The following is a 141,044-nucleotide window of genomic DNA, read 5'->3' as shown; positions in this document are numbered from 1 at the left end:
TCTGAGATTCTTTCTTCTCCTTGGTTTAATCTGTTGCTGAAACTTTCTGCTGCATTTTGGACATCCTTGAAAGACTCGTTTCTTTAAGTTCTGTTATATTCTTCCTAATTTTGTCAAGCTCTTTAGTGACTTTTTCATTAATTTTCCTAAAATAGTTTTTGGGCCTCTTTTTGTTGGTTTTCAACTTTCTCTTCAATTCCATTCATCTGATTAGCCATCCACATTCTGAATTCCATTTCTGTCATTTCAGCAATTTCCCTGTAGTTGGAGTTCACTGCTGCAGCTGCATTGTGATCCCTTGGGGGTGTTGATCTGGTTTTATTTTTCATGTTGCCAGTGTTCTTTTGCTGGTTTCTTCTCATCTGAACCCTCTTTTATGAGTACTGGAGTAATAGGTTTGCAGGACTCCTGTTCCTTGCTGGCAACTCTTCAGATAGTTGCACGATGTTCAAAGTGTGAGCTGGATGAGACTCTCTTCACAGAGGCTGGTGTTGTGGGGATTGCTCTACCCAGGGTCTCCCCACAGAGGTAACTGCAGCAACTAGATAAGGTGGTTGTGGACAATTGCTCAAAGCATGTCACAGTGTGCTGGCAGCTTGAGGCTGAGGGAGAGGTCCCTGGCAGGGCATTGGACTTTGGAGCAGCTCTCCCAGCCCTGATTTGGTGGTGGAGGCTCTGGGGTGGGGTCTTTGGGTGCAGGTGCAACACTGGAGACTTGGGGTTGGTGTCTTAGGCCTGGTGGGATTTCAGGAGGCTCAGGGGCAAAGCCTCAGGCTCTGGTGTGAGAGCCTTTGAGCTGGGACTAGAAGGAGCTGTGAGCAGAATCTCTGAGCAGCACCTCTGAGACAAAAGCAAGGCTGTGCAGATGGCAGGCAGATCTTACCTGGATGGCATGGTCAGGGCCAAGCAGGCAGGAGGCAGTTGTGGCCGGAGGGCGAAGTCTTGACTGAACAAGCAGCGGCAGGCTGCTCTGCAGGCTCTGGAGTGTGGCAAATGCCAACAGGTGGGCAGAGGTTGGGTCCAGCAGCTGAGGAACCGCAGAGCTCTCTACGCTCCACTCAGGGCTGCTGAATAGCCGCCCAGAGCCTCTCAGCTCAAAGCCTGCTGCGCCCCAGCATGAGAGCCTCCCAGCTGGAACTGGGCTGGAGCCTTAGGCAAAGCCTCTGAAAAGGGGCTCTGAGCCATAAGTGGGAGTGTGTAGATGGTGGGCTGACCTGACCTGGAGGGCGGGGTCAGGGACAGGTGGGCAACAGGTGGTTGGGGCCTACAGGGTGGATTTGGGGCCAAACAAGCTGCAGGCTGTTACTTAGGCACAAGGGTCCCGTGGATGCCAGGTCAGATGTGCAGAGGTCGGGCAGCTCTCCATGCCACACCCAGGACCTGCAGAAGCAGTTGCCCAGGGCCTCTCAGAGCAGAGCCAAGAATCTATTATTCTTATAACAGGACGTAATTGGGGAAGTCCCTGGCTTGGCTTCTTAGTCTAGAGAAATTTTTAAAGGTTTTATCTGAGATTTCTCATTACTAGATAGTTAACAAAAAAAACAAAAAACAAAAAAAAAACCTAAGGTTGATTGATAGAAAGTCAAAAAGCCCCTTGGATGTTACCAAAGCTCTGACTAAAATATTACATTTTAAAATGGACATAGAATCACTATCTTGTTGCGCTCATGTAAATAATAAGGTCAAGTTTAATAAAACTAGACTTTTTTGAAAAAAATGAATGGCAATTATTTTTGGGAAATGAGAGTAACTAAAAGATTGCATTTCAATAGAAAACTATAGTTCACTCATTATTAAATTCTAGTCCTGTTCATTGTCTTTGAGGTTTTGTTATCTCCCTGTAGTCTGAATTGAATTGTGAATTTTTTTCTAAAAACTAAAACTGCCCTCCCCCCGGTCCCTGAGAGCTGAAACTGGATGGCTTTAAGCTTCAGAAAAATCACTACCACACAGCATGTATAGACTACCTTCCTGCCTGTGCCCATCTGGTCACTTGCAGAGTTCACCAGAACACGATCTGATGATATAACCACGGACATTCAACTGCCGTATTCATTCCACCATCTGACAATGCTTCAAACTAAAATCTAGAAATCTCGACTAGCTGCCTTGCAGACTCAAAGACTAAGAACATAATTTACCCCAAGCATTAACCTTTGTTTTTCTTCTGTTGTAATAGAATGACACCTTGAGTTCTCTTCAAGCAATATAATCTGGAATGAACAATTGAGCCTCAGTAGTACTCAGAAATAGAAGTTCTTGGTACCTTAACAGCTCAATAAGCAAGACTTGGTGCCCTTATTGATAAAAATATTTCTCCGTTAATAAATTAGAAATTGTTGTCCCAAATTTAAAGGCTTTTAAGGAACAAACAGGTTTTTCAGTGGATAGGTGCTGCCTCCTCCATTGATTTCTTTATTTGGTAAAATCTTGGCTCCTGGGAATCTTTGCTCAGAGGACTTTTTCAGTCCTTGGCTGTTACTCCCCTCATAGCTGTTGTGTTTACCCCCCGGCACACTGTAGTTTCTCGAGGGATTTAAATGTTCTCAGCAGCCACTGGCGCATCGAGTGATTGCTGGTTAGTCTCAGATAAGTCGAGGAAACCCACGCCGACTATGCGGTTGCTGACGGCAGCTATGTGACTGTGAATACCAACGTGTCTATTAATGATGACACCAACATCCACCTGACTTTTTGTCCCAGTGACTAATCAATAGCAGTAACTGAGAGTAACACCATGCCATTTGGTCCCACTTTCAGCTTGCTTAAAGGATGACCAACAGGAAAATTATTGAAACAAAATTAAAATGGAGACTGGGCCTTGAAAATTCCTGAGAAAACAAAACCAATTATGAATTTAAAGTAGCCTTAATCTTACTTAAACTGCAAACATAAGCAAAACTTAACTTGGGTCATTTCTGGTAAATGTTAAACACAAACAAAACTTAACCTCAACCAATCATAAGTAGCCAATAACATGTGATTATGTGACTTTCAAACAGGTAAACCACAAAGACAACTGTGTAACTGCAAACAATCAAATAATCTATTTTGCTTCCACATTCACCCCATGAATATTTGCCTCTGAGCATTTCTGGTCAAAACACAGAACCTCTTTTGATTTGGTCTTCTCCAACTCATGAATTACTTCTTATACACACACACACACACACACACACACACACCCATTAAAATTTGATTGTGCCTCAGTTTATATTTTATTTTTTTAAACAAGCTTCTATCTGATAGTCCTGTGGAAATGTTTCCTATCCCATCCAAGGCTCTCTGATGCTGCGTATACTCAGAACAAAGTAGTTTTGAGCTTATATGTTAATTACTGATTGTCTGTCTCCCCCAGTAGCAGAGACCTTAATATTGGATTCTAAGTTCCTGGAGTACATGAAGCACCCACTAAATATTTTTCACCCATTTGGCAGTTTCATATTGCCTTCCCCTTTGGAGAGTTGGTGAAACTTCACTCAAGCTGCATTTCCACAGCAGATGAGAGTCCAAAATCCTCCTTGCTCTTGCTGGGAATCTTCTGGGCTCACTTCCTCATGCATGTGCCACCGTTCTCTGTCTGCCTTACCCCATTTCATGTGGACTTGCAGTTCAGTCCCCTGCCTGGTTTCCACCATCATAACATATGCTCAGCGTTTTGTAGGGTTTAGCAACTTTCCTGGAAATTATGAGTCACAGGGAAGGGTCCCACAGGCAGCACTGGGCATTCCCATAGCGAGCTCACTCTCTTCTCCCTGGCTTAGAAAGAGGAACTGCTTATCCCTCCACACCTAGCTAAGGATATCCTGTACATGGATCCTTATGCTTACTAGTTTATTCAGGATGTTTAGCCTGTTACAAGCTTCTGTGTTATTTTGGAATCAGACTCAAGCTCTGAAGTTTTATTTTCTTGGCCTATCCTTGATTCATGTGTAGAATGAACAAGTCTTTGGTTTGGCTAAGAAGTTGTCAAAAGAAGTCACCCTACGGGGTGAGATGGAGGTAGCTGTGAAGCAAGGGTTAGAGCTAATTCACCCAAGCTGTGTGCGGCCAAGACTATTAGTTATCTGCCTACTATCCATTTGCTCCATCTTCCTTACTAACAAAACTGTAATTTTGCATATAAAGCAATGCACTCACATGAAATACTATATTGTACAGTGTTTCTTACAGCCAATGGTAACCATGCAACCAAGAGATATAAGGGGAAGTCTTGGGGGGGCTTTCTGCACTCACTTTGCTTTTGCAGTACAAGTGCCGCCCTGTCTTCCTTATTGTTACTATCTTCCTCTTTCCCCCTATAATTCAGCCATGAGGCTGCAGGTGAATCAGCCATCTCACCATTTTGTGGATAAAAGTTCCTTGCGAAGAATGATAGAGCAGGTAGGGAGAAAAAGATTTTATTCTTGGAGACTTATATTAGTCCCAGATTTACTACCCATAAACCCCTTGTTCTATCAAAATCAAACCATTTGACTGCTAAGTCACTTTAGTGAAGTTTCTCTTACATGCAGCCGCTAAGTGATATTCCATAGCTGAAGGAGCGCCACGGCCAGATGCCATCAGAATTTTAGACCAGTACAAGTGGAGTTGTGGTGAATTTAGCCAAGGAGCTGAAAAGACATTGCCTAAATTGAGAAATTTACTCTTGATTACATCTGCTGTGGCCTGCTTGTTAGGGGCGAGCAGGAGTTCAGAGACACAACAGATAAGGAGCATCTCCCAAGTGTAAGGTTTTTGGATGGTCGGCACCAGAGAAAGAAAGACGAGCAGAGTTGAAAGGGTTAAGCAAAGAGGCTTTATTGGAGCGCTCCAGGGTGAGGGTAATGGGGCCCAAGGGAGGGACCCGGGTGAGGGTAATGGGGCTCAAGGGAGGGACCCGGGTGAGGGACGAGGTTCCGGTCCGGGAGAAACCAGGGGTTCCAGAAGTCACAGTTGTCTAGGACTGAGGCAAGGGTATTTATATGCGGTAAGGGGCATAAGTGGAGGGGGCTTGCTTTTTAGGTGCTTGTTCAAGTGGATTATCAAGTTCTTAGTAAGCAGGATGTCCCTGGGGCTGCAACAGGATGTCTCCAGGGTCCGGTAGACAGCCTGAGGGCTGGGTGTGCTGCCAGTCACAGGATGTGGCTGGGCTTTGGTGGGGCCAGGTGCTTGTTCAAGCAGAAAAGTAGAGCTGACTCACTGCTTAGGGCAGAGGGGTTTGTAGCAGGGGAGGGGGCTACACCCCCCCCCCCCAGAGCCTTACACCAAGTAGAGGAGTCAGAGGTTGAGGCATGGAGACCCCATCTTTCCAAACAAACTCAATGTGGGAGAAACAGGATAGTTGAGGGGTATCTGTCTAAGTCACCTAAATAAAGGACCTAAACAGTACCTAACCTGACTTAGCAGATCAGATTAGATTGATTTAAACAAGATTAAACATTTAGTATAATGTTTAGCATAAGTATACATTTAGTTATATTTTTCCCTAGATGTAATGGGAGAGTTAGGAGAGATGAGAAAACTTGTAGAAAATAAAAATTTCACATTTCTCCTTATGTCCTCAATGTAGTCTTTGTTTAATTTTGCCATGCAGCCTGCTTCCAGTGAATTTCAAATTCTTCCACAGTAAGCCATTGACTCAGGCAACTCATTTCCACAAGCTTGTTTCATGCGTTTTTCCTACAAATGGAACTATTAGCTCAAGAGGGATTTTAAAATATTAGGTTATTAAATATGAAATTCTGAATTCTAATCAAAAGTTTAGTTTATTGTATATTAATCAAAAAGAGTACAATTAATCAAAGTATGTACCTAAACTATTGGCACAGTGTCACCATCTTATGCTTGCATATGCCAGCAGCTAAGAAGCCTACAGAGCAAGTGGCGATGAAATTGTGAAAGGCCTTTTCCACAGCTTGTTAAGAATTGAATATTTTTCCTTGCAAGCAGTGGTCCAAAGCCTGGAAGAAGTGACAGTCAGTTGGTGCAAGGTCTGGTGAATAGAGTGGATGACAGAGAGTTTCCAAGTCCAGCTTCTGTAGGTAAAGCTGCATTGTATGTGTGACATGTGGTCAAGTTTTGGTTGCAAGAGGATTGGCCTATCTCTATTGACCAATCTCGGCTGCTTAATCACCAGCATCCCCATCATTTCATCCAATTTGTTGTAGTAGACATCTGCTATAATTGACTGACCAGGTTTCATGAAGCTGTAGTGGACAGTACCAGCACTGGACCACCAAACAGACACCATTAGCTTTCTTTTTGATGAATATTTGGTTTTGGACTGTGTTTTGGCACTTCATCTTCATCCAACCATTGTGCTGTATGCTTGAAATTGTCAAGAAAAATCCATTTTTCATCACACATAACAATATGGTGTAGAAATGGTTCACCTTTATGTTGTGACAGCAAAGGCAAGCTTTGAGACGATTTCTCTTTTGATGCTGGTTCGATTCATGTGGTACTCATCTATCCAGCTTCTTTACTTTGCGAATTTATTTCAAATAGTCCAATAATGTTGGAATAACATCAAACCTTGCTGCTAATTCATGCCTAGATTGAGATGGATTCGCTTCCACTACAGCTTTCAGCTCATCATTATCCACTTTGGTCTCAGGTCACCCACGTGGCTCATTTTCAATATCAAAGTCACCAGAACAGAACTTCTCAAAGCATTGACATACTGTGTGTTCATTAGCCACATCCTTCCCAAACACTTTGTTGATATTTCAAGCTGTCTGCATTGCATTAGTTCATTGGTTCCATGACAGAACTCATATTCAATAATAACACAATTTTTTATTTATCCATGGTTTTGCAAAAATTTCTCTAAAAAATTTTTGAAAGATAATCACAAGCCAAACCATGTGTTTGCAAGAATGAGGATGTACCTTCACAATAAAAATAAAACAAGAAGTGTCAAAGTGAAATGTCAGAGATATCAATTGTCAAATTTAGTACTTAGGGAAATCAGACATTTGATATTTAATAATAACCTACTCTCATTAAAATTTCTCTATCTCATTAATGTTTTGAAAAACACAAATCCTCTATGTATCATTCTCTGAATGGGTACTTCAATGCTTGTGGAATATAGAGACTGTTATTTTTCCCCAGTATTCATTTTTTCTCCTTTCTTAGTAATAGATCTCTTCCACAATAGCCAAACATACAGCCATCCACTATAACACATAAATTCCCTGCCTTTCTTGCAGCAGGTGTGGCCATGACTATGTTCTGGCTAATTCAATTTAAGGGGAAACATCAGCTGGCTCTTTCAGAAAATATTCTCAAAAGACAGGGGTGTGCTCCTGTAGAAACACAGCCATTGCATGGCAAAAGTGACACCATCTTGAAGTGAAACCCTCTTCATGACCAATCTTTGATCCTTTCAAAGTATTCTTCAGCAAGGTCTCTAAAAGATGCCTGAAGCATAGATGACCACCCAAAATCTGCTTATCTAACTTCCCCAATGGTCATGAGTCTTGGCAAGAAAGTCTGAGACGTGACCAGCTGCACATGCTTTACGCGAAAAGCTTGTTATATAAAGGGTGCTTCCTGGAAGGCGGTGTGGGGATCCATCATCTTACAGCCACCTGAGACATGGCTTATGCTCTTACGTCCTTATTAGATATTTCTTTCTGAGACACTGGATTTGTCAGCCTCTTCCTCTAAAGAGTGAGAGTTGAGAAGATTGACCAACAGAGTAAAATCCAGGTGGAATTGCCAGAAAGAGTCCCTCATTGGTGCCTATAGATTGGAATGAGAAAGCAAAAGTGTAGGTCATGTCTGGTCACCACAGGCCAAAAGAGAGAAAAAAACAGTCTGTTTCCTGTTTTTTGAAAAGTAAAAATAATAGTAGGAAGTGGTCCAATGTGTTTCAGGCTCTCCCTAACATCCTGAAATTGATTGGCCACTGCCAGGCCTGAGATGGAGATAATTTATTAAGCAACCCCAGAGCTGCTCCCCCCTGGATGTGGAGGGATAAGCAGTTCCTCTTTCCACCCCAGGGGAAGAGAGTGAGCTCAGTATGCGAATGCCCAGTGCTGCCTGTGGGACCTTCCCTGTGACTCACAATTTCCAGGAAAGTTGCTCTAGCCTACAAAATGCTGAGCATATGTTGTGATGGTGGAAACCAGGCAGGGGACTGAACTGCAAGTCCACATGAAATGGGGTAAGGTAGACAAGAGAACAGCGGCACATGAGGAAGTGAGTCCAGAAGACTCCCGGCAAGAGCAAGGAGGATTTTGAACTCTAGTCTGCTGTAGAAATGCAGCTTGAGCAAAATTCCTCCAAATCTCTAAGGGGGAGGGTGATGTGCAGCTGCCAAATGGGTAAAAAAGTATTTAGCGGGTACTTCCCGTACTCCAGAAACTTAGAATCCAATGGTGAACAAGGAAGTGTTCTCTGTCAGCTGCTACTGGGGGAGACAGACAATAAATAATTAAAATACAAGCTTAAAACTACTTTGTTCTGAATAAACCCAGCATGAAATAGTGTAAGTGTCTTGGATGGAACAGGAAATGTTTCCACAAAGAAATCAGATAGATGGGGATGCTTTTAGATGAATTACTCAACTGTGCTGAATTGCCTGTTGCAACCGTGGCAACACTGGTGCTCCTACATTCTCTGAATCACGGGAAAGGAGCCTGGGATGCTGTTTTTCCTCATCCCTTTGCCAGTATGGTCCACGTGAGAGTTGAACAAGAGGTAATCACGCGAGATTTGGATGGTGGATGCGAAAGGAAGACCGTTCTCTGTCATCAACAGCAGGGAGACAATGGGCATCCCACAGGCGCATGTCATAGCAAATGAGTGTCTGATACCACAAATCTCTGTGCATCATGGAGCTTCCCAGATCTCTACCTCCCCAGTCTTGCAAGGGGTGCACCAGCCTCTAATTCCCTGGATTGAAAGTACATCCTACTTTTAATACCCAGGTGGGCTTCAGTTTTCCTAATCAAATCCTCTGTATAGGTGGAGGAAGAAGAAATGCTCTCTGGAAAGAATCAGGGCAAAATAATGACAGGCTCCAGACATGGAAGGGAGTGTGGTCCAGTCATCCTGGGACGTGGCATATGAACGTGAGCCTGCTTACACCACAAGGGATTTGTGTCCCGTATCTAGGTAAGATTCTTATTTGACACGTGTAAAAGATTTAAACACATCTATACCACTAACTCATATTTTGTTCTGAATTTACAGTGTTTCCCATAAATTTGGAAATACTTTAAGACAAAACATTCCTCGGGGTCTATAAGTACTAAAAGCTCTTAAACTTTCACATGGGGCTAGTGTCCTTGAAGCTGTGCCTGCCATCCACCCCTGCTGGGCCCTGACGGTGAGACAGCATTGAGGGGACCCATGCAGGTGGACCCTCTTCTGGTGCTCTTTTGTCCTGGCCTCTCAATTGATGGGGGAAAGCAGCTACCGGCTGAGTTGATAGTGAAACTCAAAGTATTTCTTTCAAAACAATGCCCTAATGGAAGATCTTTCATGTTTGGTAAACATTTAAATGTTTAGTATTTTTCCCCGATTTTCCAACTAAACTTCCATAACTGAACTAGTAATTTCTCTTACCACCTCTCCAAATAATCATGTGGAGAAACATACATAGAGAGAAATTTTTATAGCTTCACACCCTTATGTTAGGAAAGAAGAAAGTGCTAAAATTAAAGATCTGAGCTTTCCATCTTAAGAAGAGCAAAAACAGAGCAGTGATGCTACTGTCGCCCTGAACCTTAGAACCTGACTCATTTAATTGGGAAACACTGCAGGCATTGCCCAGAGTCAGGCAAGCGCGCCCACCAGCTGCACTACTACTCAACATGATGATAGAGGTATTAGCCAGTGCAATCCAACAGAAATCAATTAGGTGCATAAGAATAAGCAAAGAAGGAGTGATACAAACTCTGGTACATCTGTATGATGAGACACTACTCGGCAATAAAAAGGAACAGGCTATTGATACACACCACTCAAATGATTCTCCAAAGCATTGTTCTGGGGTGAATAAAGCCAGTCTCAAAAGCGACTTTCTTGTACTCATAGATTCTCAGTGTCTGGTCTACAATCAACTACGAAATACAAGCAATTAATGAGTGTTAATGACTACATGAATAGGTGCAAACTCCCAGAACTCTTGAGAGAAGCCAACATGACCCATTATCCTTATTGGCCAAGAACCTCTGTCTTCCTTCTTCCCTGGGAGGCAAAGAGGAAGCACTTTCTCAGGGTTTTTCACATGGGCTTCTCAACTCCTCATTGCTTCTCAAGGGCAGAGTCTTTTTCTTTGCCTCATCTACAGGGTTAACCTGACTGCAAGGGTAAGAATAATTAAATGTTACAGGAAAAAAAAAAAATAATAATTGAATGTGTTACACAGAAAATAATCACTGCTGTGAAAGACTTTGTTTTATATTAAATCTGAATTTAGTTTCTTTTGGGAGGTATATGTGGCTTTTTGTTTAAATATTTGCTTACAGAAGGTTGTAATACAACAGGATGTTAAATTTCATGTCTCGGAATTTTGGCTAAAACTCCAATGATGAAAACAGTAGACACAAAGTACACCGATGTTCTGCAGAGTGAGACAGAAGATGTCTTACTCCAGGTGACCATATCTAAAGGAATCATGCGCTTCTTTGTGTGTTGCTTCTCTTATCCTTGAGCCTTTGCTAACTTTTGTTAAATGTACCGTGTCAACTCATTTGTGCTCTATGGAAATAAGGAAAAGGTGTATGTCCTATTGTGGGCAAAATGGTTTAGGGCACAGAAAAGCCAATTTCAGGATGCAGAATAAGGAAAGTTGGCATAAGTCACATGTTGGCATAAGTCACCAGGACATGTTGGTAGAACACAAAAACATGCTTTAAGGATTCCTAGAAATTGTTAAGTGAGGAGAACCAAGTAGAAAAGTAGAAAAGGGTTAGGCGCTTCAACTCCTGTTATCTCTATGTTAAAGAGAATTTTTGCACCAACAAAATGCACAGGCCTTAGAAACTCTAGTTCCCTGTAATTACCATCAGCACATAGTGAAGAGCTTAAGGAAGTTGTGGTCTTTGGCCGGTGGATGGGTTGAGAATGTGGTTCAAATCTTCTAGGGAAAAGGAGAAGGGAATATATGAAGGTAGCCCAAGTCTATCTCCAAAATCATCTTGAACTTTTACCAAAAAGTGAAAATTCATCCCTGTATTATTAGAAGTATTAGTGGTATTTTCCAGGACAAAACATTCTCATTTGGCACAAATATGAGAGAACTGAAAAATTTTATTACAATAACAATAAGCAAGCATTCAACTGGATGGGGCAGAAGTGTGCGGATGACCTGCCAAGCAGTAAGCACTCAAGGTGAGGGAGGTTGGGTTGCAACCACAGGTTTCTTTCTCGAGAAAAGGAAAGAACTAATTATTCATCAAATTGGTTAAATTGAGGTTGGTCAAACAGTTGTTTCTACAGATACAACTGAATATACCAAACATTGTTCTATTATCTGTTGAATTGTTCTTTCACTCTTTCTCGTATTTGGGGATTACATTTAGTTGAATTTGAAGAGATCTATTTTCCAGACAAGTCTTCGTTCTTCAAAGAGCAGATGATAAGGAACAATTTGAGTACTTATGTGAAAATGTAATTAAACAAATTGGCATTTATCTAGAAACAATTCTGCAAGCATCTCCATCTATGGGTTTACCTAATGCAAACAAAGAATTGATCTCTCTAACAAACCATGTGGGTAAGATGATTACTATGTTCCTAAAGGCAAATATGAGTAGAATTACCGGGAGAGACTATCTGCTGATCTAGAAAGAATCCAGAAGAGAAATTTTACTAAGGATAAAAAGATATAGCTTGTGGTCATCTTCTTTGGTCTCCTACATTCGTTTTCTCTGTGAGTCTGAGGAAGAATTCACAAGGTAGCAAGCATCAGTACTTTCTGCTTGGGAGATTCACAAATTGGGAATTTGTCCTTCTCCTGTTAAGTCAATCAGACATCTACCAATTGCCAAGGTGAACTTAACTGCACTCCTTCGTCCTGAGAGCCTGAGAGACAGAAACTAGAGCACCCTGACTTGGATAAATGAGTAGTATGGGGCAAGGTCACCAGAGAATATGCAGAAAATACAGACAGATTTTCTTCCGCTTTAATCTTCCAAAAAAATTCGTGAGAAAATATGGTAAGCAATGTTTAACAAATTAAAGATTAATTCGACCATATGATTCTGACTTTCAACCTCCCTTCTGGCAGCTTCCTGCCTTACAGCATAGAAATCCTCCTTTTCTGCTAATTCCCTCTCCATTTGTGCCTTTCTCTTTACCTGCTCCAGTTCATCTCTCAGGTTTCTGAGTTTGTTTTCATATTCCTCTCTTATCTGTGCTTTCTCTCTCTCCAGCTCTGCTCTGTATTTTTCTTGCACCGCTTGGGTTTGTTTCTGAATCTCCTGCTCAGCCCTTTTGTACATCTTATTAGTGTAGCATCCTCCCCCATTCTCCCTCACAATGCGCTGCAGCAGGGCCAGCAGCTGCACCCTCTGGGCCTCCTGCTCAGCGCCTGTTGCCCTATTGTTGAACACGAAGTAGCGATGACCAAACTTGCTCATTAACTCTTGAATGCCCTGTGGAGCTGTCTTTAAGTAATCATGAAAACTGGTACCATGCAAGTCATCTTTCCGGGTGAATAAGAGAGTCATGAATTTTCTAGCCTTGTCTCCAAACATTTTCAGGATCTTCTGTATGGCCTCATGCTCTTCCTCAGTGTAACGGCCCAGTGGGACCACCAGGAGCAGGGCATGAGGCCCTGGGGAGGTCAGGAGCACGCAGCGGGCAATCTCCTTGCTTGTGTCATCATCTGACACCTCGGTGTCAAAAATGCCAGGTGTGTCAACCACAACTAGTTCAGTTTCCTTCCACCTGCCGCTCCTTTTCTCACAGGTCTTGGTAATGGATTTTGCTGAGATGGAAGAATTAAACACTTTCTCTCCAAGGATGCTGTTGCCTGTTGCGCTTTTTCCTGCTCCAGTTCTACCCACTAAGACAATTCTCAGTTGGCTTCCAGGCTCTGGAACATCAAGGAAACAAAAGCCACACTGTTAGAATCTACCTGCAACAGTTTCCACTACATTGCCCTTGCTCCCCGGTGCCCTTCTCTGTTGTCGGCTGTGGGATTCTCCCTGGTTACTGCTGTACTCACAGAAGTCTGCAGGAAGCCCTCTGGGCCTGATGTGCATCGTGCAGTACCTGGGCAACCGTCCCGTCCCTTAACTTCCTATCTTCAGATTCCCTTGAGCTTTTAACTCTGATCTTTCATAGCTAGGTAGCCCACAGAAGAGGAAATAAAATGGTTTCAAAAGAGAACTGTGAGTTTTCATTCTTGTGATACCTCACTTCGAAGAGGGTTCAAGCTCTATCCAGGATAATATAAGAGGTGCTGGCTCACCATTGTTTTTTGTAGTTGAATAGTATTCCATGATATACATACACCCCATTTCATTAATCTACTCATGTATTGATGGGCATTTGGGTTGTTTCCATATCTTTGCAATTGTGAATTGTGCTGCTATAAACATTTGAGTGCAGATGTCTTTATTATAGAATGTCTTTTTTTTCCTTTGGGTAGATGCCTAGTAGTAGGATTGCTGGATCAAATGATATTTCTATTTTTAACTCTTTGAAGTATCTCCAGATTATTTTTCACAGGGGTTGTACTAATTTGCAGTCCCACCAGCAGTGTAAGAGTGTTCCAATCTTTCCACATCCACGCCAGCATTTGTTGTTTTGGGACTTTTTGATAAAGGCCATTCTCATAGGAGTTAGGTGCTATCTCATTGTGGTTTTGATTTGCATTTCCCTGATGATTAGAGATTTTGAGCACTTTTTTTTATGTTTGCTGGCCTTGATTCTGCCACATGTACTCGCCATCAAATTAGTACTAACCGATCAACACTAAGGTGCTCACATGGTAATAATATTCACTGGGTGCTGGTCAGGTGGGGAGGAGGGAGGGGATAAACTCACAACTGATGGATGCGGAGTGCACTGCATGGGGGAAGGGCATGCTTGTAGCCCTGGCTTGGACAAGGCAAAGGCATTGCATGTAACCAAAATATTTATACCCCCATAATATCCTGAAATTAAAAAAAAGAGAGAGAGAACTGTGAGCTTCTGCTAACACCTGCTCCTAATAAGGTGTAGAAATTAACACAAGATTTTGGGGCATCTGCAGTAGAGATTTATATTTCTAATTTGTATTGAAAATGGAGTATTTGCTGTTCTCATTAAGAAGTCAGGGGATTGACTTTTATTAACACAACCCATGATTATCCTTAAGGCAGAGTTACCCAGGTTTGATAACTAGAATCTTAGGATAAAAGAAGTGTATTTCCAAAAGTTATATGCCTCACAACAGGAAGGCTAAGATTATCTAAAGAAAAATGTGGGCTGGTGTTTACATTATTATTTAGTTTGCAATACAGTGGGAGATTCCCTCCTAAGGACATCCTGAGGGTGTGGCTTAGCCATACAGAGGGGACGTAGGAAAGGCATAGGAGGTAAAATGAAAAGGCGCCAAAGGCCAGCTCCAACTCTGCAACAGTTTGGTCATGTTGATAGCACGTGGGTAACAATCCCTGGAGGAGATGGCGAATGTAGCGGTGAATCATTCCCATTCCCTGTATGCATGCCTCTTTGGGACGTGGATCTGCAGTTCCCCCCATGAGGATGCTGTCTCTTCAGCCCTTAAATCTGGGTGGGCCATGCAGCTTGCTTTGGACAACAGGACAGTAGGAAGCATGCAAGCAGAGGCTCAAAAGTGCTCGTGCATTGTGGCTGGCCTTCTCTTTCTGCTCTTCCTGCAACTCCCTGCTGAAGAAGCCTGGACTAGCCTCCTTAGTGAGGATCCCTGTCACCCTGGCCTGAGGGTGCTCGCTACCAGACCTATCTGTGAGGCTGTCCAAGGCGAACCACTAGCTAACCACAGAAGCCCAAGTGAGTGCCCAAGATGAGCTGAGCTGGGCCAGACCCAAGAACTGCCCAGCTGACCCACTAACTAAAGGATTGATGTTTTAAGCTACTAAATTGTAGGACAGTTTGATAAACTAGCAAAAGCTCAACTGACACAGTTAATTTCCATGGCTAAGTGAGGAAAGGGAAGGCCGTATGATACACCCAGCATGTCAGCCAGTTTAATTTGTTGGTTCTAGACCACCAGGGGCCGGGGAATTAGGGACCTTGATGAAGGATCAATTTTTCCCTCATTCCTCTTTCCCAGTCCTCCCCCAGGGTGAAGAGGGGCAGAGAACCATCCAGAGAGGCTACAGCCAGCTATTCTGGTGTGTCAACATTATAGGAAGCAGGAGGGAAAAACTACCAAGCTCTGGCTAGAGCAGAGGATATTTTAGTCTCTCTTCCACTTAGCCGTTGTGGCCACATCGTGAGGAGACAGTGTAAAGGGTCATGAGAACTAAAAGAGCAAGGCAAACGAAGAGAAAGTGAGAAAGGAGGTTGGAAGTAGTTTTCTCTTGCTCAGATGGGGACAGCCTGACAAGGCGGGAGGACCTCCTGGCTCTGCTGTCCTCCCTGCAGCCCAGCCCAGGGAGCCCGGGCATCCTCTCACCGTGGCTCGTTGTTGGGTGTCCAGGGCTGTAGCTCATGCCATGGTGTTGGGTCGCCATTGTGGTTTGAACTCCTGTAGATCAAGAAACATAATTATATCATTTTAGGAAAGTGGACAGCACCTGGAATCCCTGACTATCTGTAGCCAACTCATTTTCACCAGAAACTTGTTACTTTGATTTCTCCTGCCCCATTTCCCTCAACTCTTCTCAACTCTCCATTTTCAGTTTCATTTTCAGGTTGTTCCTTTCTCCATACACAACCATAAATGTTTCTAGTGCTTTCTCAGCACTGGTTCTGGCTCCTTCCCCCTCCCTAACCGGTGATTAATTGCTTTGATGCTTTGTATACCTAGTCTGCAGGCTGCCCCCTTGTCAAGCTCCAAACTTTTATCTCCCACTCAACTTCATCTGGCGATTTCATGGGTATCTCAACCAGCACCTGCCCACAGCTGAGCCCTGGCTCAGCCCACCCTGCCTCCACCATTTCATTCAGCCAGTGGGTCCCGCAGGGCCCTGGGGTCACCCACAACCCTCCTTTCCTCACTCTCTTGTTAGCCCAGCACCAAATCCTACTGATTCTACTTCCAAAACCCTCAAAATCACCTATTTCTCTCCGTCTTCATGCTAATACAATCCACTGTCATTTGTTTGCAATGCAACAGGCTCCTATCTGACCATCTCCCCTTCCATCCCTTTTTTACTCTATAATCACAGGTTATTTTAAAACTGATATTTGATTTTTTTTCTTGTTCAAATTCCCTAGTGGCTTACTCTTGCTTCTTGAAGATAGTTTAAATCCTTGAAATGGTCTATAAGGCCCTGTGCATTCGACTACCTTCTCTCTCAGAAGGCCGAGCCACACAGGCCTCCTCAATGTCCTCCGAATCCTCTAGGCCTCTTCCTCCTTCGAGGCCTTTGTAGTACTTTCCCCACCGCCGGAGCGTTCCAACTGCAATCCGGTGTCCAGCTCATTCCTGCCTGGCCCGCAGGCCTCGGCTCTCCAGAAAGGTCTTCTCCAGCCTCTCCCCCAGCACCGCCCCCCACCAACAGTACCCCTCTGCCAGGGTCTACTGTTGTTTGCTCTTAGTGCACCCCAGGGATTTCTTTCAGAATAAATTCGACAACAGAAAGTTATTTGTCTGATTTTTCCTGTCTCCTCTTAGATTATAAGCATTTCATGGGAGGACCGTATGTGTCTTATATTTCCCATTATTCCCTGGGACAAGCACAATACTGGACGATGAGTGGATCTCAATAAATATTTGTCAAATAAATAAATTGATAATCTCCCCACTTCTTGCCTTTCTCTGATTCATCACTATGTCCAGCCCACGTCTAATCTGTGAAAATGACAATCCTGTCCTTGTTGATAATACTTAGTGTCATAGAAACACAGCACTAATTTTTTTTTTGACATTTTCTTTCACTACTACCTACAGACATTTTGCGATGGAGAAAGGCATTTGAAGAACTCTTATTGGAGCAGACTTTGATTGAGACAGGCAGAAAATGGTAGTTTTTAAAGGCAGAGTCACCAGATAGGAAGCCATCAAATGTTAAGTATGAAACATTGTCAAAAGCCGGACACTTCTTTTGAAAGAAGGGTTTTTTCTTTATCCTTTAGAATAGAGAGTAGGAAACAGCTTCTCATAAACAGGGAATAGAAATGACAGAAATTTTAAAAATCAGCTTTGGTGATTGGTATTAGAAAAGGGGATAGGATAGCAGCAACAAGAAAACAAAGAGTCTCTGGGTGTTTGTCAGTGTCCTGCTTCCAGCGCCTGGACTCTATAATGCTGCTCTGTTGATCTTAACCCAGATGCAAAACCAAGAGACTGTCCTTCTGTAGGTGCTGACCTCAGGTGGCTGATCTCTGCTCTCTCTGCCTACAGAACAAGCCAGCCATCAGTCCCCAGATTTTTCTGAACTGTATAGAGTCACATAGGGTGGCATCTCCCTCCTCCTGTCTCCTCAAGGGGAGCTCAGCTCCGCGTAAAGCCACGAAGGGACTGCCCCTGAAGAGGCAGCTTCCCTAGTAACAAAATCTCAGACCAACAGGGCCTCCAGTCCTGAACCATGTGCAGGTGCTGGGGGGCTGCATGCTGATCTGAGACCCCTACGTATCCCAATGTTCTTCTCCCCATGAGCTCCCCCAGCACTACTTCTGTTTGCTCACTCTACTTTATTCCTGAAAGAATCAAAGATTACTTATAACATTTATAACCAGTGAAAGGCATCATTTATTTGTAAAACAAGTATCCTCTGAGCAGCAACTGCTGAAAGAGGCATTAATTTGTGGGCTTCAGCCTTCAAAACAGATTACAACCTAAAATCAACAAAGACAGGAAATATAAAACAGCAAGAAATCTATTCTGAGAGCAAGTTTGCCAGGTTTGAGATGTAGACCCAGGGGAGAGGTCTCCTCCCCACAAAATCAGACATCCTCCACCCCCACACCCCGACTCCCTTACCTGAAAAGTCTGGGTCCTACACTGTTCTCTGATTTTGCAGGCAATTCTACGCCAGGATATTGAGAAAGAGGATCGGAGAGGAAGTGAGGGGAGGAGTTTTTCAAACTTGCTTGTGCAAGGGACCTGCCCACCTTGTCATCTGGCAGCGCGAGCAGCACTTTCTGCAGGGACGGGATTGCTCTGTGCTGTCCAACATGGCGACCACTAGCCACATGTGGCTATTGCGCACTTGACATGTGACAAGTGTGATTATAGCTCTGAATTTGTAATTTTATTTCATTTCCATTTATTTGAAATTAAAGTTAAATTGCTACCTGTGCCTCGTGGCTACCACACTGAGCCTCATAAAACTCTGCAGTGAGAGAAGAAACATGAGTCATGCTGTGACATTTGAGAAGAAACTTCTGGTCAAAACCAGAGAGTTGCCAGCTATTCTGAAAGACCCCTGGGTCCCTAGACCCCGCTTAGCACAAGAGGCCTTCCAGCTGATGTTTGCTTCTGGTGCCTTAGACCTGTATCAGTGTAGGCAGTTGCCTCCTCTTCCCAGTGATGTAAGAGACAGACAGCTGCTATTTCCAGGCTGTGTCCTCTCAGTCATCTGCTAGAAGCAAAACAGGGTAAAGGATGTCCATTTGACTGACTAAGATGGGCCCAAGTCACCCAGTGAGAAGGTCCTGGGACCGTTGAAATAGTCTAACCATTGATATCCGACCCTACCTGCCATTAAAATGGAAACTGAGATATTGTAATGGGGGTTCCAGTTCTTCATTATACCCATTATTCTTCCATTATAAAAGGGTTCACAATTTATCATTATACTCAACAATTGAGACAGTATTTAGAAATGCATAATACTTTAGTAATTATACAAATTGCTGGGCTTTTTTCTTTTTCCAAGATGGCTGACTAGAAGCATTCCTCATTCACTTAGAGCAATCAAAATAGTGTATGGAAAATTACTTTGAATATATTATCCAAGCAGGAACACAGGAGTTCAACAGAAAAACAAAATGAAACTCCAAACTCTGGGAAGGAGGAGGAAATCAGGCAGCCTGCATGGCCAAGACTGGCCAAAATGGGAAGTGAATCCCTGTTACTGGAGAGGGTGAATGTGTGTGTGTCTTTCTGTGGTTCACTTTGCCACTGGGGAATCATACAGTCCAGGCCACAGGAGACCACCTTTATTCTGCCAAGCCCCAAATCTAACTTAGGGAGCAGCCAGGACGCTGTGAGAAGGAACTGCTCCAGGAAGCATCCCACGCATGCCCCAGACCTACCCAGCTACTGTAAGATGCCATTCCTGATCCTAGATCTTAACAAGCTGTCCATGGTCCCTGGACCTAGCAATAGCACCAGTCTTTGGTGTTAGAGAAATTTAGGCTGGGGCTTGGGGGACAGAGGCCTGAGTGGGGGAAGGGGTCCTAAAACCAGGACTGAGAAACAAGTGCTGTGTGGGCTCCAGCCACTGGTGCTGGAACCTGGCCACCACCCCAGGACCTGAATAAAAGAACAGCTGCTGAGGAGGCTGGGTATTAAGCCAGGTGGCATCTTCCATGGCCTGGGGTGTGTTATGGGCTAGATGTAATCTTCCAGGTCTGACTGAATAGCTCAATCTGCTGCCACAGTCAGGATGGGGGACACAGCCCTGTGGGGACTGGAGCATGAGAGGGAAGCAAGCCCCACTCCTGCTGGCCAAAGCTGTGGCTGCTGGGACCACCACTCCTTCCCCATACTAAGACCTCAGTGCAGCTTTGGTCACCCCTCACCTAAGCATTTAGCTAAGGGCCTGAAGTCTTCCCTGTCACCCCCATCAACACTGGTGGGGCCTGAGCACTTCTTCCCTGATCCAGCTGTGTCCACATGCACCCCACTCCTGTGACAGACCACAGAATCCAGACTCCTGGGGGTTCCACAACCTAATCCACCACCTGCGATACCTGAGCACTCCTCTGGGGGAAGAGAGAATGTCCCATGAGCTTATGAGGAAAATGTATACTCAGTGGTTTTAGGGTAGAATGTTCTATAAATGTCTGTCAGCCTCATTTGTTCTAGAGTTCTGTTTAAGTCCATTGTTTCTTTGTTTATTTTCTGTTTGGAGGATCTGTCCTGTTCTTTCAGAGGGATGTTGAAGTCCCAGCTATTACAGTGCTGCTGTTTATCATTTTGTTTAGATCAAGTAGGATTTGCTTTATGAATCTGCGTGCACCTGAGTTAGGTGCATAAATATTTAGAATCGTCATGTCTTCTTGTTGAATTGTACCCTTCACCATTATATAGTGACCATCTTTGTCTGTCATTACTTTTGTTGATTTGAAGACTAAGTTATCTGAAATTAGAACTGCTACACCAGCTTTCTTTTGGTTTCCATTTGCATGGAATGTTGTTTTCCACCCCTTCATCTTGAGTGTGAATGCGTCCTGTGGGTTAGATGTGTTTCCTGAAGATAGCAGATACTTGGCTTGTGTATATTTATCTGTTCAGCCAGCCCATGTCTCTTTAGTGGGCAGTTCAAGCCATTCACATTTATTGAAAGAGTTGATAAGGAGGTGGATTTCTGTTCATCCTGTAGAGTTGAACTTTGTTGCTTTGTTTTCTCTCTTGAGCCATGTGGTATCTGGCCTTTGACCTTTAGCTTTTGGATGATTTCACACTGGTGAGTGTCTATTGTGCTGATCCATGTGTAACACTATTCTGAGTACTTCCTGGAGGGCAGGTCTTGTCTTGATGAATTCCTTCAGTCTTTGCTTGTCTGTATTTCTCCTTCGTATGAGAAACTTAGTTTTGCAGGATACAAAATTCTAGGCTGCGCATTATTCTGTTTGAGAAGACCGAGAATGGGGCTCCTGTCCCTTCCGGTTTGTAAGGTCTCAGTTGAGAAGTCTGCAGTTAGTCTGATGGGTTTTCCTTTGTAGGTTACCTGCTGTTTTCACCTTATAGCTTGTAGGAGGACCTCTTTCATGTTTATTTTGGCCAGTCTGATGACTATGTGTCGTGGTGTCTTCCTGTTTGTGATGAATCTCCCATGAGTCCTTTGAACTGTTTTTCCTGAATATCTAGATTTCTAGCAAGGCCAGGGAAATTTTCCTCCATTAAATCCTCAAATAATTTATCCAACCCTTGTGTATTTTCTTCTTCACCCTCAGGCATGCCTATGATTCTTATGTTAGGCCACTTCACATAATCCCATATTTCTTGTAGGCTTTGTTCTTTTCTCTCATTTCTCTGCTCTATCTCTGTGACTGACTTGTTTAATTAAAAGGTGTTATCCTCAATCCCTGAGATTCTTTCTTTGGCTTGGTCTAGCCTATTCTTGAGGCTTTCACTGTGTTTTGTAATTCCATAAATAAATTCTTCATTTCTAGAAGTTCTGTTTGATTTGTCTGTAATATTTCAATTTCTTTAATGAATCTTTCATTCATTTCCTGGATTTTTTTGTGATTTCCTTGTGTTGGGTATCCATTTTATCTTGCATTTCATTGAGTTTTCTTATAATCCATATTGGAAATTCTTCATCTGTCATATCAATGTTCTGATTTTGGTTGGTATCCATTGCTAGAGAGCTGGTGTTCCCTTTTGGGGGTGGCCTTTCATCTGATTCTTCATACTTCTGGAGTTCTTTGGCAGATTCCTTCCCATCTGGAGCAGCTGTTGCTTCTTACCTTTGGATTTTCATTTAGATAACACATCCAGTTTAGTCTCTGAGCCAGTATGTGGTGCTTGTGGGTGAGATTCAACCACATCCTGTATTATGAGTCAGTAGATGTAGTAATCTGAAATTGATCTCCCTGTCAGTAGGTGGCACTTGCAGGGAGGAGCAAGCTGCAATGCTATTTTTGGGTCCTATAACCAGCTCTAGTGCCTCTGGAGAGGCTCTCTGGTGCCTCAAGTGGTGTGTGGGGCCCTGGGACTTCCAGGTGTGTCCTTATTCTCCACCTCAGCAGGGGTAGGTGGGGAGAGTGAGGTTGGCGGACCTGGGTTGGGTGAGCTTGCCCTCAAGCTCCACAAATGCCTTTAGTGGGGGTCAAAGGTCTATTGCCTTCCTCTGGGCAAAGCTGCCAGGGAGGGGCTGAAGTGCCCCACTGAACCAGAAAGTCTGTGTGTGGAGGTGGGACTGTCTGAGACCCGCAGTCTGTCAGTCTGGAGCAGGCCTCTCTTCCTTGCCACCCTCCCCTATTCCATAGTTTTTCCCATGCCTCTGCCGGCAGGCAGGACTCAAGCCAGCTGCGCGCCCCCACAACTGTGATGCTGGCTGGGAAGTTCCCTGCCCAGGATCATGGCCTGAATTGGGATCATGGCCCTCCCATGGGAGGATGGGTGCCCCTCAAGCACACTGCAGCTTGGACCCACTCTGATCTGCCCCTGAAGGCACACACCTCAGTTGACCAATTCACACATATCCCGTCTGTGCTCCCAGGCAATGGGATCGAGACCTGGGTGTGCGGGATCTCACCTGCAGGCCTGTTCCCCAGCCTCAGAGATCAATCCCTCATCATGCCAGGGAGAAGAATGCTTGTCCCAAGTCATCCACTAGGTGTGCAAGCTGGATCAATGTACCTCCACCTCAGGGTTTGCCCCACTCTGCTGGAGTCACTGGGAAAGCAGCACCAGGAAGGGCCAGCAGGTAGGGAGCTCACTGCCTGAGCACCCCTCAGTCCACTGCAGGACCTTAAAGGGAAAAGATCCAAGCCCCGTTCCCTGTGGATGCCTACAGGTGGTATCTAAATTGTCCCTCTTAGCAGCTGTGCATAGGGGAAGGGAAGGGGAGAATGAAGGACTAGGTGGAGGAAGCATTGCATGCTGGTAGTCTCCAGCTCTTCCTCTGGGAGGCAGTCCTCCCAGAATGACCAGGCCCTGTAGTCCTGCAGATCTCCTGAGAACCACTGAACCCCTGTGGTTCCTGCAATCTGGGCTGGAGTTGGGAAATGTCTGTGTGGGAACAAGCAAGATGGATCCTGAGGAGTTGAGGCACCCCAGGCCCAGGGAGGACAAAGTTGCCCAGTGCATAGACAAGCAATATGGCGCCTGCCTACTGGTTCGGGTCTGTGGCGTGGGAGTTAACCCCAAGGGAGCTGGGAGCCTGAAGCCCTGTCCACAAGAGGCTTTCCACTCACTGGCAGCAGCAGTCTCCGGGCTGGCATTGGCAGATTTCTCCAGCAGCTCAGGAGCTGCCAGAGGGGAATTTTAACTACTCCACCTACCCTTCTTGCTGGTCTCCAAGCTTCTCAGGGCTTAATCCCTACCGGTGCCTTTCTCCTTGCAGTTCTGCTCCACAACCTGTTCCCGTGAAGTCTCCTTAGGTTCAGGCACCCTTCCTTCTGACCCTCATCTGATTTGTTTGTCTGTCTGTCTTTTTCATCTAAACTTTCTCCTTGCAGAGGCACTCTGGTGTTTCTCGTCTGCCATCTTGCCTCTCCCCTAGATGAGACTTTGGACTTAGACTTTAAAATTGATGCTAGAATAATTTAAGACTTTTGGGGCTATTAAATGAAATTAATGTATTTTTATTGTGATAAGGGCATGAATCTTGGGGTGCCAGGAACAGAATGCTATGGTCTGATTTTTTATGTCCCCCTCAAAATTCATATGTTGAAATTCTCACCCCCAACGTGATGGTATTAGGAGCTGGGGCCTAGGGAGGTGACCAAGTCATGGGGGCAGAGCCCTCATGAATGACATTAATGGCCCTATTAGAAGAGGCCCAAGAGAGACTTTTCATTTCTTCTACCATGAGAGCTGAGAGTAAGAAAATGGCTGTCTATAAGGAACAGGCCCTCACCAGACCCAAATCTGCTGGCACCCTGATCTTGGACTTCTCAGGCTCCAGAACTGTGAAAAATAAATTGCTGTTGTTCATAAACCACCCAGTTTACAGTATTTTTATAGCAGCCCAAATGGACTAAGACAACAGCCGAAGGGTACTAAATCAGTATCTTGCAGAGGTATCTGCACTCTTACGCTCATTGCAGCATTGTTCACAATGGCAAAGATATGGAAACAACCCGTGTCCATGGACAGATGGATGGATAAAGAAAACGTGGTGTTTTATTAACATTTCATTAATGGAATATTATTCAACCTTGAAAAAAGAAAATCTTGCATTTGCAACAAAATGGATGAAACTGGAGGACATTATGCTAAGTGAAGTAAACTAGCCACAGAAGGACACACACTGCATGATCTCACTTATATGTGGGATTTTAAAAAGTAGAGCTCACAGAAGCAAAGATTAGAATGTTGGTTGCCAGGGGCTAGGGACTAGGAGAAATGAGGAGATGTTGGTCAAAGAATACAAAGCTTCAATTATGCAGAGTGAATAAGTTCTTGAGATCTAATGTGAAGTATGGTGACCACAATTACTAACACTGTATTGTATTTTTGAAATTTTCTAAGAGAGTAGATCTTAAATGTTCTCACCACACCAAAAAAAAAAAAAAAAAGTAACTGTGAGGTACTGATATGTTACTTATCTTGATTTAATAATTTCACAGTGCATACATATAGCAAAACATCACATTGTACACCTTAAATATAAACATTTTTTATTTGTCAATTATACTTAATAAAGCTGAGAGGCAGGAGGTATTATTGCAGCCATCTTTCAAAAATAAAATCCATCACATTAACAAATCACAGTGAGTAAAAGAGAAAGAATGAAATTGACATTAATTCCAAAACTGATGCCATATTTCTGAAATCTTTTTAAAAATATCAGTTAAAATTTTTTTAAATGTATTACTCTCAGCTTCTTCCTTTATATTTCTTAGTTTTTCATCATATTTCTGCATTATTGACTGTATTTCTTTCTCCTTTTCTTCCTTTGATTTAGCATAATCCTTTTCTACTCTTTTTATTTTCTCTTTTAATTCATCAGCGTAGGTTTTCCTCAAAAGCTCTGCCTCTTGTCTCAGGCGTTTCTCTGTGTCCTCGTATATGGCCTCAGAAAAGTAAGACCCTCCATTGCCTTGCACCATTTCCTCTATCAGCCCCACCAGCTCCTGCACTTGACTTTCCTTCTCTGCTTCTATGGTGTTGCTAAAGGCACAGTAGCGGTTCCCGCACTCTTGGATGATGATTTGCAGGTTCACATCTGCTCCTGCTATAAAATCTTTTAGCATTAGGCTCTGGCTCATTAACTCTTCTTTGCGCGTGAACAAAATGATCATGTACTTCATGGCTGGCTCCCCAAAGAGAGCCTTGATCAGTGTAACTGTTCTCTGCTCTTCCTCCGTGTAGCGGCCCAGCGGCATAACCAGAACAATGGCGTGAGGCCCTGGGCACGAGGAGAGGACACACTTGCTGATTTCCTTGCAGGTGGTGTACAGGGTCTCCTTGGTGTCAAAGAGCCCAGGGGTGTCAACAACAACAAGTTTTCGCCCCTTCCATTCCCGTGATGCTTTCTGACAGGTCTTGGTAACAGCATAGGCAGCAATTTTAGAGTCAAAGATTCTCTGCCCAAGGATGGTGTTTGCTGTTGCACTTTTCCCACTTCCAGTCTTCCCTACCAGAACGATCCTCAAAGACTGGTCTGAGTGCTCAGCCATGTTCACGCCAAGAAGCTCTGGAGCTTAGGCACGCACAAGACCTCAAGGAGGGAAAGGAGAAGGAAAAAAAGACCAATTTAAGTAATAGGAACCATTCCCAACCCTCTTTTCTCCCTCTCCCTGAAAATGTGTTATATTCTATTATCCATATTGATCCCAGTAGGGACTGAAAGATGAAATAGTTCAATGACTGTGAAAGAAATAACAAAGTAGTTAAAGAGTTTCCCCACAAAAGAGTACCAGGTCCAGATGGTTTCACAGGCAAATTCGATTAAACCTTTTAAGATCTGATCATCTCAATGCTACTTAAACTGTTCCCAACCATACTAAAAGAAGGAAAACTTTAAATTCTTTCTATGCAAGTATAATGTTGATTCCAAAAGCTGGCAAAGATTTCACCAATAAAAAAACTACAGATGTGTCTCATTTGTGAATATTGATGCAAAAATCCTAAATAAATTATTAGAGAGTAATAAATGATACACCATGATTTAGGGTGATTTATTTCAGAAATACCAGGGGCGTCAATCAATATGAGAAAATTGGTACCATATATGCATAGATGAAGAGGAAAATTACCTAGATGCAGAAAGGACGTTTGACCAAATTTAACATTGATTCATGTTTAAGCCATTTCATAAAGTAGAAATTAATACATACTTCTTTAATATGATTTCATTCAAATATAAATTTTTAAACTTTTGTCATCTTTTTTTCTGGAACTAAAAATGCTGATGATGAAGTCCATCTGGCTGCAGAGAAAAGCAAGTTAGCCTGGACAATCAAGGAAGAACAAGAAAGGACCACCTCTGCCAGAGAGTGAAACACTGTAGTCTCTATAATTAAAGAAGTGTGATGTTGCTGAATGAACAGAGAGACAGACTGTGAAACAGAAGCAGAAAATTAAGGAACAGACCATTGCTCATCCAATATTCATTTATATTCAATTCAATTATATTATGTTACATTTATATTCCATAAAACACCATCTCATATCAATGGGGGAAAAGATGAACAACTCCATAAACAACATTGGGATAACTATATAACCATACAGAAAAAGATAAAATTGCATCCAATTCCTTATATCATGCAAATTCCAAATAGATCAGAAATTAAATGTAGAAAATTAACCCATATAAATGATGAAAGAAACATGGATAAATTTTTTGTAAAGTGGGAGTAGGGAAAATTTTTCTCCCTTCCAAATACTAACTAGGCCCAACCCTGCTTAGCTTCCGAGATCAGGTGCATTCAGGGTGATATGGCCATAGATGTAAATGTTTCTGAGATTTAAAGTAGTATAAGGAAAAGACTGAAAACTTTGATAACATAAAAATCTAAAAAACAATGTAAGGCATAATATACCATAGACAAATTAAAACACAAATATCAAACTAGGAAAATATTCTTTTCAATTTATGTCAGAGAGAGCTAATTTTCCTATTATACAAAGAACTATCTTCAAGTAGAGAAACAAAAGATTAACAACTTGGTAGAAAATTGAGCAAGAGATATGAATAGTTCAAGGAAAAAAAGAAATGCAAATGTCCCTTGAATATATACAAAGATATTCAAATTCATTTATAATGGAGAAAAGTGAATATGCAGTAAAGAATAAAATATAATTACACCAAGATAACTATTTCTCAGCTATAGGTATGGCAAAAATCCAAAAGTTGGCCAGTATAATTTAATGGTAGATGTACAGGGTAAATAGGTCATCTCCTACATGTCTAGTAGGAATGGAAAAACAGTCCACCATCTATAGAGGAGAAGGTAGCAATATCTTGCAAAGTTCACATGCTTTTACTCTTTGATTATCAATCCCAATTTTAGGATTTATCCCAGGTCTACACTGACAAAAATGTAGAAGCGAGTATGCACAGAGCTATTCATGCAGCACAATTAGTGATAGCAAAAGACCAAAAACCTAACAAATGCCCATTAGTAGGAGACCAGATGAATAAACTGAAGTATATTCACACCATGTACTTACTATCCAACTGTAAAAAGGAATGAGAAATATCTCTATATACCAGTGTGGAGAAATCTCTAAGGTACAGCACTAAGTGAAAAAGGGAAGGTGAAGTAAACAATATATGCTGTACTACATGTATACAATAGGGAGGAGTATGAGTTTTATACATAAATAATTTTTCATGTACACATGAAAAAGCAATGGCAGGATCATCTGAAAACTAAACAAACCAAAAAAATTACCTTTTTTGAAAGGGGGGAGGACAGAAACTGGAGACTAGTAAATGAAACAAAGGAACCCAATTATATTTTGTGTGGCAGATGAACCATACAAAGAATTGGCCCAAGAGACTTGAAAATGCAATTATTTCAGTGTGTGTGTGTGTGTACTGTTTTGAAGGCCATCTAAAAGGCATAAACAACGGTCAGCCCAGTGGCAATCTGCACACTCAATCCTCAAATTGTGATCGTCAAATGCCATTTTCCACCCAAGAAATTAGGGGTCCTAGAAGATAGTACTGCTTCCAAGTCTGAGCCAGGAAACATACAAGGTCAGCCCAGAACATCTTTTCATACTAGGAAGCAGTGATGCTATAAAAAATTACTATGATCTTATCAGAAGGACTCAGAAGCCACCTTAAAGATGTTCCAACTGGACAAAGATGAGACAGTTTGAGCATTAATCAGAAAAATAATTCTAATGGATTGAAATATACCAAATATGTTAAAATCCAATAGTTTATAACAATACTGTCTTCCTATAAGAAGTTAATTCCTCACTTTGGAGTATGCTAAGAAAGTAACTCAATATTCTGAGCATTGACATATAAAGGGAAAAAAATCAAACATTAAAATCTCATATTTTAACTGTATCTCATGAAATAAAAGAGCTGATGAAGAGAAATTTCTCTGCATAGGATTATTCCATGTGATAAATGAAGAAAAATGGTAGCATTAGAATATCATCACTTGGGAACTCTTAATGAAACAATAAATTCATTCTAGGCAATCATTAGCATCTACTAACATCACAAAAAGAGAGACAACCAAACATTCCGTGCCCTCTAATGGAAGGTGAGAACAGCAACTATGAAGTATGCCCACCATAAAAGTGTCAAACTTTAATCTTATCCAACCTCTCCCTTACATAAATTCACACAACACACTGGAATGAGAAAAGCATGTTAAGTGATATCATTGGGATGTAACCAGTAAAATGAACACTGTGCAGTCCCGTTGGACCAAAGACTTTCCCTTCCTTAAACAAAGAAATTCCATAGAAGGAAACAAGGAAAGTGGAAACTTACACATTGAGTGAAATTTAAGAGACGTTAAACAATCTTGATTGTTTATGGACTTTCATTAGATCCTACTTCAAACAATTTATAAAATTATGAGACCATCAGGGAAATCTGAATACAACTGGTAAAAAATCATAGTTGCTTTTGAAGTCCAGTTGTGGAATTGTGGGTATATTTTTTGAATGGTCTTTATCTTTCAAAGATATATACCAAATATTTACTGACAAAATGATGTAACGTCTGAGATTTGCTTCAAAATGGTCTGGGGTAGGTGGGGAGTAGGAAGCAGACGGCAGAAACAAGACTGGCATGAATAGATGATTGTGGACCTTGGGATAGGTACATAGAAGTTCCTTATATTATTCTTTTTATCTTTGAATAAGTTTAAACTTTTCCACAATAAAAAATTTAATGTGCATACAGTGTAACCACTACTGAGTATACACTGTATATCAGAGCCCCCTGATAAGCATGTCGCATACATTATCTCATTTACTCTTCCTGAATACTTGCAGTGAAACTAATTTTATTGTTCTAATTTTTAAAATGAGGAAACTGATGCAGCTCAAAAATGCTGAGAAACGTGCCCACAGTCGCTGTGCTAACAGGTACGGGGCAGAGAGGCATTTGACTCGAGGTCTGCCGGACTCCGCCACGCTCACTTTTAACCGTGTGCACCGCGGTTTCTCTCGGGCCGTGATTCTAAATGTCAGCTTAGGACACGTCACAGAGAGACGGGGGAGAAGAGGGGAGGCGGCCCACGCTCTCCGGAAAGGTGAGCTGGGAACAAGCCTGGGAGCCGGGAGTCAACCAGGAGGGCTTCACGTTTCCCTGTGGACTCTTCTCTCGCCCACACTGAGAAGCCAAAGCTTAGAGAGGCAGCAGAAATCATTTTAAGACCTTCTCAAGTGGTTCTTGGACGACCCAGTGGACCTTCAGCTAAGAGAAAGACTGAGAGGTGAAAAAAGCATGTGCTTTGGACATGGGCAGACCCACACTGTGGCCAAACCCGCCTAGAAAATTTCATAAGCTCCTTGAGATTCAGTTCCCTCTGCTAGGAAAGGGACAGTGAAATCAATTTTGCAGGGCTGTCCTGAGGCTTTCACGGAGTCATTTCTGTAAAGTTACTTCACACTGCCGAGAGCACAGCAGCTACTTAATACAAAGGTAGTTGCTATAAAATGCTGTCACTATACAAGAAAGCCGTGGACTGAAAAATTCTTGAGTGACATTGCACCTTAGAAGTTCATCAGGTTACGCTATTCCTTAGCTGCTCATAGCTCCACCCCGCATCTTACACTATTAGCAACACGGTTTTTTGTTGTTCAATGCTGGAAAGGAGTCAGCAGACTTAATTCTAGCTTTTCTCTGTCATGAATGACCTGGGAAACCCTTGGAGACTCACCAAACTCTCTGGGATTATGATTCTTTTTTAGCAATAGGAGGAATTTAAACAGGTTGTCTCTAAGTTCTCTCCCAGATCTTAAAATCTGCCTTGGGAACACTTAATTTCCTACGAAGCTTACGATGCAACGCTCTGCATCTGTCACAAGCGCCACTGGGTGGAAGGTGCAGTAGGCAGCAAAGCGTGTCCTGTTAAATATGAGATGCGTGGGTGCCGTGCTCGTAAATCTCCTTACCTCCCTCTCTACCTGCTGCAGCCACTATCCTGGCAGCACCCTCTGTGCAGTGCAGCTGCCTGTCCCTGCTGTCCCTCCTCAGAGCAGAGTCCATCCCACAGCTGCCCTGTCCCCTACTGCCCGTCGCAGCCCTGTTGCACAGGGCCCTCTTGTCAGCCAGGCTCACCTCTTGAACGAGAGGATGAGTTCTCAAGTTTTCTCCAACGAGGCTGTGTGAGCTGCTGCTTTTGCTTGAAGTGCGAGGCAAAAGTGTTTGTCTGCACCCCCTAAAACCTCTGAGCCAGGAAGCTCAGATTGGGTGGAGCCAGTAAAGAAACTGTTTGCCTTTAAAGAGACAGAATCATTGTTCCATAATTTGGTGGCTGCTTCAGTCTTGCCACATTGAAACCTTTTGCCCAGGTGCCTGCTATAACACCAACATTTCCAAGGCAATATTTTTTGTTTGGGTTACAGCGATGCATCTCAAAGGGCCTTTATTAAATGACCCAAATATTGCCCAGAAAGCATTAGGCACGGTGCCTGCCTGGTCGTCTTCCCTGGGTGGAGTGAGCCACTGAGGGGTGATTTGGGGAAGAAGGAAGACAGGTGTGTACCTTTGCTGTGTCCAAGTATAGCGCCGGGGGGTACTTCTTAGAATACGGGTTTTTTATTATAGTCTTTCGGGAAGGTCTTGAGATACTTATTCAAAAATTAACAGCACTGAGGTTAAAGCCAAAAGAGTGTAAACCTTTAGAAACCAATAGAGAAAAAAATGAAGGTGAGGACTGAAAAGTCTGTAGTGACCACATAGCTTCTCTAGGGTTTTCATACGGTTCTTCCTCGCTTGAAAATCTGCATGACCTGACGAGTAAAGATGCGCCCAGGTAACAGACACTACTTGCCTTCTCAGCCTTCCTACCTACACCACATCCTCCTGCCCCAGGCTTAAGCAGAGATAGATTTTCCTGGATTTACTGAGGGGGTGCTCTGGAAATTTCTTGATATGAGAGGCAGGTTCCCAAAGCTTTCATGGTTGACCAGATGCTCTAGTTGGCTTTTCGTCACCATAAGAATATAATGTTTCTGTTATGTGTGTGTGTGTGTGTGTGTGTGTGTGTGCGTGCGTGCGTGTGTCTGTGTGTGTACATACAAAAAAACTCAGGGCTTTTTCTGCTGCTGTGATGTTAGACAAATGCAAAGCTCAACTTATTAAAACACTGCAGAAATACTGACAGGAGATGAAAGGAATAGTTCCTCCGCTGCCCTGGCCCTTAGACAAATGGTCTATGTTACCTTGGTCTGTCAATTTCCTATTGCCGCCATAACAATGTACGAAACATTTAGTGGGCTAAAACAACACAGATTTTTCCCTCTTATAGTTCCAGAAATCAGCAGTGCAAAATGAATCTTACGGGGATAAAATCAAGGTGTTAGCAGGGTTCCTTCTAGAAGCTCCAGAGGAGAATCAGCTCCTTGCCTCTGCCACCTCCTACGTGCTGCCGACATTCTTTGGCCACGTCACACCAGTCTCTGCTGCCGTCTTCCTCCTGTGACCTCCTTGCCTCCCTCCCTGGTGACTTAGACCCACCCAGATAATCCAGGAGAGTCGCCCCATCTTTAAATGCTTCATCTACTCACATCTGCAAAGATCCTTTTGCCATAGAAGGTAACAGTCACAGGCTCTTCCCATTGCCAAATCTATATGAGTTTTGCGGGCTGCTCTAAGAAATTACCACAAACTGGGTGGCTTAAAACCATAGAAATTAATTGTCTCACAGTTCTTGAGGTCAGAAGTCCAAAATCAAGCTGTCACCAGGGCCACGTGTTCTCTCTGAAGACCCTACAGGAGGATCTCTCCTGGGTCTTCCTGGTTTCTAGTGGTTGCTGGCAACCCTGGCATTCTTTGGCCTGTAGATGCATCACTCCAATCTCTGCCTCTGTTGCCCCATGGGTTTCTCCCTGTGTGTTTGTCCAGATTTCACTTGTTTTAAAAGGATAAGAGTCATTGGATTAGGGCCCACTGTAAAAAGCTGACCTTAACTTGATTACATCGCAAAGACACTATTTCCAAATAGGGTCACATTCTCAAGTAGTAGGGGTTAGGACTTGAATATATCGTTTCTGAGGGTGACACAATTCAATCCATAACAGATGTTAAGAAAGGGACCGTGTGTGCAAGTTGAGAGTGAAAAACCACAGATCTCTTCCTTTCCAGTCCCAGTTGCAGTCGGTAGGTTAAGCCCATGTAACAGCTTTCGAGGTCACTGGCGCGTGGAAGGCTCCCACTGTGTAGGGCTCGGCGTCCTATCGCTCCACCTGCAGCTCAGCAGCTGTTACAGTCTGCCTCAGTCTTTCCTTCCAGGCCAACCTGCCTCTACTCCTCCCCTTGAGAAGCAACTAAATACAGTGTTTCAGTGGAGCTCTGCCTGCCTGAAATCTTGGTGGTAGTTCCTGTAATACCTATTGTACCATGTGGTGAGGAATGAAGGAGATGATGAGATGAAGGTCAGTTTCTGGAACACAGTAGGCACCCAGTAAATGCTGGTAATGACCCTGTCTTAGTCTTTTCAGGTTGCTGTAACAAAATACTATAGACCGGGTGGCTTATAGAAAGCAGAAATTTATTTTTCACAGTTCTGGAGGCTGAGAAGTCCAAGATAAGGTGCCGGAAGATTCGTGCCGGGGAGGGCCTGTTTCCTGGTTCATAGATTCCACCTTCTCACTGTATCCTCATCTCACATGGTGGAAAGGGTGAAGGGTCTCTCTCGAGCCTCTTTTATAAGGACATGAATCCCATTTATGAGGACTCCACCTTGTGACCTAATCACTTCCCAAAGTCCCCAGATCTTAACACCATCACCTCAGGGATTAGGTTTTAATATATGAATTGGGCGGGGGCGGGGGCCGCAAATGTTTGTACCAAAGCTGAGCCCTCCATTCCAAGCTGTTCACTGCTTTCTGCCCACATCCTGTGTTTCTGCTGCCTAGGCTTCACTCGTGCTATTTCTGCCTCTCTTTCCTGTTCGAGATCAAAAAAGCAAAATCATGACCATCATGCAAATATAAAATAAACACATGTCAAAGATTTTACTTACCTCACTGATTAAGGAGAGAACCAGTAAGATATTATAACTGGTTCAAAGAGCATTTGAGAATTTGGGGTAGTTTGTAGAGAGATAGGATTCCTGGATTGGACACAAAACTGCTTAGTGCCCAAGACAGTCTGGGTTCCAGCAGACAGAAAATTATTTGCATATCTATAAGACAAAAACCTACAAGTTACCTCTCTGCCCTTATAGAGTTGTAAAATATCTCAGATAATAGTCAAGCCTAGCATCACACAGAAAGAACAGCCAATAATCTCTCTTATCTATTTTTACATTTTGGGTCATTTTAATGGCATTCGTCACCTTGTGATCCTACATAATCTCCAACAAGTATTCTGGATCCCTAAAGCACTGATATTATGATATATGGCCTGATTATTTACATATAGACAGCGAGAGTTTTAATCAACCAGATAGACCTCCCTGAGTTCGCTCAGCAAATCTAGAGCTTAACAGCTTTAAGTAACTACCAATGCCAAAGAATTAACTTCTGTTTGAAAATTTTCAGAATGAATCTTGAATTAGACTTTCAAAGTCTCTATTATTTGCTTCTCTATCACAAGTGTAGGAAACCAAGACCAAGACACTTTTTCTAACAGATTGTACATGCAGTTCCTGTAAATCTAGGTGAATTTCCCTCTTCTTGAGGTCTCCAAAATTTTCTGCGGTTCCTGGCCTGCAAGGGAGTGGCAGGCCTGCACAGGTCCTTACTACCTGAGAGACTGGGACCCAAGAAGCCAAGTACCATGTTTTTTTCTTGGGAGGGTTTTGGAGGCCTTAGCTCCCCATATAATCAACCATTGGCCTTTAGTAGTGGTCCTGTTGTATCTGATTAAATGAAAATCATTCTCAAATATCACATTCTAGGTATGGCCTTGGTGCATAATTGGTTTGTCCAATTGCATCTTCATAAAAGTGAGTGTAACTTTTTATGGAACCTATGCAAATAGTTACATTGTCATAAAAAGTAAGGAGACTCAGTGGAAGTATTTGTTTTTTAATTCTGAGGGTGAGAGAAAATCAGATAACATTAAAAAAATAGTTACAGTTTACAAGTGCACAGTCTACTAAATTGTGGATTAGAGACAGTATAAAGAGAAAGAAATGGTATTTCCTCATATATCCACAAGAATAGAACACTAGAAACAATACTAAAAATATTCCAAACAACTAACAACAAGGAAATTTCCTTAATCAGTCCTATGTAATTAATTCTCATTCTGTTGGGTCTTGGATCAGCAGTCTCATTTCAAGAAGAACATCTACTTCAAGATGGAAAGAGTCCTGGAAATTCTGCCTAGCTCTTGGCCTATCTCAGCTTTTGACATGCCTCCTCACTAAGCTTAATCATTTCTGGCTTTTGATTTAAAGGGAGAGACATGGACTCTTCCTTTCATTTGGAGGCCACTGTAGGATTATTAACTGGCCTAATTTCAATATTGTTGAGTCTCAGGAAATAGGGAGGCCCAAGGAGAGGGGAGAGACGGGCAATGACCAGTTAGTGGAGCAGTCAGAACACACAACATTTATTAACAATAATTAAGTTCACCATCTTACCTGGTGCAGTTCGTGGCACTGCAAAACAATGACAATAGCAACATCAAAGATCACTGATCATAGATCATCATAACAGATACAATAATAACAAAAAAGTTTGAAATGTTGTGTGAATTACCAAAATGTGACACAGAGGCACAAAGTGAACACATGCTGTTAGAAAAATGGCACCAATAGACTTGCTCAATTCAGGGTTGCCACAAACCTTCAATTTGTTAAAAAAAAAAAAAAAAAATCCCACATTACTGAGCAGTACAATAAAGCGAAGCACGAGTCGAGGTGTGTCTGTCCATTCTTCCTCGCTCCTCACCGCACATTTGGCCCAGAGGCCCCTCTCAGCGACAAGAGAGGCAGCTGTGTCTCTCCCAGAAGGTCATTTTAGACACCGCCTGAGACTGTTGCTCTGGGCCTTTTCATTTCCCAGGTTCCTCTGGCCCTACAGCTGCCTCCACCCCACTCCCCTTTACTTTACTCTTTCCTTTTACAGAAGTATTTAACTTCTGTCATCAACTTATAGACACCAAACAAAAACAACAAAAAAATTGTTACCATTATAGAGAGACCAAGGAAGTTGAGGCATGCAATTAAGACCCTCTGTGCTCTTAAGGGGAGCAGGCAGACTGTCGAGACAGTATGAGCTGACTAGGTTACAAGACGACCTCTGCCTAAAAGCATGCCCCAGTCTCACCAGCAAGACCCGATCTCATACTCTAATAGAATACCCAATTTACATCGACATAATTGTTTCGTCATTGAAGAAAAGAGGAGGATATTATCCCTTAAAAAATAAGACCAAAAAAGCTTTAGTGCATTTAAATATTCAGGTGACTTCTCCCTCTCCTACCCTGGCAGCACGGGATCACTAACCACATCTGAGCAGTGGAACAGTAGTTGGGATCCTTCTGTCAGCCCAATCCCACCAGTCTTGTTCCACGAGCTTCAGTAGCAGATTCCCATATGAACGTATCGGCTCTGAATATCTCCCACTAACACAGGAAATGTGATCCTGCCACTAGCAATATCGATGGCTCTAGGGCAAAAAATTAACCTTACTGAGTCTCAGTATCTTTACAAATAAAAAGATAGGAAAGTATTAAATTATCTAAGTTTGATGCCTACGGTGGTATCACATGCTACTATGACATTTAGGCCTTGCTCAATGGGCACAAATTCCCAGACTCTCCCAAATCACGAGCCCTGGCCCATTTACCCACAGTACTTCTCGGATGTTGGTTGGAACATGGGTATAAACCTACAGGCTGGGGCAGAGAACAATGATCCTCAGGAGACCACAAGGGACTCTTAGCTTGAGGAGTCTGGTGTGAGGGAGCCCTCTTTGCCCAGTGACATCGAGTCCCTGTGGTCACGAGAGTAATGTGCAGACAGTTCCAGGTGCCAGCTTTACTTATCGCTCAGCACAGAACAGCTGAGGACGCAGGAGGCAAGGAAACAGGCATTTTCTCCCATAGGTTTCTGCTGCTCTCAACACACACCAGATTCCCTCATTACTTGTCTACACAGGCTTTTTTTCCCAATCCTCCAAAACCGGCAGTGTTTTCTTAGATACTCCTGAACTCTCAGCTATGCTGTGATACTAATGACAAGCAGAAAGGCTGCTTAGGAGAATAGAAATTGGGGAAAGAGTCGAGAGGCTGCCACGAGCATCAGACAGCACTCAGTAACTTGCCCTCTCACGAGGATTTCTGATTTGGTTTGCACAATTTCTTCTGTTATCTTCATTTCTTCCTTTTAGTTTAGATTTAACATCTTTTCTTTGTGGCAGTACTTCAATCCTCCCATAAATAAAGTGTTCTCAACTACTTTATTATAAAGGATAAATGCTATAAATCAAACCCAAGAAGGGATAAAGGAATAATTGTAATGTACACCTCAACACATCTAAGTATAAATTCGTGTTTCCCATAATCACCTATATTTTCAAGAAATTGGCAACAAGATGATTTATTGTGAATTCACTTGTGCATAAAAAAAACACATCCTGCCTCAGCCACAGCCACTTCCTGCCTTACCTCCTCCCCATTCGGCCTTACCTGTCGCTCAAAGTTGTGGTCCTTTCACAGGTGAGAAAGGCTAAGTTACAGGGCTCATGTCTCCATCTTTGTGCCTGCCAAAGTGTTCAGAAGGAACTGGAGGGAGAAGGCACAGGCTCGCTAAAAGACTGAAACCTAATCACAGGACTGTACCATGCTTCCCTTCCCCCACGCCTTACCAACACATTACTAAAAACATATTTGTAGCAATTCCTCTTTCTTTTTTATTTTTAAATTTTTTTTTTTTTCTGAGACAGAGTCTCACTCTGTTGCCCTGGCTAGAGTGCCGTGGTGTCAGCCTAGCTCACAGCAACCTCAAACTCCTGGGCTCAAGCAATCCTCTTGGCTCAGCCTCCCGAGTAGCTGGGACTACAGGCATGTGCCACCATGCCCGGCTAATTTTTTCTATATATTTTTAGTTGTCCAGCTAATTCCTTTCTATTTTTAGTAGAGACAGGGTCTTGCTCTTGCTCAGGCTGGTCTCTAACTCCCGAGCTCAAACAATCTGCCCGCCTCGGCCTCCCAGAGTGCTAGGATTACAGGTGTGAGCCACTGTGCCCGGCCTATGATTGTTTTTTCTAAATCTGTGAAGAATGTCATTGTTTTTGATAAAGATGGCATTGAATCTGTAGATTGCTTTTGGTAGTGTGGATCACAGTATTAATTCTTTCAATTCATGAACATGAAATGTCTTTCACTTTTTTGTGTGTCTCTCTTAAATTTCTTTCATCAGTGTTTCACAGATTTCCTTGTAGAGGTATTTTACCTTTTTGGCAGTTAGTATAAATGGGATTGCTTTCTTGATTTTTTTTCTACTAGGTCATAGTTGGTGTATAAAGGTGCTACTGACTTTTTTAGTTCAAAATATTAAGGGGGTACAAATGTTTTTGTTACACTGATAGTTTTTATGATGCTTAAGTCACCCGAACAGTATGCATTGTACCTAACAGGTAGGATTTTATCTCCCCTTCTCCCCTCTTCCTCCTTCTTGATTTCCAATGACTTTTACTTCTCTCTGTGCACTTGTGTGCCCGTCGATTAGTTCCCAATTGTTAGAGAGCACATGTGGTGTTTGTTTTTCCATTCCTAATATACTTCATTTAGGATAATGGTCTCCAGTTCCTTCCAAATTGCTGCAAAAGACATTATTTCATTCCTTTTTATGGCTGAGTAGTACTCCATGGCATACATATGTCACATTGTGTTAATCCACTCATTGATTGATGGGCACTTAGGTTCATTCCTCATCTTTGTGATTGTGAATTGTGCTGCTATAAACATTCAAGTACAAGTGTCTTTTTGATAAAATGACTTCTTTTCCTTTGTGTAAACACCGAAGAGTGGGATTTCTGGGTGGAATGGTAAGTCTATATTTATTATTTTGAGGAATCTAAATACCATTTTCCATAGAGGTTGTACTAATTTTGCAGTCCCAGCAACATTGTATGAGTTCCCTTCTTTCTGCATTCACGACAGCATCTATTTAATAATAACCATTCTGCCAGGGTAAGGTGATATCTCACTGTGGTTTTAATTTATATTTCCCTGATGATTAGTGATGTTGTGAATTTCTTTTGCTATTGCAGAATTTTACGGGGGTGCACATGTTTTGGTTACATAATTTGCTTTTGTACAGTTTGAGTCAAAGTTATAAGTGTGCCCTTCACCAGTTAGTGTGCATTGTACTCCTTAGCTGTGAATTATGTTTGTTTGCTGTTTGCCTATCTTCTTTTGAAAAATGTCTGTTTGTGTCTTTTGCCCACTTTTTAATGGATTTTTTTCCTTTCTTGTTGATTCGTTTGAAGACTTTGTAGATTCTGGATATTAGTTCATTATCAGATGTATAGTTTGTAAATATTTTCTCCCATTCTGTAGGCTGTCTGTCTACTCTGTTCATTATTTCCTTTGCTGTGTAGAAGCTTTTTAATTTAATCAAGTCTCATTTTTTATTTTTGTTGTTGCTGTAATTGCCTTTGGGGTCTTAGTCATAACATTCTTTGCCTAAACTGAGGTCTAGGAGAGTTTCCCCTGTGTTTTCTTCTAGAATTCTTATTGTTTCATGCCTTACATTTACATCTTTTATCCATCTTGAATAATTTTTGTATAAGGGGAAAGACTGGGGTCCTGTTTCATTCTTCTGCATGTGGCTATCCAGTTTTCCCAGCACCATTTATCAACTAGGGCTTCCTTTCACCAGTGTATGTTGTTGTCTGCTTTGTCAAAGATCAGTTAGTTGTGGGTAGATGATTTTGTATCTGGGTTCTCTATTCTGTCCATTGGTCTATGTATGTCTCTGCTTTTATACCAGTACTGTGATATTTTTGGTTACTATGGCCTTATTGTATAATTTGAAATCTGGTTGTGTGATGCCTCCAGATTCGTACTTTTTGCTGAAGATTACTTTCACTACTCAGGCTCTTTTTTTGGTTCCAAATGAAGCACAGAATTATTTTTTCTAGATCTGTGAAATATGACCTTGGGGATTGCATTGAATCTGTAAATCACTTTGGGCAGCATGGACATTTTAACAATGTTGATTCTACCAATCCATCAACATGAGACGTTTTTCCATTTGTTTCTGTCCTCTGTGATTCTTTCATCACTGTTTCATAGTTTCCCTGTAGAGATCTTGGGTTAAGTATATTCCTAAGTATTTATTTTCTTTGTAAAAGATGCTACTGACTTTTGTATGTTGATTTTGTATCCTTCAACTTTACTGAATTTGATGATCAGTTCTAAGAGATTTTTGGTGGAGCTTTCAGGGTTTTCTATATATGAAATCTTGTCATCTGCAAACAGGACCAATTTGACTTCCTCTTTCACAAATTGCATGCTTTTTATTTCTTTCTCTTGCCTAGCTCTGGCTAGGACTTCTAGTACCATGCTGAATAAAAGTGAAAGTGGTCATCTTTGTCTCATTCCAGATCTTAGAGGAAAATCTTTCAACTTTTCCCTGTTTAGTATAATGTTGGCTGTGTGTTTGTCATGTATAGCCTTTATTGTGCTAAGGTACATTCCTTCTATAACCTGTCGAAAGTTTTTATCATGAAGTGATGTTGAATTTTACCAAATGTTTTTTGTTTACCTATTGGGATGATCATATGGTTTTTGCCCCTCCTTCTATTCATGTGATGTATCACATTTATTGATTTGCATGTGTTGAAGCATTTTTTATCCATGGAATAAATCCCACTTGATGATTGGATTCAGTTTGCCAGTATTTTGGTGAGGATTTTTGCATCTATGTTGATCACGGATATTGGCCTGTAGTTTTCTTTTTTGGGTTGTGTCCTCATATGGTTGTGGTATAAAGATAATGTTGGTCTCATAGACTGAATTTCGAAAAATTCCCTCCTCTACAATTTTCTGCAATAGTTTGAAAAGAAATGGTACTAATTCTTCTGTAAATGTTTGGTAGAATTCTTCACTTTAGCCATCAGATCCTGGGCATTCTTTGATGAGAAACCTTATTACAGATTCAATCTTCTTAGTCATAATTGGTCTGTTAAAGTTTTCTGTTTCTTCTTGATTCAACCTTGGTAGGTAGCGTGTGTCAAGGGATTCTGCTAAGTTTTCTAATTTGTATGCATATAGTTGTTCTTCAGAGTCTCTAATGATCCTTTGTATTTCTGTGGTATCGATTGTAATGTTTCCTTTTTCATCTCTGATTTTATTTATTTGGGTATTCTTTCTTTTTTCCTTGGTTAGTCTAGTTAATGGTTTGCCAATTTTGTCTATCTTTTAAAAAAAAACCAATCTTTAGTTAATCTTTTGTTATTTTTATAAGTCTCCATTTTGCTTATTTATATTCTTATCTTTATTATTCCTCTCCTTCTACTAATTTAGGTTTGGTTTGTTCTTGCTTTTCTACTTCCTTGAGATGTCTTGTTAGGTTGTTTATTTGAAATCTTTCTACTTTTTTGATATAGGCATTTATTGCTATAAAATTCTGTGTTACTAATGCTTTTGCTATATTGCACAGGTTCTTGTATGTTGTGTTTCTATTTTCATTTCCTTCAAGATGTTTTAATTTTCTTTTTAATTTCTTCAATGACTCATTGGTTGTTTGGGAGCATGTTGTTTAATTTCCATGTATTTGTACAATTTCAAAAGTTCCTCTTGTTATTGATTTCCAATTTTATTCCATTGTGATCAGAAAAGATACTTGATATGATTTTAATTTTAAATTTGTTGAGATTTGTTTTTTGGCTTACTATGTGGTCTGCTTGGAGAGATTCTTTCTTCTATGTGATCAAGTCTGCTGCTGTTGTAGCTCTCTCTTATATTTTTTACTTCATTCATTGAATTCTTTAAGCAGAAGAATTTCTGTTTGGTTATTTTTTTATGATTTCTATCTCTTTAATGTATTTCTCATTTTGTCATGAATTAATTTCTTGATCTTGTTGAATTTTATATATTTTTCTTTATTCTGTTGAGGTTAAGATCATTATTTTGTATTCCTTTTCTGGAAATTCATTAATTTCCTTTTCATCAGGGTCTATTACTAGCCAGTTATTATGTTCCTTTGGTGGTGTCATATTTTCTTGCTTTTTCATGTTTCTTGTGTCCCCACATTGATGTCCGTGCATCTGGTGGAACAATTGCAACTTCCAAACTTTCTAGAGTGGCTTTCATAAAGAAAGGCTTTCAACTGAAGTTGAGTTTTAGTGTGCTGGCTGCGAAGTGTGGTGACTCTGCCTCTGGGTAGGCTCAGTGATATACTCTCCACGCAGCCTCGTCAGTAACATTCAACATCAGTAATAACTGTGGGTGTCTCCATGGCCTAGACATTTGTGGCAGTGGTGGTGGTGGCACAGGTTGCTAATGTCCTTGGTGTTGAGGGCTTTTGGGGTCCTTTTATTCTCATTTTCTCCACAAAGAGGTGTAGCTGAAATGGTCTCTCTTGGTATCAGGTCTGAAATAACCTACAAGCAGCTAAAGCAATGCTGGGTTTCAAGTGCGGTGCTTGAAGTAGTGTGGGTTCAGGGTCCTAAGCTCAAGGTCTTGGAACCTATGGCAGCACCTGGGTCCAGGGGTGCAGGTTTGCTCTCTGTGGCAGGGTTGGATGTTCCATGCCCACAGAGCCAGGATCTGTGACTCTGAGGCAACCCCTAGCCACTTGGGCCCAGGGGCTGGGTTGTAGCTGTGATTCTATCCCTAGGGAGCAGGGCACAGTGCTGGCCTGACTCTGAAGAAGAAGTACTCTGGAGGTTTGTGCCCTGGAAGCAGGGTACACCTGCACGTTGAGAACCTGAGCCAGCAAGGCTCAGTGGTGACTCAGGTCTCAGGGGATGAGGCACTGTGTAGTAGAGACTCTAGACCCTGGGATGATGCAGCTCAGCAGTATCCCACACTCCATAAAGCCAGGTGCCAGACAGCAAGTACCCCAGAATGGCAGAGTACTGCTGTCATTTGAGCCCTGGGGGAGGGGGCAGGGATCAGCATAGCAATGGCTCCACTCCTCAGGGAGAGGGGTGTCTCAACAGCTCAGACTCTAGGGGGCTAGTCCAGCTCCAGGGCAGCAGGATACTAGAGTTATTTGGCCTGTAGGGTAGGTTGTCTGAGCTCAGCCACTGCTCTGTTTCCCTGGGATGCAGACTACATCAGGTCAGCCCTGGGATGCACAGCTGCTCAGCTCAGCCAGGGTACCAACTCCCCAGGGGGCAATGTGCTGCTTCAGCTCAGGCCTGGGTGAAGTGACTGTTCTGGGTAGCCCAGGTGCCATTTTCCTGGTGCTCCAACATAGGCACCAGGGAGATATGACTGCCCTGAGCAGCCAAGGTACTATTTTCCTAGGAGGCAGGGTTCCAATTCAGCTCTGGCACAAGGGGGGGGGGGGGCGGGGTGAGGTAGGTGGAGTGACTTCACCTATGCTTGGCTCCACACAGAAGGGTGCAACAGCTGCTTGCAGCTTGGACTGGGGATGTCAGGCCACCGGGCTGAGGTAGTTTCATGCTGGCTTAACCTCAGGAATAAAAGGGAGACATGGCTACCTACCCCAGAGAAGACACACTCCAGGCATAGTTCCCAATCCAAGATGGCACAGCACAGTAGCTGCATGGGCCACCAGGGGTGGGGCACAGTGTTGACTCCTCCTCTCTCCGGGGGATCACAGCTATGTGGGCTCCAGGCAGCTCCCTTAGCTGGGCTTAGTGCCTATGAGGACTGCAGGGAACCCCAGAGGAGAGGTCTGTAGGTGTCCAAGGTGTTGGTGGAGGTTGCTGGGGTTGTCTTGCTTACCTCCTGGCCATGGAGAAGAGTTCCTCCTGGTTCCCAGCTGATCCTGGCTGGGGGATGGGGTAAAGGAAGCCGGGCATTTCCTTCTGTTCTCTCCTATCCAAGCACTAACTAGGCCTGACCTTGCTTAGCTTATGAGATCAGACGAGATCGTGCACATTCAGGCCTTTTCTTCTATTCTCTATGTGGCCATCCTGAGTTTCTGTGCTCACTGGGGTTTCTGTTACTCCTCTGATGCACTCCAGGGCTCTCCCTCAGTTATTTTTGTTATAATGTAGCTGTTGTTCATTGTTGTGGCTGTCTTTGTGAGGGGCACAAGTGCCAGGGGCCCAGGGGGCCACCGTGCTGTCATCGCTCCTGCAGTGTTTCTTCTTCACACTCTGAAGTCCTCCCAAGAGGCCGTTTGTAGGTGGGCAGTGTGTTCTACTGAAGTTCAGAATGGAGAAATAGGGTATATTAACATATTGGTCTTATGAGAGCTGAGGGTTTGGACGGGACTGGTGAGATTGGTGAGCACAGTGAGAAGAGGCATAAACTTGAGGTAGGGACTTTGCCTTGGGGGCCTGGATGTGGATGGAGCACGTAGAGCCCTGAATTGACGAGGGAAACCTAAAACAGCATCATGTTAGAAGATGGGGTTGGGGGAACCAAACACTCAAAGCTGTGACTGAGATTGCCCCCGACTCACCCGACCAGACGCCGGACTGGGCACAGTCAGATGATGACATTCTCCTTCCCTGCTCTAATCAGCAGCACTGTGACCCCCTAAATGCTCATCAGAAGCTGAGAAAAGGTCTCCATGCCTGAAAACGGACTTTTCTGGGCTTGGAATGCACTCATGACACTGTCACTGAAGGATGGAAAAGGGGTAAATGACCATTTCCCCTGTCATTCTTCACATCGCTGAAGCCAATCTCCTTCGTGGTTGAAGAGAAGAGAGGACGGTGTCTTCCCCGCCACAGCCCGTCTCTGGGTCCCAGCACTCCTTCACTGCCTTTCCGCTTTGAGTGCAGGCTTTGCTCACGCAGGGACAAATGCACACTTCACTCACTCTTGGCCAGCCTCTGCTCACCAGTTATGCGCCAGCCAACCCTGCGGGCACGATCAGTTGCAACTAGAGTAATTTTGCTTCTTGATAAAATTCTGAAATTTCTGAGAGCAGCTGCCTGGTAAGGGGCAGATATCCGCCAGCTATGCTGAGTCAGCCTCACAGAACACGGGGAACGCCACAGGAAATTTCCCCGGTGCCGTATGGACAGCACCCCCTTCATCCACTCGTAGTAACTAGAGGGTTCCAGCTTTCCTTTCGGAGACAGCAGAGTCTACCACCATTTTCCAACAAAGGAAGAAACTGAGGGCCAGGAAGCTTCGATGGTACATACAAACCACCCACCGTCCCCCACCCCCCGCTGTGCAAGATCTGAAACCCTCATCTAAGTCGTATTGTTCATTCTCCTTCTCTCCCTTCAGGCACCTCTTCAGACACCAGCCACCCACTCAGTGGTAAGACTGTAGGAAATGTGGAAATGAAACCTCAAGTCAAAGTTTAGTGGGCAGAAATCTGAATTATGAAACACAGTTTCTCTCCCCTCATCTTCACTCAATCTTCAGGAGAAAAAAGGCCTCCATAGATGTTTTGAAATAGTATACACTATTGAGAAGAGTATTGAAATCTCCAACTACAGTTGTGGATTTGTTTATTCCACATCCACTTCTGTTAATTTTTGCTTCTTTAAGTTTGAAGTTGTCCTGTTTTTTGAAGCTGTTAGTTATTAGGTGGGTGCACATTCAGTATTATTATGTCTTGTTGATGAATTAATCTATTCGTTATTATGAAGTGTTCTTCTTTATCTCTGGTGAAAATACAGCATTGTTCTGAAGTCTGCTAATATAGCCGCTGCAGTTGTTGTATGCTTCTAATTTTAACGTGTGTCTTTATATTTAAGGTGGGGTTCTCTTTAGACAGAATATAGCAGTGTCTTGATTTTTTATCCACTCTGACAATCTGTCTTATAATTGGAGAATTTAGACAATTTACATCTAATATGATTATAATTATAGTTGTGCTTAAATCCATCATCTTAGTATTTGTTTCTATGTGTCCCATCTATTCATTTTTCCTCTTTTCTGCTTTTTTAGCAAATTTTTGAAATTTCATTTTATCTCCACTATTGCTTTATTAGCTGTGTTTTATTTTATTTTCTCAGTGGTTGCTCCTCAATTAGCAATATGCATCTTTAACATTGCATTCTACCTTCAGTGAACATTACATCACTTCACCTATGCTGTAAGACCTTTGTAACGTTATACTTTCGCCCTTTCCCCTCATCTTCTGCAGTGTTGCTGTCTTACATTTTACATTTACATGAAATATAAACTCAATGATTTTGCTTTCAAGAGTCAATTATCTGTTAAAGGCACTTTAAATGATAAAGAGGATCTTTTGTATTTATCCAAGCATTTACTACTTTGGGTCTATCATTCCTTTGTGGAGATACCAGTTCACATCCACTTTCATTTTTCATCCACTTCACCTATCTCCTGGATCAGTCCTGAGCTGCCTATTGTCCAACATCTGGAAACAGTTCCTTTATATATTTTATCCTCTTGTTGTTTTTGGCAGCAAGTAACAATCTCAATTACTCTATCATAACCAGAAACAAAAGAGCCTTCTTTCATTTCTTTTCCTGCAATGTATTTATTGAAGACATTAGATTGTTTGCACTACTGATTTCCCCTGTTCTGAATTTTGCTGTTTGCATCCTCATGATGTCACATACCATGTTCCTCAGTCTCATACATTCTTGTAAACTGGAATTTCATTGTTGTCGGTGCACTAAGAGAGATCAGAATCAAGTTCAGTTATTTGACAAGGTTACTCACAGGTGGTGGTGTATCTTTCCATCAGGGGGAACCTGATGCTTGCTTTTCCCTCTATTTGTGTTAGCAGTTATTGATGATCATTGCATGGATCCATTACTTCTTTAAGTATTGCAAAATGATATTCTAGTCTAACATTTCCTTTTCATTAAGTAGCTAGAACATTTTTATTAAGATATTATTTTCCTTTTCAATTATTTAGTAACCTGAAGTACAGTTTATGCAGGCAAGGCAAGATAAATGCTTGATAAACACCAGGATTAATTACAAATGGATAAAACCTTTCAATGTTAGAAAAAAGAAAAATTTTAAAGTCCCTAGAAGGAAACAGAAAAGAATTCCATTATAATCTATGCATGGGAAAAATAAAACCAGGATGTACAAATAAATTAATTGATTAATTTGCCTATGTAATAGTAATATGCTTCTATATAACAAAAACAAAGTAATATATGAATGACAACCTGGAAAATAATATTTGTAACTCACATAATAGTCAAATGACTCATCTCTTATTATGTAGAGCATCAATGTAGGCTCATGAATTGTGACAAATGTGCAGAAAGTCAATAGTAAGGGAGGCTGTCCCTGTGTGGGGACAGGGGTTGTATGGGAACTCTGTACTTTCCACGCAATTTTGCTGTGAACCTAAAACTTCTCTAAAAGATAGATTTTATTAATTCTTTTTTTTTAAAGGGAAAAGACCAACAACTAATTATAAAAATGGGCAGAAGATGTAAAAAGAGAATTAACAGAAAAACAAAATAATATCAAACACATGAAAAGATGCTCAATCTCAGTCATATGGAGAGGAATGCAAACTCAAATGGCACTAAGATACGATTTCTTCCTGTCAGGTTTTCAGAACCCAAATGTATGAAAACAAACAAGTACGTTCACATATCATTAGTGAAAATACAGAATGGCAGAACCCTTATGTTGGGAAATTTAGCAAACAATGCAGTATTATTGGAAATAGTAAAGTTTAGAGACACCCCAACTGTCCATCAACTGGAACAAGTTAACATAAACTCAAGTATTGCTACACAAAGGACTACTATGCAGTTGTATAAAACCAATAAGGAGACTCTAGATATATATGACAATCCGCATGAGTTGGATGTATATATTCCTGAAAATAAGGGTGCACCTTCTCTTACTAGAGAAAATCTGTAGCTTACTTTGTTAGATATCAGGAAAATTTAGTTACAAGTGTCTAAGGCCAATAAGGATACAGTCTAAAAACTACTGGTGAGTGGGTAGCAGCTAGTACAAATGTCAACAAAAGTTTAGCTTCTTATTTTGGATAACAAGCATTCTTCTATATGCAACAAATGAAGAAAATGGTATAGTGCAATTACCAAAAAATGATCCCATTTATGATGAGCTTGGCCTTGTACCAGACTCTTGCCAAAGCAGCAATTTTCTACTTGCTATGTAATTGTAAGTCTGACTTTGAACCTGGTTCTCCCTTGCAGTCTCTACTGCCTTCAGACAGCCCCCCCATTACACTAGCTCCATCCTGCACAAGAATAATGTGCCATCAAAGGCAGAAATATGGCAGTTTTCTTAGCTGTAAATTCTAGACATAGTTTTTCCAATGAAATCAGTAAGGTATCGAGCAGTTCTAAGTAAAGTACCCAGTGAGGAGAAGCCAATATTGCAATGACTTTCGGAAATTCAGTTAGAAGAAATGAACAAATCGTTGCTCTTAAGTTACGTGATAAGAAGCCACACAGAATGTGAAACTACAATGGCAAATTATAACCCATTTTCAAAAACAGTCCCTAAAAACAAAGAAAGAATAAGGCCGAAAGCAGCAAAACAGGAAGCAGAACAGAAAACACCTTCTCTTGGCCAACCTCAAGAAACTTCGAAATAGAGAAAAAAACTGAGAGCCTAAATAAGAAACTGAAAGCAATTGAACAACTGAAATAGCAGGCAGTGACAGGAATACAGCTAGAAAAACCAGCTGGAGAATATTCAAAAGGAGACAGCCTTCCCAGGAGCTAGAAGATTTAGAACCGAGTCTTTTATGTATTTACAGACAATAAGTTGAATACCAGAAATCAGTGCAAAAATATCTTCTTGTTAAACCTGATGAAGTACCCTGAACATTCTTATTTCCATACTTGATGTTCGTCTATAATTTATCCAATATTCTGAATATGTGGGATTTTAAAATATTTATTAAATTGACTTTCCTACCTTTCAATATAATGGGGAGGGGAAGGAGTGAGGTTTCATTTTAACCAAAGCTTGACAGACTAAGAGAGAGATGTTCTTAGCATCCATGAAAGAACATCATGTCTTATACACAAATAAAAGAATCTTAAACTTTTTTAAAAGAGGAGAAAGCAAAGGGAAGAGCGTGATTAAAATGAAGAAGGAAGGCTGTGTGCTGACTCTCACACTCCGCACAATCTCCAGTAAAATTCCCAAAACTAAAAAAGAGGGGGGAAAAGCTAAAGATGAATGATTGTGTGTGTGGATACAATTAAAAAAAAAAATAAGTTAAAAACACCGAATTTTAGGCTTTCAGAGTCACAGGCTGACACAGAAATGGTGCATAATTTCACGAGACTGAGGAAGCAGAGGAAATGCTAAGGAAAAAGTAAAGAGAACTCTTAGAAACAGTGGGAAGGACTCTGAACTCTCACAGACTGTGATTATAGTTTGGACCACTTATAACCAATTCATCGAGGAGTGAGCGTTCTCAGCTGACATCTGAGTGACAGATTGTAAATTGAGGGCCTTGGACATATCAGATTTTGGGATATGATTTAACCAAGAGTCTTTTATCTTCAAGGATTTGACAGTATCCCCGGGGAGGTAGCAAGCGGTGATACGCACTTGCTCTGGGCATAGAGCATGACAGAATCAACTAGCAGGGGTACTAGTCAGCCTCGAGTGGGTCAGAAAACTTTGCTTCAGAACATGAGATCGAAGATTAATTTTTAAACCTGGATGATGAGTTGGAGTCGTCATCCCAAGCATGTGTGCGTGTCTGGGGAGGCGGGAGGGCCGTCGGGTGCGAGGCAGGCAGACTGCAGGGCCCCAGTGTGACTGCTCCGGTAAGAATGGTGATGCTAAGAGCAGAGCTGTTGGTGGACGCCACAGTAGAATGAACTGCGTTTAACTACCAAGGAGTCTGGATTGACGACGTCAATGGAAAGGCGTAAAAGGGTAAAGCTGAAGGACATCATTATTCTATTTATTCCTAACTTATCAACTTTTTAGGCATAAACTGGTGTTGGATTTTGTCAGATGTTTTTTTGCACCTATTGAGATGATCATGTGACTTTTGTCCTTGATTCTATTAATATGGTGTAATACACTGACTAGTATTTGTATATTGAACCAATCTTGCATTCCGGGATGAACCCCAGATATATATAACTTGTGTATGGCACAGGCTTCCTTTTATAAGTGGCTGCATTTGGTTTACTGGTATTTGTTGAGGACTTTTATACCTAAAGTTGTGAAGGCTACTTGTCTGTGGTTTTCTTGTAATGTCTTTGCCTGGATAATACTGACCTCATAGAATCAATTGTGAAGTACTCTCCCTATTTCCTAGTCAAACTAGCTAAAGATTTATCCATTCCATTGTTCTTTTCAAAGGACAAACTTTTAGTTTTGTTCTTATCTTTATTTCTTTTCTAGTCTCTGTTTTATTTATTTCCATTCTAATCTTTACCATTTCCTTTCTGCCACTTGCTTTATGTTTAGTGGCTCTTCTTTTTCCAGTCACTTAAGATGGAAGGTTATGATATTGATTTGAGATCTTTCTTCTTTGTTAATATAGGCATATATACAGCTTTATAATTTCCTTAAGCTTTGCATTATATGCATCCTATAAGTTTTAGTACTTTCTGTTTTCATTTTCCTTCATCTCAAAAATTTTTCTAATTGCATTGTGATTTCTTCTTTGGTCCACTGGTGATTTGGCAGTGTGTTATTTAATTTTCACATATTTGTGAATTTCCCAAATTTCCTTCTGATTTCGATTTCTAATTTCACCCCGTTGCAGTTGAAGACCATACTATACATTATTTTAATCCTTTTCAACTCATTGAGACTTAATTTATGACCCATTTCATGGTCTATCCTAGATAATAGTTCATGAACCCTTGGCAAAAATGTGCGTTCTGCTGTTGTTGGATAAAGTGTCCGGTACATGTCTGTTAGCTCTAGGCTTTATAGTGTTTTTCAAGTCTTCTGTTTTCTTGCTGATCTTCTGTCTAGTTGCCCTACTGTGCAATGAACATCAGAACTTATCCTGCTGTCTTTATTTAGTATTTTTTATATAATTTATATCTCTTTATTGGTATTCTCTATTTTGTGAGACATTGTTCTCATACTTTCCTTTAGTTCTTTAGACATGGATTCCTCTATTTTTTTGAACATATTTTGAACGGCAGATTTAAAGACTTTTTCTAGTAAGTCCAACAACGACTGGGCTTCCTCAGGAACAGTTTCTATTGATAGTTGAGGTTTTTTTCTTGTATATCGGTCAAACTTTCTTGTTTCTTTGTGTGTTTAATAATTTTTTGTTAGAAACTGGACATTTGACATAATATAATGTCGCGATCGATACTGGAAATCACATACTTTTTGTTTTTGTTGCAGTGATTGCTGTTGTTTTGTTTAGTGACTTTTCTAAACTAATTTTGTAAAGTCTGTATTCTTTGTCACGTGTGGCCAATGACTTCTCAGCTCCGTTAGTTTAGTGGTCAACTGGTGATTGACAAAGAGTTCCTTAAATTTCTGGAATCTATACATCCCTCAATCTTGGCCAAGGGGCTGTGTGTGCTTCTTGGGAGGTGCCTTCAATACTCAGCTGGGCTGTTTACAACTCGGCCTTCATCTTCATTTCCTGCTTGTGCAGCGTCTCTCGGTCAGCCAGAAGTGAAAGCAGTTAGGGTCCTCTCAGGTCTGTCCTGAATATTTGCACATTCCTAGCATGGACATAGCCCTGTGCATTTGAGTGCCCTTCTGGAGTTCCAGAATATGTCAAAGCTTTTCAAAGTTCCCAATGTTATCTCATTCCACAGCTTTTCCTTTTAAGCTTTTTGTTTAACCTGTTATTTCCCCAATTGTTATTCACTGGCCTCATGCAATCATGATGTTAAATAATTATTTTCAAAACGCACCCGTAGAAAGAGACTGTTAGCATGGGCAAGCTCCAAGTCAGGTCAAATAAAGACAAACCTTGCTAGTGGGTCTTCCAGGGAACCACCAGACTGGTCAAATAATGACATTTTTCTAGGAATGGGCTTTTAAGGAGCTTGAACTCCATTGGACCCCCTCAGTGGCTGCTAGTTGTCACAGTAATTAGAGTTTACTGGTTTTCAAGGGAAACCACAGAGTTGGGGGTGATGGGAATGAGGTGAGTTGGAACACCACAAAACTCACTGTTTTTACTATTTTTCTTCAACTAACACTCCCAGTAGAGCTTCAAGCCCTTGGTTAATATCCAGAGTTCTGAAAAAAATTGATTCTGACTAGTTTTGACTGCGTTGTTTTTGTGGAGATGAGGGTTTTTGGAGACCATTACTCTGCCTTTCCCACTGACATCACCTCACAATTGTACGTGAGCCTTATAAATAGCATCATGGCTGCAGCGCCTTGAAACAAGTTCAGTCCTAAGAAACAGTTGCCACGATCCAGACCAGAACTGATGGTGACCGTAACTGGAGTGGAGAAAAGGGGGAAAGTGGATGCGCCGGGGAGATATGAAGCCATTATGAGACACAGTTTTTTGTTATTTATTGCAAAGAAAAGTCAAGGTGCACGGTGTGGGCAGCTTGACCGATGATGGCACCATTCCCAAGACGGGAAACCCACGACGGAAGGCGTGAGCAGCCAGTGGAACCAGTAGGGGTGCCCGTGAGAAACTCCCTGCCCGGTGAAAACGGGAATAATCAGAAGAAATACCAAAGGTGTTTGGAGGGTACTCCAGTACCCAGTAGACCTGGAAATAGTGGCAACCTAAATCATGGTGGCCAATAGGATTGAGAGTCACGCTTTGTAATTAATAGCGCCTAGTAAGCGGTACCCAGCAGAGAAGGATTTTGATCAGGAAGAGTAAAAGCGTGGCAGATGCCACATGACTCATGACAGATAGTGTTGGTAGGTGATATCGCTGGTCCTCTGGGCAAACTCAGAAATATTAATGTATCTGGGGAAAACAGAACTTGCTGGGAGGCTGGAGTGCTGCAGCAGGTGGGGTGCAAGCTAGGAACACATTCATAATTATTGTCAATGTGATCTCATTTTAAACTTCAGGTTACTGTAGATTTATGAAAGACAAATTATGTTTCCTGAGGCTCTTTAGGGCTTAACAGCTTGGCCCAGGCTTGACCCCTCTTCATCTATCCTACACGCTGCCTTATAATGTGTGGGTCAGGAAATCTAGCCTGCTACACTACACCCACTAACCTATGTGAGGACAGTGTGAAGTGAAAAGCAATAAATAGGAAATGTTTGTGGCTGGGAAGGGAAATGCATCTTTCTGTTCACAGCTAGATTTTACACCACTCTGTTGAGTACATCCTGTGTCAACTGTCGGAAACAGAGATGTGAGCGTAAGGCCACAGTGGTTTCTCATTAACATCGAGTTGCCTCTCGCGGGAAAATGGGGAATGAGGCACGCTGACGCCTCCAGCTGTTAGGGAGGGTGACAGTGTCCCCGTGGGAGAGGCTGGACCAACAGGTCCATGGAACAAAGGCATGTAACGCTGGGATAGAAAGGGGAGGAGCTTTACTGAAAAGGTGGATGTTCCGTTTGAGGCAGGAGGAGAAGGGCTCGTCGTCGAATGGCCTGGGGACTCTCCCAGGGAAGCCAACTTGCTTGCAGGTTCCTCGTCGTGCCGGCAACTCAGCCTACACCATTTCAGGAAATTAGCCAGTTTTTATGGGATTTTCTGTCTTCTTATAATCATGAAACTTTTTTTTACTCTTTAAGCTAACTTTATCACAAATGCCACATTTTTTGGTACATCTTTCTCAATGCAGGAAGAGAGAAAAGTGAAAAGGATTGCAGTGAGGAAGGAGGGGAGGCTCTGGTGGCAGAGTGACCCAATGTGAAGAACAGTCACAAGCTTAGTGCCTTAAACAGACACTGTGAATAGGGAATAATCGCTTCCTTAGAAGTGATCTCCCCCGCTCTCTAACGCAGAGATCTGGACCACCTGGACGTCCTGCCGTACGTCGCATTACCCATTGCATCAGGCTCTCTCGGTCTCAGGACTGTTGACATTTGGGGCCAGGTCATTGTTTGTGGTGTGGGACTACCCTGGGCATTCTAGGATGTTCAGCAGCATCCCTGGCCTCTACCTACTACGTGCTGGTAAAACCTACTCCCTGTTGTGACAAACAAAAAACGTCTCCAAGAATTGCAGGGCACCCGACGAATGTCACTACTATATGTGCACATAAGTGTTGATCCGTCAATAGCAATTTGATGGTGAGCGCATAACATTCATTGGGTGTCGGGCAGGTGTGGGGGGAGGAGGGGATGGGTATGTTCACACCTAATGGGTGCAGTGTGCACTGTCTGGGGGATGGACACTCTTTAAGCTCTGACTCGGGTGAGGCTAAGGCAATGTATGTAACCTAAACATTGTACCCCTGTAATATGCTGAGATAAAAAATAAATAAATAAAAACAGAATTGCAGGGCAATATTATTTCCAGTTGAGAACCACCACGTTACATCAGTAACACCACACTGCAGGTGGCCAGGATGCCCGTGGCCTTGTTAAGACACATATGCCTGAGGCAGTGGAATATCAGTTCTGGACTTCCAGCTTGAAGCGGGGTCCTCAGTGAGGCATGGAGCATGCCAGCCAGTTGTAGCAGGCATGGAGGAGCACCACTCTTGAAGGCTCTCCCTTAAAAAAGAAACTTGCCATTCGGCTCCAAAGCAGCTAGCTGGCAGCCTCCAGCTGCGACACTGTCGGGGCCCACGTCACCTTCTGGGAACCGTGCTGCTCCCAGGGTCCTCCTTGCCTACAGCTGAGCACAGCAGTGTCTGCCCAGTGCAGCGCTGGGCCAATGACTCGTCTTTGCCCCAGAGCTCCCTACTGAGCTGGCCCAGGCTTTGTCAGATCTGAGGCTCCCTCTCCCTGTCCAGCTCAGCTCCTCCCTGCTTTCCTTTCCCTTTCTCCACCACAGTGTGAAGGGTTTCCCTGCCCAGTTCTGCTTCCTCCCTCTTTTGTCTTTCACTGGCATTACCCCTAATAAACCTCTTGCACTCCTAACTCTTTCTCAGCATGTCCTTCTCAGAAGAACTGACACAGCAGTATTGTCGCCTCGCTCAGGAGTGGACCTAAAGGAAAACAACGGTGTATGTTAGCTCCTCCCTGGGAGCTGATGCCAGATTGCTTAACCCATGCATACCCCGCCATGGGCAGCTCCCAGTGTCACCTGCTCAGCTGTGCTGGCAACTGGGATCTCTCAGGGAAGACACATGGAATGCCTTCCAGACCTTATTCCTCCCATGTTTCTGGTTCCAACATTGGTTACATTTATTTGTTCTTGCTGTAGTAAATGTCCAGAGTGGAAGGCACCTGAGCTGGCACAGACCTCTCACCAAGTGGCTGTCACCAATCTAAAGGCTCTCAGGCACCAAAGTTGCAAAAACCTCTCCTGAATCAAAAAGTATGTAAAAACATCTCAATTGCCTCTTCATGAACGCTGACTCTCTCTAAATCAGAAAAATAGAGATTGAAAGGAGAACATGAATTTGTAATCTAAGTCATGTTTATTATTTCATTCAACTGAATATATTTACATACACGTTTTCCAGACGTCATCATGTAAAGGGTTATGTGAAGTCCAAAAATATTAATAATGACAATCCATGCTTTTATAAATGGGTTAATCTTGAAGGTAACCCGATATTGTAAGGGAGAAAATAAGCAAATAACATCAAATCATATAAAGTGATTGAAAACATCTGACCCTATACCTACCCTGAAGAAGATTCCCTATTTTCCGTCTCACATATCACCCACCCCAGGCAGCTCTCAGTATTATTAATTTCTTCTCAGCCATGGGTAGGACACCACCGTCTTGGAACCAAGCAGCAAACTTGAGTGTGGAAGCCATGTGCCAATGAAGGTGGGTGGAAAGACAGGATGAAGCTGGAAAGTTAGTGCCCGCCAGCCCCAGACTGTCTACTCCTGGACTCCTTTTTCTTTACAGTCCGCTATATTTGCCCCAGCCCCACAATTTACCTACAAACAGCTGAAGGTGGGATACATTTATCTCCCAAGCCCTCAAAGCCGTAGATCCTCTTCCCATCCATGAGTCCTACCATGCCCCCCTCTCCAACCTGAGGGTGTCCCTAACTTAAAGAGACCCCAGGCTTTTCAGCTACTTACATTCACCTTTTAAATGCTTTAGGATTTTTTTCATATTGCACTTTTCCTGAGCATGTTTGATTTGTTTTATGACATTCTCACATAAATAGCCATTCCCATCACCTTTACGCTTCCTTCTCAGCTCGTTGGCCAGTGTCAAAAGAGCTTTCACCTGGGCTTCCCCAGCTTGGCCCGTTTTTTTGTTACTAAAACCACAATATCGCTTCCCACACCTTGTAATTATGTTCTTAAGGGCTTTGTTTTTTGTGTTCTCGACGTAATCTTCAAGCGTCCCCTGCCCAAGGTCCTCCGTCCGGGTGAACAGCACAATGGCATAACGCATCGCATCCTTTCCGAAGGTGGACTCCAGTTCCTCCACCATGGCTTTGTCCTCTTCGGTGAATCGCCCCAGCTGGAACACCAGGACAAAAATCCTGGTCCCTTGTTCACAGCAGGAGTCACAGCGTTTAGTCTCCTCCTCTAACCAGGATGGATCCTTCTCAGCACCAGGCATCTGGTTGAAGAAAGGAGTGTCCACCACCACCACGTCCTGCCCATCCCACGTCTTCCTGCCACTCTGGCACACCTTGGTGACCGGCTGGGCTCGGAGCTGAGAGGGGAAGATGACACTCCCCAGGATGGTGTTCCCGGTCGCACTCTTTCCAGTCCCACACTTCCCCACGAGGATCAGGTTCAGGGTTTCTGTCAGAAGGAAAGCAGAAAAGATTTGTGACCCTGGGCCTATCTGGAATTGGACTTTAAAGTTATGTAATAGACAACCTACAGAATGGGAGAAAATATTAGCAAAGTATGCATCTGACAAACGACTAATACCCAGAATCAAACAACGCAGCAAGAAAAAAATCAAGCAACCCTATTATCACGAGAATGGTAAAACAAGCACCACATGTACTCACCATCAAATTGGTATTAACTGATCAAAACTCAAGTGCACATATAGTAACATTCATCGAGTGTTGGGCAGGGGGAGAAGAGGATGGGTATATATACACCTAATGGGTACGGTGGGCACCGTCTGGGGGATGGACACACTTGAAGCTCTGACTCGGGTGAGGCAAAGGCAATATATGTAACCTAAACATTTGTGCCCTCGTAATATGCTGAAATAAAAAAAAATTTTAAAAACTGGGCAAACTACATGAACAGACATTTTTCAAAACAAGATATACAGATGGCAAGAAAATACATGAAAATATGCTCTACATGATAATCATCAGGAAAATGCAAATTAAAACCACAATGAGATATCATCTTACTCCAATTAGAATGGTCATTAGTAAAAAGTCAAAAAACAGGCCAGATGCAGTGGCTCATGCCTGTAATCCTAGCACTCTGGGAGACTGAGGCGGGAGGATTGCTTGAGCTCAGGAGTTCGAGACCAGCCTGAGCAAGAGCGAGACCCCGTCTCTACTAAAAAGAGAAAAAAAATAGCCAAACAACTAAAAATAGAAAAAATTAGTCAGGCATGGTGGCACATGCCTGTAGTCTCAGCTACCCGGGAGGCCAAGGCAGGAGGATCGCTTGAGCCCAAGAGTTTGAGGTTGCTGTGAGCTAGGCTGACGCCACGGCACTCTAGCCCCAGCAAGAGAGTGAGACTCTGTCTAAAAAAAAAAAAAAAAAAAAGTCAAAAAACAATAGATTCTGGTGCAGATGTGATGAAAAGGGAACACTCATACACTGCTGGTGGGAATGGAAACTCACACAATCTCTGTGGGTATCAGTGTGGAGATTTCTGAGAGAACTAAAAGTGGATCTACCATTTGATCCAGCAATTCCATTACTGAGTATCTACTCAAAGAAAAAGAAGTTATTATATCAAAAAGACACCTGCACTCTCATATGTTTATCACAGCACAATTCACAATTGCAAAGATACGGAATCAACCTAAGTACCCATCAACTGATAACTGGATAAAAAAATCTTGTACACACACACACGCACACACACACACAGCATGGAGTACTACTCAGCCATAAAAAAGAATGAAATAATGTCTTTTTCAGCAACTTGGATGGAACAGGAGACCATTACCCTAAGTGAAGTAATTCAGGAACAGAAAACCAAATACTGCATGTTTGCACTTATAAATGAGAGCTAAGCTTTGGCTATGCATGGTCACCCAGAGTGGTATAAGGACACCAAAGACTCACAAGGGAGGAGGGTGGGAGAATTGTGAGGGATGAAAAATTACCTATCGGGTACAATGCACACTATTCAGGTGATGGGCACACTAAAAGCCCATACTTCACCACTATACAATATATCCACGTAACAAATCCCCATTTGTACCTCCTAAATCTATTGAAATTTTTTTTAAGTTTAAAAATAAATAGATAAATAAAATAAAAAATAAGAAAAACCAAAGTCATGCCACAAAGCAGGATGACGTCACTAAAGCAGCGGGGATGCTCGGGCAGGGCCAAGGCCTCCCTCTCACCTGGCAGGTCGATCCCCAGGCACGGGAGTGGCTTGTCCTGGTTCACTCAGCGAACTCAGCAGCAGGACTCAGACCACTGTCTCCACCCAGTACTCATCCACTAACATGGCACTGTTCCTACCTCTGAATCTGCCCTGCCCCCTTTTTCTGGTACCTTCTCTGACTCCCTGGCTCCTGTGAGTGCCACTGGCCTTATGGCTCTTTTCCCCCTCAGCCAGGTCCCGTCTACACATCTTGTCCTTTTGTCGGCTGTTCCTGTTGCAACTATGTCTTCCCATTGCCAATAGTGCTAACTATAGCAATCTCTCCTTAAGATATTTAAAGAATTAGTCTATAGAATTGACTTTCATGAAAAAGTAACAATATATACCATTGATGAATTAGCAGATTCCATGCTTAGATCATGCTAAACTTTATTTCTCATTAAATCCACATTGAACTTAATTGTCTTTCACTGATGAGTCAAAAGGCACTTCGTGGCTGTAGTAATGAATATTCACAGAACACTGCTGTGCGTGGTGTCAGCCATGGAGAAAGAGAGTGAATTTCCCTATGAATGGAATTGCAGATGCGCAGAGACATTACAATAGTATTCTTTGCAGGTTTTCCTTACGCCTTTGCACTTGCACTGTTGTGATGGTCCAGTGCTCATTCAGGCTTCATCACAGTTCTCTTCCATTACGAACTCTTTATCAAGTGACTAATATCTGCCTCAAAGCAGATATTAGTCACTTGATAAAGAGGGAGGAAAGCCCATCCCATGCTCTTCCTCCGGGGGGAAATGACTGAACTGCTTATCGTGAGCCCACAATCTCACAGTTATGCTTACAGGATGAACAGTAGCTTCATCTTCCGAAACCCCATATTTGTCAGTATTTCAGGCTCTGCTTCTGTGCCCACAGAGGGTCTGGTTCTCAGGTGCCTCTGAAATCTAGTCTAACCTCCCCGTCTCACTTTTTTTTTTTGGAGACAGAGTCTCACTCTGTTGCCTGGGCTAGAGTGCCGTGGCATCAGCCTAGCTCACAGCAACCTCAAACTCCTGGGCTCAAGCCATCTTTCTGCCTCAGCCTCCCGAGTAGCTGGGACTACAGGCATGCACCACCATGCCTAGATAATTTTTTCTATATATTTTTAGGTGTCCAGATCATTTCTTTCTATTTTTAGTAGAGACGAGGTCTTGCTCTTGCTCAGGCTGGTCTCAAACTCCTGACCTCAAGCAATCCTCCCGCCTCGGTCTTCCAGAGTGCTAGGATTACAGGCGTGAGCCACCGCACCCGGCCCCCTATCCCACATTATCTAGAGCTGTGAACCCCCACCTCCATCAAGATCATCTTTATTGTCCCCAAACAAGTGGCATGCTCAGTAGTCCTACCTCTTTGCTTCAGATTGCTAGTGTACTCGCTAGAAGGTCTTCCAGCTTTCTGCTCAGTCAGCCAAACCCTACCCATTCTCCAAAGACTGTTTCAAATTGGGCTTCCTCCGCATAGCCTGTCTGACTTCCCCAGATATCTGTACGTCTTTAGGAGGCTCCCGAGTATCTGGCCTTCCATGGGGAACACGAAAGGGTTCAATAAACACACATGCCCATTTGGATCTGCAATTCTTCCTGGGTAAAGATGTTTGAAGCAGAGGAGAATGGGATGAGTAAGAATGGGAAGGATCTCAGCTCAGGTCTACCTGTGGGAACTGAGGGCTGGGGAGTCCTCCTGCAGTAGAGGAGAGGGCAGTGAGCCAAACCCTGGGCAACAGTACACTGTGGGGGAAATGAGATTGGAAAAGGTCAACTCCTTCCCTCAAGACCCTCACCATTCAGTTAGGGAGATAGGTTAAAGGTCACAAAAGAATTAAAGACCAGTTCAGGGCCGGGCATGGTGGCTCACGCCTGTAATCCTAGCACTCTGGGAGGCCGAGGTGGACGGATCGTTTGAGCTCAGGAGTTCGAGACCAGCCTGAGCAAGAGCGAGACCCCATCTCTACTAAAAATAGAAAGAAATTATATGGACAGCTAAAAATATATGTAGAAAAAATTAGCCAGGCATGGTGGCTCATGCCTGTAGTCCCAGCTACTCGGGAGGCTGAGACAGGAGGATCGCTTGAGCCCAGGAGTTTGAGGTTGCTGTGAGCTAGGCTGACGCCACGGCACTCACTCTAGCCTGGGCAACAGAGTGAGACTCTGTCTCAAAAAAAAAAAAAAAAAAAAAAAAAAAGACCAGTTCAGGACACTGTGCATGGAAAGGTCATAACTTCAGTACAATCTGAGAAAGAAAAGAGATAGAGAAAAGATAGTCGGTAGAATGCACCTGTCCTTTCTATCTTCTCTATGCCTTTTAGAAAATAAAAGTTCTTATATATTTTATATCTATTTTTAAACAGTATGTATGAAAATGTTTTCTATTCCTCATTTTACCTTTTTCCCAAAAGATGCAAGGCTTGTTTCTGTTCTGCTGCACCATGTTCTCAATCTTTTGCAGAAGCTCCTCCACCTGCCTTTGCTCCTCTTCTCCCGTCGCCCGGTAGTTGAAGGCGCTGTATCTGCCTTCACATTTCTGGATGAGCCCGTAGAGATCAGCTTGCTTGCTGCTCCTTAAGAACTCATCTAGATTCTCCTCCCCTAAATCTTCTTTCCTGGTAAGGAGAATGATCATGTACTCCATGAATTTGTCTCCAAAATTGCTTTTGATGGTGTCCAGCACCTCCTTATCTTTCTTGCTGTACAAGCCCAGTGGCGTCACCATCAGGAAGGCATGGGGGCCTGCACAGGTGTATTCCCTAAGCTCTGACTCAACGTTCTTTGAAGATGAGATATCTGGAGAATCAATGATCAAAACTTTCTTCTGTCTCCAGATTCTGCTCTCAGACCGAAAGCTCTGGGTTACTGGCTGCTGGCTGAATTTGGTCTCAAAGACCCGCTTCCCCAGAATGATGTTTCCTGCTGCACTTTTCCCAGCGCCGCACTTCCCCACAAGGAGGACCCTCAGTTCTGATGTCTCCGGGTTCCGCTCAGGTCCTGTGTCCTGCCTCTGCCTCTCCCCTCGGCCTGTGGGACAGACAAATTCAGAGTCTCTTCCGGCAGTTGAATATGAATGTGGACAGGTTTTATTTCTCATCCCTGTGAATTTTTGGAGAGAATGGCAACAGCACTCTGAACCACTAGAACTGAGGCTCAGCCAGAAGCTATCCATCAAGGTAAAAGCCACAAAGGCAGCATGAGTCAACCAAGAGACATGCCAGGAGCTTGAGATTTCCCGGGAACAGGAACATGCTAAATGTGGCCTTCATCGGCCTCTGCCCTCGGGGTGTCCCTCATTCTGTTACCAAGGACAAGTACTGGGACTAGGGGCCCAGGTGCCAAGGTAGGAGCAGGGAGAATCTGATTTTTAAATGCCCCTTGGTGGTATACTCCTAAAACCAAATACACTCAGCAACTTTAAAAAATAGAATAAACTAGTGATATGCACCATGGATGGATCTCAAGTGAAAGAAGCCAAATGCAAAAACAACGTACTATATGATTCCATTGTACAAAATTCAAGAATCAAAATTAATCTATGTTGACAGAAGTCCGCACAGTGAATCTCTTTGGAGAGGGGCAGTAAGAACTTCCAAGGTGATAGAAATGCTCTAGATCTTTATCTAGATGGTGATCACATATGTGTTGATATGGGAAAAGGCACCCAGCTGTACACTTAAGATTCATGCGTTTTACTCTATGTAAATCATACCACAATAAATTGCTGTAAAAACCTGCAAAACTGCACCCAAAAACTGTATCTCCATACATCCCCTGCTCCCACACTTCTCCTGTGACCCAAGGTCAACACCAGACTCATGTGCTGAGCAAAAGGTAGAGTCAGCAACTGCAGGGAACTTGCATGGAGGCTGGTGCATCAGCAGCCCTCATGGGCAGGCATGTCGCTCACCCTCTGAGCAACAGGGCAGGGAGAGGGAATGAGCACGGCATTTAGCGCAAAGCGAGATGGCTAAAATGCTAATGACACCAGGTCTGTGTTGTGTCACCTGGGAAAAGTTTCTACTTTGTGAATCTCAGCTTACACATTGTTAGGATGGGCATATTAATGCCCATGTCGTGGGGCTGTTGCAGGAACAAGGGGAACAACGCCTGTAAAGTCCTTAGTGTCCCGACTGGCCTCGTGGGTAAGGAGGGACTTGAATCAGGCCTCGAAGCCTCCCTTCCTCTCTCTCTCATACTCCCCCTCTCGTCCTTCACCACCTTCAGGGCTTTGGTACATACGATAGCACTTTCCTCGTCTCTTATGCTGTCTAACTCCTGCGGGGCCTTCCGGTTCCTGTGCAAATATCACTTCTTCACAAGAGCTTCCCCTAAATTGCTTCCCCCAAAGCTGTACAGATTAGGTGCCATATGTCTTCCTTTATGACTCCTACCAAAATAACAATTCATGCTTTCAAATATTGTCTCTCCCTTCAGTTCAGGAGAGAATATAGTGCAGTGGTTAAAGGGAGGAGCTGAGGGAGGAAACAGTACCCCTGAGAGCCAGGAGCTGGTCTGACATCCGCAGCGAGGCCGTGGCCCCTCCTGTTCCTCATTCCCAGTATCAGAGAACATCAGACACGAGCGCTCTGTGACCATGACCTCTCCACCGTCACGACCGAACACAGAGAAGCACAAGAGCATTGCCCAGACATCCCGTCCCAGCTAAGACGATGACAGCCGCTTCCTGACAGCTTTAGCCTCACTTCACCCTCATCACCTTTGAGAAAGAACTATTAAAATACCTTGTTGTGGCACTACTCCCACTTCCTGATAGCATCCATCCGGAGCAAAGGCCCACCTTCTGGAACCTTCCTCAAGCTCACCTAACGCAAGCCCACATCCTATGAAAATCCTTCCCAGCCCCGTCTTTCTGAGATGCCCGGTGATTCCCCATGGCGGGCCACGCTGTCACTGCCATGCGTCAATAAACCCAGTTCTGTTCAGTCACAGTGTGTTCCTGGGGGTCTTGGCTGAAGGGCACCAGCAGGATTTTGAAGCCCACTGCCTGAATTCACACATTTCTGGCTGAGTTCATCCATTTGTGAAATAAGGATAACAATAATGATGCCTCCTCCACAGGGCTTTAATGAGGACCAAACTATATATTTTTAAAAGGATTGTATATTACATGCTGTGAGGATGGAATTATATATATAAAAGTTATTTCCCAGCACATAATGTCACCTGCATTTATCATTATTATCAAAATTATGATTTTATAATATGGGGAGTTTCCATGAGAAAAACTATGTTGTCTATCTTGTTCACTGCCGAATACTCGGCTCTTGCCTAGGGCTGACCCAGAAATAACCTGCAAATCCATCAACAAAGGCACGGTTGCCGTAGTTGCGTATGTCCACATTATGAAACAAATTGCATCTACTAAACTGGAAGAGGTAGGTCTACATGCATTGACTGGTGCAGACGGGCAGGATGGACACTTCATTAACAGCCATGGTTACATGGATACCTCGCTCCATCAGCGGATTCTGCAAGTTGTTATTGTCCACGAAGGACCGATTTCCGCTTTCCTAGCAGGAGTCAAAACCTGGACAATGCTGGAGCCAGGGCCGGAAAGAAGAGGCTGAGTTAGGAAAGAAGCCACAAGAGGTAAGCCTAGCTCTGTGACATTTCAGAAAAGTCCAGGCACAGTGTCTCTAGGACCTTTTCTGGTACTGCGCCTATTCATGAGTGTTAGGAGGGTCCTTGGAGAGCCGGTTGTGGGCAACAACCTAGGCTAGGTCTCCAGGGTGCATTTTTGTTCTGATTTATATGGATAATTTATTCACTTCAACTTGGCTGCATAATGGACTAAAAAGAATACAGATATGAGCTTAATATTTTTAAAGGATCAACTTACCATGCAGATGGTCCCCCTCCTGAGATGTGGCTTCATTCACACAATCCTAGAAAATAAAGGGAAAAAAATGATGCACATAGATTTCAAATCTCATCTTTTTGCAAATTAACAAAATGGAAACCTAAATATATAATTCAGAGTAATCTGCAGATTAGGAGGTGATCAAATCAAGGCCCTGGTCATGCTCTTCAATGGCCTTTGTGGACCTGTCCGGAATGACAGTTGATCCTTAGATCCCACTGTTGCTGCTGGGACCGGTTCCCAGAGGTGGTAACATCTCCAATGTCTCCTTCCCTCGCTGCTCTAACAATAGGATGAAGCTTCTTCTAACATGAGGCCCAGCAAAATTTGAAAACTCCCCGCAAATTTGGCAAATAGAGACAACTGGATGGGGGCCAAACACATAATTGACATCCCTTTCTCCTGCCTGGTGAATCCTATGCTCACTCCCAAAATTTAAATTGCCATGGAATCAAGAAAGGAAGTGAAAAACGTGACGTGCAGTCTTGATGAACCTGCCATTCCTAGAAAGTTCCTAGACTTCATTTTAACTTCATCTTTGTTAAACCTCCATGTCAGCCAAGGAAACCCTCCCTCTGCTTTCTTGCTTGCCTTGCCCAATGTCTTTGATATTTTTCATCGTCCCTCTCCCAGAGTCCTCTCCATTCAGCTCTGATTGTCAGATTTCTTTCACCTTACATAGCCCAGTTCAAATTCTTTAGTGTTATTTAACCACAAAAGATTGTTACAATGTAAATGTGCATAATATAAAGATTAATAAACTTTGCATCCCCAATCCACCAGAAAAGCAACAGTTTTTAACTGATATATATCCTTCTATGTTTTTTTACATTTGCACTAATACATACAAGCATACGTGGACATATAAAGAGACTTACTAGGTGTCTGTAGTATGTAATGTATCCTGTACATTGGCAGAAGTCAACGCAGGTAAATCTACATCATTCTTTTTAGTAGATACAATTTATTCCATAGCGTGGACATGCATAACTAATGCAACCAGCCCTTTATTGATTGATCTCCAGGTTATTTCTGGTTTTACTATTTTTAAAATTCTGTGATAACTATTCTTGCCCATATAACTTTATATATACTAATGTTTTTATTTCCAGGGCATAGAGTCCTAAAAGGAGGGATCTGACTCAGTCTCTGGATTGTTAAAGTCCTTGAGGTCTCCATAATTTATTTGACTCTCATATATTTTCATAAAATAATAACAGCTAATAATTACTGAACACCTACCAAATTTTAAGCATTTGTTAACAACTTGTAAGCATCTCATTGAATCCTCACAGCAGCTCCTGAGATACATGTGATCATGATCTCTGTCTTACAGAAGACAGAACTGGGATACCGCAGTCGACCAAGCAGACGTGATTGCTGCTCTCATGGAGCGTGGCGGGAGGCACCATTGGAATCACTTGATACGCTGGTGACCAGTCTGAGGGGTGCCCTGAGGGGAGGGGAGCTGTGGAGGCTCGTTTCAGGGTCCTGAGAGTCAGAACGGTCAAGGAGGCGACCCTGAGGAGTGAGCTTCAGCGAGGCAGGTGGCTAAACAAACGCAGAGCGACACAGGGTGGGGCGGGAGAGCAGTGTCGTTGCAGACAGCATCGCGGGCTGGAGGCTCTGGCACCGACGTGAGCATATCTCAACGGCCCACGGGAAGGTCCGTGACGCCAGCGCACAGAAAGGGTACAGGGCAAGGAGCCAGGCTAAATTAAAGGTCAGCCAGGTTCTGAACTTCATTGTAAGATCAGCGGGAAGTGACCAAAGCATTTAAACAAGGGGGGATTCGTTGTAGAAAACTCATCCTCCTCTTTGCTGACATCCCTGTTCCACACATCCCTCAAGAGAGAGACACATTGTGGTAAAAGAGAGAGAACTCAGGCATAGGAGCTAAAAGGGTGGGTAGCACAGGTTCTCTTGAGCCTCGGTTTCCTCATCAGTAGAACAGCTGTACGCAGAGGTGCTATGAAGACTTCACCAGCTTATGTATGTATCTGGAATTTAGCAGGCACCAAATACATGTTGATTTTCTTCTTATTTTCATCCTGCTTAGGCTTATTGCTCTCCACCTCTAAGAAGTCTCTCCGTCTGGCCAAAACTTCCCCCAGGCTCCACTTTTGCCCGCTTTTCATCCTCTGGCACTTACAGCTCCGGAATCCTGTCTCAGCCTTCCCTGCTTACACTGAGCCGGTGAGTGCTTTGTTTCCTATGCATAAGTCATTCCAATTGAAGTGTAAGCTCCTCAAAGGCAAAAGCCTGCATTTTTGTATTTTCCTTAGTTACAAGGACATTTTCCTTTCATGTCAAAAAATTAAATAAAATACCACCCTGGCTATTATGTGTAAAATGGATTAGGGTATAAGGTCCAAGAATGAATGTCATTAGTAAGTTAAAATAGTATAGGCAAGAAAAGATGCTGGCTTGGACCAGGTGGTGGGAGCAGAGATGGTGGAAAGTAGGTGGATTCCAGGTGATAGATCCCTGATGATTTCAGACGCAAGCCAGCAGGGTATCAAAGCTGACATCTGGGCTTAGGTATGAAGATTATGAGGAGCACTATAACCATTGATTGAATTGAGAGGAAAAGTCTTATAGATTTAAGACAGATCAAAAATTAAGAGAGACAAGTGAAGATGCCAAGTAGCAATTGCATAAAGGAGTCTGAGCTCAAAGGTCAGACTGTGGACAGACTACAGTTACTACTTTTAATGATTTTGAAAATGCTAGCAATAAATGGAGCTCAGTGCCATAAAAATGTGGGATCATCTGAGAAGAGAGTGTAAGGAATTGAAGAAGGGCCAGAACCAAGCCCTGAGGATGTCAACTTTTAGAGGTCAGAGATTAGAGGAGGATTCAGCAATCTTTGGAGTAGCCAGAAATAAAGCAGGGAAAACCAAACAATAAGAGGGTAGTTCTGTTGAAGCTAGGGAAAGAGAGAGTCTAAAGAATCATTTGTGTCTTCAATAATATGAGGGGCCAGGTAAGATAAGGGGTTAAACTTGTCCATTAATTTGCCAAGAAAGTCTAAAGTCCTTAGGCTGATACTTCAAATAGCCTACAGTCTGATATCTCCTATTATTGCAGATTATATATAAATATCTCCTTAAATGAAACTCAAGTTCCATCACACAAGGCAATATTTCATATTTGTATCCATCTTTATCCTACTAAGCTTTAGCAACAAAGAAATCCTTAGAGACATTAACAAGAATTTTTACCTGGAATCTGCTGCCTTCCATTTTGAAGTTCACACAATATGGTCCTTGGTTCTCAACCACTAAATCCTTGATCTTGCAGAGGAGCTCTGACACCTGGGCGATCCGTTCGTCCTCACCTGTCTTGTTGTTGAAAACGCAGTATCGGCCCCCACAATTTTGAACCAACTCCTTGAGAGACTTGTTGTTATCAATGTAATCGTGCAGAAAGTCATCTTCTAACTCATCCTTATGAGTGAAAACAATAATGATGTGTCTCCTGGCTTCAGATCCAAACACCTTTTCAATTCCCAGGACTGTTTCCTCATCCTCCCTTGTATAATGGCCAATGCAAATTACCAGGAGCAGGACATGGAGGCTGGGAGCAGAGAGCTCCAAGCAGTGCTGGATGTTGCGTTGCTTGTCTTCAGCATAAACTTTTGAGAAAAGGTCAGGGGTGTCAATGACCACAACCTCCCTCCCTTTCAGGTCCCCATGCTCTCTCTGGCACATTTTAGTCACCATCTGACCACTGCATAGTGACTTAAATACAGGTTTTCCCAGAATGGTGTTTCCTGTGGCACTTTTTCCTGACTGACATTTCCCCAGGAGGAGGAGCCGCAGTTTGGACATGCAGCAACTCTGCTCTAACATGTTCTGCTGACACAGGCTCCTGCTGGCTCTGTGGGACAAAAAGCAGCACATCAATGTTCAACTAACACACAGTATGGATAGGGGAACAGCAAGAAAGACATCCTCTTTTTGAGCCAAATTTTCCCTGAATAATTTGAGCTACTGAAGTCCTAGACTCAAATTACATTAGAACAAGAACCCCTGTTTCCCAGGATCTTCCTGTGCTTTCATCTCTGAAACAAACTCAGAGATCCCTTATAGTTCTTTAAAATATTTTTACCATTAGGAACCATCAAGAGTCAGATATGCTAGAAACCACAGTAAACACACAGGTTTCAACGTTGAAGTAAATCTCATAATTAATAGCAATGGTCAAACAGCAGGCTTCTCAGTGGAGACCTTACAAGCCAGAAAGAATTGGGGCCCTATTTTTAGTCTTCTTAGAACAACTGTCAGCCAAGAATTTTGTATCCTGTAAAACTAAGTGTCATAAATTATGGATAAATAAAGACTTTTTTAGACAAGTAAACACTAAGGGAATTTGTCACTACTAGACCTGCCCTACAAGACATACTCAGAACTGCATTATAAATGGAATAGCACAATAGATACCCATCAGTGTAAAAACACCCAAAAGTTAAACTCATAGCTTTTATAAAACAGTTGCACAAGAGAGAAAAAAAAATAACCAGGTATCATCCAACATGATGAACAGAACAGTATCCTACATATCAATACTAACACTGAATGTGAACATCCTCAGTGTCCCGCTGAAAAGACACACACTGGCTGAATGGATGAAGAAACACATCCCAAGTATATGCTGTCTCCAAGAAACACATCTAATTCTCAAAGACTCGCAAAGACTCAGTTAAAGGGATGGAAAAAATGTTCCATGCAAATGGAAACCAGAAGTGAGCAGGTACAGCCATTCTCATATCATACAAAGTAGGCTTTAAATCAACAATGGTAAAAAAAAGACAAAGATGATCATTATATAATGGTAAAGGGAGCAATTCAACAAGAGACATAACAGTCCTAAATGTATATGTACCTAACAGAGGAGCTCCCAGATTCATAAAGCAAATTCTACTTTAAGCAAAGAAATAAACAGTGGCAACATAATTGCCAAGGACTTCAACACCCCACTGACAGAGATGGACAGATCATCAAAGCAGAAAATCAATAAAGAAAAACTAGATTAAACAGGACTCCAGAACAAATTGACCTAACAGACATTTAGAGAACATTCTACCCAAAAACTACTGAACATACCAGCACATGGAACATTTTCCAAGATTGATCATATTATAGGCCACAAAAGATGTCTCAGCAAATTCAAAACAATAAAAATCATACCATGTGTCTTCTCAGACCACAGTGCAATAAAACTAGAAATCAATTCCAAGGGAAACACTCAAATCTACACAAAGTCATGGAAATTAAACAACCTGCTGCTGAATGATTCTTCAGTCAATGATGAAATTAAGACAGAAATCAAAAGATTCTTCAAACTTAATCACAAAGGGGACACAAGCTAGCAAAATCTATGGGATACAGAAAAAGCAGTCCTAAGGGGAAAATTCACAGCCTTAAATTCATATATTAAAAAGACAAAAAGATCACAAATTAGCAACCTAATGTCACATCTCAAAGGAAAAGGAAAGCAAACCAAACACAAAGCCAGCAGAAGAAAAGAAACAACAAAGCTCAGAGCAGAACTAAACAAAATGGAAACAAAAAAAAAATTACAAAAAAATCAACAAAATAAAAGTTGGTTCTTTGAAAAGATAATCAAAATCGATAGACCTCTAACTAGATTAACCAGAAATAGAAGAGAATGTGCCAAAATAAGCTCAACAAGAAATGAAAAAGGAGACATTACAACTGATACCACAGAAATACAAAATATCATCCATGAATACTATGAAAATCTCTATGCACATAAACTAGAAAATATAGAGGAAATGGATAAATTCCTGGAAACAAACAACCTCCCTGGCCTCAGTCATGAAGAAATAGAAATTCTGAACAGACCAATAATGAGCAGTGAAATTGAAGCAGTAATAAAAAAATACTCCCAACCCAAAAAGGTCCCAGATCAGACGTATTCACAGCCAAATTCTACCAGACCTGCAAAGAAGAACCCATCCTACAGAAATTATTCCAAAACATTGAGAAGGAGGGAACCCTCCCTAACTCATTCTATGAAGCCAGTATCACCTTGATACCAAAGCCAGGAAAGGACACAACAAAAAAAGAAAATGGCAGATCAATATCTTTTATGGATATAGATGTAAAAATTATCAACAAAAAACTAGCAAATCAAATTCAACAGCCCATTAGAAAGATAATTAACCATGATCAAGTCTCAGGGGCTCAAGGATGGCTCAGCATGTGCAAATCAATAAACATGATTCACCACATAAACATAAGAAAAGCAAACACCATATGATCATCTCAATAGATGCAGAAAAAGCATTTGATTAAATCCAGCACCCTTTCATGATTAAAAATCTTCAACAAACCAGGAATAGAAGGAACATACCTCAAAGTTATAAAAGCCATAGACTACAAACCCACAGCCAACATCATACTGAACGGGGAAAAGTTGGAAGCATTCCACCTAACAACTGGAATAAGACAAGGGTGCCCATTATCACCACTTCTATGCAACATAGTACTGGAAGTCATAGCCAGAGCAATCAGGTAAGAGAAAGAAATAAAAGGCATCCAAATTGGGAAAGAGGAGGTCAAACTATTGCTTTTCACTAACAATATGATCTTGTATCTAGAAAATCCTAAATACTCCACCAAGAGACTCCAAGAATTGATAAACAAATTCAGCAAAGTCTCAGGTTACAAAATCAATGTACACAAATCAGTAGCATTTCTATATACTAATAACACTTAAGCTGAGAGCCAAATCAAAGACTCAATACCATTCAAAATAGCTACAAAGAAACATATTTAGGAATATACTTAACCAATGAAGTGAAAGGTCTCTATATGGAGAACTATGAAACACTGATGAAAGAAATGGCAGATGACACAAATAAATGGAAAAATATCTCATATGCATAGATTGGTAGAATCAATATTGTTAAAATGTTCCTACTACCCAAAGTGATTTACAGATTCAATGCAATCTCCATCAAAATATCAACATCATATTTCACAGATCTAGAAAAATAATTCTGTGCTTCATTTGGAAACAAAAAAGAGCCCAAGTAGCCAAAGCAATCCTAAGCAAAAAGAACAAATCTGGATGCATCATGTTAACAGACTTCAAATTATACTGTAAGGCTATGGTAACCAAAACATCATGGTACTGGCATAAAAGTAGAAACATAGACCACAGACAGAATAGAGGACCTAGGAAGAAAATCATCAACTGATCTTCAACAAAGCAGACAACAACATACAGTGGTGAAAGGAAGCCCTATTCAATAAACGGTGCTGGGAAAGCCAGATTGCCACATGCACAAGAATGAAACAAGACTCCTATCTCTCACCATATACAAAAATGAATTCAAGATAGATAAAAGATTTAAATGTAAGACATAAAACCACAAACATTCTAGAAAAAAAGGTGGTCAGAGATGCTTCCAGAGCCCAGCATGGGGAGGGCTTTAGTCGCTGCCCAGCGGGTCAGTCATCAAGAGGAAGGTAAGGATTAACGTGAGGGCCAGGTTGGCTTAAATACAGGGGAAATCAGAAATAATTGTTTTTGGTAAAGTATTGCCCACCTCTGATGCCCAATTAATAGAACCCTAACTGTGTAAAGGCTGGGAAATATTGCAAAAGGGAATGTGGAAAGCCACATGCCTCGGGTGACCTCCCCTGGCCGCTCTGTGGCACCATCTGCCAGCACAGGGCTCCTGGGAAGCCTCCTTCCCACCTGCTTTTTCCTCCTCGGGGCCAAGTACCCCCTCCCGACACCGTCCTGCAGTCAGCAGTGCCCCTCCATGGCTGGGCGGGCTGCCTTCTCCGTGGCAAACCTGTCACCACCCCCTCATGCGTGCAGCCGTGCACACACGGGCACACACGAGCTGACGTACCGTGGTCCTGTCCCCTGGCCTCTCTGGGTCTCAGGGCCTCCCAGACCCGCTGGGTCCCGCGTCTCCATGCTCTGCCAGGCGGAAGCAGCTGCCAAGTGCCCCGTGGAGGTGAATCCCAAGCAGGGCGGGGAGCGAGGAGAGGACAGCAGGGGATGACCAGCTTCCCAGGGCCTGGGTCCTCCTGGCAGGAGGATTTCTGAGTCTTTCTGCAGAGGAAGAGGCTTCTGGAAATAGGTTTCACATCCACAGAAGCACAGAGGCAGCCCGAGAGGAAGTTCGGGGCGTGCCTGGCCCAGGGTGAGCACGTCAGAAGCAGTCGGGACTCAGGGAGGAGCCAGCGTCGGGGCACACGGGCAAACCTTCCCCTGCGCTGCCCACCTTCGGAGATCACGACACAGAAACAGGAGTTTCCCTCACAGAAACTCCTGTTGTGAGAGATCGCAGCATCCAAAAGCCCCAGCTTCTACTTTATAAGGAAGGTGGACACTGAGAAAGACATTTTTTTTTATTTCACGGGGGTAAAAAACACATAACATCAAATTTACCATCTCAGTCATTTTCAGCGGACTGTTCAGTAGTGTTAAGTACGTTCCCGTTGTCGTGCACCGGATCTGCAGAACCTTTCACCCTGCAGTGCCCCCACCCCTGCCCCCCGCCACTGACCACTTTCTACGTCCTGTTCCTGTGGTTTTTGATGACTTCAGCTACTTCTATGAGTGGAACCATACAGAGTCTGCCCTTTTGTGACTACCTTATTTTGCTCAGCAGAATGTCCTTGAGGCTCATCCACATGAGCAAGACCTTTCATCGGGATCCTCTGCTCAGGACGCAGAGGCTGCAGACTGCGTGCACTTTGCTTTGCGGTGCTGCTCTCAGCCTATCACATCCCGAGGGATCCACCTTCCCCTTGGACTGGTCCCCATGTGCCAGCCTCAAGGACTCCTTCACCTTGCTATGAACCCGGAGGACAACCTGGTTGTGCTGGGATGGCCCAAGAAGGGTTTTAGGGACACACAGGACACACCTTGATGGGGAAAACTGACGAAGCCTCTGCCACCCCCACCCACTTAACTGCTTAGTAAAGAAGGACGCCCACCCCTCCTAGGGCAGTGGGTCAACGCACATAAAGCCACAAGACCAGAAGACAAGAACCTTCAGCCAGGTGAGTGCCATTCGCCCCCGCTGGGTCACTGCCAGAGGCAGGAGTCTGTTTAGGGGCAGAGCTAAAGGCCAGCAAGAAATCGTTTCCCCAAACCAGAGACGACCATAAACTTAGTGAAGAAAAAGCTCGCTCCTTCTTAAATGAAATATTAAGCATCCGTGGATTGCTCTGAAAATAACTCATCAGAGTCTTAGCAAATCGATTATTTTCTAAGTTGACCATTTTGCAAAATGATCTTTCAGCAAATTATCTCTTGGAGCATTGATTCTGTGTGGAAGGAAGGCTGCCTCCCTCCAGCGTGTCATTGCTCTGGGGAAGAACGGGGGCTCCCTGCCCCCTGGCGGCTCTGTGACTAATGACAAGTGCAGCAAAAAACAACAACAACAACAAAAAAAAAAAACGCTCCCGGGGCCTAGAGCACTTAGCAGGCTGGTGAAACAGCCCTGTCCCCTCTGCCACTCCCAGACTCTCACAGAGGGTAGGAAGGAGAGGGACTGGCTCTTCCAGAAATCAAATGGCCAGGAAGACACAAGTTAATGCAAGCAAAGAGAAATCTGCCAGGACCAGGCACCGTGTCAGACACAAGGATCATAAAAATCAGCAAGATTTTTCAAGGAGCCCTGACACAGCCTGATGACGGGAAGCACCAAAGCCGTGGTTGGGAAACAGTGTAGCAGGCTGCTGCAAACATGCACTCGTGCAGCCGTGCTGCTGGGGGGCGGGGGTGGAGGGACAGAGGAGGAACTGCGAACCCCACAAGGCGGAAAAGCCACCGAGTGGAGAAATAAACTTATGAACAGATCCGCGGCTGGCATCCACGGCGGCAGGTGCTGCAGTGGAGAAGGCTGTACAGTAGTTTGGAGGGAAGGGCTGCGCGGGAAGGTAATGTTAACGGAGTCTCGAAGGGCAGGTAGAAGTTTGCCCGTCAGACAGTGGAGTGAGGGACACTGCAGGCCAAGGCTGTCACAGGCACGGGGTGCTGACGGCCGCTGGCGTGTGTGGAGAAAGGGGTCAGACTGGGGCAGAGGACCTGTTAGGGGCCGCCGCAGTGCCCGGCTAGAAACGCACGGTGGACAGGGACACGGACGTCTAACGTGTTTAGCAAATAAGAACAATAAAAGAATTTTTTTTTTTAAAGATGAACTCAGGGTTGTGGACACAATTGTTCCAGTTGCCACATCAAAGGGAGTGGTGTTCACAGCACAGACATCTTTCTTGCTTTGCAAATTATCATATGCTGTTTCATGGCAAAGACAGAAAACGTGTGTGTTTACTATCGTTTTGGCAGATGGCAGTAAAGTGTCCTGTAACGAAATTTGTATGTTTTGACAATTTTCTGATGGAATTAAGTGTCTTATTCAAACAGAGCCCATGTTTGTTACGATAATAATTAAGAAATAATACGCTTATTTTAAAACTTGTAACTTGAAGAAGGGACAGCTGTTTCCGATTCACATAAAGGGCAGGGTCACAGGGCTGACTGGACATGGACCAGCCTGGGGTCACAGCCCCTCCTGGTGGCCGCCGTGGACAGAGGGCTGCGAGGCTGCTGTTCTGCGGGAGAGGTGCGCATCAACGCGGGTTCACAGAGCTGGAGGCTTCTAGAAACAGAGCAGGCAGGGAAGCCCAAAGGCTGTGACTGAGTCCTGTTTCCCACGGGTTATGCACCTCAACCCTCCCACTGAAAACAACTAAAATGAAACAAGATAAAAATATTTCTAAATTTTCCCAAAAGCATCCAAGGGGCAATAACACAATAAGGAACTACCAGGCCAAAGTAAGGACACTGAGAAGCCAGGGAGCACAGAGAATGTCCTTCCCTGGGGGCATCTGACCATCCCAGAAGATGAGAGCCTTTGCCGGGCACTCCGGGAGAAGGGCAGAGCACAGCCAAGTGGCGCCAGACGAAGTTAAGCAGGCAGGGAAGAGAGGCCAGAACTCGGGAAGCAGGAGGGTCTTACGCATTGGAGCAGCGATGGGAAGGTCCCGAGGGCGAGGGCGTTAGGGAGGGTTTGTCAGTGGGATGCGTCCAGCACGTGTGTTATTCCCTAGTTCACTAATGTTTTTCTCTGTGATTAGATCGCTTGTGTTTGCTAATTGGTGCAAATTAGGCTCCTGCCAAGGACCTGAGGATGCTACCCCCCCTGATGTTTACATTTCAACAGGAGGGCTCCCAGGTCCCAGAGAAAGACAGCACCCGGGGTGAAACTGCCAAGAAGCTTTTAAAAAGATTTACATCTCAAGTGGGCTAAGAAAGAATTTACAATTACAAATTTTCTAAAGTAACTACTCAAAGAAAAAGAAGTTCAGGGGCCTAGAGTCAGGAAGAAGCTTGCCTGAAGCCTATTCCAACTGGGGAAACGCAAAAGTCAACTTGGCCAGAGTCCAGCCAGGGACGCCCTCCAGACGAGCTGAGCTCCTGACCCGTTGCCCTCTTAGGGTGAGAGTGACCTAGAAGTGGAACAGCCACCAAATATGACAGCTGTGTTTGGACCCTCCCGGTGGCTAAGGGAACTTGGAGTCTTGAACGTGGTTTAAGGTAGTTCTGGATGAAGATTGACCACAGAGAGGGCCGGAAGCAAATTCAAATCCTCTCTGAAGATTGTTTTTTAAATGTTCATTGTGGGCCTCAGATTACACGTATAAATAATATTCCAAGACAATACCTGGCGAGGCATGGCCCTGGGAAATCCTCTTCCCCACCAGCGCTGTGCCTGTGGACGAGCCCGGCAGCGGGAAGGAACCCAGATCTGTAAAATAATCCAAAGAGATTTATTCTGTGCCGAATACAAGTGGTCTTCCCGTGGTTGGGTGACACTTTGGCTTTACACATTTTAGGGACACAGAAATTACACGTAAAGTCATAAATCAATACATGGAAGGCGTACATTGGTTTGGCCCCGAAAAGGCAGGACATCTCAAAGTGGGGGGCTGCAAGTTATAGGTGGGTTCAAAAATTCTTTGATTTGCAATTGGTTAAAGGCAACAAAGCTTTGTCTAAAGCCTTGGAATATTTTAAGATAAGGATGTCTGTTAATCAAAGAAGAATCACCAGACATATACTGTGACTCAAGTGATCTGTTAAGTAAATCGATGCTCTGCAGGTGTGGTTTAACCTTTGTCTCATGTGGCCTTCGGCCTGTTAATGATTTAGCATCTTATTATTGCAAAACGGACAGGCATAACTAGGCGGTCTGATCTCTCTTCTCCTCATGGCCAGCAACTCAGCTTTAAGGTTTTTCTGGGGTCCCCTTGGCCAAGGCTGGGGGTTCAGTCAGTAGGGTGAGGGGGGAGTTAAGGTTTTATTTTAGTTTATAGCTGATGGGAAACACATGAACATACTGACTTGACTTCACCCTAAATTCGTGGTCCCTGTCCTTAACCAGACTCGTAAGCTGGGTGTCACCCTCTATATCTACCTGGTGCTCCATTCCGTCTCCCGCTCCCTAGACAACTGTTTCCTGCCTTCTCTCTTCTGCAACCTCCACCACCTCCTCCCCTCCCCATTCCCAGTGGGTGACCTCACTTCTTCTTTCTCTAAGAAAACAGAAATGACCAGAAGAGACCCTCCCAAGCCCTCCACCACTGTGTCCGCTGACCTTCAGGCTGTGCTGTGGACTCTGCCCGTCTTCCCTTTACTATGGATGAACTGCCCAGACCCCCGAGCTAAGCCCAGTTCCTCAAGCTGTGTGCAAAGCCCGATGCTCTCGCCACTCCGGGACCTTGCTCCAGCTACTCTTCCCGTCCCCGTACCATCATCAGACCCTCTCTCCTGGAACATGGCCATCAGCACACAACCTTGCACTTTCTCCCACCTTTACAAAAGAACATTCCCTAACCCCATTTCCCCCTCCAGCTACAATCTAATTTCTCTCCTCTTTATTGCAAATATTGCAGATGTAGGTATTTAGACTCAGGATCTCCAATTTCTCTCCTTCCATCCTCTCTTGAGCCCCCTCCCTCACCACTCCCATCAAATGGCTCTTTAGCAAGGTCTGCAGTGATGTCCATGTCATTGTGCTAAATCTCAATCCAATGCTATCACTAGCATCAGTTTATCACTCCATTCCTTAAGGACACCTTCACCTGGCCTCCCCACCCGGTGGTATTCTGACTTCCCTCCCACCTCTGTGGCTGCTCCTTGTCTGTCTCTTCTCTGGGTTCCTCCTTCTCCTCTCTCTGCCCTCTAAATTTTGGGCTCCCTGGGGCTCAGTCTTTGAACTTCTTTCCTATCTATGCTCACTCTGCAAGTGACCTCATTCAGTTTAACAGCCTTCAATAATATCTATAGAGAATCTATTGGAATAGAATAGAGAGCCCACAACAAGATCCTCGCTCACATGTAACTTTGATATACAATTAAGGCAGTGTGACATATAAGTAGGTACTACGGCTTGGGCTTGACAGTGTCCCCTCTGAAACCCATGTTGAAATTTGCTTCCCAATATGGTGATGCTGGGTGGTGGGAGGGTCTGGATCATGGGGGCACCGCCCTCATGCACAGATGAATGCCCTGCCGAGGGAGTAAGTTCTCACTCCCGTCCTGCCAGACTCTCCCGTTTGTCTCCTGCACACGCCCACTGGCCCTGCTGCTCCTCTGCCATGCCATCAGGTGCCGGGGGCAGAGGAGTTTAGAAAGCAGCCCTGGGAGGCCACTGAGAAGAACTCACCAGAAGCCAATGGCTGTTACCAAAAAAATTAATCCAGAGGCAGATGTGTTTCTCTCCCACCCTCCACACACACTCCCCATCAGACCAGGGCAGCCTCTCCAGGGAAAGTCTCCGTGCACGGCAGGGGGCAAGGGTGTCCCGGTGCCCGCGTGCTAGGGGCAGACGCGGAGGCCTGTGGAGCGTCCTCGCAGTGCAGAATAGCAGGGAGCTGTTCCGAAGGCCATTTGTGCCTCGCCCTGCTCATTGCCAAGCAAGACGGAGTCCCCTTTTCACAATGACGATGGCTATTCTTCACCTCCCTAGCTGTCAGCAGAAGCCTAAAAGAGTCGAGAGATTCTAGAGAGAGACACAGGCCAGCACAAGAGGCCTGGAGACCAGCTTCAGCGGGGGAAATAGAAAGTTCTCAACCTCAAAGCGATTGATGGTGGTAGAAAAACAGCTTTTTGGAGATTAAAACTGTGAGTTGGGGGCAGGTAAAAGCTGGTGAGAGACCTGATTTTGAAAAGAAGAAAACCACCAAGATAGAAGGGCCACTCTGCAGAGAGGGGAGGTAACTCCTGGGAAATCCTACAGCGGCTTCACGTCTTCCCAGAGCGTTCCCGATACCTTACTACTGGTTCTTCCTGGACCTCCCCCAAATTCTCCACATTTTTTCACATATAAAAAGTGAGGGTTTCTGGGATGGCTTGCCCTCCACTTCACATTATTCCTCTGGGATGTTTGAGACTCATTTATTTCCATATCTTCAGAACACCATTGCACAAAAGCTCCCTGAATGCAAGGACTATGTCTGTCCTGCCTGTGACTACACCCCAGCACCGAAACAGGGCCTGGCACGTGAGGGACGCGTGGAAGAGCGAGTGGGCGAGTGGGTGACTGGGGAAAGGCAGGCACACGCCCCTTTGTTCCAGGTTTCGTGGCATATCCCAGGAACCGTGCGCTCCCTGAGCAGCCTTCTTAGATTGTGTCACTGGGAGGAGTCAAAGGCCCAACAGAAATTCCATCTGCCTGACGATTCTGCCTAGAAACCCAGGGAGTAGGTGTTAAATGGGGACAGCCAAGAGCTGCTCAAAAGAATGTTAAGGGGATGGGTGTGCTCGGCAACCTGGGCTCCCAGATTTGGGGGCTCGAGTGCAGGCTATGGCCCCTGCCATGACAGCTGTAACCTTTTCTCAACTCCACAAAGGCAGAGACTTCCTTCACCCTCGGCATGAAATATAATGCCCCCAAGGGTGAAGGAAGAGACTGCCCTGGCCAGCCCAACAAGGCAGCTGGAGCCGTGAGAACTGCCCCTTTTTGGTATTTAAAGAGTGTGTGCATCTCCTCTACAACCCAACCTAGACCCCCGCCCCAGTGCCCCGAAATGTGGGTTGTCCCAAGGTTCTACCCCAAAGGAAGGAAGTACAGAGGGCGGTCAGAGAGCTTGGCCTGGCCAGCAAAGGGACGAAAGCCCCACTGTCATTGGCTGGTGGCTTCCCCATCAGGAGGAGGGAACAGAGAATGGGGTCTAGGGACGGGGAGGTCTGGGGAGGCCCCCAGTCTCGTGGGTCACTGTGGGGAGGGGCTTGCCCATCCTCCCAGCAGAAATAGTCCCACCCGGCCTCTGTGGGGATGGGAGGGACGATCTTACCTTCCCAGAAAGCGCAGTCCTTTCTCTCTTCCTTTCTGTCTCGGGACACCCAGACTCTGCCGACCCCACTTGGCATGGCAACCCTGACCCTTGACCGCAGCATCCCCACCTTGTTTCTGGAAAAAATCAAAAGGACAGTGGCCTGCTGTTATGCTCACAGCTATGCCGCGGGCTCTTCTATCTCCTGTGGACAGAAGCCACCCAGGGTCCTGGCACTGAGAGGGTTAAACTCAGGGGCAAGGCCCTTGACCCCTGGCTCTAGTCTACACACACCTGCCCGCTTTGCCAGAGTACTGTTGGGGCTCCTAACAGCTCATTCAGCCATAAAGTTGCTCCTTTTGTGAACAAGTTCACATCTCACAATTAGAAGTCTCCCAGTCTGCCAGATCCTCCTGAGGCCCCATCCGGGTTTGACCAGCCTCATGTAGCTTGTCCTCCGTAAACCCCTCCCAGCAGCACAGGACCCTGACAGCGACACTCTTCCCAGCCAGAAGGGGCTCAGCAGCCGTGATTCTTAGAAGGTTCCCACTCCCCTCTCTGGCCCCAGCATTCCCCTCCTACCTCCTCCCCCATCCCACCAGCCCCAGATTTTGACCAGACATGCTGCCGCTGCCCAGAAGACCTCTGGGGCTGAGCAATGGCTGCTCCACACCCTGGTGGGCACCCAGGGAGTGAACGGGGCTTGAGGGGGGAGTGATGGATCCTGGGACTGGGAAGAGCTGAAGATCTAAATCCCAGCGGTGTCTTCCCTCCTGAGGGAGAGCCCGGAAAAGAGGCAGGGGTGGAGGCAATGCTCAGGGAGCAATGGCCGCAGGTGCAGTCACCATCCTGCCCCCTTCCCCCCACACTCAGGCCTGGACGGGAGCCCAGCTGCTCAGGGCCGCTCTTCTGATGTGGACTGCTCACCCAGTCCTGAGCTGGCTGCTGGACACTGCAGACACGACTAGCCACAAGAAAGTCCCCAATCTCTGCCTCTGCCTTTCCTGGGGACCCTGGCACTAGACCAGCCTCCAGGAGCTCCAGGCCCAGGCAGACCCCACCCAGAGCTGCTTTCAGGGACCCTGGGTGCATAAGCTCTCCCACAGAGCCGCGGCTTCCTGGGCCCCAGCCAGACACCCATGTCTGTCCCCGGTACGACCTTCCCACCGCCGTGCGGGGGCCCCTGACATCTCACCATGGCAGCTGGGCTCCCAAGCACTTGTTCTGCCCACAGGGAAAGCGACGTCTGGCTCTCCATGTCGGCCTCCTGCGTTTATGGTCTCTCCTCATAGGCCTTTTGGTCGGCCTGGTTCCCTGGTCCTTTAGCGGGAAGCAACACGAGGAGGGAGATTGGAGCGGGACTGTGGAGGGGCTGCTCACACAGGGGGCTTCCCAGGAGCCACCCAGGTGGAGGCCAGAGACCCAGGCCAGCAAGTCCTGACTGCAAGGAGCTGCACCTGTGCTTAGGTGGCCTTGGAGGCCAAGTAAGGCTCTCGTCCAGCCCACGGCCCTGTCCTCCTCAGGTCCTCAGGCATCTGGCCCCTAACCCAATAGGCTGGGGGCTCTTCAGTTGGCACTAGGGACAGATGAAACTGTCACCCATAGTCCTTGTTCATGCAGGGTAATTAATTGATTGACTGCTGCCAACAGAGACATTCAAGAGGGTTCCCTAATCTCGAAAGGTGCATCAGGGCCGAGAGCTCAGAGATAAGGCACCGTCGTACCTGAATCTGAATCCCAGCTCTGTCACTCACTGCCTGTGTGAACCTGAGCAAGCCCCTAACGCATTCTGCATCGCAGTTCTCTTATCTGCAGGATGGAGATACAAGTCCTAGCTCATCAAGTGACCAAGGGACAAGAGGACCCAATGTCTGCAAGGCGCTAGCCCACGGCCTGGCTCAGAGAGTGCTTGGCCAGGGGCCTCGATGTGGTCGTGGGAGCTGCAGCATCAGCCTCCATGGCAGGAGCAGGGCTCAGGGACCCTGGGTGGGACCAGCGACTGTGGGGCAGACTAAGGGCAGTTGCTTTTCTGCCCTCTGGGGCATATGGGGCTGAGCCCCGTGGGGTGGGAGGGGGGATCTGGAGGAAGAGGAGAGTCCGCCTGACCCGGGAGACCATGAGACCCAGGAGGGCCTCCCCTGGCAAAACCCTTGGCCCCGGCCTTGGAGACAAAGGCCTGTTCTTTAGCTCACTTCCTTGAGAGAGGTTGACCAGGGTGCCCAAGAGCCCAGGAAGCAGATTCCTCTCTGACTTTGAATTCCATTGTCACTCGCCCCAACCCAAACAGGAAATCCCGGCCCTTCTCTGCTGGGGCTCCTGCAGGGGCTCCCTTTCTTCACAATGGCCCTCACATCTACTCGGGGTATAGGAGGTTTTGTTACTGTTACTATCATTGTGACTATCTGGGCTGTTTTCTCCCGAACATAAGTTCTAGAAGAACCAGAGAAGGGCAGAGGTCATGAGGGGCTGCGGAATGCCTGGGGCTGCTTCCAGCCTGGACGCCCAGGACCCACCAAGTCCAGGTGGAGCCCAGGCCCCTCCCATCCTCTAGCCAGGGCCCACTTGCCCCTTGGAGCACAGGCTCCCTCTGCTCTCCTCCTTCCCAGCTCCTGTGGCGATTTCCCACTCCCTCCTACCACGGCACGCCCGACGTGCCCAACGCCTGACCTGCCCAATGCCGAGTTCCTGCAAACACCCACAGATTATCTGCTGGCGACTATAGCTAGAACCGGGGCCCACTGCCCTGAGGGTCCAGAGCTCAGCGAGCTCAAGTCAAGAGAGCATTCTCCAGGTTGAGTTTCTGTCACTCATGAGAAGAGGATTGGATGGTGACAATCCGGGGCAGGGACTGGTCACCCACTGACCCTGTGATTGTGTCTGCACCCTTGATGACAACATACTTCAGTGGCCAAAATGTCCCAGCCCCACCGGCCCCCTCGCTGTCAATGCGCCTCCTTGGGTGGAGGTTCAGGCTGGGCAGGGAGGGTCCCGGAGCTCCTGGCAAAACTAACAAACACCCTTACCCATCCAGGAGGACTCCTCCCAGCTTCCCCTGCGCGCTCTGCTCTGGGAATATCCGAGCTGAGGAGGGCGAAGCTGTCACAGCAGCCAAAACAGCGGTGGTGGGTGTCGTCAGTGAAGTTCCAACTCTGGAGGGGAAGATGGCTCAGGATCCCCAGAGCCAAGCAGGGACCCAGGACTCGCCACACAGGGCAAGTCCCCGGATCAGGTCCCCAGATCAGCAGGAAAGACTGAAGCCTGCATTAGGCCCCTCCTTTGGGGATCCTCCAGCTCTATCCCCCATCTTTCAACCCCAAAGCCCTTTCATGTAGCCTGGGCCTGGGGCAGCTCCCCACGACCTCTTACTGGAAATGGGTGTGGTATGTCGGGGTCAGGGCGCAGAGAGACCGAGTGGCAGCCCAGATCGACCCCCTCAAACGCAAACTGCCCATGTTCCCAAAGGACGGGCTCTCCCCCGAGGCCCTTCCTGCTGTCATTTTCTCTCCCCTCTCTGGTTTGACCACGGGGTCCTTCCCCGTCATACACTGCCAACTGCTACAATGTGGCCTGTCAACCAAAACGGCTTCTGTTTTTTCTTCTTCTTGGCCTGCGGACAAGAAGGAAAATGTTAGAAACCATCAGGGAAGCAATTCAGCATCACTCATGGCCACTCATACCCCTTCTCACTTGGGTTCATCCTAATGTGACAGTCATCTGTGTGGCCGGAATGCTACGTTGTGGTTTCGACCCACAGACATGGCACTGTGCGCCTGTGGCCGCCCTGTGGGGCAGGCCTCGTGGCTCCGTGCCCTTTGCCTGGAGACAGCGGTGGAGCAGGAGGAAGAAACAGCCTGACCTCATTTCCAACAGCACACACCCCGGGGCGGAGGGTGGAGGAGGACATCGAGAACGCCCACGGCCAGAAAGAAGAGAGGAGGATTTCCCTCAGCCCAAAGGAGGCCTCCTTCCCGCCATCTTGCATGACTGGCAGAAGGAGAAGGGACAGAGAGGAGGCCGGTTAGTCCCCAGAGCAGGGGCCTGCACCCCACTTCCTAGCAGCATAGCCAGGAGGTGGGCGACCCCGAGAGAAACGGCTACTCACGGTGCCCAGGCAGGCAGCCCGCTAGGACCTGGCTCCGGGAAGGGCAGCAGTTAAGGGGTGTCTTATTTCCCACCCCCCAAGCAGCAGGAGGGCTTGCAGACAGAAATGAGATTGAGCTGTAGAAAACAAATGTGTATGACCTACAGATCTAAATATGCAAATTAAAATGCTTACCCGCTGCCACATGACAGATTCTTACCTTATTCAAGGCCAAAGCAAATGTGTGCAGTTTTCTTTTTTAAAGAACTGCTTGTCAACTAATTTCAACTGTTTTATTTCCTTTGGGGAAAATAGGGGAGCCAGGGTGTCAGCAGCCACAGCAACCCTCTGACCTCCACCCCAGATTGTCATGGGGCATTTGGGGGTCCGGGATTGAGGCCTCAGATGCAGCCTTTGGGTGGCACCCACCTCCCGCCGTGTCTTTTTGAACTTGGGGTTTGGTAGCTCTCAGTGGGGTATTTTTACCAAAGCTCAACAAGGAGGCTTCATTCCAGACACCACAAAGGCCAAGACAGAACCCAGTGCAGCCCATCATGGGGCACTACGCTGGACTTGGGGGACAAAGGATGTGACACTTAAAGAGCTCTGCAACTAACCTGCTGCAGCACGCAGGCCGAGAGCACTTTGTCTGCAGCCCGCCCCTGCCCAGCTAAGCGTCACGTGGAGGGAAGCTACATCTTCCTCTTTTCCAGAGAACACCTAGTGCTGGGCAAACCAGGAGGGATCTACCCTAGGCGAGCTCCCCTGGAGACACACATTGCAAAGTGCCCAAGAGCTCTGGCACTGCTGTTAGTGACATCAGACTCTAGCTCCGCAGCAGTAGCAGGCTGTTGTGCTAATGCTAACTGTGACCTGAAGTGTTTCTAAGTCACACGATGCTCCACAAATAACACGCAGGTTATGCACTGCCCCGAGGCTGTCGGCCTAGGGAGGAGGGGCAGCCTGAAATCCCGTCTGATTCTGCTCCTGAACCTCGTGCCCACCACAAGGGGCTTTTGCTCTGAGAAACGCCATTTCCCTTGCCCCAGCCCCAGCCCCAGCCCCAGCCGTGGGCGTGCCCACCAGGCAGCCTGGACCCCAAGGCTTCCTTCTTCCTTTCTTCCCAAGTGTCAAAGCATCCCTGAGGTTTACACGCCTCTGTGGAGGGGACTCCAGCAGACAGGAATCCTGGGAACTCGAGGAGAGACCCACTGCGGCAACGGGGGCATCTGCGTAAATGTGACTGCCACCATGCAGCAACCCAAACAAGACGACACAGAGCAGACCAAGAAACACAGTGAGAAGAAAACATGGTGAGAGGCCGGCCCAGGCCAAGAGCCGGGGGGACCGCAGGGACCCCTCCCATCTTAGCATCTCAGACTCCAGTGCTCCTGCCCCGTGAGCTGAGAGCCAAAGCCAGGGTCCAACAAACCACAGCCAAAGCACAGCATGTCTTCCCGCACTTTCCATACCTATGTACAGGTGATGAGGGGACATTCAACCCTCCTAAGAACTCTTCAGCTAAAGCTAGAACTTCCCGAGAGCCTGGGGTGCAGGTGGCGGCCTGGCAGCTCCCACACAAGCCTCTCCGCACTTAACCTTCTGAGCCAAGGACTGAGCCTCCTTTGAGCCTTTCTGAGAAGCAGACAGTAAAGTTAACAGCAAGGTGTGACACCCAGGTCCCCGGACTCCAGGCCCAGGTGTTTTCTACCACTCCACCCTGCATTTGACCACGGCATTCCAGAAGCCTGGTGAATCATGACAGGGTCATGGAAGCCCCTCTCGCTGGGGCAGCACAGCGGGTGGGAAGGGCGTGGACTTCAGGGCAGATAAAGCTGGGTTCCAGTCCCAGGTGGCAGCCGGGAGCAACCTTGTGGACTCCGCCCCGGCTTCCCGGCTCCCCGGCTCCCTGCCGCAGGTGCGTCCGGGACCAGCCTGCCCTGTGCTCCCCCTCCCTCCTCCGAGCTCGCGACTGTCGCCCCCTGGCAGCTTCTCGCCTGTCTCGACCCCGTTTTCTGTGCCAGCTCCCCGGCCACCGCAGAAGGCTCTGCTGCCATCTCCTGGCTGTCATCGGCTACGCCTTCACGGCAGCCTCGACCCACGCGATTTTAGGAAGGTGCTTGCCGGGTCCTCCCCGCTCTGCGCGCCCGGCCGGGGGCGGTCTCGGTGTCCAGCTCCCGGTCCCTCTCCCCTCGCAGCAGCCCCCACAGCGGTTCCGGGGGGTCTTTGCAGGCTCAGCGGGTTGAAGGCCCAGGTGCCCCTTAGGCAGATACGGGACAGGGAGAAACGAGTTCGCGCTTGCTGTTGGAGCCCATCCCGGAGCCCGCACCCGGCACCCCCAGAAAACCCTCTGTCCAGGCGGCCCAATCCCACAGTGTTCGCGGGCCGGACGCCTGTCCTTCCCGTGCTCCAGGGAAGTCTAGTCCTGGGCGGGAAAGTGAGACCCACGCAGCGAGTGATTGGAGAGAGGTGGACCGCAGGGTTCACAAGGCACGCGCAGAGCTGCGAGCCGTGGTGGGGACCTCACAGACCACAGCCCGGGCCACTGGCTGCCACTTGCCGGTGTGCGGCAGACACTCTACTAAACACTTTGCTTGTGTTCAAATTTTAATTCTCACAGCAGTGCTATTTGTGTATAGAAGTGATGGCTTTTGCTGCTTCTCGGATGAGAAAACCAAAAGGCCAGGTAAATCACCCCAGTTCGGGCTCTTCAAGAGGGGCGGTCTCTGCTCAGAGATGTCAAAGGCCAAGAAATGGATCGAGTGTTTCAGTGTGAATGTGTTTATTCATTCAGGTGAATACATGGCATCAAATGCTAACGACAGAGTGGGCGTGTGGGAGACCCCTTGGTGTGGAAGAGGCAGGAAGGGGGGAGCCAGGCACAGAGAAGACCGCCGTGGAGACTAACCACAGGATCGGAAGGAGAGGATGGCCTGCCTTTGCCCTCTTTTTCCAGCCCCTGGGTCGCCACATCCAGCCCAAGCCCCTCTTGCCCCCTGACATCCTCTCTCTCTCTCTCCCCCCACTCCCCGCCTCTCTCTCTCTCTCCCCTCCCCCCCCCACACACACTCCACTCCCGTTAGCCCCACGGCTGGACCTACCCAAGTGAGGGGCCACTTCCTTTGAGGGCCTGCAGGTCACCAAGGTGACCCCAGCCACCAAGCAGATGAACAGCCACAGCTTCATCCCAGCCCCTTGCAGGCTTAAACGCAGGGGTGCTCGGGCAACTCTGCCCTGTTCCCTCTGGCCCCGCCCATGCACCTGGCAGGAGCAGTGGTCACCTGATCAATCCTGTGGCGGCATGAGAACTCTGGTGATCAGTCATGCTCCACTTCTCCATTAGGGTGAGGGGCTCTCTGGACCACTCCACAACATGCCAGTGTTCACAGGTAGAGAATTCCAGAGTGCTGTCTTCCTTGTCCTTACCCCTGTCGCTATCAGGAGAGCCCAGGTGTCCTGTCATCCAAAATTCCTGTAGCTTCTCCAGGGCCACATGGAGTGCCTGGAATTGGCTGTTCACCAGGAAATGCTGGCGGCACTCCTAAAGATGAACCCATAGCCATGATGATCGTTCACTGCATGGAGGACTCCAGGCAGCCGATTCACACGAGGCTGAGTGCAGCAGCCCACAGACAGGCAACCCTCCTCCCACCCCGCACCCCAGTGTATTAGCTTCCTCGGGCTGCCGGAACAAGTCATCACAAACTGGATGGCTTAAAACCACAGAAATTCCTTGGCTCACAGTTGTGGAGGCTTGAAGTCCAAATTCAAGGTGCCAGCAGGGCCAGGGCCATACACCCTCTGAAATCTGTAGGCGGATCCTCCCTTGCCTCTCTCTCGCTTCTGGTGGTTGCTGGCAATCTTTGGGGTTCCTTGGCTTGTAGACGCATCAGCTTGGCCTCTGCCTTCATGCCCACCTGGCTTTCTCCCTGCATCTCTTCACATCATCTTGTTCCTGTGTGTGTCTGGATCTGGGTCCAAATTTCCCTCTGCTTATAAGGACACCAGTCATATTGCATTAGGTTCCACCTTAATCCACTGTGACTCAACTTGACTGCATCTGCAAAGACCCTATTTCCAAATAAGGTCACATTCTGAGGTACTGGTGGCTAGGCTTCAACGTATCTTTTTAAGAGGACAAAATTGAACTCATGGCACCATTCACTCTTCCCTTGGAGCATGTGACAGTCTCCAAAACAGATATATCCAAATGGAAATTTCTGCCCTCCTTGCATCACCCAAAGCACCGCAAAGAGACTGGAGACCAGCCTCTGCTTCTCCAGGAACCCGAGCCAGCACCTGCTGCCACGCCCTTCCCTGCCTGCGGGCTACCCAGCTCCAGGGGAAACACTCACTCTTCAAGTTCCACAGATAGACTTGTCCCTAAAGCCACCATCAAAAGGATGGAAAGGGAGCGGGACAAGCAGCTCAAAGAGAAGTCTGACTCCTTGGCTCAGTTCCACCACTAGAGGCCACCCGTCTTCAGGGCAAAAATTCTTTAAAATTTTGAAGGTGGGACCAAAGAAACAGAGATAAGTCTAATTTTACCATGTAAGTGGCCATGTGTCTTACTCTAAAGGCAGGTAAAACAGGCTGAAGATTTAAAATTTAAGATCAACACAATTCCAAACCCAAAGTCAGGGACAGGGAAGTATGATCTGCCCAAGATGAGGTGCCAGCCAGGGTGCGAATGCAGGGAAAGTAAAGACTGAGGTCAGTCCTTCAACCTCGCACAGTTTGGGGGCAGGGCCTGGTGACAAGGAGTGAGGGGCACCCAGGGAGCGTGGGGGGCCTGGCTATCCCCACCAACACCCCAAGGGACTCCATTTTGACTCTGACAACTTTTACAAATTGTAGCTCTTACTCGAGTGCCCAGCACACAGGATGGAGGGTGGTGGACGGTGCAGAGCACATTACACTAGAGGTGGCCCCTGGAGCCCGGTGACAGCCAAGGCAGGCAAAGGACAGGCCAAGAGTGCTCGGGACCCAGGAAGACATGAGGGGAATGTGCAACCACTAGAGAAAAGGCCATTCCCTCTTCTGACTCCATCCCCAACATACACAACCACCTCCTGTCCCTCTTTCCAAGGAACACCACCACCAGCGTGAGCGGGTTTTGTGGTTCCTTAGAAAGAGGGACATTTGGAGCTGGTGGGGCACACCTAGGCCTGTGCAAAGACTCCCCAGAAGGGCAGTCACATGTGTCCCTCCCTTTAACAGGTGGTATCACACCACTGTCCCCTGCCACAGGAGATGTTCCAGGACAGGCTGGTCAATAACTTATCAGGAGCCTGCATGGGGGACCTTGCCGGGGAGATCCGAGGGCAGGATCTTTAAGGGCCTTCCAACCCTGGTGCCATCTTCATGACCATGAGGAAGCACACAATAAGTGCTCAATAAATGTTGAAGAAACCACATTTACATGTGTGCAGGAGTGCTTCTTACTTTTCCAATACTTGCAGTTTGTTTAACTCACACAAATTCATTTTCTTCCCATTTGGGAGGCTGGGAAGTCCAAGATCAAGATGCCAGCAGAGTGGTATATGTATACCATGGAATATTACTCAGCTATAAGAAATAATGAAGATACGACATCTCTATGGTTCTCCTGGAGAGAGTTGGAGCCCATTATATTAAGTGAAGTATCCCAAGAATGGAAAAACAAGCATCACATGTACTCACCAGAAAATTGGTTTCCCTGATCATCACCTAAATACACATCTGGGAATGACACCAATTGGATATCAGACTGAGGTGGGGGGTGGGGGAGGGGATGGGTGTATGCCTACACAATGAGTGCATTGCGCACCGTTTGGGGAGTGGTAACACTTGAAGGTGCTGACTCGGGAAGGGGGGGGGTGGGGAAGGGAGGGATATATACCTACATGATGGGTGCAATGCGCACTGTCTGGGGAACGGACACGCCTAGAGCTTTGACTTGGGGGGACAGGCGGTACATGGGCAACGTATGTAACCTGAAATTCTGTATCCTCCATAATAATAAGATGAAATAAAAAAAAAAAAAAGATGCCAGCAGATTTGGTACCTGGTGACGGCTACTCTCTGCTTCCAAGATGGCACCGTCTTGTTGCGTCCTCACGTGGTGCAAAAGATGGGAGGGCAAAAGGGTGCTGGCTAGTGCCCTCGTGTTCTTTTTTAAGGTTGCTAATCCCACTCATGAGGGCTCAATCCTCATGACTTAATCATTTCCTAAAGGCCCCACCGCTTAATTCTGTTGCATTGGGGATCAAATTTCAATGAATTTTGGAGAGGACACAAACATTGCAGCCATAGCAGATGGCAAATTTTATGTTATGTGTATTTTGCCACAATTTTTTTTTTTTTTTTTGAGACAGAGTCTCACTCTGTTGCCAGGGCTAGAATGCTGTGGCATCAGCCTAGCTCACAGCAACCTCAAACTCCTGGGCTCAAGCGATCCTCCTGCCTCAGCCTCCTGAGTTACTGGGATTACAGGCATGTACCACCATGCCCAGCTAATTTTTGCTATATATTTTTAGTTGTCCAGCTAATTTCTTTCTATTTTTAGCAGAGACAGGGTCTCACTCTTGCTCAGGTTGGTCTCAAACTCCTGAGCTCAAACAATCCGCCCGCCTCGGCCTCCCAGAGTGCTAGGATTACAGGCGTGAGCCACTGCGCCCGGCTGCTTTAAAAAGAAAGAAAGAAAAGTATAATGAACCCCCTGTTACCTCTCACCCAACTTCAAAATTATCAACACATGGTCAATCTTGTTTCATCTCTACCCCTCCCACCACCCCTTTCCAGAAAAAAGATCCAGAGTATCCCAAGCCTGCCTGGGAACTGCAACCTGTCTCAACTGGAAGTTGATGTTAATCCTTCATTTCTCGATGAAATTTCTAGTCATTTCTAGTGTTTCTCAGAATTTCTCTAAATTCAGGCAAACACAGAAATTACTTTCAAAAATACCAAACAGGGCCGGGGGCGGTGGCTCACGCCTGTAATCCTAGCACTCTGGGAGGCCGAGGTGGGCGGATCGTTTGAGCTCAGGAGTTCAAGACCAGCCTGAGCAAGAGCGAGACCCCATCTCTACTAAAAATAGAAAGAAATTATATGGACAGCTAAAAAATATATATATATATAGAAAAAATTAGCCGGGCATGGTGGTGCATGCCTGTAGTCCCAGCTACTCGGGAGGCTGAGACAGTAGGATCGCTTGAGCTCAGGAGTTTGAGGTTGCTGTGAGCTAGGCTGACGCCACGGCACTCACTCTAGCCTGGGCAACAGAGTGAGACTCTGTCTCAAAAAAAAAAAAATGCCAAGCAGCAGTCATTTAGCCTTAATTTAGAGAATTTTGTTACAGTTGGGCATCACCGTCTGAAACCCCAGCGTGGCATTCCCCACCTGCACCCCAATACAGCATTCCAGAGCAGCTACACCACCCTACCCAAGGGACCAGATTAGTAAGGGTAATAATCACTTTAAAGAGTTGGAATTCTCAAGAATTATTTCTATCATTTTTCCTTTTAAAAACGTTTAGTTCAAAAACAACAATAAAAACCCTCAGAGCATTGCCATGTACGACTGTCAAAAGTTGGCTCATGTCAAGCCCTGGAAAGACAGGGAGGAAACTTAAATACATACTACTAAGTGAAAGAAGCCAATCTGAAAGGCTACATAACATATGATTCCAATTGCAGGACATGCTGGAAAAGGCAAAACTATGAAGACGGTAAAAAGATCAGTGGTTGCAGGAGATGCGGAGACGGAGGAGGAACAGGCAGAGCACACAGGACTTTTATGGCGGCGAAACTACTCTGCGTGGTGGATGTACGTCATTATGTATTTGTCCAAACCCATGGAACGTACAACACCAAGAGCGAGCCCTACTGTAAACTGTGGACTCTGGATGATGATGACATGTCACTGTGGGTTCACCAGCTGTGACACAGGCACCGCTCTGATAGTGGGGGAGGCTGTGCCTGTGCCGGGGTGGGGAGTATATGAGAACTCTCTGAACTTTCTGCTCAGTTTTGCTGTGAACCTTCAAACTGCTCTAAAAAATAAAGTCTATTTTTTTTTTTTTTTTTTTTTTGAGACAGAGTCTCACTCTGTTGCCCGGGCTAGAGTGAGTGCCGTGGCGTCAGCCTAGCTCACAGCAACCTCAAACTCCTGGGTTCAGGCGATCCTACTGCCTCAGCCTCCCGAGTAGCTGAGACTACAGGCATGCGCCACCATGCCCGGCTAATTTTTTTTTCTATATATATTTTTAGCTGTCCAGATAATTTCTTTCTATTTTTAGTAGAGACGAGGGTCTCGCTCTTGCTCAGGCTGGTCTCGAACTCCTGAGCTCAAATGATCCGCCCACCTTGGCCTCCCAGAGTGCTAGGTTACAGGTGTGAGCCACTGCGCCCGGTCAAAGTCTATTTTTTTTTAAGTTGGTTTTTACTCAACTGTTTTATGGACAGCAGAGAGGGCTTTGATACAATTTTATTTATTCAGTAGCACTTGGAAAACTTTTCATATCTTCTAGTGAATATAGAAAAGTGGATTCATCCTTCAGTCAATTCAACCACAAAAATTATTTGGATCAATTATCTAATTAGTTTGCCTTTCCCAATCCTGAAGGAAGTATTTCGAAATCACCCCATATATAAATTAAGCAAGGGGGCCTCTCAGTCCCTCCCCATTCTCAGCCATCATGATCATTTGGGCCAAAGGAAATGGCCCAAAACTGAAACTTCAAATCTGCCAAAACACATTTCCTCTCCTACCCCCAACACATTAGCTTTTCTAGGCATATTAGGAGAGGAATTTTCAAAAGGAAAAAAGGATCATATGTAAACATACGTTGACTTCTCATGGCAAACTTCTGACTCATGACAATAGAGCAAATATTGTAACTAACCCCCAGTTACCTGTCGCCCACCTTCAAAATTACCAACACATAGTCCTCTGTCCCTGCCCTCACCCAGACCCCAGATCATTTGGAAGCAAATCCAGAGAGCATTTTATTCAGTACATATCTCAGAAAGATAAGGATCCTTCTATTAACATAAGCACAACAACAGAACTAAGAAAAATGAATGATTCCGTAATATCAAATATCCAACTGGTATTCAAATTTCCCCAGTGAACATCTACATGGTAAACGTTTGTTGCAGGTGAAAGCAGCCCACAGCTTTTCAGCTGGCCGTCGCAGTTTTCCCCGCTGCTGTCACTTGCTGCCTTCTCTGTCCTCCGAGGTCTGCTGAGACAGCCAGTGGAGTTGGTGCCTCACCCAACTTCACTGCCTTTTAAATGTTTTAGGTCTTTATGAGCAAACTTGCTGTCTTTTTGGCTGCCTAATTCTCTTTGGAATGTTACTCTCTGTTTCCTTCTTATTTCCTCTTGAAACCAGAAAAAGAAACAAATTTCTAATTGCATTACTTTCCCTTTTCTTGTCTCCTCTAGACGAGCTGTCAACTTCCATTTCATCTCTGACGGGACAATTTATTTTTCTGACTCACTTCTTTAGGGAACCCCAAAAAGCTCATGGTTCTAGATATTAATTCATTTGGCAAGTAGTAACTGGACACACACATGGTCCCTGCCTTGGTGAAGTTTACATTCTAACACCAACGTGGCCACGGGGGCACTAGAGGAACAGCCCTCTCTACCTGAGGGTCCAACTCACTCAACATTCGCTCTCAAAATGGGCACTAGAGGGCGCTGCTCTCCTATTGGCATCTGTTAACAGACATGGTGTAAGTTCAGTTCCTCAAATAACATTCAACTTGTTTAGGCTCTCCATACCTATCCACATGGGCAACCAAAGAATCTCACAGTTCTTTAAAATTGCACTTTAAAAACAAAATCAGTTCCATTTATGGGATGCACAGACAAAGAAGGAAAGACAAAACTGGCATAATTGTCCCACACAGGTCCATTTTTCATTAGACACCATAGGCCCAGGGCCTAGGGCTTATGGGTTTGGTACAATTATGAAAACGTTGAAGGCTGTTTTCACTCCAAAATACCAAAACAAAACTATAGGATCGAAATCAATAAATCTTCAATGAGATCTCTACAAAATGTAACCTATCAACTTTGCTGTTAAATGTAGTCTCAAGAATATTTCATTATATTTGAGAAATGAATAGGTTTGATTTACTCACATTATAACATTGTCTGAATAGGCTCCAATAATGGCCAAGAAAAGAGAGCAAATATTTCTTTAGCACCTGAAGTGTGCCCAGTGCTGCTCTAGGCAGTGGGTAGACAGGGTCCTGCTGCCCTTGGCACTCACATTTGAAGGAGGAAGATGTTGAACAAGCAAACACATAAATAAACAGGCAATGTTCACGACCAGTGCCAAGACGGAAATAAAACTGGGTGCCTCGAAAGAGAACATGGGTGGTTATTTAGAGAGGGTGTTTAGACAAGGCCTCCTGAAAAGATAACAGCTGTGCTGATGATGCCTAAGTGACAAGAGCGAGCTCTGGGAGGAGCTGGGAGCAGAATATTCCAGAATATTCCATGCAGAGGGAACAAGGCAAAGGTGCCACCCGTGACAAAATGTGAGTTTTTAAAGGGTAAAGAAGAGCTGGAAAGATAGGGTGTGATGAGGAAGGGGAGAAATGCATTGGAGCAGCCGACAGAGGTCACGTTTGCCTCTGGTTATAGCCACGGGAAAGGAGGTTTGTTTGGTTTTTGTTTTGTTTTGTTTGTTTTGAGTTCTGTTTTTTAATTAAAGTGAATTGAATTTTAGCAACTGCTTTTCTGCACCTACTGAGATAATCATATTTTTTTCTTCATTAATCTGTTTAATAGGAACATTTCTTTAATAGAGTTTCTCATGTTAAACCACCCTTGTATTGTGGGATAAAACCTTGGTCATGATATACTTTTAAACATATTTCTGTATTTAGTTTGCTAATATTTTATTTTGGATTTTTGTAATTATGTTCCTAAGTGAGATTGGCCTAAAATTTTCCTTCATTGTACTGTCGTTCTCTGGTTTTGTTTTCAAGGTTTTACTAATTCATCTCATTAAACGAGTTTGGGAGTGTTTCCCCACCAGCTGGAACTGTTCCCACATGAAGGCTTATCTCTTCACTGAGGCTGATAAACCTCCCCGATAAAACTATCTGGGCCTCCTGTCTTAATTAATTTGGAGGAATTAAGGTTATATTTTTGATTCCTGATTCCAGTACTCCAATGCTTATGGGTATATTCAGATTGTTTTAAGTTTCTTTCAGTAATTTATATTTTTCTAGAAAATTATCAATTTCTTATAAATGTAAAATTGTGATCAATTGTCCACAGTATTTTGTTATGATTTTTCAAAGTCGCTATTGTATCCATGGTTATAATCTTTTCATTTCTAACACTGTTTATATGTATCTTTTTTTTTTAATTTGCAGAGGTTTGTCTGTTTTATTTGTCTTTTCAAAGAACCAGTTTTGGTTTTACTGAGTCTCACTAATATTATCTTTTTTCTATTCCATTAATTTTTATCTTTATAATTATTTTTCTCCTTCTTTGTGTATATTCTGTTCTTTTTCTAACTTCTTAAGTTGAACTCTTGACGTTTTGATTTTTAAAATTTCTTCTTTTCTAATGAATACATTTAAAACTAAAAATTTCCTCTAGTTACTATTTTAGTTGCATCTCACAAGTTTTGAAATGTAGTGTTTTCATATTCATTCATAAATATTTGCTAATTTCTTCTTTGATCCGAGTTATTAAGTATGCTGCTGTCTTTTTTAAGATGGGCGTCTCACTATGTTGCCCAGGCTGGCCTCAAACTCCTGGGCTCAAGGGATCCTCCCACCTCAGCCTCCCAAGTGGCTTAGACTATAGGCCTGTGCCACCATGCCCACTAATAAGGGTGTTTTTAAATCCCTCAACGTATAGAAGCTTTTATTCACTATCTTGTTTTTGTATAGAAGCTTTATTTACCATTAGAAGTTGTTAGTGACTTCTAATTTTACTGCACTGTGTTCACAGGATGTGATCTATCAGTGATATTTGGTGTTTGTTGAGGGTGGCCTTATTGCCTAAAATGGGACTGCCCTGTTAACTGGCTTTGTTTCCTGATCATGCTCCAGTGATGGCCAATTTGTAAGGAAGAAGTGACTGCAAATATACACCAAACGGGAGGAGGCAATAACGAACTGAAAGAAGCTCCAAAAGTGGCCTTCTTGTTGTTCCAAGTCCAGCACTACGCCCAGAGCACAAATCCAGTCAAAATCAACCTTTACGCAACCAGACCACACGCTGTTCCCGGGGAGCCTCCCAGCATGGGACACTGTGGGTCCCGGATCTGCACGATCACACCCTCGCCCTTGAGGATGTGTGCATGTGAAAGGGACCAGAAAATGGTGCACAGATGCAAGTTGTCACTGACTGGACATCAAGCCATAAACACACGAAAAATTACATCTTAAGAAGACAGCAGAAAAGAGAGCGCAAGGCGTGTGGGAGAATCTGCCGATGAGGGCTCTGCACAGGAAAGGCCCAGAAGCCGGAACTGCCTGTCTGTGTACGCCCCTCTGAGAACGGGGGCTCTGCCTGCCCTGGAAAACCAGTTCCCGGGATTTATGCCCCAGGCCTCTGTCACTCTGCCTGTAGCCACGGGCCCAGGACATGTGCCCCAGCCCAGGGAAGCCATCCCGAGGCTTCCGGGCAGCACAGACAGAGCCAGGAGAAAGGACTTTGCCCAAGAGATGCCCTAAGCAGGACAGTGGGCAGTCACAGCAAAATCTGCCTTGGGGAGTCTGTGTCCCAGACCAGGACAGGTGCGCGCAGAGAGCGGAGTGCGGAGGCGGCTGCGGGAGAAAAGTAATACCTGTCCTCACCCACCGCAAGGCTCCTGGCTGAGATCCTACAACAAAAGACAGATCAACAAGAGAAAAGCACACAAATGTATTTAAATTTTAGGTGACACAGGAGCCTTCAGAAATGAAGACCCAAAGAAATCGGGGAAACTGTTTTTATGGACAGTCGTGCAAAAATGTGATTAGAGGACAAAAGAGTACGATCAAACACTAATAAACTGGGGGGAAGTTAGCAAAGCCTGTTTGTTCCAATTTTTCTTGAAGTCTCTGTGTGACATTCCTTTCGCCCAGGTACAGGGAATACCTTTCTGGAATGAGGGTCTTACGATCTACTTTAGAGGAAAGTCGGAGAATTCTTTGATGGCCTGCTTCAGGGGAGACAGGCAAAGGGAAGGTGAAGGTGATTTTCCTGCTTCTGCTGTTTTCTCAAATGCCAAGATGCCATATTTTAGCACGTCCCAAATCCCATCAAAGCCAAGAACAGTGGCAGGAAAGAGAACCATCCATGTCTCGCGTCCACCACGAGGCCACAGATAGCACGAGACGGGAAGCGGGAGCAGCAGTGACCAGTGCATCCTGTTTGCCGGCCTCAAATCCGTTTCTTTTTATGCTCAAATGAAGACTGTGCCTTCCCCAATCCCCAGAACTGTGTCTAGTTGATCCTTCCCCCAGGAGCCCACACACCCACCCTGCAATTTCTGGGAGAGCTCCCATGCAGTGGAAGCTGCTGTCCCCTCTGTCCTGTGCCTCCCCCGCCGCTCAGAACTCCTCATGCTCCATCATGTCACCCTCTCCAGAAGCTTCTCCTACCCTGCTCACGGACACGGTTTCCACCGCTATGATAAACCACGGTTCTCTTGGACCCCCATGCTTTAAACCCAGCCTCAGGGGCCCCTACTGGGCCCTAGCAAGTCCCCCCATGCCAGGGCAAGTCTCAGCTCAGGCCCTCAGCAGGGAGAGAATTTCAGGTCCTTCCCACGTCCCAGAGACCCCTATGCCCAGATGCTCTGACCTACAGCAGCCTTTTGACGATGATTGTTATGCAACAGAACAGCTAATATGCTGGTCTGAAGCATCTGCATTTGAGAAGATTTCCAAGTCCAAGGCTAGTTCAAGAGTAGCAGTGGGTATTTGTTTTCTATTGGTTTAACTGAAAGGGTCTATTGACCTTCCAGAAACAAAAGAGGTCTGCTCCAAGGTGACTTTCTGAGCCTGACGCTAGAAACTGCTAGCAACTGCAGTTCTCCTGCTTAAAGAAAAGAATAATCCAGTTTCAGTTCTCCACACTCCGCTACAGAGCAGAGATGGCGGCGGCCGCAGGAATGGCCAAAGGCTGAGTCGCAGGAATGGTGGTGCGCTGTCCTGGGGTCTCTGCCGCCTGCTCTACCGCCCGGCAGCACAGCCGGACATGGGGGCTTCCTTGCGACACGGCCCATCACTAGCCTAAATGGGTCTCTGTCCCTCACCACCCAAAAAAGCCTCACTCGCGCACCAGGGAAGCACCGGAGAGAAACCATGGAGGCGAGCTCTACCCCATTCATTTCAGGTATCAGAGCCTGGGCTGATACCTGAGTGCTAGGGACCTTGGCCGAAGCCACGTGGTCAGATTAGACCCCAACCCTTGACCTGTGAATTAGATTCTTGCCCCTTGTTTCCAGTTGAGAGGGGCTTCAGAGCAGCTGATGAGGGGCTGCCACGCCAGCATTTAGATCCTCTGGTCTGGCCTCTCACAAAGGACGGTCACCTGCAGTCCATTAATCCACCGGCAATGCACTGAAGTCCCACAGGTGACCAGTATCACACAGAACTGCCAGAGAAAGGTGCTAGTCACCATCTCTTCTGTGTGCAAGACTCATTGAGTTTTTACTTTATTTTTCCCCCCCTTTAGAAACAGGGTCTTGCTCTGTCACCCAGGCTGAAGTGCAGTGGTGCCATCATAGCTCACTGCAGCCTCAAACCGCTGTCCCCTGAATAGCTGGGACTACGGCGTGAACCACCGTGCCTAGCTAATCTTTTATCATTATTATTATTATTTGGTAGAGACAAGGTCTTGCCATGTTTCCCAGGCTGATCTCGAAATCCTGGCCTCAAGCAACCTCCCACCTCGGCCTCCCAAAGCCCTGGGATCACAAGCGTGAGCCACCATACCTGGCCATTGAGCTTGTATTATTCAAAGACCTTGCCTTAGGTTGGGTATCCTAGAAGCAGAGGCTGAGATGAAGGTTCTTCTTTGGGGAGGATGAGAATTGTTGGGGAAGGGCTCTAGAGGGGGAGAGTGAAGCTCTGAGCACAGGGCGTGCTACAGAACCTCCCCCTGGTGTCGGCAGCCATTTGTCAGGTGGGGCTGAGCTGGGGTAGCGCCCAGGCAAGGCAGCTGAGAGCTGTTGGCAGCCAACTCTCAACAGCTGGAAAGGGGAGGGGCAGGACAGCAAGGGCCCCCATGGCAGACACCTGGGCATTATGAGGAGAGTGAGGCTGGGCTGTTCTGAAGGAGGCCACAGGAGGGTGGAGACAGGAACAGTTGGGGAGCACAGACAGAGGGGGAGAGCCCCTCGGGTGAGTCAGCTGCTTTTTTGCCCAGCACTGGCCCTTTTCTCAGCCTTTCCCCCGTGCTGTGTTCTATATTCCAGTAAGTTCCCAAAGCCAGGTAGGCAGGCCAGGTCAGCGGGGGTCCTGCTGATGTGTGCTCCAGTCCCAGGGGCAGGGGGTAACTATGGCTGGTATCTGGACTGCAGTGAAGACAGCAACCCCTGTCTCTAGACCCTTCAAGCTTTTCTAAGAGGAAACCATTTCATTCTCCTCCCTGTAGGCAATAGGGCCCATGGAATGCCCGAGTGGAAAGGCCCTCCTCCGAGAGAGGTGGGGAAGTCACAGCACGTAAAGACAACCTGGGGTCCTGATGAGATGCGGTTTCTGGTTGGAGTCTGGGGTGGGACCAGTGATCTTTCGTTAATACGAACTCCTGGGTGACACCAACGCTGCTGATCCAGGAAACTCCCGTCAGCAGCAAGGGCGTTGGTCTGCCACCTGGTATCCATCCACCTGTCGTCTTGTCTCTGCCCTTTCTCCCGGCACAGTCCCTTCCCCACTCTCAGACCATGGACTCCAGGTGGAGCGGAGCCCCTCCATGGTGGGCAAGTGACCAGACCATTCAGGACCCCGCCGTCTCCTGACCACTGCGATGGATCTAGTAACGGGCCAGTGGGAGTCGGCCTGCTGCTGTCTAGAACCGTAGAGAAAGGGACCAACCCTGGGAGCCGCCGCCAGCTTCCTCCTGCCGCGTGGGCTGTGGAGGGCAGAGCGAGGGCGGGGCTGGGCCCTCACACTCTTCAGTTACACGAGCCCATCATTTCCCTTTTTGGCCTTAGCCAATTTGAGTTGAACACACGAGCCCCGCCTGATTTGCTCCCCAACGTCCCCCAACCCCCAACAGAGCCAGGCTGCAAAGGCGCTGTCCCTGCACACAGAACCCTTGCGCCAACACAGGCCACAGATGCAGCCTCAAGTCAGAGTCACACAGGGCACAGGACCGAGGTGCTGGTCCAGCCCAGGCCCTCCCCCTAACAGGAGGGAGTCCCTTACCCAAATCTCACAGCCACCCGGTGGCAGCTTGACATACCGGTCATCCTGCTAGGGAAGATCACGGACTGGGGAGTGGGCTGCTGTCAGGTGCCACCATGGGAGGACAAGGATGACGGTGAAGCCTCACAAACCCTGAGCTTTTCACTAGTGTTGTTTCTGTGTATACTTATTTGAATCTCACAACTCTGGGAGGAAAGGGGACGGGTGATTTTTCCCCGTGTCACCCAGGAGAGAAGCGTGACCGGCCCTAGACCTCCTGTTGCGGTGGCACCAGCACTGTAGCCTGCTCTTTCGGCTCAAGCACTCTCAGGGCCTGCTGCGACTCGCCCCACAGCTTCAGGCAGGTCTGGCCTCACCAGGGGCTGGGCTAGCCAAAGCGGGGGCTACATTTTGATTCCAGGGGCCCCAACACCTGTCCCTCAAATCCATCTTTGGCCACCATGTTTCCTTGAAACCTAACTCCCCAACAGATGCTGGAGGCAGAGACAGAGGCCACCACCTGGCTCCCACCTAACCCACCAACCCTAAATAACCACTCCTCACACCAGCTGATGTCGAGAGAACATTTATTCCATTCGGTCAGTTCTGGCGGGTATCAGCGACCGACGCAAATACCCAGCCTGGACAAGCATGTATGTGCACGTGCACAGCCATGGGGGGTCCCCCCAGCTCCCACTGCCCCAAGTAGGGAGGGACCTGAGGCCTCTGATGCCCATTATTGACCCGGGGGAGCCAGCCCACCACCCAGTTAAATGCACCCAATAGTTAACTCACATCCCCTCTCCCCTTGCACACCTCCCAGGACCGGCCACCCCACAACCTCCGGCACTTGATCCATCAGTCAGTCGACAAGTGTTTCCTGAGAGTTATGAGCCCAGCCCTATGCTAGACTCTGTTGGGGTTCAAGAAGAAATGACACAGTCCCTTGCCCTCATGGAGCTCACAGTCTAGTTGGGGATCAAGACAAGACAGACAAACACACAGACACATACACACACAGAGGAAACTGGAGCGTAAGCGAAGACAGCACATAATACTCTAGGGGGAGGGGAAGATGGTGTGTTAACACACATACTGTGCTGAGAAGGAGGAACGTGGACTCGGTGGTTCGGGAAGCTGGGCCCTGGTAGACAAGGGCTTAGCGGGGTGGAGAGAAAGGGGGACATATCAGAGCAATACAGGGGACGGTACAGAAGTAGGAATGAGCACAGCACAGTCACAGGCAGGGAGGACACAAGCTGGACAGTTAGCAGAGAAGGTGTGTGTTGTAGAGGTTTTCTCTAGGTTGGCCAGGGTTCCCCAGAGTGGAAGCTCCTAGGCGTGCAGTGCCTTCTCTTTCTCCAATGCCCCTGAGCATTCTGTTATGGTGCCCGGGGCATGGCACAGGGTAGGTGGTCAGTAACGACCTATGGGCCAAACTGCATTGAAGATATGACAAGCAACACCCCAAGACAGGAATTCACAACCCTGACCAAAACCCTCCCAGCCCTGGCTGGTTTCGCCTCTTCTGACGGGCAGCTCACTGTGGGGCAGCAGGGTTCCAGGCCGACCTGCTCAGGTATGAGGACGGGAGGAGTCTCCGCCCAGCTGCCAGTCTGAGCCTGGGCTCCATTCTTACTGCCACAGGCGGGGAGAACACAGAAAGCCACTGCACTGGGCTCACCCCCTGCCCAGAGCAGCGGGCACCTGGAGTGAGACTCTCATCCTCTTCCTCCCCAGTGTTCCTGCATGATACCTGGCTGGGCGGAACACCTGGTCGGACAGGAGGCACCGCTGTCTGGGCTTGGCTGGTGGAAGCAGCATTTCTTCTCCCTGGGGCAGACTCAGACCAAACTCACCCGCCAGCACGCACAGCAGCCCAGCTCCCCTCAGGGCCTCACACAGAAATCAGAGCCCAGGGCAGGAGCAAAGGGCTCCTTTGTGAAAACCAGCAGCCAGTTAAAAACACAAAAACCGAAGAGCAAAGCCAGCACAGGAAACTCCATCGCATCTGGGGAAGGGAAATTAGGCTTCAGACCCTGATGCATCATTTGTCAGGTCTGGAAGAAGGGACTGACTAAAAGGGTCCCCTCCCCAGAATTCTTTGCTCCTGGACGAGGGAAGGAGGAGGCTTGGCCAGGGGAGGAGGAACATTACTAGTACAGCGGCCTCGACTTAGGGCTCCATGAGTGACAGACAAGGAAAGGGCAGCAGGGGAAGCCCCCAGGGCTGAGGTTCTCAGTCTGGAGTTAGGGGACAGGTTTCATCCAGGGAGTCCAGGGGCTCCTGAAATTGCTTGGGATTTTTGAGTCTGTGTGAGTATGTCTGTTTTCCTGGGGGGGGGGGGGGGAAGTCCATAACCATCAGATTTTCAAAGGGCTTCATGACCCCAAAGTGTTAAGAACCACTGCTCAGAAAGGAAAGAACCACTGCCTGCCGGTGCCATTCACATCTGGGGCAAAGTTTTGCCTTTAGAGCCAGGACTGCCGCTGACTTGCTGTGTTAGCTTGGACCAGTCACTTCATGTCTCTGAACTTCAGCCAAGTGGTGGGCAGGCGGGAGGAGAGAAGCCAGCTCTCCACACAGGCGTCGTCCCTGCCACCAAAGAGAGTTGAGACCCATGGCCAGGTAGCCACGATGAGGTCTTCCCAGCTGTGATTCCCACCAGGCCTGGTGAGTTCGTCCACAGGGCTCAGAATCTGCCTCCAAGTCCAAGCTCCGTCCTGTCACCTCCACAGGTCACTGCAGGGCACCTCCCAAGGCAGGTCTGCTTACGGGATGTGTCCTCATGCCAGGGTGTGGTGCCAGTCAAGCCCTGTGGAACCCCATTCCTGGTCTCTGTGCCCAGTACCTTCAGAGTCATAAGGTCCTGCCCACTCCGCATCTGTTCACAGAAACAAAGAGATCAGGGTCAGGTCAGGGGCCATGAGGTGGCCCTGCCCAGCCACCCCTCTGGGGCTTGGAGGGAGCAGTCAGCCACCCCACGCTGATCTGTCCAGGGCTTTCAGTGAGTCCTCTTAGCCCTTACCAAGCACTGCAAGGATTATGAGTCATATTACAGATGAGACACTGCGAGTTCAGGGCATTTTGGCAACCAGCTCCAGATGTCCCAGGTCCCTATTTAGCCTCTTAATCTCTGCCACAAAGCACCAGTCCACGTTGCAACAGCCACCTGGGGGTGGCAGGCACAGGGCAGTCAACCTGAGGAGCCATGCAGCACCAAGGAAGGGCAGAGGAGCAGAGGAAAGGGACTGCATGCAGAGCAGGGCTCTGGGAGTACAGGCCCTCTCGAAGCCCCAACTTCCTGACTCCTAAACCACATCCACACCACCCCTGTCACCTCTGCCAGGCTCCTATCACATGGCCCCTGAGCCTATTCCCAAATCCTCCCAGCTCCGTTTTCCATTTTCAGCAGTGGAGCTAAAGGGTCCTGGGATCCAGAATCCCAACAAAGCCCGGGCTTCAGCCCGTTATCCACAAAGCACTGTGATGGGGCAAGCCCAGGGAAGGCCATTTCTTCTTCCAAACCACTGAAGAAACTTATGTCTCCGAGTGCAGCCTGGAATCAGAGGTCCAGGGGGCAAGCTGTGGCTCTCCCCTTCTCACTGCATGCCCTTGGTCAAGCCTCTGAGCTGGGGGTCTCATGTTCTCTTGCCCAGATGATCCCGAGACCTTTGAGGCTCCTGCTCTCCCCTCTTCCATCTTTCCTCACGGTGCCTCTGCTCCTCCTTGTGAAGCACAGGTCTGAGGTCAGGTGCTCTTCTCATTAAAAATCTCAGATGTCCCCTCCCCCACCACAAAGTCCTCTGTGGGGCAAATTCCAGCCCCTACCATCTGACCCTTGCCTGGAAAACATCCTTCCACATGCATGCTCTTCCTAGTAGTTCTATTCGTCCCCACAACCTGGCTCAGAGCCATCCAGCTCCCCGGGGGATGTGGAGAAGCCAGTCACATTCCTTGCTCTTGCCCCAGAGCACCAGGTTGTTCCTGACCACGCCCACATCATCCTGAGTGGGCACCAGTCGCTCACGTCAAGTGCGAGTGCCACGAGGCAGGACCTGTAGCCCACATCTGTGTCACCTCTGGAGAGCCCGGTGCAACAGTCAGTGGCACCCAGGGGTGCCAACTGTGGACTGGTGACCTCACCCTCTCTTGTTGCAGCAATTACGATCCTCACAATGTCCCAGAGAGGAGTCCCTCATCTTTATTCCCAACTTACAGCTGAGCAAACTAAGACATGAAGCGAAATGACTTCTCAAGGGCACCAGATAGTGCGTGCAGGAGCCAGGAGGCCTTGGGGGCTGAGGCTGGGCCTGGGGATTGTGGAAAGGGGCCCTCTCCAAGTCGCTTTCAACTGTGACATTCTGGGAATAAAGATCTGGTAAGCACCTGGTCACAAAGAGGCCTACGACCCAGTATGCCCCACCAGCCCCACCAGCCCCAACTGACACCAAGAATCAACACCGCTCACCCATGCCCGCCACCCCCCAGGCCTGAGAGTGGCTCTGGCCAGACCCTCACCTGCTCTAGGCCGGATCAGCCCGAAGAGGAAAACCAGGGCAGGCGCCCAAAGCAGCTATGTGCAGCCACTCAGAGGGTCCCGACGGAAGAGCATAAAGGGGCAGCCTGAGCCTGGTGGTCCACAGCTTCAAGACCCCAAGCCAGGCCTCTCCTGCTCCCTGGATCCTATCTGGAGAGGGGGCTCCAGCCCAGGACCATCTCCAGGGGTTCAGGGCGCATCTGAGAGGCAGGAAGCAGCCGTCGGTGGCGGGCCCCGCGCGCATCATAGCACGCGGCCTAAATGTGCAGCCTGGCCTTCGGGCCCATGGCCGTGGCTGCGCTGGTGGGTCTTGAGCGAGCCCTCGCGTGCGAAGCTCTTGCCACAGCGCGGGCAGAAGTAGGGCCGCCTCTCCCCGAAGACGCCGGGGCGGCGCGGGTGCGGCGCGGGCATGCGCGCGTGGGTGCGCTGGTGGTTGAGCAGGAAGCGCGGCTCGCGGAAGCAGCGGCCGCACTGCGCGCACTGGTGCGGCTTCTCGCCGCTGTGGATGCGCTGGTGCGTGAGCAGGTTCTGCTTGAGGCTGAAGCAGCGGCCGCAGTCGGGGCAGGGGAAGGGGCGCTCCCCGGTGTGCGTGCGCTGGTGCACCTCGAGGTTGTGCTTGACGCTGAAGGCCTTGCCGCACTCGGGGCACACGAAGGCGGCCGCGCGACCCGCCCCGGCGTGCGCCTTCTGGTGCCGCACCAGGCTGGGCAGCTGCGAGAAGGTCTGGCCACACAGCGGGCAGCGGTGGGGCTGCTCCTCCGCAGGGTGGTGGATGACCAGGCCTCGCTCGTCCCCCAGACCCTCCTCCCCGTCTCCCGCAGGGGACCCGCCCCCGGAGGACGCCAGCTCCGTCATGGACAATTCCAGCTGCAATCAGCAGTCCCTGGAGAGGCAGAAGCGGAGAGAGGAATCAGGGGGCACCCGAGGGTCAGGCAGCCCCCAGTCTGGCCGGGGACACTCACCTCCCACAGTCTCCAGCATTCGCCCCTCTGTAGTTTTTTTCAGGTCAAAGTTCCCCTGCTGGAAGCTACTGTCCTTTCTCAGCTACCACTTAAGCAAACCCCGCCCTCCCTCCAGGCCCTTCTCAAGGGCCACCTCCTCCTAGAAGCCTTCCCTGACACCTTTAGCCCCGCCTTAAACCATGTGGCCCAACCCTGTGACCCTCACTCATCACATTGCATGAGGGTCTGTCATGCCACCTCTGTCCTCCTCCCCCCAGCACCCTAAGGACAGAGGTGGCATGATGGACCCTCCAGCACCAACACTGTGCCCGCCACACAAGACATTGAATAAATGCTGGTGGGTGATATTCAGGGATTCCTAGTATTTTGTTTCTTATCTCTTCCAACCAAATTCTGGAGGGGGGGGTACAGGGATAGGTAGTGAGGTGCACCCCAAACCTGGAGGGAAGGGTGGGATCACTGGTGGTTTAAAGATTTTTGCAAAGCTTAAAATAAGAAACAAAAACAAAATCCTGTAAACTTGAAAGTGACCTCAGTTAAACATTAAAGGTAGCAGCTCTTTGTTTATCAAAATGAGGCACGCGCCATGTGTTTAAAAGGTCTGCAAATCACTGAATCAGACTGTGAGCTCCCAGGGGCTGGTCTCCACTTGATTCCTCTTGGTTACCCCCACAGCAAAGCATGGCTCAAGGCTGAGCAACACGCTCAATGCTCAGCAAACATCCCCAGACCTGGCTCCCTTCATGCTGGTTCCTCTAAGGATCCTCTTCCCAGGGCACTATGTTCCTCATAAATTGTTTCCCATTGTCCTCACATTAGCCCTGAAAAGGGGCCAAGCAGGGTTACTAAGCCCCACTTTATAGATGGGGAAACTGAGGCTCAGGGAGGTCAACATACCTGCTCAAGGTCACACAGCAAGGTGAGCCAGAGCTAGGCCCTAAGTGTCCTGACTCTCTATTGAAAGCTCTTTTCAATGTACCAGCTGCTCAACAACTAAACACCCCTCAAACATACACACACACAAGACCACCACCATCCTGGCCACTGAAGAGCCATCCATTCCCAAAGGGCCACTTCTCCTGTAAGAGCACTGTCTACTGCCACCCACCACCCCCATATCTCCCAAAAAACATGGGCTCCTGCTCCTGCAGGGCCCTGAGGCCTGCCTCATCCATTCTCCCCACCCCCATCACCGAAGCTTGCTTGTTCTTTCCCTGGACCTCCCCCGAGGCCTTCGGGACACTTCCAGCCTCAGTCAATCTGTCTGCAGAGTGGGGTCTCAGAGATACGTCCTCTGTCTTCTCCTAGGCTTAGGCCAGTGTGGAACTGACACTCACCTTGGGGAAGGGGACAAGTACCACTTGCCACAGACTGCACCCACAAATCTTTCCCCAGACAGTTGCACTGTCCCCTTGGCCAATCTCAGCTGGAACTGTCAAGGGGCAGCCTCCCCACTCTGCCCAGCTGTAACCCTGACCGAAGCCCCGCCCGCATGCGGAGAGGGTCCAAAGCCCTGGCCCCCTCTCTTCCCCAAGTTCCTCCATCCCATGTCACACTCACAGCCCGGGCTGCGCCCCTTCTCCTCCGGTCTCCGGCGACGGCTCTTTCCTCTAGAGTCTGCGCTGCCCAACGCAAATACGGTAACCCTCGCGCACCTCTTCTCCCCCGCCCCCATAAAGACAGCAGGCCTTCTGCAACGTTGCTCTCGTCAAATAGCTGCATTAATCGAAAGAGCTGACCCCACCCCACCGACCTCACGCACAACCTTGCCAACTCCTGCGGCCGGAGCAACCCTGGAGAAATATGGTAAACTCTGCGTCGCAACCCCACCCCCACGAAAATACGTAGGCCTCCTCCCTGCTGCCGCAACCCACCCCGCCCGGCTGCAAGCCCCGGCTCCTCCCGGAGGGAATGAATGCAACCCACTCCCTGCGCCCGCAGCGCCCCCCGCGGAACCACTTAACCTTGGATAATACATAATTTAGTCGCGGCGCTCCCACTCCCAGAAAGGACCTGCGCGGCCCCCGGCAAATACGGTAGCGCGCCCGCAGTGACCCGCCCCCAAGGGTCCGACGCTGGCCTGGATAAATACGGTAACCTCCCGCCGAGGCCCCAGCCCCGCGCTCAGCGGGACTCACGTGGCGCCTCCTCTTGGGCTCTCAGTCTCCTCCGCAGCGCCGCAATCGCCAACGTCGCCGCAGCAGCACAGCAGCCCCGTGAGGCTGGGAGGTCTAACTCGCCAACACCCTGGCTGGCGGAAAAAGGAGGGCTGCGAGCGCTGCGCCCGCCTGGGCAGGAGAGGGAGCCGGCTCCGGGGCCAGAACGGCCCGCAGGGCGGGTCACCCCAAGTCTCTCGGTCCGCCGCCCCAGGCATTCCCCCGTTCAGGATTCCCTGAGGCCCGAATTCGGCCGTTAGAGCATCATCCCCATCTCCTTCATCCCAAGGCAGGAACAGCCCGGCCAGGCTGCCCCCAGCGACTAGAAAGCGGGCGCGGGAGGTACCACGCCCTTCCCCGAGTGAGAGAGGAGGGGGCCAGCGCAGGAGCCTGGCGGAGCTTCTGCGAGCGTGGGTTTCAGGGGTGGAGACATCAGTCAAAGGGCATCAGAATCAGAGAGCTGCCCTAGCGGACGGTTTCGCCAACGCCCACCCTGCTATGAGGCCTGGGTGGTATCAAGAGATGACTAGGAATGGAAGAAGAAATGAGGGCCCTACTGACCCCCCTCCTCACAATGGAGTCATATGCTCAAGCCCAAGAGACCCCGTAAAAGAGCTGCTTGCAACGCCCAGAGGCAGCCGCCGTGAGCGGGCAGGGCTAAATTAGTTTCCAGCTGCCATCTAATGATACCCCTTATCCGGGCATAACTTTGCTTTTTACAAAGCACTTTCCCATATATGATCTCATGGGAACCTTCCAATAATCACGTGCAGTCTAGGTCGTGTAGGTATTATTATCCCATTTTATAGATGGGAAAATAAAATAAAATTGAAACACAGAACGGCTTGGCCTGAGCCCCACAATGCTAAGTGACAGAGTTCAGATGGGAACACAAGCCCCATAACCCAGCTTGCATTCTGCACACCACCCTGGGATGGAGACCCTCAGACACAAATGGGGTGTGATGACAGTGATCAGAAATACTAACCTAGGCCCCAGTGAGAAAGTGCTTCATTTGACAGATAAAGAAACTGAAGCCTAAAAAAAAAAGTTACAAGTGCTCCAGGAACATCAAATAGGCTTTTTCTCTGTGGTCCTCTGTAGCTGTCGGGTGGAGGAAGCTGGGATTCCCCAAGGCCCAGGCAGGGCTCCTTGGCTGCTGGGGTGGAGCTATCCCTGAGGGTGGGCTTTGGGAGGCACAGGCCTCAGCATCGTGAAGGTCCCCCTGCAGCCCCACAGGTGCCCCACATGCCTTTTGAAGCCCAGGAACTGAACAACTGCAGGTGGGGGGCACCAGGCAGGAAAATCAGTCCCTGGCTCCCAGCACCAGGCCTGGAGGTGGGGCCTGCCTGCTTTCACAGCTCACTCTAAGGACCAGTCTATCCCAGCAGGCCCATCCCAGCTCACTTGGCCTCCTGAAGACCCACCCCTACCCCTAACCAGGCAGCTCCTGGAGCATCTCACTGAGGAATGTGGGACTTCATGTGTTAGATGTCCCAAGAAGACTGGTATTTTAAACAGAGGCTACAGGGAAGGAATACTGGAAGCCAAAGAAACGAGTCCACCAGGATGGTTTACCCCGGGGCCAAGCTTAGAGTTTCCATGGCATTGACCGCAGGACCTCCTGACCACTTGTGACAACCCACCCACCCCACTCCCAGCTCTCCAGCCCTGGTTGCAGAAGTTGTCACCTGGCCAGAGCAACCAGTTTTCATCTCTCCTGAAAACTACAAGAGAAATGGGGACATTTAGTGAAGCCCAAGGTTTTCAAAAGCAAAATCAATAATATATCTGAGGATGTCACCCATATTTTTAGCAGCATTTTCTAGGTAAGCTGTGCCAAAATAGAAAGGAAAAGAACACAGCTAGGGCATGGGGGTGGGAGGCAGACAGTACCTCTTAAAACTTGCCCTGCATCTCAGTGGGGACTGCCGAGGGCTGAGATGTCACTTTGCTTCTCTAGTTGCATATACATACACCCTCCGTCTTCCCCTAGGCACCCCAAGCCCTGTTCTCACGTGGTGAGCACAATAGAATGACAATGTGGAAACACCCTGCAAACGCAGCCATGCTGCTTCACACAGGCAGGGCCGTGGCTGGCATGGTGATCACCACTATCCCGAGAGGTCCATGTGGCAGCTGGCCCCTGGCCCCTAACAAAGACCTGTCCTGCCCAGAACCAAGGCATCCTGGGGAACAGCTGGCCATGTCCCCTCCCTGGGTAGAGGAGAATATAGCTGGGCTGAGCCCTGCGCTGTATTTAGCCTGGGGCACACCAGATAGACACAAAGATGACCCATGGGCCTCCCCTGGGCAGCTCCAGCCCGCTGCTCTTGACATCCTCCAGCTCCTTCTGTGGGCTGCATCCCTAGGCTTCCTCCTCCAGCTGGGCAAGCACCTCCCCCTTGACAAGCTCCTCCCATCCCCCCCCCCCTCCGCCCCCCAGGACTGGACACCTCTCTCCAAAGCACCTTGTGCTGACCTCAAATTTGGAATTCAGCACAGTTTTCCCCACCAGGTTATAAACTTCAAAGGGCAGGGACTGTTTTTAGCATCTCTCTAACACAAATGTCCAGCCTATAATAGGCCCTCAGGCAATGTCTGTTGAATGGATGAATGCTCATCCGCAAACTCCATCTGACAGCGGGGCAGCAGTGGAGGGGAAGGGTGGGCCCAAGGTCAGCCAGTGTGCTAAGGCAACTAAGGCAAAGCGACAGCCCCAGCCACAACTTTGAGGACTGAGAGGCACCACAGAGAACTGGGTGAGGATGTGGGCCTCTGGGTGCGAGGTCTCATCTGCTCCAATGTTCTTTTTTCTTGGAATTAAACCCCAGGACGTCACCTGTAACATCAATTCAGCCTAACCTTTAAACTTGTGGCAGGCCTACTTAACACTGGGGATGGCTAATTCTTTATGGGGATTAAGCCAAGCAGGGGAAAACCCTTTCCATCTCTTCCCATAGACACAAATGCTCTGTAAGCAGCCACACGTTGTTTTATTAAAGTGATGCTAGCTACCCTTAATTGTCTGCTGTGTGCCAGACACTACACCATATGCTTTACGCAGGTTCCTTGCCTAAGGACCTAGAGTTTAAATGGCAAAGCCAGAATTTAACCCCAAAACTATCTGACTCTTTCTAGACCAGTGGGGGTGGGATTGAATGAATGAATGCTCAGCTGCAAACTACATCTGACAGCTGGGGCAGCAGTGGAGGGAGGAAGGTGAGAGGAAGAAATAATGTTTCTAGCTTCTTGTCAATAGGAACAGTGCTAGGGCTGTACTGTTCAATAGCCATGTGTGGATGTTTAATTAAAATTAAATAAAAGTTAAAATTCAGCTCCTCGGCCACACCAGCCAGATTTTAAGTGCTCCATAGCCACGTGTGGCTAGTGGCCATTGTACTGGACATCACAGATATGGAACACTGTCATCATCATAAAGTCTTCTGTTGGATAGCACTAGTCTAGGATACCTTCCCCTCCAAATCTCAGCAACCCGAGAGATGCTATTGTCTTTTTGGCCTAAGGGATAACCTAAGCGGTACCATTCATTTCCCCTTCTTCACCGCCCCTCTGTGGTTCAGGAACAGCAGTGATATGTGAGAATATACTTTTTGACCCCAACACTCCTCCTCCTGCCAAAAGATCAAAGATATTTCTTTACCAAACTCAAATCACTTTTAAAAAATGAAAGGGGCTGGGTTTGGTGGCTCACACCTATAATCCTAGCACTCTGGGAGGCCAAGGTAGGAGGATTTCTTGAGGCCAGGAGTTTGAGACCAATCTGAGCAAGATGGAGACCCCCCCCCATCTCCACAAAAAATAGAAAAAATTAGCTGGGTGTGGTGGCACACACCTGTAGTCCCAGCTACTCAGTGAGGCAGGAAGATCACTTGAGACTAGGAGTTTGAGGTTGCAGTGAGCTACGATGACACCACTGCCCTCTAGCCTGGGTGACAGAGCGAGACTCTGTCTTGAAAATTAAAATTAAAAAAGGTTTCAGATGTGTCCCCCATTCCCACCAGTTTCTATCTGCCGAGTCCCTGCTGGGCCTGCTGTCTCCGTTGGCCAGTACGCTGGCGCTGCTTAGCAGCCGCTCCTCTAGTCTCTGCAGTCTGCTCTCCTCTGGGCAGTTCACCATGGCAGCTGAGCCCACAACCTCTGCAGCACCAAGCCTTCCCAAGGAGGCCCACCACCTTGCCAGCTGGCTTGAAGCTCGTGTTGCTTGCCAAAGGACAACCATTTTCTGAGCATCTAAGTCATTTTTTTTTTTTTTGAGACAGAGTCTCGCTTTGTTGCCCGGGCTAGAATGAGTGCCGTGGCATCAACCTAGCTCACAGCAACCTCAAACTCCTGGGCTTAAGCGATCCTACTGCCTCAGCCTCCCGAGTAACTGGGACTACAGGCATGGGCCACCATGCCCAGCTAATATTTTCTATATATATTTTAGTTGGCCAGATAATTTCTTTCTATTTTTAGTAGAGACGGGGCCTCGCTCTTGCTCAGGCTGGTCTCGAACTCCTGACCTTGAGCGATCCACCCGCCTCGGCCTCCCAGAGTGCTGGGATTACAGGCGTGAGCCACCGTGCCCGGCCTCATCTAAGTCATTTCTCTTAGCTGCAGCCTGCTCCTAACAAAGGCACACGAGGATGGTGCAGGCAGTGCAGGAACCCCAGCTCTATCAAGCTCATGTGGCCTGTTGTAAGCATGGCCACGCCCCACTGCAGACCTGCACTTACCTGCTGTGGACAGGATATAAACCCTTCAAGATTTTGATTTATTTGCTCATGGTTGTTTTTTGTTCCTGTAGGCAACCACCTTAATCTCAGCATGCTCCAGAGTATTTTGGATTGTAAACCACTAGGATAACAAGTCTTTCTTGTCATTGAGTTTATGACATTCCTCTTCCTCGATATTCTCTGACCCAGTTTTATCATTTTAAAATGAAAGGGAATGAAAATTAAGTTTTCAATGCCACAGCACCCCTGGAGAAGCCTGTGATTGTGACAATAGAAGCAGCTTGGGCTAACAGGAGGCCTGGGATCTGCTGGCAATTTGCCACATGACCTGGTGGACAAGTCACACTGTCCCAGCCCCCCTCCCTGCATGTCACTGCCCTGCCTACATCTGACTCATGGTGAGATTAAATGGGATCACAAATAAGAAAGCCTTGCTAAGAGAGCTGGGACTGGGAACAATTTGTTTAAGAGTTGACCATATAGAGAGTTCCAAGCCACATGTGTATCAAAATGATTTTCCATGGAGGTCCTTAAGCTCCTCAAGGGTAGGGACTATGTCTTAGTCATCCTAGCATCCCAGAAGCCTAGCACACAGTAGACTTGTTTAGTGAACCAGTACCCCTGACCTGTCAATGCAGCAATATACCTCAGTAATTCTTCACTCTGAGAATTTGACCCTGGCCCCCTTGTGACCCAAAGCACACATTTGTAGGAGGCTCAGTCACCTGGGGTCAGTGGACAGGTATTCTCACGGATTTGCAAAGGAAAAAAAACACGACTACAATTAGGCCTCATTAACCCCAAGTTCTACCAACAGAGCCATTTGATCTATTCCGTCTTTAAACACAGGCCATTTATGGGAAATAACACATTCTATTGTAAAGACACTCCTGCAGGACTGATCTCTTCAGTATCTGCCTGCGTTTCCCCCTCAGACGCCTGATTCCACAGGGATCCAGTGTTCCTGCAGGTCCTTGGCTCTCTAACCCAGGAATGAATGATGGCACTCAGGGATGCCCTCCTGGAGTAGGTGGGCTTGCTCAAGTTGATTTCAGAATTTGCTAAGTGACAAAGAGAAAGAAGCAAATGACTCCTGAGTCTCCTCCACGGTTCAGGTAGGTTTTGACGAGAGGCGGGGCAGGCTGGGGGTAGTCCCAGGAGAGTGGCAGGGCATCAGAGATGGGAGCACAAGGGCTGGTCTGGGGCACAGACAGTGCCCAGGAAAACCCTTCTGGTTTGGTTTCTTGTTGGTGCTAAGAGCCGAGTGCTCAGGTAGCTGGTAATGACTCTGGCACACCTGGCCCAGTGTGACATTCCACACAGCATGGCTTGTAATCAAAGAACTGGACCAGGCGTCAGCAGGCCTGAAGGCTAACCATCACCAGCACTGTGTTACCCAGGTAAGCTGGAACTGCTGGGTGGTCCTCCTTGTCCTCCCCAGCACCTTCAGGTCTTTGTTCAATGCTACAAGGCCAGAGCTTACCAGATAAAGAGGATTTAACAAGATCTAAAAAGAGGTGTGACTAGAAGCCAGGCTAAACTGTAGCAGCTCCCAGAGAAGGTAGCATTTCTGTGTGTTCAGAAGAGGATCAGGGGCCCTGGGAGGTGGGCAGGTGCAATTCCACCTCCAGAGTCAACGCTGGGGTCCCCCATTCTTCCTCCCACCTCCTAGCTATCCAGCCCTGGCACCCCAGTACCCACCTCCTCCCCTCTTCTGGGAAGATACAGCCTGGGCCAGAGCCCTGGGTTCTCCTGCAGCACCAGGGCCTCTGCCAACCCTGCTTTGGAAGGGCACGAGGGGTGGCCACTTGGAGGCAGGAGGTGGGAGGCAGTATGTGGTAAGGCACACAAAATTGACTTGAAAGAGAGAAGAGAGAAAACTGCCCTCCATCCCAGGCAAGAACTGGGAGTGGGGGGTGGCTGTGCTCATGGCAAAAGCTCCCTGCCCTGATCCCAGGGCAAAGGGATCCCTCAGCACACACATCCTTGCTTTAGCAAGGGTGGCTCAGAGAGGACAGTAAGACCACGCAGAATATTCAATCCTTCATTTTCTCTGCAAGACTGGCATTGATAGGATCCAGGTCAGTGACGTCAGCCAGGCCACTTTGGGCACACCCTGGACCAGAGGAGCAGCAGCACATCTGGCTCTGCCACCCAGCTCCCCTCCCCAAGCAACCAAACCTCAGCTGAGACCGCCCGCGCCCACCCACCACACACACACACCAGCTCTAGGGTCAGCCCACCATACCCAGCATCCTGGGCAGTGGGGCACTCCGGGTTGGAGGAGGGCATCCAACCATTCCCTCCTTCCAAAAATACTTATTGAATGGCCACGAAGTGTCAGCACTGGCCTTGGTGCTGGGGATATGCTTGCCCCTCCCTAGCCACAGCCTCTGGCTCCCATCCTTGGTGTCACTGAGTCTGCTGGGACTCCCCCACAGGGGCGGCCCCCTGACCATCCTCCAGCCCGAGTGTGACAGGCTGGTCCTATGGCTGACCAGTCCAGACCTGGGCCACTTGGCGCCAGGAGCCTCTCCCAGAGTCACCAAGAGCCCCACCACCACCACTCGGTGCTTGAGGCCAGGGGTCCAACCTCTGAAAAGGTACACAGACGGCCCCCAGCCCACCGCGGACACCTCCCGGCTCCGCAGTGAGGAACGTGGCTCTTACCTCCTCCCTCAGCACACCCTGGGACCTTTTCCCAGCACCCTGGGATGCTTCGGGAACTCTGTTCTCAGGCCTTCAGAGCCTTGAGGAAACTACTGGTTTCACCGCATGGGTTTCTAAGAGCCAGCACTCCTGGCCACCCCATTCCCCACGAGCTCCCCCACACACGTCTCCCCACCACCACCACGGTTCTGCTCGCTCCAGTCCACTAGCGCGCCTCCTCCTTGGGGCTGGGCGCCAGGGCTCCGCGGTGAACGCGCTGGTGCTTGAGCAGGTGCTGCTTTTGGCGAAAGCCGCGGCCGCAGGCGGCGCACAGGTAGGGCCGCTCGCCCGTGTGGTTGCGCCGGTGCCGCGTGAGGTTGGGCTTCTGGCTGAAGCGGCGGCCGCACTCGGGGCACGCGTAGGGCCGCTCGCCCGTGTGGATGCGCTGGTGGATGGTGAGCGCCGACCACCACGAGAAGCTCTTGCCGCACTCGTTGCAGATGAACTGGCGCGGCTCGTTGGGCCCGGCCAGGCCCGCGCGCCCCCGGCCCCACATGGCGTCCCCGGCTCCTCGGGACCGCTGGGCGCTGCGCGGCTGCGCGGCCGAGCCCAGGGGTCCCTCGGCCTGTGGCTCGGAGCCCGGCTCCCCGCCCGGGACGGCGGGCCCGGGGCGCAGCAGTTCGGCGGCGGCGTGCGCGCGCTGGTGGGCCCGCAGCGCCGCGCGGCTGGGGCAGCTCTTCCCGCAGCGGGGGCAGGGCGCGGCCTGCGCGGCGGGCAGGTGGGTGCGCAGGTGCTTGAGCAGGTGCTGCTTCTGGCGGAAGCCGCGGCCGCAGTGCAGGCACGCGTGCGGGCGCTCGCCCGTGTGGTTGCGCAGGTGCCGCGTGAGGTTGGGCTTCTGGCTGAAGCGGCGGCCGCACTCGGGGCACGCGTAGGGCCGCTCGCCCGTGTGGATGCGCTGGTGGATGTTCAGCGACGACCACCAGGTGAAGCTCTTGCCGCACTCGTTGCAAATGAACTGGCGCTGTTCGCCGGACCCCGAGGGGCCCGGCTCTGCGGTCCGGCTCCCAGGCTGGCCCCACCAGCCCTGGCAGAGCCCCAGCCAGGCCCACTCCGGGCGCCCCCGCGGCGGCGCCGGCCGCAGGCGACAGGCCAGGCGCGCCGCCGCGTCCCGGAGCAGCTCGTGCAGGCCGGCTCGGGCGCCCTGGCGGTCCCTGGCGTGCGCGCGCTGGTGGATGCGGAGGCCCACCTGATGGCGGAAGCAGCGCTCGCACTCGGGGCACGAATGGGTGGCGGGCCGAGAGTGGGTCTTCTGGTGCTTGAGCAGGTGCTGCTTCTGGCTGAAGCGCCTCGCGCACTCGGGACAGCAGAAGGGCCGCTCGCCCGTGTGGTGCCGCTGGTGGCGCGCCAGGTTTGGCTTCTGGCTGAAGCTCTTGCCGCACTTGCCACAGAGGTACGGCTTTTCCCCAGTGTGAGTGCGCTGGTGGATCTTCAGAGATGACCACCAGCTGAACCTCTTCCCGCAGTCCAGGCACACAAAGTGACCCTCACCGGCAGAAAGCGCGGGGTTCAGGGGGCCAGGGACTGCCCCGGGGGCCTGGCCCGCCAGCCCCCGATCCTGCTCAGTGGGAGGGGCCCACCTTGGACCCCCAGTCTCCTCCTGTCCCCCCAAGGCTCGAGGCCTCCCCATGGTCTGGCATGGCGGGAGGCCCTGCTGCTGCTGGAAAATGTTCTCTTTATCCTTCTCCGAAAGCACGGCCTGCGGCGCCAGCGGCTGCAGCAGCCGGTCTGGTTTCTCTTGCTTGATCTTCATCGCCAGCCCATCTCCTGCCAGAGGCAAACGGAGAGAGGACAGGGAGAGGTCACTTGCTGCTCTGCTCGGTGGATGGAGGCAAGGAGGGGAGAAAGGGATGGAGGTGCGGGAAGGCAGAGAAGAGCTGAAAATAAGGCCGGAGAGAAAACGATGCAGAAGGCAAAGATTGAAGCAGGCAGAAGAAAAGAGGGCAAGAGAAAAAAGAGAGTAGAGAAGGCAGAAAGGACTATAAGATAAGGGCAGGCTGAGGTGTGGAGAGAGTGAAGGAAAAAATACTAATACAAGAAAGGGAAGATCAGCGCATCACTTGGGCACCGAGGACATGGGATCCGCCAAGCATGAGCTGCCCTGCCTTCCCTACCGGAGGCCCAGCAGGCACAGAGATGGTGAAAGAACCTGTTCCAGTGAAATCTGCTGACCCAGGGAGCAGGAGAAAATGGCCAAGTTTCAAAGCATACCATTCTTTTTCTAAGAGGATCAATGTGCCAGGAGCTTTCTAAGTGAGGGCATGCCCAATCCCTCAGTGGTTAGGGTGACCAAACCCCAGGTCACTGTAGCACCCTCTACAGTGGCTGGGACCCTGTAGAAGAGACTGAGAAGAAAGCCAAAGTTCTTCAAAAATGGGTGATAGGCCACATAACTATATAAACAGGTGCTACGAAAACCTAAGGGACAGAATTATTCCCAGCTTATATAAACTACTGCAGTGAACAGGAGGGAAGGGAAGGAAAAGTCTGTGAGGCTGGCTTAGCTCCAGTATCAAAACAAGACAAGAACAGGGTGGGCAGGAAATTATAGGTTTATCATACTTTGAACGTAAACACAAACATGAGCAAAGCAAGTTCAGTAGCATTAAAATAATAACATGTCATGGCCTTGCTGAGATTTTCCCCAGGAAAGCAAAGAAGGCCCAGTATAACTCATGATATTATTTTATTAAAAGTGAAAAACCTCATACCATCTCAACAGATGTGAAAAAGTCATATGATAAAATTCAGCATCATTTCTGGAGGGAGGGGAAGGAAGAAGGGGGAAGAGGGGAAGAACTAGCTCTTAGCAAACTAGGAATATAGGAAATTTTCTTAAGTTGACAAGCAATGTATATGAAAAACTACAGTAAACATTATAACCAAAGGCAAAAGATTAGATGCCCATTAGAGTTAGGAACAAAATGAGGATGCTCATTATCACTGACACTATTCAACTTTGCACTTGGGGAACTAGCCAAAACCAGGGGGTGGGGGTGAAGGAGGATGGGGGAGTTGAGATAACTATTAATATATAAGTATTGGAAAGGAAGAGAAAACTGTCATTTGCTTATGATTATTAACTTAGAATGTGCAAGGGAATCCACTAAAAATAGAAATAAGAGTTCAGCAAGATTGCCAGGTACAAAAACATAAAAAAAGTAATACTTTTTAAAAATGGCAAGGAAAGCTATAAAATAACTGGGAATATACCAAATAAACATGTAGAACTTATATGAAGAAAACTATTAAATGTTACTGAAGAGATAAAGAAAACCTAAATAAAAGGACAGATATATTACTGGATGAAAAGACAAAGATCTTCACTCTAAAATAATGTTTAAATTCAATGTAATCCTAGTTTAGTAAATTAGAAAATTTATGATGTACATAAATTGCCCAGAAAATCCTAAAAATGAATAAGGAAGAATTTGGCTTATATGATATTAAAAGCTAGAATGGTACTACCATACACAAATTAAAATAGGTAAAATCCAGAACACTGACAACACCAAATGTTGGCAAGGATGTGGAGCAACAGGAACTCTTTCATTGCTGGTTGGAATGCAAACTGGTACAACCACTTTGGAAGACAGTGTGGCTGTTTCTTACAAAGCTAAATGTAGGCTTACCATACAATCCAGCAATCACTCTCCTAGGTATTGACCCAAATGAGTTGAAAACTTACGTCCACACAAAAACCTGTACATAGATGCTTTATTCCTAACTGCCAAAACTTGGCAGCAACCAAGATGTCCTTCAGTGGGTGAATGAATAACAAACTATGGTACATCCATACAATGAAACATTATTCAGTGATAAAAAGAAATGGCTATCAAGTCACAAAAAGACATGGAGGTACCCTAAATGCATATTGCTAGGTAAATGAAACCAATCTAAAAAGGTTATGTATTGGTATTGTAAGATCCCAAGTGGAGCACAGGGGATGTGGAGGCAGTGAATCTATTCTGTATGATACTGTGATACCCACACAATGTATAACACCAACAGTGAACCTTAATGTATATACCTATACACTTTAGGTAATAATAATGTATCAGGCTGGGTGAGGTCGTTCATGCCTATAATCTCAGTGCTTTGGGAGGCCAAGGCAGAAGGATCACTTGAGCCCAGGAGTTCAAGACTTCAGTGAGCTGTGATTGTGCCACTGCACTCCAGCTTGGGTGACAAAGTGAGACAGCCTCTAAAAATAATAATATATTAATATTGACTCATCAGTTACAACTGTACCACACTAATGCAAAATGTTAATAACAGGAGAAATGGGGGGAGGTATAGGGGAACTCCCTACTTTCTCTGCAATTTTTCTGTAAACCTAAAACTGCTCTAAAATGTAAAGTCCATTAAAAAAAGAAAAAGCCTCTTGACTGATGCAGTTGTTATTGGTGTGGCTGCTCCATGGTGGGCCTGGTGAGGTGAGGCTGCAAGTCAGATTCCCTTCTACCAAAAAAAAAAAAAAAGCTAAATATAATCAAATCATGAGAATAGTATAGAATATACATAAAGACAAATTGATCAATGGAGCAAAATAGCTTGATATATGATACAAGAGACATTCCAAGTCAATGGCAAAAGGCCAGTCTATTGATTGATTTAGAACCAACTGATAATCTTTTTGGGAAAAATATTTAAGTTAGATTCCTAGTGTATATTGCTTATAAAAATAAGTTCCAAATGGACTTAAGTAGTGGTTTAAACAAAGAAAATATAAGTATTAGAAGAATTACAGGAATTTGTTTATAATCCAGAGGTAATTAAAAGCCTTCTTAAACAAGATACAAAACATAAAAACTAAATTTAACAAAAGATACCAGAAACATAAGTCAAAGAGAAATAGCAGTCTAGGGCAGCACTGTCCAATAGAACTGTCTGCAGCAGTGGAAACGGTTTACGTCTGCGCTCTCTAGCCACTTGTGACACTGAGCACTTGAAAAGTACCTAGTGCAACTAAGAAACAACTTTTTATTGTATTTAAGTTAATTTAAACCTAAATTTAAAGAGTCATATGTGGCTAACGGCCACATACTGGACAGCACAGGTCTAGGAAAAAATATGTGCAGATATATAATGACCAATGGTTAATATCCAGAATATATAAAGGACTCCTGGAGATACGATGAAAAGAGGTTTAACCTCACTAGTCATCAACTAAATGTAAAATAATGGTGTAGCATCTTTTTTACCCATCATACCAGCAAAAATGGAAAGGATGGGCAACGTCCCAACTTCACAATGCTCATGGAAACCATGCAGAACAAGTACAGCCATGGGTATCCTGGGGACATAAGCTGGGTCGGACTTTCTAGAGGACAATTTGATGTTGTTTATTAAAATTATAAATGTATAGAGCCTTCTCCTTCTGGCCAGCAATTCCACTCCAGGTATTTACATAAGAAATACAAGTGTAAAGAGGAATGTCCAAGAATGGCCACTGAAGTGCTGTTTGTACTTAGCAAACAATGGGAAACCACCTAATTACCCATATACAATATTAATAGTTTAAAAGTTATCATGCCCTTCATAATATGGAATATTATGCAGCAATTAAAAAGTATGGAAAATAACTCTATATGCAGATGTGAAAAGATTTTCAAAATATTTTAAGAGAAAACAAAAAACAAGTTGAAAAACGATATGAATTATCTGATTGAATTCATGAAAAATAAAAGTATGTTTCTCTCTCTCTCTCTGTCAATATGCATGATCCAGGATGATTCGTGCCAACCTGAAGATGGTGGTGACCCTGTAGTCCATCAAGTGGCTGATGGCTGGGGAAGGTGCCCTCTCTAGCAGAAAGATGACCTTGGGCCAGAAAGTCCTAGGCTGCCAGGACAGTGTTCTGTCACATCACCTGCTGAAGGTGCGACTATAAATGATTGGGTAGGGAGGGGTCAAGCCCAGCACACATCCCGGAGCTCCCGCAGCTGAGGTGGGGAGGTGCAGGGACTCCAGCTGTCCCAGGGCACGTTCCCTAGGGCCCAGGTATCGACACGAAGGAAACCAGGCCTGCCCTTGACAGGAGTCCAAAAACAACAGCACTGCTGCTCTGTCACCATGAAAAGGATAATGTTTTAGGTTTCAAATGGTTCAGATAAAATAAAAAAGTAGAAAATGGGGATTTATGGCTGAATGGGCACAGAGTTTCCAGGGTGATGAAAAAGTTCTGGAAACAGGTGGACACACAACATTGTGAATGTACTTAATGCACTGAATTGTATACTTAAAAATGGTTAAAATGGTAAATTTTATGTTACATATATTTTGTCATAATAAAAAAAATACACAAAACAAATAAAAAGGCACTTAAAAGAGGTAAGCTCTCAATTACCTGAAAAATGTGGCCATCCAGAATGAGTCATTCCCTAAGACACTAAGGGGCCGGCCCAGTCCCCATGTGCCTCAGTGCCCCTGGGGTCTAGGCCAGCGCTTTTCAAACTCTTCCCTAAAACCGCAGGGTGGCCTCAGACGCTGGGAGGAGGAGGAGAGAGGGTCCTGGCGGACTCCACGTCTCACATCGCCCAGAGCCACCTCACAGCCAGTTAGGCTCCCGTTCTGAGTTTATCTGGGGAAAGGGGCCCTTCTGCTAAGACGCTGGGCACTCGTGCTCCAGGTTTCACTCTCACACTGTAATGTCCACACCACACACGGGCGGCTGGAGTGCTCCTGCCCGCCCACCCTGCTCCTCAGGGGAGAAGGGGCCAGCAGTGTGGCCAAGCACCCTGAGGGTCTGTGTCAGGACCCAGCCCCACAAAGGCGTGGTTGCCACACACCACGCCATCCCGCTCCATTTCTCTTTTTCCCTCTTGCCTGGTGTCTGTCTCAGTCATAGGTCACTGAATGATCCCTCTCCCCCCAGGGGCGGTAAGGCAGGGGCCCTGGGGTCTGCGGGGCACTCCCCTGGGAGGGGAGAGGGAGGTAAAGAAACCTGAGCCACACTCTGCCCAGGATTGCGGCTCCAGACCCTGTTCCAGGGCCTGCTCTGGGACCCAACCCCGTCTGAGGGGCCCAGAGCCTGCCTGCAGCCCCGGCCACACAGCCACCAAGGGCTGGGAGGGCCACTCACAGACGCCAGGGGCTGCTCCACCCTGGGCCAAGAGCACATGACTGTACAGGAAAATTTTCCACTCACACCATGTATTTCATCACAACTGGCTCTAAGCAGCTTAGCTGATAAAGACCCTGAACTTTGAGTGACCCCAGGAAGCTTTAATGGACCGAACTGGAGACACTCTCCTGACCGATGAACCACAGGGTTTGTTTTAACTGACTGTCCTACCCAGAGTGCTAGTTTTCCATGTTTATTAGCATAATCACTGTGAACTCCCTGTTCTAGCACTTAAAAAACACCTCAGTTCCTACAAGGTGTGTGAGTGTTTGTGTGTCCCCTTGCCTGGCAAGTTAACCGGCAGGCATCTGTCATCTTTTTAGCTCCCACGGCCTCTGTCTTTGTCCCGTTCTTTACATGGCCTCCCAAGTCCTGGTCCCACCCTGAAACCCTACGTCTCCGGGAGGTACTAACTACTGGCCGAGGGCAGCAGCTCTGCCTGTCTTCAGAGAGGGCAAGGGCACTGGGGCCCCAGCTGGTCCCCACCTCCTCCAGTTTCCCTCTTACCTGTGCTGTCACCAGCCGGGCCATTCTCCATCCCTGGAGGCCTCCCCAGCATCAATGCCGGCCGGGTCCCTGCCCTGCCATCTGTGGGTGAGATGGGAGTGAAAGAAAAACAATTGGCCAGTGGGACAAGGATGAAAACCGGGGTTCTCAGTCCACCTCCCGTCCCACAGAATGCACTCTCTCTTTTTCAAAGAGCCTTTCTAGCCATAACCTCATTTGAAATGTGCATGGCTTTTTTAATTGCACACATACCTGCTGGGCAGGCAACATAGGCATAACTCCCATTTTACAAAGGGGAAACAGAGGCCAGAGAGACCCCTGACGGGCCCAGAGTCGTGGAAGTGGCTGACTGGCAAAGCTGGACAAAAGCTCAGGTCTGCCAGCACCCAGACCAGAGCCTCGTGCCCCACACTCAACATCCGCAGCATGGCGTGTGGGGGACGCCACACCTGAGGACCAGGAACTGCAAATACGGTCAGAGATCCACCCGGGACCAGCTGTGGTCAGGAAGACACCAGGGAGCAGAGCTGCCCTCCACATCCCCTAAGTCACTGCCCCGCTCTTTGAAGTTCCCGTCATGTTCCAGCACGCACCCTTCCAGGGAGCCTCCCGGCCATCCCTCTCCGCACAAGAACACACAGAGTCAATCAGGGTGCTAGCTGGCCCATCTCTCGTTCACACATCTGGGACTCATCTCTTGTCTTCTCATCCCAAGTCTCGTGAACATCTCCCGACTGGCTCACGTCACGCCCAGATCACGGTCGGGCATGCTGCTGCTTGGGCACCCCGGGCCTTTGCCACAGCTGTCCCCTTTGCCCTCCGGTCTCTGCCTGGCTGGCCCCTTGCTTCTGCCAGCTCCCTGCTTAACTGTCACCTTCTCAGAGCAGCCTTGCTGGCACCTCTACATATAGTCACAAGCCTAACTCCCCACAGAAGTATTAACTTTTGCGACTTGACATGATCTCTACTTGTCTGTTTCTTGCCACCATGAATGAGGACAGGGACTGTTCATGTTTGCTAGCGAATCCCCAGTGCCTGGAACAGAGCTGACATAAACAGGGCGCTCAACAAACACACGGAGCAAACACCTGCCACCCTGCCTGGCTTGGAGCTGTGGCAGCCTAATGGCCCATCTTGCCCACCCTGGTGGTGGGCACTGTCTCTCCCAAGGCAAGGATCTGGTTTTACGGGCCTGGTTTTACCCCCTTAGCAGAGCAAGCAAGTGAGGCTGGCTGCCCCACAGAGAAACAGCTCGTGCTTCTTGCTGCCTCCAAAGAGGAAGGGAGGGAGGGGTTTTTCTAGGCTCCAGTCAGCCCCTCCTTCCCAGGACCCCTACAGGGCAGCCCTCACGGAACACCGCCCCACACTGCCGGGGAGCCCCGGGGAGCCTCGCAGAGACTCAGCCTTCCACCTTCCCTCCCCACATCCCCTGCCAGAGTCCACTTTGGGTGGGAGTAGCAGGGTGAGGGCAAATATGAATCTAAAATACAGAAAAAAATCGTCCCTGGTATAGAGGGAAAGACACACCCCCTTTTTTTCAGAGCGTTTTCTTTAGAAACTTCTAAGTTCTGTCTCTGTCTTTTTGAGATGTAAATCATTTTAACAGCTAAATAAGTCTTTGGCCAGCTTGGCCACTGTAGGTCTGCTTTTCTGAAGGACTGGGGAGCCACCTCTTTGAAACGTAAACACCGAGGAAGATGCCTGGTCTCCACAGGAGGGCAGGAGCCTAACTTCAGCAGGCACCAAGTTGCAAACCTACCTCCTGTCAAAAAAATATGAGTTTATTTTTCCTTTGGATAAAGGCAATTATAATAGCTAACATAGATGGTCACTCCAATTACCAGGTGAATTTAGGATGAATTTCATGTGACAAATGGTGCTGTCCAGTCCTCTTACTTAAGGGCTAGTTACTGGTTATCCTGGGAGCATGTCTGTAATGGGTGGCATCTGCCTGGCTACATGCAGGCTGAGACCTTGCTCTGTCTTTGTAGCCTCTTAGGGGATTGCCTATAATGTGCATCATATTCTGGTTTAATGCACATTCAATTTTTAAAACGCTGTTTTCTTTCCTTCTTTTGCAAAGGGATTTTGTTTTAATATTTTTTAATTTTTTTTCAGACGAATCTTGCTATGTTGCCCAGGCTAGCCTTGAAGTCCTGGGCTCAAGCGATCCTCCTACCTTGGCCTCCAGAGCAGCTGGAACACCACTGAGCGCAACACTGAGCCTGCATGAGATTTTGTTTTTAATTCTATTTCCCAACAGGGGTCTGTTAAGCACTCTGACTGCAGTTTCTCATAGACACTAAAACCTGTTGGTGGTGCAGAGAAGAGGTCCAGCCTGCAGGGGCTCCATGGCACTAGGTTCTCCTCCCCCACGCACTGCCCTCTCCCTGCAGGCCGCCCCGTGTGAGCTTCTGCACCCCACGCCTTAGGGAAGCCTCTCATCAACTGGACTTCAGGTCCACCTAAAGAGGCACAGAGGGACTGGTGGACAGAGAAGCCACCATGGTGTGGGGAAACACAGAATGAAGGGGTCAGAAATTCAGGGCAAGGACAGAGGGGTGGGCCTTGGCCTATACCACACTACTAGAGGCCCCTATGCCAAATCAAAGATAGTCCTACTTTATCCACCCTGTCTTCCAAGAGGTGTTAGGACCTAAAAGTCACTTCAGGTACCAGAAGAGCTTCAATTCTTCCTGACCTCCCCAGAGCAGCTCCTCCCTTAGGCCTCAATACCTCTTTCCTGGGCCACATGCCAGCTCCAGGGAAAGCAGCCTTTTGGCTTAGGTAAGAACAGAAGTGGAAACAAAAGAAAGAGTCTTGTGGACCCAAGGGGGAGAAGTTAGAAGTGAGTGGGGAGACACAGAGGGCAGCAATGGGGGAAGGGAGGCCATGTCTTTGGGGACCCACCTCCACCTGTGTGCTCAGGTGGGATGCATCTGGAAACAGTACAGCAGGTGCCCTGCAGACAAAACCCTGAGAAAGCCATGCCAAGGAAAGTCCTCCATGTGACACTGTCTGGGCTACCAGGTGCCCCACCCTGAGCTTCTCTCCCATTCTGCCTCTCGCTCTGCTGTACCACACGGCATACCCCCACCCCACTAACCCTATCCGCCACGGCACACAGCTGACCAGAGATGCTCAGGTCCCAGGCCCACCCACAGGCCCCAGAAAAACACCTGGGCCAGAGGACAGGTAGCAACAGGGTAGCTTCACCACACCCTGCCAGGACCCTGCCCAGCGAGGGGACAGGGGACAAGTCTCTGGACAAGGCCATCTCCCCATTCCCACTTCCTGGCTCTGGGCCAGGCCCCCCTCCAAGGCCAGGCTATAGTTCAGTGTGCTCCCCACAAGGGGAAGGCCTCAGCCAGAGCCCAGCTGCCATGACAACTGCAGGACCACACAAAGAGCGCATTGTGCCCTGCGGCAGGTGCTGAGGCCTGGGGCAGGGGAGGTAACAAAGGAGCTTTGGTTGCAGCAGAGACTTGGGGGTGAGGCAGACGGCAGCTGGGGGAGAGAAAGACCACAGGCCAGGGAGAGGCAGCTCAGGGACCTGTCCAGGTCCCCCCACAGCCTCCTAGTCTCAAGCCCCAGGAGCCTTCCCACCACCTGGGCACAGCTCTCTTCAGACACAGGGCCCCAGTAGGAGGTCAGAAGTAGATAGCACCTCCCGAACCCTTTGTGCCAGTGGTCAGGAGCAAGGACTGCCTTCCACCAGGAGCTGAGGCTTTGAGGGGCAGGCAGCTCCCCAAACCCAGGTCAAAGGCCCAGTGCCACACCTTCTCAGCCACGAGGCCCCACCAGGTCCTCAACAGCCCCTTGCTCTCACGGGACACCCCAGCAGGAGCTGGCCTTCCCAGGACCCTCCTGGGCCAAGCCGACACCCCCTCTGCCCATGCTGCCCGAATGGCCTGCCCCTTTCTGTCAGCCACATCCTTCCCAACCCAAAGTTGCTTGACCTCACGCGGTCCACCTGGTCTCCTCACAGGCCCTTAGCTGACTGGGTGTCTTCACTGCACAAAGTCCTCACTCGGGTCAGCCCAGGGAGTGCGGACTTACTCCCTTGCCCTGCCCAGTCCCTGAGATGCAGACGGTTCTCAGTACATATCGAAGGAAGGAAGGAATGAAACAATGGAAGTCTGAGGAGGAGGCTCTTCTGGCCCGTCTTTGTCACTAACAACAAATTCCTCAGGATGAGCCAATGACATCCTCTGCCTGGGAAACCGATTTCAGTTAATAGCAGATGTTTTAATTTTAAATATACAATTATAGATATATGAGAAACTGACATAAACACTAAATGTACAAACACACCCAGAGACAACCGTATCTAAAGGATTGTATCTAAAGATACTAAACTGGGCCAGGTGTGGTGGCTCACGCCTGTAATCCTAGCACTCTGGGAGGCTGAGGCAGGCGGATCATTTGAGCTCAAGAGTTCAAGACCAGCCTGAGCAAGAGCAAGACCCCGTCTCTACTAAAAAAAAAAAAAAAGAAATTAGGCCGGGCGCGGTGGCTCACGCCTGTAATCCTAGCACTCTGGGAGGCCGAGGCGGGTGGATCGCTCGAGGTCAGGAGTTCGAGACCAGCCTGAGCAAGAGTGAGACCCCGTCTCTACTAAAAATAGAAAGAAATTATCTGGCCAACTAAAATATATATATACAAAAAATTAGCCAGGCATGGTGGCGCATGCCTGTAGTCCCAGCTACTCGGGAGGCTGAGGCAGTAGGATCACTTAAGCCCAGGAGTCTGAGGTTGCTGTGAGCTAGACTGACGCCACGGCACTCACTCTAGCCCGGGCAACAGAGCGAGACTCTGTCTCAAAAAAAAAAAAAAGAAATTAGCTGGATAACTAAAAAATATATATATATATATATATACACATATATATATATATATATGTATATAAAATTAGCCGGGCATGGTGGCGCATGCCTGTAATCCCAGTTACTCGGGAGGCTGAGGCAGGAGGATTGCTTGAGCCCAGGAGTTTGAGGTTGCTGTGAGCCAGGCTGATGCCACAGCACTCTAGCCGGGGCAACAGAGTAAGACTCTGTCTCAAAAAATAAATAAATAAAAAATAAAGATACTAAACTGTATCTTAAGTAAACAAAAGTTCAAAGACACAAAAATAGAGATATTCATACACATGAGAATACCTGCAAAACTGCATCTGCAAATACAGAGAAAGTGAGATATTTTTAAAAACTCACAGACATACCTACAGATCCACAGACACACAAATGTGTCACTGTGAATCACATTAGCACAAATCACCACACAGCACACTCAGGAAAACAGAAACGCCAGTCCATTCATGACACAAGTGTCCTTGCACATTCTTGGCCATCCCACTGGACCCACTTGCTCCAAGGAAAAGAACTCAGGGAGGTGGAAATGGAAGCTGCGGGACTGGTGGCATAGGCCAGCAGGGGCTGCAGCGGGCTGGAGAGAAGGCAGAGTGGGACAGAAAACCCTAGACACTGACGCTGTGCCCAGCAAGCCCAGTGCAGCGTGAGACCCTCCCAGGGCCTTGCCACAGGCTCTGACCCACAGGGAAGCAGCAGCCCTCTCCCCAGCTTTGGGTGACCTTGAGACTCCATAGGGCTGGTTCATCAGCACAGGGCTCCCCTCTGAAGCCCACTCCTTTGCAAGGCTGCCCTTCCCAGTCTCTCCCCTAGGACTCCAGACCCCCACCTCAAGCCCACATCACAACCCATAACTCCCAGCCCATGGTCACTAAGCTGTTGCTTGTCCGGGGCAAGTCCCTTTGCCCTGGCCCTCAGGTTCCTAATGGTGAAGAGGAGGCTCCAGTGCCCCGCAGTAGCCTCCACACTCTGCTTGGCTTCGAGGGAGGAAGAGGTTTGACATGGCTTTGGTTGCAGCGCTGTATGCAGAGCCCTCTACTTAATAGGGCAGTTCTGCATGCCCCTTCCAGAGGTCCTGGCCCACACAAGGTCCTGTCCCCTCCCCCACCTAAAGGCCTTCATCCCCACACCGCAGCATCAGGCCCAGCATCCTCTAACAGCTCTCCAGTCCCCACCCATCACCCGCCCTGCTCCTCTACAACTTTTGTCCCCCAGTACTAGCCACCCCCGCTGGTACCACTCTTCCAGCCCTGCCCTGCCCCTCTTCCCACTCCACCATCTTCAGACCTCAGCCCCCCAAATGCTTGGATCCTCAGCCTCAGGAATGGGGACAGAGGTGGGGAGCAAAGGGAAGGGCAGACCATCGTCCCACAGAAAGACCAGGTCGTAGTGGGCAAAGCCATTGAGAGGCCCTGGACTGGGATTTTGTTTGTTTCTGGTTAGCCATGTGACCCAGGGTAATCCACTTTCCTTCTCTGAGCCTCAGTTTCCCCACCTGCAAATGGAAATAACAATACTTGCTCCTGCATATAAAATTGTTACATCAAAGAGGGGGAACAGGTTGAAAGGACTCTGAAAAACATTCACAAGGTGCAAGACAAATTCATTTTAGATCGTTGCTGTGGCCATCACACCCTCCTGCTCCCCACTCAGGGTTGTAAGAACTGTACCTCAGGGTTGCTCTGGTATGAACAGCCTGCATGGTTTTGTGGCTTCCATTTGCTCCCGCCAGCATTCCCTGGGGACAACCTGGTCCACAGGCAGCCTGCCCACCTCCTAGAGGTCCCCAATTCGACCCAAGCCCCGGATTCTGAGGCACCTCGTTCCAGGACTTCTGCCTTCACCTGCCCAACATGCACACCCTTGCTGGGACTGTCCCACCCCACTCCTACCCATGCCTGCCCCACACCCATGGCATCCTCCTCCCCAGCCTCTGCTCACCCACCTCCCTTTAGAGGAGAGAGCTGCACTCACATTCCCCTGCCCCGGTTCTAATTAATACTCAGGAGCCTGTCAGGACCTGGGGAGATCCCATGACCTGATCTAAAGGCAGGGGCCAAAACCAACTGCCAACAGCAACCCTTTGAATATTGTCACATTGTAATTCATAAACACTTTTCCACCCCTTGCTGCATTCAAAGGACCTCAAGAAAGGGAGGGCTTCCCCCCCTTGATGGATGACGAAAGCAAAGCCCAGAGAGATTATATTCTCCGCCTGAATGCAGGTCTCCTGTACACCTGCACAGAGCTCTGCTTTCCAGGCCACTGCAGCCCTGAAAAACCTTAGATTTCTCCGCTGAACCTTCATTGGGGGACAGGTACATCCACCAGTCCACCCCCACTAAGCTCTGCAGTAGGCCACTAAGTCCCACTGGGGCCATTTTTAATATCTTCAAGATCTCATACTACCACTGCCCAAGTTCAGGCCTCACTACTTCTCACCTGGATGATTTCGACAGTTTTACAGCCTGCCCCCTCCAATCCATCTGCCATCTAGAACCCAAAGCAATTTTTCTAAAACTGAAATTTGGACATGTTACTACTATGCTTAAAATACTTCAATGGTTCCCCCACACTTTCAGATTCACTAAAAATTTTTTGGCAGGGCCATTCAAATCCAGCCTCTGTTCACCTCTCCCTACTGCACCCCAAACAGACCCCATCCTCCTAACATCCATCTCCTGAATTTGCCCTGTCCTCCCACAGCTATGACCAGTCCTGGAAGGCCCTTGACCGACTCTCCCCTTCCCAGCCCAGATTAGGGATCACTTTGGCCAGGAAGCAATTTTGGATATACCAGGTTCAGTTAGGGGCCCTTCACTGTTTAACCTTTGCACCCATGCAACCCAGCACCATCTGCATGGAATCATCATCATCAATGTTCTGTCAGTCTCCACAAGACTACAGACATCTAAACACAGGCCCATCACCCAGTACAGGCCCCACACTCTATAAACCATTGATAAAAAGCGTTATAAGGGAATGCTTAAATGAAAGAAATTTCAGTCCAAAACAGATTAGAAGCATGGAATCATGGAAACTTAGAGCTGAAAGGAGGCAAATGCCATCTAATCTCTTCATTTTACAAATGAACACAGGGACCCAAAAGAACAGTTATCTGTGGAGCCTGGACTAGACACTGCGCCTGCAGCCCCTGGGGCTCTCACCACACCCAACCCCAGCCCCATGATCAAGACCCACTCCAAGCTCCCTCTTGCCCAAAGGAGGCCACATCTCTACATCCTCCCATGTAGATGTTCTCTATATTCTTTACAGAGGGAGAAGCCCCTCATCCCACCCCACCACAACCCCCCAGACCCTGGCTGTTGTGCCCATTTTCCTAGAACCGAGGTCTCAGGACCAGACACGCACCCACTTCCAGCTCCTGCGGTGCTTCCCTCTCACTGCCTCCACCCCCAATCCTGAGCCCCACTCTTACAATACACATTTATTGAGCACCTACTACGTGTCACTCTGCAGCGGGCACTGGGCTTCCTGCCCCCAGAAGCTGGTCTATCTGGGAGGCGGACACAGGCGGGGAACTCAGAACAACGGGACAGCCGGGAGGGGCCGCGCGCGGGCAACCCTCCGCTGGCCACTGCATCCTCCCCAGCCCTCACTGGCCTCCAGCTGACCTCGCTGCCCAGGCCTGCGGCCCTCCCCCGCCGGCCGGGTCCCCTTCTCCGGGCTGTGGGGGGTGGGGAGGCTCGGGGCCCCAGGCCCCCGCCCCATCCCTCGGCTCCAGCCCCGGTCGGTGGAGGCAGTGTGGGAGGAGCGGGGCCGGGCGCTGGGCCATCCCTCGCACCGCCCCTTCCCGCCCGAAATGCAGTGGGACTCGGAGGGAGGGGGCCGGGGAAATAAATACCTTTGACTTTGTGGCTAAGGTTAACGGGAACTGCCACCCCGGGGGCGACTTGGGCACCGGGCTCCCGGCCCTGGCCAGTCCCGGGGCAGGCGGGGCGGGAGCGCGCGCCTGATTGGCTGGCGGTCCTGGCCGTCCCCAGGACCACCCAGCTATCCCATTGGCTGCGCCTCTCAGATGACCCATCCGGCCCTATCGGAGCAGCCCGCGGGGCGGCCCCTTTGTTCTCCAGAGCCAATAGCCTGGGTGGGCGGGCTGACCTCGCCCCCGCGGGCGCGCAGGGCCTGGCCGCTGGGAACGCGCTGGCTGAGGGCCGCTGGGCTGAGGGCGCGGGAGGCAGAACGAGGCCGGGACCCTGGTGCCCCGCAGCTTTGTGGCACTCCCGCCCGCCGGGGCCCCTTCCAGACTGGGGTTCGCAGCCTGTGCACGCCCCGCTTCCCGCTCACGCACGTTTGGGTTCAACCCGTAGCTCAGCAAACATTCGCCGAGCGCCCCAGCGCGCCCGGGAACCGGCCGCCCTGCGAGGAGTCCGTCGGGGCCGAGACAGAAATCCCCGCTCCGCGCTTTCCCCGGAGCGCAAGTCCAGTGTGGTGGCAGCGCCGTTTCTTTGCTCCCTGGAGGCAGCTGCTCAGGGCTGCGCACGTCCGGCGCCGAGGGAAGGGGGTCTCCCGCGTGCGGAAGTGTGGGGTGTGGCAAATGGTTTTTAGGGTTGTCCACGAGAGACCTCAGAAATCGTGACATTCAGCCCCTTCGTTTTCTAGCTGAGGAAGCAGGCCCGAGGAGGTTCATTACTGGGTAGGGCTCGCAAGAGTGGAATCCTCTCCGCGCCGCTGCCAACCTGGCCCAGGCGGGCGAGGATCTTCGGTTCCCAGAGACCTCCTGGAAGGAGTATTTTTTCATCTACCCACCCCGATTGTAAGGAAATTCCTCCCACTTCTGCCTCAAAGGGGGCACAGCGGGGTCGACTCCCAAGGGCAGGACTCTCCACAGCTGCTTAGAAGCTGCCTTGTTGATACAAACGGAGTGGGGCCTCTCCGAGACTCCTACAAACTGTCGCTCTTAGGCAGGTGGACCTTATTTTACCTCATCGGTCACTAGCTGGTTGAGCATTTCCCATAGGCCCAGCTGCTCTTTAGCCTCAGGAGCACAGTAGGAATTGGGGGCCGAGTCTATGCATTTTGCCAGCAACTTCATGGGCAGTTTTACAAAATATACTTTTCTGTCCCTGGAATTTGACTTATTCATCTGTGAAATAGAGTTAATAATTTTCTAGTTGCCTACATACCTTACTGGGTTTACAGTTAGATTTGGTTATATTGTCCACAGAAGCACTGGTGAGGTGTAAAACCCTACACACCCAAAAAGAGGCCACACGTGTAACCATCAACACTTTGGAGTGTCATTCACCTCTTCATTTTCTAGAGTACCTAGAGAAGGCTCCACAAAGGCTTGTTTCCGAGACCAGTATTCTAGTTCCAGATCTGCCACGCAAGTGTGATCCTGGGAAAGTCACTTCCACTTTCTGGGCCTGTTTCCTCCTCCACAGGAGACTTCCACCAGATTGACATTCCATGACCAAGGGTATTTCAGGGGTGGAAAGAATGAGGCATATCTGGGATCCCATTTCCATTAAGCGGAAAAAAAAAAAAGGAGGGGGGGGAGGCTGCATGTGTATGTTTGCAAATGCATAGGAAAAATGCCTAGAATACCCCTCATACCCTTTTCATGGTGTAAAAGGACTTAGATGGAGTAGGGGAACAAAGGACTTTCATGTTAAAAAAACATCTAAATAGGTCTCAATTATTTAATTCTTTTAAAAGATACTTTAATGCTTTTGTAATTGTAGAAGAAAAAAAGAAAAACTGTGGATTCTTCAGAGAGAAGGGCAGCTCCCACCAGCAGAGCTCCAGCCCCTCCAACCTGAGCAGCCCTTCCCCGTGACTGCTGTCGGGATGAACTGGGATGAGCAAGAACTTGGGACCACTCTCCACCCCAACCCCCGGCATCCCAAGGGACTCAGGAGGGAACCATGGGCAAGTTCACTCTGTCCCTACCTCACCAGCCCCCTCAAGGCCACTAGTGTGGCCTTCTCTGGCCTTTGGACCTCTCCCCACCGTCCCTCCCCACGGGCAGTGGGCAGGTAGCACTGAGGACACCCAGTGCCCGTCTTCCCACACCCCACTCTACTGCCTTTAAAAACGATGCTTTTACAAAAGGTCAGGACCCCTGGTCAGATGCCCTCTCTCCCTCATCCTTGTCCCCAAACCCTCAATACTAACTACATGCCCAAGGACCTGTCCCCTGCTCCTGCCCATCGTCCCCAGATATCTACCCACTCTTTCCTAGTCATCTCCCCTTCCCTGGAAGCCATGAGCTCCCTCACAGAGAACAAATGTGAGTGGGGCTTTCTTGAGACCACACCCTCTACTCCCAGGCTCTGACCAGCAATTTGCCATGAATGACACAGGTTTTTGTTTTTTGTTTTTGTTTTTTTTTGAGACAGAGTCTCACTCTGTTGCCCGGGCTAGAGTGCCGTGGCGTCAACCTAGCTCACAGCAACCTCAAACTCCTGGGCTCAAGCAATCCTCTTTCCTTAGCCTCCCGAGTAGCTGGGAATACAGGCATGCACCACCGTGCCCAGCTAATATTTTCTATATATATTTTTAGTTTCCCTATAATTTCTTTCTATTTTTAGTAGAGATGGGGTCTCGCTCTTGCTCAGGCTGGTCTCGAACTCCTGAGCTCAAACGATCCGCCTTGGCCTCCCAGAGTGTTAGGATTATAGGCGTGAGCCACCACACCCGGCCAACACAGGTTTTTAAGTGGCCTCATAACCCCATAAACCAATATGAAGCTTTGAAGCTGTTCTTGTCCACCCTATACACTGCAAGCTGCCCCCAGCCACCTCTCCCTACTTGTACTCTTGTACCTACGTACATCCCACCCAGCCCCACGCCTCGTGGGGTAGGGATCGAGTCTTGTCTTTGTAACCCCTCAGTTTCCTTCAAAACATCAAGCAAACAGTAGGCATTTAATACTTATGTTAACCACAAACAGCAGCACACTCCATTCATCCAGTAAGACAGGCCTCAGGGGATGGACAGACCCGGACTTGAATCTGCCTCTGGTGATTACCTGTCTTATGATCATGGGCAAATGCTTTCATCTGTAAAAGGGGAATAAGAGTACCTGCCACACAAGGGTACATGAGATAACTTAGGGAAACTTCTTTGCAAGGTGCCACTCACATAGACAAATGGTGGTCATTCTCATGCAGCAGACTCCATGCTAGATGCTGGGATCTATGCAGAAATTACTAAGGCAGCAGGAAAAGAGCCTGCTGATGCCTGACAAAAACAGGCACTCAAATTAGTATGAAACGACCAGTGCAGGGACACGTGCACTGACCGCTGGCAGAGATCTGAGGGCCTGCAGCAGGCCAGCCAGGGAGGCACTGCAGAACAAGATCAAATCAGCCCTTCTTTCCGTCCTGGTAATGGCACAAAGTCTGACCTGACCCCAAAGAAGGCTAAACCTCTGACCCTGATGTGTGGAATGAGGGAGATCATTGCTGCTCCCAGTTGCCTCCCCTCTCAGAGACTTCTTCTTTGTGCTGTCAGGCCTCCACGGGGGCTGCCAGAGGGAGGGTCGAGGTCTAGCCAGTCTGTAGCATCTACCACCCCTCAAAAGAAGCCTGTCAGTGCTCGCTGGAGTTACAAGGCCAAGGTGATGAGAAAAACAATGAGGGCCCTGGGTCCACCACAGGAGGGCAAGTGGCCGGGAACTGAGATCCCCAGTTCCCCTTGCCAGAGTTCTCTGGAGCCTTCGCCTACCACGCAGAGAATCAGCCTCCTGCTGGGGTGTGCTGGGGAAGAACTGGAGGGTGGGTGTGAAGCAGCTCAGCAAGTCAGGCACTGGGACCGTTGCCAAAGTCCCACCCATGGCCCCCATTCCTTCCTCGGAAAACTCCACAGCCCCCCCAGGAAAAAGGAACACTCCCCAGACACCAGCTCTAAAACCAAATCTTTATTTTCTAGTTTGAAAAGGAGGGTAAATGGTTGTTCTGTTTAGTTCCACAGAACAGCACAAGGCCCAATAGATAGAAATTATAGGAAAGCAGAATTCATTTATTATAAGGAAGAATTTCTAACAATTAGAATCATCCTACGATAGGACCAGGGCCTCAGGAGGTGGGGAACTCCCTGTCACCTAAGTGCTCAAGCAGAGGCTGCACATCCATATGCTAGAAACGTGGGAAAGGAAACTCACCCAGCATCTTCCCTTTAGCTGACCCTCCGTCACCCATGGGGCAGCCCTTTCCACAACATGTTGAGCTTTGGAAGGAGTGAGGAGGGTTGGGGAGTTCGAACGAAAGCCTGGACACAGCTGCTGACAGCCAGGGGAAGCTCTAAGCACTTGGGGTGGGGGGTGGGGGGAGAGATAAAGCAAGACAGACCGAGGAGGAAGTGCCTTGGGGGTTTGATCTCTGGGGAGGAAGAAGACGACATCACAAACAGTAGATGGGTGTCCAAGTCTGTCTGGGTGCCTGTGCAGGGGCAGGAGGGAGGAGCAGGGGCAGGAGGTAGGAGCAGCTCAGCTTCACCTCTAGATGCTGAAAAAGGCCTAGGTGCTGTCTAACAAGGCTAGCAGGTTCTCCAAGATGTATCCAGCTGGTCCACTTTTCCTCCCCAGGCATTCATTCACTAAGGACTGTACCACACCTACTTCCAAAAATGATCTGAAGTAACTCATAGTAAGACAGGGACATTAAGGCGTTAACACCAGAGGATGGAGGGTCTTCCCTCCCACTGGTGGTTCCTCTAGTCAGAGGGCTCTAAGGGGTAGATGGAGTTGCTATTGCTACTTTTCCAGGGCACAGGACAGTCAGGAACCCTAGCAAACACCAATTGGAGGCCAGCGTCCTTGAGCTGTGAAGTAGGTTCCCTGGCCACCCCAGGTTGACCTTCCTGGCTCACAGGGCCCAGCTCACTCCCTGCCTCTTCTGTCCCCTCCGGGATTCCAGTCTCCCCTACCCCAGCAACAGGCAGGCATCCCCACCCAGCCCACAGCGACGCCCCAGCCCTGCCCGCCTCAGACATCGTGCTTCTTCTGGTGGGCCAGGAGCCTCTCCTCGTCGTCAAAGGTCTGGCCACAGATGGCACAGCAGAAGGCGCCGTCCCGGATGTGGCTTTTGCGGTGGGTGATGAGGTTGGACTTCTGGCTGAAGCTGCGGTCGCAGTCGGGGCAGGCGTAGGGCCGCTCGCCCGTGTGGATGCGCCGGTGGGACACCAGGTTAGACTTCTGGCTGAAGGCTTTGCCGCAGTCGGGGCAGACGTAGGGCTTCTCGCCGGTGTGGATGCGCCGGTGGGCAGCCAGGTAGGGCTTGTGGCGGAAAGCCTTGCCGCAATCGGGGCAGACGAAGGGGCGCTCGGGCGCGTGGTCGCGCCGGTGTGCCGCCAGGTGGCTGCCCTGGGAGAAGCGGCGCCCGCACTCCTCACAGGCAAAGGGGCGCTCGCCAGAGTGTACCCGCGAGTGCGCCACCAGGTGGGTCTTCTTGCCGAAGTTCTTCCCGCACTCGGCGCAGGTGAAGGGCCGCTCGCCCGTGTGCTGCCGCTGGTGGGCCCGCAGGAAGCGCTCGAGCCGGAAGCTCCTCCCGCAGTCGTCGCAGCTGTAAAGGGACGCCGGGGCTTCGGCCTGGTCCTGCGGGGGCTCTCGGGGGGCCTCCGGCGCCGGCTCCCGGGCAGGTCTCAGCGGGGCCTCTGGAGTGGGTTCAGCCCCAGGCCTGGCTGGAAGCTGGGGGCTGCCCGGGCCGGGGGCGGCCTGGGCGGAGCCCTCGGATCGCTTGTGGATCTTGCTGTGGGACAGCAGGTTGGGTTTGTGCCGGAAGCGGCGACCGCACTCAGTGCACGGGTAGGGCTTCTCGCCGGTATGGATGCGCCGGTGCGAGGTCAGGTAGGGCTTGTTGGTGAAGCGCTTCCCGCATTCCGGGCACTGGTGCGGCCGCTCACCCGTGTGCACGCGGCGGTGGGCGATCAAGTTGGGCTTGTGCCGAAAGCGCTTGCCACAGCAGGCACACTGGAAAGGGCGGTCAACCGCATCTCCGCCAGGCCGGGGGGCGGTCACCGCAGGGCGGCCCCTGGGCCGGGGCCCCAGAGCCTTGGCTGCTGCCTCCTCCAGGGCCTCAGCTACGTGCACCCGCTTGTGAGCAACAAGCTGGTCCCACTGGGCAAAGCTCCGGCCACAGTTGCCACATATGAAGGGCCGGGCCTCCGGGACAGGCGGGTGGCACCGCTGCAGATGAGCCTGAAGCTGCTTTCGTCGCCAGAAGCGTCTCTCGCATTTGGGACAAGCGATGGGCCTCTTTGCAGCCGAGTGGGCCCGCAGATGCAGAACCAGGGCCACCCAGCCTCGGAAGCTCTGCCCACAGAGGTGGCAGGCGAAGCCCAGGTCTGGGGTGGCGGCAGCATGGACCTGGCGATGCAGCGCTAAGAAGGGGGCATGGCGGAAGCGACGGCCGCACTCAGGGCAGGGCAGGGGCAGCCGGGCCAGGCACCGGCGGGCATGAAGCCACAGGGCCACCCAGCCTGAGAAGTGCCTTCGACAGTGTGCACAGCGATGGGCCCTGCCCGGGGCCTGGCTGCCGGGCTGGGACACTGAAGTGCCTTGTTGCCTCAGCCTGCGGGGCTCCTTCTCCAGGGTCTGGGGTGACTCCTGGGAGGGCCCAGAAAGGAGTCGGGGCTGGGCCGGGCCCATGGCCAGGGGGCCTCTGCAGCGACGTTCCAGCATTGGGTCTTCCTCTGCTGAGGGTGGAAAAGCAGAGTCACTCTAGAGACCAACTCATCCTGCCCAGCTCCTCCCTTCCCGACCTCAGCCCCCCCAGAGGAGCTTGCCATCTACAAGCTCCTAGAGCCCTTGATGGGAATTGAAATCGACTACTCTTCTATTTCCTTGTATGTTATATTTCAATTTGGGTTTCCAGATATTTGTCTTACATCTTTATTATCCTGGAAACTTCCAAAAGGACTCTGTCTGACACGTCTTGGAATCCATCATGGCAGCTACTCCAGTGTCAGGCAGGCGGTAAACCCTCCAGTGTTGGAAGCACAAACATTCTTGCCACAGGACTCACTAGACAACGTGGTCACATTTCCCTGGAGTGCCTCATGCTTCTTCAAAGCACTTCCCTGTTGCCCTCCCTTTGTGTCTGCTATTTCCCATTGCCACATCTGAGCCTCACAGCAACTCTGTGAGGCTGGACAAGCAGACGCTGAGCTCCCTGTTTGACAGATGAAGCAATTGTGAGGCATCAACAGGTGATGGAACTTGCCTGAGGTGACACAGTAAACCAAGGGCAGAACCAAGGCTAGGGGACAGGTCTTCTAAAACTCCCAGGCCAGTGTTCTTTCCTCTAAAACACCTGGGTTTGCAAAGATCTTACAGAAGGAAATTCCTATAGCCTTTCATTCTTATCACACCACAGGGGAGGCACTTCCAGCCTCATTAACCTCAATCTCCCACCACTGTAAAAGCCTGGAGAACAAGTGAGAACAGCCTTTCTCAGGGAACAGCAGGGGAGCCCTGGGTGCTTCTCCCAGCATAGTCTAATGCCAGGCCATCGCCTGTCCAGACTGTGCCCACACTCTGCCCGCCTACCCTCTTCCACCTCCCCCCCCACACACACGATTAGGACATCGCAGGAAGGAAAACTCTCCCTGAATCCAAGGAACACCCACAGCCTGCTGCCCTCAGGGCCTGATCCCTGGCTCTGCCTCCCTTGGGGTGCTGTGGATTATTGGGGCAAGAGAAGCGGGGGAAGAGATTGTAATCTCTGTCCCTTGCCTGGTCCTGCCCCAGTCTTGCCAGGGGCTGCCTCACGTTCAGCTGTTCCACAGCTTGGGGGAGCCCAGATTCCTGCACGAGACCCTCCTACATGGAAAGGGGGCCGGGGTGGCTGATAAGATTCCTCAAGGGCCTTCAGTGCCTGCTCACAAGCTCCAGACACAATCCTCCTAAATCCCTAGAGCCTCTCTCCTCCTGGGGAGCACAGCCATGACTCATTACCAATGCTACATTGAGCACTGGGAAGACCCCCCAGGATATGAGAAAGGGATCCTTCCCCTGCAGGATCCTTTCCTTCCACCAGGCTTGGGGGTAGGGGGGTCTGTGTTGCTGGGGTTGTGGGGTGGTTTGGGAACACAGCAAAGCCCAGACTCTACCCTTGAGACTGCAGAGCTGGGAATGAGGCTTTTTCCAGCTCCTCCTGGGGATGTTCCTGGGGATACTTCTGCGGCTGCAGCGCCTGCTTCGGCCCACACTCCGGTAGCCCCCAGGTGTCAGAGAAAACTGCAGCAATAAAGACACCCCTACCCCCATGGCAGAGCTCAGACCTCTGACTGCAGAGAGGCCAGCCTTACCTGTGGGGAGGGGAGAGAAAACATGTGTGAAGCTCTGAGCTCCTCTAGGGCACTCATCTTTGTGTCCTCACCAGCCACAACCCCTCCCCCCACACAGCCACAGCTCCAGCCTTAAGCCCCACACCCTGCCTGGCAGAGTGACCTTAATGGATATTGGATTAATAAATGAATGTTCCCCTTCACCAAGGAAGTACACTGCTGCCTTTGGGGTCACTTCCTCCCCTGGTAAGGTCACAGAACGAATTCTCCATTCTGTGGACAGGGTCTGGGTTTTTCCTGAAGGCCAAGGCCCGGCCTATGGCAGTAACTCTGGAATCCCTGCTGGCTCCCTTCCCCCACCCTCCTCCCAACAGGAATTCCAGGCCTATTTCCCATGGGGCTGCGCAGGGCCAGCTAGTGTGACCAGGACTTGGATCAGAATCCCCTTCTGCATCTTAGATGGCCAAGAGTGGCTGAAACCCCACAGCCCCCTTTTGTATTAGTGCATGTCCTCCGTCCACGTTCACGGACACAGGGGTCCTGCTCCTACGAGCGAGCCATTTCGGGTCCCACGCACGGCGCAGCTCGCTGAGCCTGCGCGCAGGTGCGCTCGCCGCCCCCCCAACCCGCGGCGGATCCAGCAGTGGCCCCCCGCGCGCGCACACACACACGGTCGCGCACACTCACGGTCACGCGCCCCGCAGGTGGAGCTGCCCCCTGCGGGCCCGTGGTGCCCCCGGCGTCCCTGCCGGGCCGTACCTCTCCGGCGGGCTGTGCAGAGGCGCGGCACCCGTCCATGGAGCCCGAAGGCCGGCCTCCGAGGCCCGCTCCCCGCCCCGCCGCGGCGACAGCGGCAGGTTCGAGTTCACAACTGCCAGGCCCGTCCCCAACCTCCCCCCCGCCGGGTTCCCAGCGCCACGTGACTACAGGAGCTGCCGAGGGTCAGTCGCCGGCTCGGGCGGCCGCGGCCTGGGGGCGGGGCGGGGCCGGCCAGGGGCAGACGCGGGGCCCGACGAGCGGGCCGAGTCAGCCCCTCAGTTGCCCCGCCCGGGCTGCCGGCCTCCGAGGGCCCGACTCTGTTGCCATGACGACCACCATCCCCGGTTTTCCGGGACAGGCCAGAGCTCAAGTTTCGCGACCCTTTGTCCCTGCAGAGGACGCGCGTCCCGGGCGACCGCGTGGCCGGCCTGTGGTCACTCGGTCTGGTCCGCCGTCACTGGCTTATGAAAGGCTCCGGGCCCGTCCGGAGACTTCAAAGGGGGCGCAGTGCCAGGGCCTTTCCCAGGCCGCGCTCCCCGCGCAGCGGGCGCGCAGTGCGGACGCTCCCCGCGCGCGGGCCGCAGACGGCGGCGGC

General features: G+C 47.9%; 6 protein-coding genes across 25 annotated transcripts; all 6 read right to left on the bottom strand.

Annotated features, from left to right (window-relative positions):
• Window positions 1-11,265: 11,265 nt before the first annotated feature.
• GIMAP4 (GTPase, IMAP family member 4) lies at window positions 11,266-18,102 on the bottom strand. The gene is made up of 3 exons (XM_069461958.1): window positions 18,065-18,102; window positions 15,593-15,664; window positions 11,266-13,039 (listed from the first exon to the last, which is right to left on the bottom strand). The coding sequence occupies exons 2-3, from the start codon at window positions 15,648-15,650 to the stop codon at window positions 12,126-12,128; spliced, it is 972 nt and encodes a 323-aa protein (XP_069318059.1). The 5' UTR covers window positions 15,651-15,664; window positions 18,065-18,102; the 3' UTR covers window positions 11,266-12,125.
• Window positions 18,103-24,658: 6,556 nt separating this feature from the next.
• Window positions 24,659-30,757, bottom strand: GIMAP7 (GTPase, IMAP family member 7). The gene is made up of 2 exons (XM_069462171.1): window positions 30,693-30,757; window positions 24,659-25,646 (listed from the first exon to the last, which is right to left on the bottom strand). The coding sequence occupies exon 2, from the start codon at window positions 25,603-25,605 to the stop codon at window positions 24,727-24,729; it is 879 nt and encodes a 292-aa protein (XP_069318272.1). The 5' UTR covers window positions 25,606-25,646; window positions 30,693-30,757; the 3' UTR covers window positions 24,659-24,726.
• A 24,398-nt stretch (window positions 30,758-55,155) lies between these two features.
• On the bottom strand, window positions 55,156-83,697 carry GIMAP8 (GTPase, IMAP family member 8). Of its 2 annotated transcripts, XM_069462032.1 has the most exons (7): window positions 82,416-83,697; window positions 80,588-80,712; window positions 79,414-79,529; window positions 67,282-67,939; window positions 64,037-64,082; window positions 60,571-61,200; window positions 55,156-56,406 (listed from the first exon to the last, which is right to left on the bottom strand). In XM_069462032.1, exons 2-7 carry the CDS (start codon window positions 80,648-80,650, stop codon window positions 55,718-55,720), a joined length of 2,202 nt encoding a protein of 733 aa, XP_069318133.1. In that variant the 5' UTR covers window positions 80,651-80,712; window positions 82,416-83,697; the 3' UTR covers window positions 55,156-55,717. The 2 variants fall into 2 exon arrangements, with proteins under 2 accessions (XP_069318133.1, XP_069318134.1); XM_069462033.1 differs by lacking the exons at window positions 79,414-79,529; window positions 80,588-80,712; window positions 82,416-83,697 and adding an exon at window positions 71,952-72,152 and having other exon boundaries at window positions 60,571-61,272.
• Window positions 83,698-102,670: 18,973 nt separating this feature from the next.
• LOC138377047 (zinc finger and SCAN domain-containing protein 2) lies at window positions 102,671-107,330 on the bottom strand. 2 transcript variants are annotated; one of them, XR_011231766.1, is made up of 3 exons: window positions 106,894-107,330; window positions 104,353-105,254; window positions 102,671-102,715 (listed from the first exon to the last, which is right to left on the bottom strand). XR_011231766.1 is itself a non-coding variant. In XM_069461701.1 (2 exons), exon 2 carries the CDS (start codon window positions 105,224-105,226, stop codon window positions 104,615-104,617), a length of 612 nt encoding a protein of 203 aa, XP_069317802.1. In that variant the 5' UTR covers window positions 105,227-105,254; window positions 106,894-107,330; the 3' UTR covers window positions 104,352-104,614. The 2 variants fall into 2 exon arrangements, 1 of the variants encoding a protein (XP_069317802.1); XM_069461701.1 differs by lacking the exon at window positions 102,671-102,715 and having other exon boundaries at window positions 104,352-105,254.
• Window positions 107,331-111,963: 4,633 nt separating this feature from the next.
• Window positions 111,964-131,320, bottom strand: ZNF775 (zinc finger protein 775). 4 transcript variants are annotated; one of them, XM_069461420.1, is made up of 3 exons: window positions 131,301-131,320; window positions 122,568-122,648; window positions 111,964-116,701 (listed from the first exon to the last, which is right to left on the bottom strand). In XM_069461420.1, the coding sequence occupies exons 2-3, from the start codon at window positions 122,617-122,619 to the stop codon at window positions 115,104-115,106; spliced, it is 1,650 nt and encodes a 549-aa protein (XP_069317521.1). In that variant the 5' UTR covers window positions 122,620-122,648; window positions 131,301-131,320; the 3' UTR covers window positions 111,964-115,103. The 4 variants fall into 4 exon arrangements, with proteins under 4 accessions (XP_069317521.1, XP_069317520.1, XP_069317522.1 ...); XM_069461419.1 differs by lacking the exon at window positions 131,301-131,320 and adding an exon at window positions 131,071-131,122; XM_069461421.1 differs by lacking the exon at window positions 131,301-131,320 and adding an exon at window positions 130,899-131,084.
• A 3,988-nt stretch (window positions 131,321-135,308) lies between these two features.
• Window positions 135,309-140,752, bottom strand: REPIN1 (replication initiator 1). Of its 15 annotated transcripts, none has more exons than XM_069461311.1 (3): window positions 140,358-140,752; window positions 139,514-139,711; window positions 135,309-138,097 (listed from the first exon to the last, which is right to left on the bottom strand). In XM_069461311.1, exons 2-3 carry the CDS (start codon window positions 139,668-139,670, stop codon window positions 136,389-136,391), a joined length of 1,866 nt encoding a protein of 621 aa, XP_069317412.1. In that variant the 5' UTR covers window positions 139,671-139,711; window positions 140,358-140,752; the 3' UTR covers window positions 135,309-136,388. The 15 variants fall into 15 exon arrangements, with proteins under 15 accessions (XP_069317412.1, XP_069317415.1, XP_069317411.1 ...); XM_069461314.1 differs by having other exon boundaries at window positions 135,309-138,094; XM_069461310.1 differs by having other exon boundaries at window positions 140,378-140,752.
• Between the last annotated feature and the right edge of the window lie 292 nt (window positions 140,753-141,044).

The sequence above is a fragment of the Eulemur rufifrons genome, chromosome 29, assembly GCF_041146395.1.
Source record: "Eulemur rufifrons isolate Redbay chromosome 29, OSU_ERuf_1, whole genome shotgun sequence".
Classification (NCBI taxonomy): domain Eukaryota; kingdom Metazoa; phylum Chordata; class Mammalia; order Primates; family Lemuridae; genus Eulemur; species Eulemur rufifrons.
This window is presented reverse-complemented; position numbering and strand designations above follow the sequence as displayed.

Bases quoted from the DNA above. Each gene is read 5' to 3' on its own strand.
- GIMAP7 (XM_069462171.1), bottom strand. From the start codon at position 25,605: ATGGCTGAGCACTCAGACCAGTCTTTGAGGATCGTTCTGGTAGGGAAG.
- LOC138377047 (XM_069461701.1), bottom strand. From the start codon at position 105,226: ATGACGGAGCTGGCGTCCTCCGGGGGCGGGTCCCCTGCGGGAGACGGG.
- ZNF775 (XM_069461420.1), bottom strand. From the start codon at position 122,619: ATGCTGGGGAGGCCTCCAGGGATGGAGAATGGCCCGGCTGGTGACAGC. The intron at 116,702-122,567 runs GTAAGAGGGAAA...TGCCTCTGGCAG, and splicing joins CCCGGCTGGTGACAGCACAG to GAGATGGGCTGGCGATGAAG.
- REPIN1 (XM_069461306.1), bottom strand. From the start codon at position 140,488: ATGGACGGGTGCCGCGCCTCTGCACAGCCCGCCGGAGAG. The intron at 139,641-140,449 runs GTACGGCCCGGC...TTATTGCTGCAG, and splicing joins CTGCACAGCCCGCCGGAGAG to TTTTCTCTGACACCTGGGGG. The intron at 138,098-139,513 runs GTAGAGTCTGGG...TTCCACCCTCAG, and splicing joins CCAGCTCTGCAGTCTCAAGG to CAGAGGAAGACCCAATGCTG.
- GIMAP4 (XM_069461958.1), bottom strand. From the start codon at position 15,650: ATGGCGACCCAACACCATGGCATGAGCTACAGCCCTGGACACCCAACA. The intron at 13,040-15,592 runs GTGAGAGGATGC...TTGATGTTCCAG, and splicing joins ACACCCAACAACGAGCCACG to AGCCTGGAAGCCAACTGAGA.
- GIMAP8 (XM_069462032.1), bottom strand. From the start codon at position 80,650: ATGGAGAGCCAGACGTCGCTTTCCCTGTGGGCAGAACAAGTGCTTGGG. The intron at 61,201-64,036 runs GTAAGTTGATCC...TCTGTCCCACAG, and splicing joins GGAGGGGGACCATCTGCATG to GCCGAGGGGAGAGGCAGAGG. The intron at 56,407-60,570 runs GTAAAATGAGGA...TCCTTCTGACAG, and splicing joins TTGCATCTTTTGGGAAAAAG to AAACCCTGAACCTGATCCTC.